This window comes from Cricetulus griseus, chromosome 5 (assembly GCF_003668045.3).
Source record: "Cricetulus griseus strain 17A/GY chromosome 5, alternate assembly CriGri-PICRH-1.0, whole genome shotgun sequence".
Classification (NCBI taxonomy): Eukaryota; Metazoa; Chordata; class Mammalia; order Rodentia; family Cricetidae; genus Cricetulus; species Cricetulus griseus.
Window position 1 is genome coordinate 124,387,239 of NC_048598.1, and position 140,195 is coordinate 124,527,433.

At 43.4% G+C, this 140,195-nt stretch overlaps 5 protein-coding genes and 2 long non-coding RNA genes across 11 annotated transcripts in view; 3 read left to right on the forward strand and 4 right to left on the reverse strand.

The window, feature by feature from the left end:
• Zfyve26 (zinc finger FYVE-type containing 26) overlaps window positions 1-20,509 on the forward strand; it is a 64,536-nt gene extending 44,027 nt beyond the window's left edge. For 2 of the 3 annotated variants that reach the window (XM_027418379.2, XM_027418378.2), the window contains exons 32-42: window positions 1,194-1,414; window positions 4,131-4,278; window positions 4,528-4,737; window positions 6,278-6,496; window positions 9,703-9,900; window positions 10,916-11,115; window positions 11,917-12,058; window positions 13,281-13,340; window positions 14,530-14,712; window positions 15,236-15,280; window positions 18,522-18,725. In XM_027418379.2, coding sequence (XP_027274180.1) covers window positions 1,194-1,414; window positions 4,131-4,278; window positions 4,528-4,737; window positions 6,278-6,496; window positions 9,703-9,900; window positions 10,916-11,115; window positions 11,917-12,058; window positions 13,281-13,340; window positions 14,530-14,712; window positions 15,236-15,280; window positions 18,522-18,725 — 1,830 coding nt within the window. Of the gene's footprint in view, window positions 1-1,193; window positions 1,415-4,130; window positions 4,279-4,527; window positions 4,738-6,277; window positions 6,497-9,702; window positions 9,901-10,915; window positions 11,116-11,916; window positions 12,059-13,280; window positions 13,341-14,529; window positions 14,713-15,235; window positions 15,281-18,521 lie in introns of all 3 variants that reach the window. The other variant, XM_027418377.2, reaches the window with a different exon arrangement.
• A 7,945-nt stretch (window positions 20,510-28,454) lies between these two features.
• Rdh12 (retinol dehydrogenase 12) lies at window positions 28,455-40,793 on the reverse strand. Of its 3 annotated transcripts, none has more exons than XM_035445700.1 (7): window positions 40,726-40,793; window positions 38,462-38,580; window positions 37,867-38,022; window positions 37,003-37,071; window positions 35,987-36,196; window positions 31,961-32,150; window positions 28,455-28,663 (listed from the first exon to the last, which is right to left on the reverse strand). In XM_035445700.1, the coding sequence occupies exons 1-7, from the start codon at window positions 40,791-40,793 to the stop codon at window positions 28,561-28,563; spliced, it is 915 nt and encodes a 304-aa protein (XP_035301591.1). In that variant the 3' UTR covers window positions 28,455-28,560. The 3 variants fall into 3 exon arrangements, with proteins under 3 accessions (XP_035301591.1, XP_027274177.1, XP_035301590.1); XM_027418376.2 differs by having other exon boundaries at window positions 37,003-37,107; XM_035445699.1 differs by lacking the exon at window positions 40,726-40,793 and having other exon boundaries at window positions 37,003-37,107; window positions 38,462-38,691.
• An 18,223-nt stretch (window positions 40,794-59,016) lies between these two features.
• On the forward strand, window positions 59,017-72,220 carry Rdh11 (retinol dehydrogenase 11). The gene is made up of 7 exons (XM_027418373.2): window positions 59,017-59,172; window positions 62,355-62,473; window positions 62,841-62,996; window positions 64,936-65,040; window positions 65,950-66,159; window positions 68,737-68,926; window positions 70,142-72,220. Exons 1-7 carry the CDS (start codon window positions 59,108-59,110, stop codon window positions 70,245-70,247), a joined length of 951 nt encoding a protein of 316 aa, XP_027274174.1. The 5' UTR covers window positions 59,017-59,107; the 3' UTR covers window positions 70,248-72,220.
• Window positions 63,027-64,938, reverse strand: LOC118238826. Its single transcript, XR_004770046.1, has 2 exons — window positions 64,537-64,938; window positions 63,027-63,280 (listed from the first exon to the last, which is right to left on the reverse strand). It is a non-coding gene; the product is annotated as an uncharacterized LOC118238826 (long non-coding RNA).
• On the reverse strand, window positions 67,315-73,671 carry LOC103161572. The gene is made up of 4 exons (XR_003485942.2): window positions 73,516-73,671; window positions 72,431-72,508; window positions 69,791-69,975; window positions 67,315-67,628 (listed from the first exon to the last, which is right to left on the reverse strand). It is a non-coding gene; the product is annotated as an uncharacterized LOC103161572 (long non-coding RNA).
• A 105-nt stretch (window positions 73,672-73,776) lies between these two features.
• Vti1b (vesicle transport through interaction with t-SNAREs 1B) lies at window positions 73,777-88,900 on the forward strand. The gene is made up of 6 exons (XM_027418374.2): window positions 73,777-74,203; window positions 81,033-81,091; window positions 82,357-82,548; window positions 84,886-85,059; window positions 87,334-87,395; window positions 88,589-88,900. Exons 1-6 carry the CDS (start codon window positions 74,089-74,091, stop codon window positions 88,683-88,685), a joined length of 699 nt encoding a protein of 232 aa, XP_027274175.1. The 5' UTR covers window positions 73,777-74,088; the 3' UTR covers window positions 88,686-88,900.
• Window positions 88,901-88,925: 25 nt separating this feature from the next.
• On the reverse strand, window positions 88,926-114,166 carry Arg2 (arginase 2). The gene is made up of 8 exons (XM_027418372.2): window positions 114,056-114,166; window positions 113,152-113,224; window positions 97,947-98,124; window positions 95,657-95,816; window positions 94,651-94,745; window positions 94,412-94,516; window positions 93,415-93,551; window positions 88,926-89,339 (listed from the first exon to the last, which is right to left on the reverse strand). Exons 1-8 carry the CDS (start codon window positions 114,164-114,166, stop codon window positions 89,134-89,136), a joined length of 1,065 nt encoding a protein of 354 aa, XP_027274173.2. The 3' UTR covers window positions 88,926-89,133.
• Window positions 114,167-140,195: the final 26,029 nt, after the last annotated feature.

A 140,195-nucleotide genomic window follows, 5' to 3' on the forward strand; every position in this document is an offset into this window, starting at 1 on the left:
CAGAAAGGTAGGGATTGCAAGGAGGTTGAGAATACCTGAAGGATAGAGCACAAAACTGAACTGTTTGTTGACTGGGGAGATGTTTCAGCGAATGGTAAAGTGCTTTCCATGCAAGCATGAGGACCTGAGTTTGAGTCCCCAGCATCACAAAAAAAAAAAAAAAAAAAAAAAACAGGTGCAACAACATGTGCCTACATAGTCCTAGCACAAAGACAGGCAGATCCCTGGGGCCTGCTGCCTAGCAAGTTCTAGCTGAATCAACAGGTTCCGGGTTCAGTGAGAGACCCTGACTCAAAAAATAAAAAATAGAAAAAAGAAAAGGAGAAGAAGAAGAAGAAGAAGAAGAAGAAGAAGAAGAAGAAGAAGAAGAAGAAGAAGAAGAAGAAGAAGAAGAAGAAGAAGGTGGAGAGCAATTCAGGAAGATATCCAATATCTCAACACACACATGCACACACAAGTGCATGCACACCTTCACACGCATGCATGAACACAACCCAAACACAAACAACAACAACCGAAAAAACTAAAATTTCTGAGCAAAGGCACTGAGTCAAAAATCACAGGACATGATTAGGGCACCAGAAGACAGTGCTGATGAAGTAAAGGGCAACGTGGTAAGATTGAGAAAGACTACAGTAAGAAATGGCTGGTAGGCATAAGCACCTAGGAGATTTTACAGTGTGCTTTAGGGGTGTTGATCTGGCAGCAACAAGTTCAGGATGTGAAACAGTGGCTTCAGCTAAGTGAGTGACTGTTGTCATCTAAGCCACTGACAGAAACGATTGCAATTGTGGGACAGGAGACAAGAAAAAGGAGGCCACCTGTGGATGTTGTCAAGAAGTAGGAAGTGAGTTCCTGGGCAGCCAGAGCTATGTAGAGAGACTGTGTCTCAAAAAAGAAGCAGGAGGAGGAGGAGGAGGAAGAAAAAGAAGAAAGCAGAAAGAAGCAATTGTGGCTATCACTGTCCTGCTCCCATCGTGTGACAAAACCTAGCAGCCAGAGCTCCAGCAGTGAAACTTAGAGCGTCTGACATGTGGCTAGCTCTACTTCTTTGCTGTGGAATGTCCAGCTTCCTCTTGCAGTGGTTTCCAACCTTTTGAAGTGGGCATGGTGATTTCCACCATACAGCTGCATTTGAAAACTGCTCTGAATTCACTATCGTTTTCTTTTTCTCCCTTCCCTGCCCTGAGCAGGCCCCCAGCGCCTCCCTGTGCATCGCCATCCTGAACCTGCACCGAGACAGCATTGCCTGTGGTCACCAGCTGATCGAGCACTGCTGCAGGCTGTCCAAGGGCCTCACCAACCCAGAGGTGGACGCAGGGCTGCTCATAGACATCATGAAGCAGCTGCTCTTCAGCGCCAAGATGATGTTCGTCAAAGCTGGCCAAAGCCAGGACTTGGCTCTTTGTGACAGGTACATAAGAACGAGCCTCCATTCTTTTACCTGGCTTCCTCTTCCGACCCTACTATGACTTTCCACCTTCCCCATCCCCTCTGATGAGACATGCCGTCACGCATCTCATTTTGATGTTAATGAAATATAAGTACCTAATCACAAGTGGTCATCCTCGACCTTTGTCAGCCTGTGTCCTTTTCTTTCCCACAGTCCTCAAACACAGATTATGATCATTTGCTTTCTATTACAATGATAAAGCTATGGGAGGGAAGGGCTTATTCAGCATTCACATCACAGACCATCATAGAAGAAAGTCAGGGCAGGAATCTGGAGGCAGGAACTGAAGCAGAGACCACTGAGCAACACTGCTTACCGGCTTGCTCTTTGTGGCTTTCGAATCCTTTCTTTCTTACCACTCAGGACCACATGTCCAGGGGTGGCACCTTCCCCCAGTGAGCTGGGCCCACCCATATCTATTGTTAATCAAGAAAATAACCTACAGACTTGTCTTGGCCCGTTGTCCCAAATCAATCCAGCTTTTGTCCAGTTAACATAAAACTAGCCAGCACACAGAGTTTCCCTACTTACACCCTGTCACAAAGCAAGTAAGGACCTTAACTAGATAATTTGTCATTAAAATCATTTAGGGAAGTATCTTTTGTATCTGTGGAACTCCTGCTTTTAAAAGAAATGTGACTCGTGATTAACCTTACACAGAACTCCACCCCCGTCTTGACTGTGACCTCAAGGACTTCAGGATAATGAGTCTATAAAGACATTTTGGGCCACCTAGCCTCACTACCTGAAGTTCATCTCTGGGACCCACATGGTGGAAGGAGAGAACCAACTCCCACAAGCCCTCTGACCTCCACACACATGCTGTAGTGCCAACTTGCGCCAACATGCACACCAAGAAGAAAGAAGCTTTTTTTTTTTTTAATTGGGGAGGCTGTGGGCTCCTGATTCATGTCAGGAATGTGAGTCATCTGTGCAAACGGGAAGGATGTGACTGGCACTTAGGCCTTGGTCCTCCCTCAGATTCCTGCATAACCCGCTCTGACTCCGTTCATTATCCTGACAATGAAAACTCCTAATTCCTTGCTTATCCACCCAGACACTTGACTCATGTGCCGGAGCCGGAGACTGGCTTTAAAGCATGAATGTCTCCCTCAAGCTCAGAGCACAGGCCCCCTCCATCACCTTCTAACACTCCAACCTCAGACAAGGCTGCTCTGGGCCTCCAGAGGGTGGCAAAGATCAAGAAAGCCCTCATTTCAACAGGGTTCTCACCACTGCAAGCAGTCTCCTGGACAGTTTACAGCAGCACACTGATTTCAGATCACACCTTCTCTCTCCCCAACCCTGCATTCACACACACTCATATGATGATGACTTCATGTCATTTTGTCCATGGGCGCGAGGACTCGTCTCTGCTGTATATTAACATGCAAACCTGACTATGCTGTTTTTTACCATGTCCCCTTCTGATAGACAAACAGATAAAATGAATGTATTTCAAAACAAAAACACATCATCTAGTTCAAATGTTGTCCTTTTCCAACTGAGAGTTAGTAATATTATGGCTGTGAATCGTACTCTAAACGCTATCCTTTCTCCTACCTTGTCCCTACCAGATTAAGAATCACTAAAGGTATGGAATCCAGGAAAACTGCTAAGCAGACAAGTCAGGAGCTACAAGGTTTTTTGTTTTGTTTTGTTTTGTTTTTGCTGTAGTTCTGAGACAGAACCCAGGAACCATGGGTTTGAGCTTGCCACATCAGACAGAAGTAATGGTCTGGCCCTCTGGACTGTGTTTTAATAAGATTTTCCCAATCCTCCAATGTCATGAGTAAAATTAATTGTCAAAGGGATAAGGAATAAGATTGTCAGTGAGATATAAGGAAGGCCATTCTTGCAATGGAGAGAAGATAATGAAGTCCAGGACACTAGACTGGAAGGGCCAAGATGTCCCTGCCTGGTGCCACTGCCAAGAAATAGTAATGGTGAAACTGCTGTACCAGCCAGGAGTATGGGGTCAGTGGGGTTTTTGTTTTGTTTTTTTAAGAATTATTTTTATCTTATATGTATGAATATTCTGTCTGTATGTATGAGTACCACATGTGTGCCTGGTGCCCAGAGAATCTAGAAGATGGTGTCAGGACCCCTGAAACTGAGTTACAAGTGGTTGTAAGCCATCATGTGGGTGCTAAAACCAAACCCAGGTCCTCTGGGAAAGCAGCCAGTGCTCTTAACTGGTGATCCATCTCTCCAGCCTGAGTCAATGATTCTTATTCCATATTCTTTTGAAACCAAGCAGGGTTCCAAAGAGCCAAAAGCAAATGGGTAACGTGTGGATTCCTGTATTCAAATAGAGGCCTTGTCTCAGACAGAAACCCAGGGCATCCCTACTCAAATATCAACAAATTATAAATGCTACAAAAGTTCCAGACACTATCCCAAGCTCTTTCATTTGACACATTTCATTTTGTACTTAAAATTTTCTGCTTTATACCCCCTTAAGAGAGGTGTGAGTTGAGCCAGGTCTCAGAACTATTAAGTTGAAAGTTGGGTTAAAGGAGTATGATTCTAGAAGCTTCACTCAGAGTACCTATGTTATATATCTCTCAATTCTATGATCACACTTAACATTGAAGATGAAACAGAAAACCTCCAAGCAACAATTACTCCAAAACCCAACTCAGCCTCATTTGCGGTGCCCTCTTTCTCCCTGTAGTTACCTCAGCAAGGTAGACGTCCTGCATATTTTAGTCGCCGCTGCCTATCGCCATGTGCCATCTCTAGACCAAATCTTGCAGCCAGCTGCAGTAACCAGGCTGAGGAACCAACTTCTAGAAGCTGAGTACTACCAACTGGGTGTCGAGGTGAGGCTAAGATAAAGTGTCCTTCTAACCCGCTGTCATGAATGGCCTTTGCTGAGCCTTGGAAACAAGTCTCACCATCTCTCCATTGTCTGGATCTTGGATGCATCCAGGGCACAGCTAGCTTACTGGTGTGAGAAATCCAGCATGTGGATGGTGGACAGATGGCTGGGGCAAAGGACAGAGTGGCTTGGGCAGACTCCTAGACCTGAATGCAAACACCTCTCACAGATGGAGCAATTTTTCCTCCAGGTCTCAACAAAGACTGGGCTCGATTCCACAGGGGCATGGCATGCCTGGGGCATGGCCTGCCTCAAAGCTGGGAACCTCACTGCTGCACGGGAGAAGTTCAGTCGCTGCCTGAAGCCTCCCCTTGACCTCAATCAATTGAATCACGGCTCAAGGCTAGTCCAGGATGTGGTTGAGTACCTAGAGTCTACAGTGAGACCCCTTGTTTCCTTGGTAAGAGCAAAGCAGGCAGAGTGCCCCATCCAGTAAGAGGCTAGGAACAGTAAGGATCCAGGGAGAGGACTGGCTTCAATTCAGTTAATGATGTTGAGAGGCTGCTAGGCTGATGTTTGTGTGTTTGCTGGTTTGTTTTTTGTTTGTATCATGTGTAGTTAAATAAGTGACTGAATGGTTAAATAAGTAACACAAAGTCAATATTCTAAAAGAAACTATAAAAATATCAAAAAATTAAAATCACATACCCAGATCTGTTAGTTTTAATATTCCATTTAGGGTTCTTTCCTTCTCGTTTTTTTGTTTGTTTGTTTGTTTGTTTGTTTTCATTTTGTGCATTGAGTGTATTGTCATATATTAGTATGTGCACCTATGTACTCACCCATGCATGCATGTTTGGAGGCCAGAGGTCATTGTTAGCTGTCTTCTTCTATCACTCTTTACATTTTGCTTTTACATTTGTTTTGAGTGTGTCTGTATGTGTATGAGCCCACAACCTCACGGAGGTCAGAGGACAACTTACAGACTCAGTTCTTGCCTCCCACCAGTGGATTTCCAGGATCAAATTCAGAGGCCAGGCTGGTTTGAGGTGCTTTTACTGGCTGAACCATCTTGCAGCACCCCACTTTGCTTTTCTTTCAAAATAGGGCCTGTCACTGAACCTGACATTCATTGTTCCCAGTAGATTAACTCTCTGGTTAGCCCCTAGGCCCTGAAACCTGCCTGTCTGAACACTGGGTTACAGAGGCACACAAGCACACCAACCTTCACATGGGTGCTGGGGTCCACAGACTTCACAACAAGTACTCTGGCAACTGAGCCATCTCCCAGTCCTTGGCTTTATTTTATGTAATCCAGAGCAGTCTTGAACTCAAGAAATCTATGCCTCAGCCTTGTGTACACTGCCAAGCCTGTGTAGTGTTAAGATTTGTTGAGAGCCCGGCCTAGTGATGCATGCCTATAGTCAGCGTTCCTTGGAAACTGGAGAAAGGGAAGCTTGGAAGAGGGAGAACCACTTCTGAAGCCCTGGAATTCAAAGGCAAATTGCATAACACAGGAAGACCATCTCAATAAACAACAGAAATAGAAGTAAATCTCTTGGGTTTATGCTTTTGCACGAAGTTTGAGTTGTACCCTATTGTAGAGAATTTTGTATCCTATTTTTCTGCTCTTAAAACTGGAGTAGTTTTTTTTTTTTTTTTTTTTTGAATTAGAAACAAGATTGTTTCACATGTCAATCCCACTTCCCTCTCCCTCCCCTCCTCCGCTCTAGCCACCCCCCACAACTAAAACCCTACCTATCATATATTCTTTCTGCTCCCCCTGGAGGGTGAGGCCTTCCATAGGGTGTCATCAGAGCCTAGGCCCACCCCCGTGTGTCTTGGCTCAGGGAGAATCCTTCTATGTGGAATGGAGTAGTTTTTTTCACACTGTTAAATGTCCCCTCGGGCTTTGATAGAGACCTGTGGACATCTGCTTCTAGTGGCTGTGCAAACTCAGTACTTCCCATGTTTCATCTCACATTCTCTTTTCCTGCCAGCAAGATGACGACTACTTTGCCACCTTGAGGGAACTAGAAGCCACCCTTCGGACCCAGAGCCTTTTCCTTGAGGTAATTCCTGACGGGAAGATAATGAACAACACCTACTACCAAGAATGTCTCTTCTACCTGCACAACTACAGCACCAACCTGGCCATCATCAGCTTCTACATGAGGCACAGCTGCCTTCGGGAAGCCCTGCTGCACCTGCTCAACAAGGTGAGACGTTCGGACACAGCCCAAGGGCAGTGACCACCTTGACCAACCCGGTAGGCTTAACTCAGTGTCTGGCTGTGAGATCATTCCCAGCAGAGTCAGGTCAAAAAGGCTTTGTCTATACAGTCATCCAATGAGGTCAGCAAGTCTCAAATTAAATCCCAAATTTCTCTCCTGACCAGCAGTAGCAAATTTGTCTCTTCTCCCACGGTGTAGAGCACAGTGAGACAATCAGCCTGGTCTCTGCAGAGAGGTGTTCAGTGGGAGTCTCGTGAAACCCAGGCACATTGCTCAACTTCTTGGTTTCCACCTGGCCTAGGACAGTGTGTACCTAAGAGCTGTTACAGGGATGAGCATCCCACAGGAGGCAGCATGTCCTCTCCTTTGGTTTTCTCTCACTCCCTTGCCACCTCCCACTGGAGGTGAGAGCACCAAGACACCATGAGCATTGCTTCCTTGATCATAACCCTTTCATTTACTTAGAGAGAGAGAGAGAGAGAGAGAGAGAGAGAGAGAGAGAGAGAGAGAGAGAGAATGTATGTGTGTCAGAGAGTCTGTACACAGGGGCCATGCTGCAAGTGGTTTTGGTCAGAGGACAACTTCCAGGAGTCAGTTTTCACCTTCCACCTTTGAGGTGGGGTTTCTTGTCTCTGCACTGTTCTGCATACCCTAGGCTAGCTAGCCCATAAGCTTCCTTCTGTGTCTACCTTCCATCTCTCCATAGGAGTTCTGCGCTTACAGATACACACTCCTGCTTATTACATGGGTTCCAGGGACCAAACTCAAATGGTCAGGTTGCATAACAAGACCTTTTGCCCTCGTTGGCCTGGTATTCCTTTTTTATCTCAGCATTCCATGATAACTTTCTGACGAAGTGACTGATATTTACCAAATTCCATAGAAAACTGAAGGAGCTTACCACAGACTAACATCATGCAGCCACACTAAATCAGAACAGCATCCAACAATAATTTGCAAATAGACATATCTTCTAAAGACTCCAAGAGAAATCCAGCATCATAATCAGACCCTTATAGGACAGTGAAAGAGAGACTGTTGTGTGGCTACTACTGTGTCTCCGCTGCTAAGCATGTCTTTATAACTATATAGAATGGGTCTTATTTGGAATTTAATTTGCCCTTTCCCTCCCTCTCCATGTGAGTTGAGAAGTAGAGATGTTTCTACCAGGCACAGACAGAGTGTAAACTATCACGTCGTGTTGCTTTGGATAAGTGCAGCCAGAGGTAAGCTGCTTAACACGCTGTCCAAGTGGAAGTTAATGACAGCACTGCCCTTGCTTTGCAGATGACAAAGCCAGGAAGGAAACTGTCTCTGTTGTGCCCTGTCATCAGCTACCCTTGAACTTTTTTAACAGCCTTCCTTGCCTTTGTTCTCAAACAAGTAGGGTACAGAGGGGAAAAGGCACACAATATGAGCATGTAGGGTTTCTATGTGTTCCTTTTCCTGTCACTCTGCCCTCAGTGTGAACTTCCTAAACAGAACAGCCTCTCCCCAAAGGGCCTTCAAGAACCATTAGGATGAAGGCCAACTCCTTAGCATGCAGCTGGACCTCAAGATCCATCTCCCGTATTTCTGATTTTTTTTCCACCACAAATGCTAATGATGTTCCATATTCCAGACTCACCAAAATATCAACATCATTATCTCTGTTAGTCTTTATGCACTGTTCCATCTATCCAGAATGCCCTGCCCCTCGTTTTCTTGGGAGAATTTCTGTTCATCCTTTCAAGTTTAACATGAGTTAATGATCCTTAGAACTGGTGCACACACTTGGGAGGCAGAGTCAGGCCAGAGTCTGTGAGTTCAAGTCCAGCCTGGTCTATAGGTCAAGCTCCAGGACCGTCAGGAAGGACTCCATAGAAAGGCCTTATATCAAAAGAGGAAGAAGAGCATAAAAGAGAGAGGGAGGCAGAAGAGGGCAGAGGAAGGGTAGAAAGAAGAGAGGGAAGAGGAGGAGGAGGTGGCAGAAGAAGAGCAGGGTTATAAAATATTAGAGGAGGTGGCGTCTGAGTATAGGGCTGAAAGGCACAAGCACAACTGGAGGAATTGTGCTCCGGACAGAGGAAGTAACAAATACAAAGGGTCGGGATGGTTGAAACCAGGGAGAGACGGGGACAGGGCCATGTCAGATACAATTGGGAGGGCAATAGCTAAATCATGTGGTATATGTAGACATTGTGAGAACCTGGACTTTATAGTGAATGAGAAACAAAATCACTGGAAGATAGTGGGTAGAAGAGTAACTTCATCTGACTCCTATGTCAACAAAATTGATTTGTTGGCTTTCTATGGAAGAGACAGAGTGGGAGATGGTAGGCCATGGAGAAGGCTCTTTCCATAATCCAAGTGAAAGGGGTGGTGGTGTGGGTCAGCTTGTGGATATGAGACATGGGCAGCTTCTGAATGCATCCCAATGGTAGAGCTTGCTGAAGTATTTTATATCAGAGTTGGAGGAGAAAATGGTCCTGAGGCTTTTGACTTGAGCTATTGACTTGAGAAAGAGGAGAGTGGGGGAGGAGCAAGTTTCAAGGGACAATCAAGAGTGTGGTTTCCTTGTGTGTTGAATTTGTTGGCTTTGCAGGAAGGCATGTTGAGAGGCAGCTGGGTCCCACAGGAGATGTAGTTTGGAAGGTCCAGGGGGATAAGCAGACTGGAGATAGGGGTGTGAGTATCATCACACACAGCGTGGAAAGCCACAAGACAGGATAAAATCACTAGGAAAGTAAAGATAGAAAAGGAGTCATACAAGGATGAGAGGAACCAGATAAAGAAATTGAGTGGTCAGAGATGTTAAAAGGAAACCTAGACAGACTGGTTTCTAGTATAATGGAAGCAAAATAAAGAATTTTTTCTCTATTAAAAATGAAAATTTTAAGCTTAAAGTATTTCAAGAAGGAGGAAGTCATTATTCTATCAAAAACTATTGGACCCACTGGGAACAGTAAGTCAGTCTTCTAGCATTTAAGCCTCTAGATTTGATCCTCAGCACAACAAAGAACTGATACTGAGAGAATTAACAGGGTAGAGTTTCCTTGTTATCTAGCATGCAATGCCAATAGCTTGGGGGGGGGGGGATGACACAAAAGTGATACTAGGGGGACAAGTCCTAGGAGGTTCAGAGCAAATCCTAGACTGCCAGGACCAGTCCCACACTTTTGACTTCTGACCTTACTTCTTTCCTACTCCAGGAAAGTCCTCCAGAAGTCTTCATAGAAGGCATTTTCCAGCCTAGCTATAAAAGTGGGAAGTTACACACCTTGGAAAACTTATTGGAATCCATCGATCCAACCTTGGAGAGCTGGGGAACATACCTGATTGCTGCCTGCCAACACCTGCAGAAGAAAAACTACTACCACATTCTGTATGAGCTGCAGCAGTTTATGAAGGTAGTAATAATCCATCCTCCCTTCCACTACTGTCACTGGCACCTTATCATGCAGGAGAGGCTGTGCAAGATGAGGGAGCAAGACAGTCATTTGATCCCTGACCTTAGTATTGGACCCTAGAGCAAATCCACCATGTTCCCCAACACTGCTAAATATTTAGACTTTCATCCTGTATCTAGAGTCAAACTTTAATCTTGCCCATAATAGCATTCTTCAGAATTCAAAAACTGTGGGGCTGGAGAGATGGCTCAGTGGTTAAGTGAACTGCCTACTCTTCCAGAGGACCCAGGTTCAATTCTCCAGTCCCAGGAGATCTAATGCCTTCTTACCTCCTCAGACTCCAAGCACATATGTGATGGATGCACAAACATACATTCAGGCAAAATACTACACACATAAAATAAAAATAATTTTTAAAAAAAGAATTCAAGGAATATAAAGGTGAAGAAGAATTAGAAGAAGAGGAGGAGAAGAAAGAGAGAAAGAAGGAAGGAAGGAAGGAAGGAAGGAGAAGATACAGAATTCAGAATCTATAAGGGATGAAGTTCTGGAAGTCTTTAGAAGAAAATGCATAAAAGGAGAAGGGCCAAGCTTCCCCTGTCTGAGGATTCTCAGTACTGTAATCTCAAAGAAATGAGATCTTCTGATGCCAAGTTAAGACTGAATCTGTACTAAATGGAGAATCAGAAGGATCTTCTTTGAGACCTCTACAGTGGTGAGATAATATCCCACCCAAGAACTTGGCAGACAGCTCACTTTAGGGTCTCTGGGACCCTGTGATTACTGACGTAAAATGCTGCTCAGCTGGTAATAGTAGACACTGGCACTTATCGAGAGGAAGCAAGGGCCTAGGGATGAAGACATCACAGTGCCAGAACCTGAAGGTCTGCTTTATCAGGAGACATCAGATCAGGCTTCTCTTGATACCCCTCCATTGCCCCCATCCTCCCCTACCCTCCCGCCACCCCAATGTCTCTGATCTCTCCTAAACCAGACATTCACTATTCTATCCTAGGACCAAGTCCGGGCTGCCATGACCTGTATTCGGTTCTTCAGTCACAAAGCAAAGTCCTACACAGAGCTGGGAGAGAAGCTCTCGTGGTTGCTTAAGGCCAAGGACCACCTGAAGATCTACCTCCAAGAAACATCCCGTAGCTCCGGAAGGAAGAAAACCACCTTCTTCCGGAAGAAAATGACTGCCGCTGATGTGTCCAAGTATGGCAAGGCTGGGGGGAAGGCAGTGAAGGGCGGGAAGGCTGGGGCTGAGTGTCACTGGGGATGAAAAGGCATCACTCTTGGATGACAGTGTCTGCTACAGCCTGGAAAGCTACTGTTGGAAGGGATTAAAATCCCATGCTGTGGCCAGACTGAACCCCACATTCGTTACAATGAGCAAAAAAGGCCCAGCACATTCTCTCCATGTCCCTCTTTTCTTCCTTGGTGCACATCAGCCACTGGTCTTCAGGATCCTCAAACCAAGCATTTTCTTTCTTCATTTATGTGGGTCAACCCCTTTATTCAGAGCATAATATCTAAAGTAAATGCTTAACCAGGAGAATTGTGAATTTGAGGCCAGCACTGTAGTTAGATCTAATCTCAAAAAAACTGAATAAAATTTTCCACCACTCTAATTTGTTGTCTTCTTAAACTCAGTCACTAAACAAACCTCTTTCTCCTCTAGCCCATGAACTGTGAGAGCAAGGCTCAAGCCTCCCTTCTCAGAGACCTTGTACCTGCCATGTAGATAGATACTCAGTAAATATTTATTGATCCAGTGCCGGAACTTTGTCCGGTCCCACAGTGCATCCTAACTATTGAGGGGGGAGTGGAGGGGGCTGGCTAGGTCTTTGGTTCTGTCTAACCGTAACTGTTTGGAGGGTATTTCACACCTCTTCCCTTCATGTCATTTCTTTGGTCTTTCCATTGCCATCTTCTTATAAACCAATTACCCAACCCTAGACAGCCACTCCTCTACGAGTCTGATGAGGCTAGACCGTGCCTGTCCTGTCCCCATAGGCATATGAATACACTTCAGCTGCAAATGGAAGTGACCAGATTCTTACATCGGTGTGAAAGTGCTGGGACCTCTCAAGTCACCACTTTGCCTCTGCCAACACTCTTTGGAAATAACCACATGAAAATGGAAGTTGCCTGCAAGGTACGTGTGGGTTTCACCTGTGGCAGACTGCTCACATCTTTCAGAATGTGTAGGGGGCAAGCTAACAATGCTTAAGCAATAGGCCGCCGACCAGACAGCTCTTGCACACCCGGAGCCTAGGCTCATTGCACAGGGTAGAGTGTCTGGTTTGAGCAGCCCAATGAGGGTGCTGAGCAAAGGCATCGCACAGAGTTGCCTAGTATGTAGGCTTCTCTGAGAGGTATGTTGACCTACATAAGGGTTGCCTGCCCGAGCCTCCCTTTCCCAGAAAAACGGCAGAGGACAGGTCGAGAGTGCTTCGGGTCAAGCTAACAGCCTGATGGCGACTCTCGTACACAGTCTTAATGTTTGATTTTGGGAAGGTACAACCTCTGCCTCTATCCCTCAACATATGGGTGACCTATTTGCTTGTAAAAATATAAAGCCTTATCATTAATTAATAAAAAAAGGGGGATATGTAGGGGGCCGTTTCCTGCATTCTCCATTACAATAATGGTGCCTAAAAACACCAAGATGTAAATTACTTCACAGGGCGCTGGGTAATCTCCATTCCTTTGATCTCTGCCTATCCCGTGGCTCATTTGGCCTGAGGAGCTGAAGCCATTCATAGGGTAACACGTCCCAGGCGGCTGCTTGCCAGCCTTTTTAAGGGATGGGTTTCTTAGTTCAGAGTCTCCGCTCTGGTAAGCTTATGCTCTCCCCTCACAAGATGCATTAAAGCTTGTCTGCAGAAGGATCCGAATGTCCTGCGTGTATTTCTTGCCGGCGAGAAAATACAGCGCGCATGGGACAAGAATGTGTATCCCGATTGTAATGATCTGATTATTTCAGTTGTTTGCTTGATGACTTCCTCCCCATTGGAATGTGTGCCTCAGGTGGGAGATAGAGTCCATTTGGTCATTTGTATCTCTGGTACCTGGATGCTCAGTAAAGTCTCAATATATATTTAATAACTGAATAAATGGATTTGGTATGCTGACTCATATCTGTAATTCCAGCACTAGGGAGACAGAGGTAGGAAAATCACTGTGAATTCAAGGCCAGCTGGATCTACTACATAGTGAGTTATAAACCAGCCAGAGCTGTGTAGGGAGATCCTGTCTCCACAAAAACTTGATGATGATGATGATGATGAAGATAAATAGGAACCCTGTTTTTCTTTTTATTGAGAAGTTATTTGAATAATTATGACTCCTTTAAGCATCTCTCCCTCTCCCACCAGGTTATGCTGGGAGGGAAAAATGTGGAAGATGGTTTTGGAATTGCATTCCGTGTTCTACAGGTATGATGTATTGCTCAAGAGTATGGCAAGGGAACCCACACCTGACATTTCTGGAAAAGGCTATTTATTCTTTAGAAAATACTCTTGTTCCAGGAAGAGCAGATTTACATATATGTTAAGGAGGAAATCAGAGCTGGTAACAGAACTGGGTCAGATGCCAGATTCTATGCCACTTAGCCAGAAGCCAACATTAGCATCTCAAAAGGTATCAAGGAGCACATGTAAGGCAGCTCTCCACAAGCCAGGCGTTGGTGGCGCATGTCTTTAATCCCAGCCCTCGGGAGGCAGAGGTAGGTGGATCTCTGTGAGTTCGAGACCATCCTGGTGTACAAGAGCTAGTTCCAGGACAGCCTCCAAAACCACAGAGAAACCTTGTCTGGGGGGGGGGGGGGAGACAGCTCTCCACAACTGGTTCGCTACAGAAATGCCACTCATCTTCTCAAGCAGAACATGTCTAGAAGGAATAGCCAGGCCATCACTCCCAAGTCCTGTGGTGTAAAGGCTAACTGAGACTAGGTTTAAGATATTTGTCTGGCAGGTTTCAGCAAGTGAGTCTTGATAATCTGTTTCAACACTTAGGCAGCTTTTAACAAACACCAGCTCCATGCACCATTTCCCAGAGAAAGGTGAGTCATGGAAGAGAGAATTTAAGTAGAATACCTTTGAGAGGCCATGGAGCCAGGCATGGTGGAAAACTCTGGAATCTCAGTGTTTAGGAAGTGGAGATAAGAAACTCAGGTATTGTGCCAGGCAGTGGTGGCACACACCTTTAATCCCAGCACTCAGGAGGCAGAGGCAGGTGGATCTCTGTGATTTTTGAGATCCTGGTCTACAAAGCTACACAGAGAAACCCTGTCTCAAAAAAACGAAAGAAAGAAAGAAAGAAAGAAAGAAAGAAAGAAAGAAAGAAAGAAAGAAAGAAAGAAAGAAAGGAAACTCAGGTATTGAAGACCAGCCTTAACCCTGTCCTGAAGAAAAGAAAGCACTGTAGAAGCATGTAGGATGCACCATTTCGTTATCATGAGGAGGCAGTTTTTATACTCACTTCTTAAATGTTTGCCTGACTCCAAAGAGAACCTTTCTTGCTTTCCCAATTTTGTTCTATTTGTGTTCCCTGTTGTGACTGCATCACTTCCCACTGTGGGCATCTCCCACTGTCCTAAGTCCATCATCCCATGTTCTGTCCTAGGACTTCCAGCTGGATGCTGCTGCAACCTACTGCAGAGCTGCCAGGCAGCTGGTGGAGAGAGAAAAATATGGTGAGATTCGACAGCTGCTCAAATGTGTCAGTGAGTCAGGCATGGCAGCCAAAAGTGATGGTGACACCATCCTCCTTAACTGCCTGGAAGCCTTCAAGAGAATCCCGCCGCAGGTGCGTTCACTCCTGGATCTCTTGGGTCTACTGCCTATTTCAGGATCATCCCATCCTCCTCGCCTTACCACAAGATCCGTTTCTCTTTCTGGCTGTCTGCAACCAGGATTCACTCTTAACAACTCTCCCCTTTTGTAGAGGTCATGATTATGATGTCTGTCTCCAAAAAGCATCCCTCAGCATTCTCCCTTGGAAATGTCTGTGTTCTGATGAGACAGATTAGAGTGGGCCTTTGAAGCATGCTACTGCAAACCATTCCCTATGACATGCTTGTGAGGTGAACAGAGCCGCATTCATTTGTGAATCCTCTTAGGAGATGCTCCTTCTGCCCCAATCCCAAGCATAGTATTATCATTAGCCATCATTCACTATTCTTATAGTGGGGACAGAGGTAGTGAGAAGGGTCAGGCGGGCATCCCCACCTTGGAGTCACAGTAGCTGTGCTCAGACTGGATTGAGCTGAGGCTCCCAGGTAGAAGGTTCTTTCTTCTTTTCATAGCTGCTATCTCTCTGTTGTTCACAGGAGCTGGAGGGACTGATCCAGGCAATACACAGCGATGACAACAAGGTGAGCAGAAGTGTCTCCTAGCCCTGGTATTGCCATTGAATGAATAGCAGAGGCCTTCTTTGTCTCACACAGTAGTTCTAAGCGGTCTGGTGTTTCAGTTCTTTGTTATCCAGGACCTAGACAATGGTTTAAAAGCTCCAGAGGGAATAGATAGTGCAGATGAATATTGACTGACCAAGCCTTTGCCTTCCCAATTCTTTATCCCTGAGACTGTTTTTAAACCTCCATGTTATTCTGAGGTCTCTCACCAGATAGTTGTAGGAAATCTCATTTCCATCTTCAGGCTGACTCATTGTATGAAGTTCGGGGGGGGGGGGGGGGGGACACTCCTTTATTCCAAGGGGGAAGAGAGTACAGTAAGAAAAACCCACTGAATTAGCTGCTGTTCTCTTTGCTATGAAAAAAAAATACTTAACAAAAAGCAATTTAAGGAAGGAAAAATTTATTCTAACTTAAAGTTTGAGGAATAAATTCATTGTAGTGGAGAAGGAAAGGCACAGTGGCAAGAGGCGGGCAATTGGCTGCTCACATTGCATCCAGAATTACAAAGCAGAGAGAGGCCAGTTGGTGGTGGTCCAGGCTTTTAATCCTAGAACTCAGGAGGCAGAGGCTGGTGTATCTCTGTGAGTTTGAGGCCAGCCTGGTTTAAAGAGGGAGTTCTAGGACAGCCAGGGCTACACAGAGAGACCTTGTCTTTAAAAAAGAAAGAATGGGGCCGGGCGATGATGGTGCACGCCTTTAGTCCCAGCACTCAGGAGGCAGAGGCAGGTGGATCTCTTGAGTTCAAGATCAGCCTGGTCTACAAGAGCTAGTTCCAGGACAGCCTCCAAAGCCACAGAGAAACCCTGTCTTGAAAAACCCAAAAAAAAAGAAAAAAAGAAAGAAAGGGAGAGAGAGAGGGGGAGAGAGAGAGAGAGAGAGCGAGAGAGAGAGAGAGAGAGAGGGAAGGAGGGAGGAAGGAAGGAAAGAAGGAAGGAAGGAAGGAAGGAAGGAAGGAAGGAAGGAAGGAAGGAAGGACAAAAGCAACCACAGAAAGAGGGGGTCCTAAAACCTCAATACCCACCTCAAGTGACCATTTTCCCCAGCAAGGGTCCACCTTCCAAAGGTGCCACAACCTTCTAAAACCGCACCACCAATTACAAATCAATCATTCCAATGCATGACCCTCTGAGGGGTATTTTACATCCAAACCAAAACATCCACTCAGCCCTTTGGAGGACAATACTCCCTTGGGGCCCATGAACTCTTCCCTGTTTGTGAAATAATCTTTTGTCTTGCCTTACCTCTATGAGAATTGCCAGCCAGTTTATCCTTTTATCAGTGTCATGGATTGCGGTTAGTCATGGGATCGATCATCCTGCCATCTTCAGGAAGGCCTCTAGGCTAGAAGAGTCCTGAAAAAGCAAAGCCAGACCAGCTGGCAATCAGGAGACAAGTTTTCCAGCTGTGGAGTTCCTCGTGATGAAAACTAGTGTCGGGCAATGGCTTCTTACACAACAACAGAGCTGCTCCCACTGCAGCCTTATTAGTCCGTAGTCCCTGTGGAACCTGCCAACCATTCTTTTCAGTCTAGGTCCTAAGGAGAGCATGTTCTAAACATCTCCTCACTGTTTGTGCAACATCCCGGTGAGGTCCTTGGAAAGGGTGAAGTTCCCACATTTCAAAATGATGTTTACTTTTGTACAATCTGAATGAGAACCCAAGAGCCAAGCTAAACAGTTGTTTCTCTCAGCAGCTAGTCTAAGGTACTTTCAGAATCTCAGGGCACAGGCCTTGCCAAAAACTGGTTTGATCCATTTTGTTTTTATTCTAGATTCTAGCAATAGCATTCTCTTGAATTTTGATTGTCATCTTGTGGTATTTCATATAGGTAGGATTAACTGGAACTAGAGGTTTACATGAGGGCTAACTCCCTAGGGCAGCATATCTATCCCCCAACAGCAGAACCCAGTTGCTTCAGTGAGCTCACGACACACCACATATTTTCTGTTGTGGAAAACTGCCTGAAATCAAGCAAAAGAGGTTTGGTTAGCAAGACCCACACACATCCCAAAAAGATGAAAAGCATTTTGCATGGAGCAAAAAAAAAAAAAAATTGTCTCAGATTCAGAAGTAATTGGTAATAGCAGAAAGAAAGCTACCAGTGGGAGCTCAGCCACAGCTTGTGGAGGTCTTACTAGTGGTCACCCAGAGTGATGAAGGTGCCAGTGTAGCCAGAGCCAAGGAGAAAGGGGGTTCTTGAATCATGAGATGGAGAGTGTAGGAGATACATTATCCCCCACACTGAGCTGCCTTAGACCCAAGCAAGAGTAGTCCATTCAAGTCTCACTGGAGTGACTTCTTAACTAGAACTTTTCTAATTGTGTGTATACAGTTTTCCCCCATGTTATCTGTCAGTGGGCTTTAAATTTGAGACTGGGAATATAGCTCAATGGTAGAGTGCTTGACTAGCATGCATGGGTCCCAGGTTCAGTCCCTGGGACCACTCACCCAAAGGTTTTTTGGTTTTGTTTTTGTTTTAATTCAGTGTGTTCAAAACAGTAAAGGGGAATCTGTAAACCCTTTGCAAAAGGAAGGTATGATTATTTACTCATCCATTCACTCGCCCATTAAAGTCCATTCATTGAACACTGACTGCATGCTAGGCACAAAGAATATACTATCCCTGCTCTCATAAACCTTATAGTCTAGTCAAGAATATCAGTTAATCAACAAATAATTATAAAATCACAGCCAGTGAACACTGGTAACACTAATTCTGATTCCAAAAAGAAACTGGAGGAATAGATAGAAACTACACTCTGCCTGTCTACCTTGGTTTTTAAATTCTTATTTTATCTGTGATAGCTTTTTACATTAGAACATAAAGCCATGCAATAGCTTGGTGTCTAGAGCATTTCAAGTTCTTGTGAAATAATAAAAGCAAGAACCTAGCTATCAATTTGGTGAATGAGAAGTACTGTTTATCTACTGGTGCTTTCTGGTGTTATTTATGTTTGCTGATATTCTTTTTTTTTTTTTTTTTTTTTTTTGGTTTTTCGAGACAGGGTTTCTCTGTGTAGCTTTGGAGCCTATCCTGGCACTCGCTCTGGAGACCAGGCTGGCCTTGAACTCACAGAGATCCACCTGCCTCTGCCTCCCAAGTGCTGAGATTAAAGGCGTGAGCCACCATTGCCCGGCCTGTTTACTGATATTCCTTTGGTGATCATTTCTTTTCAAATATCTTGTACCCAATCACTAGGTTCGAGCCTATCTGACATGTTGCAAACTGCGTTCTGCCTACCTGATTGCTGTGAAGCAAGAACACTCACAAGCCGCCGCCCTCGTCCAGCAGGTGCAGCAGGCAGCCAAAAGCAGTGGAGATTCTGTAGTGCAAGACATCTGTGCTCAGTGGCTTCTGACAAGCCACTCCCGTGGTCCCCATGGCTCAGGCTCCAGGAAGTGACCCTGGGCAGCAGAACCTAGAAACCATAGCCTATGGCAGCTATGGCCACAGGCACAATGCTACACAATGCCCTCCATGTCCGTCTTCCTATGGGATGGAACTTCTGGTCCTGCCCCAAGTTGGAGTGAGCAGGTTGGACCCTACTTGCCTGTGCAGGCAAGAGCAGGTCCTTTCACACAAGTGCCATGTAAAGTTGTAGAATCTATGTTTGTCCGGAGATAGCCACTTCTTTCTACCTCAGAGTGACTGTGTGTGCATGTGTGCACATATGTGTGCATGCTCCTGTGCACTCATGTTTACGCCCAAGCATTTTCTGAACAAATGAGACTCTCTCACTGGAGAGAGGCACTTTACTTCCTACTTTCTGCTGGTTTGAAAACCTCCCCTGCATTTTTGGTTCTTCTCCTAGGTCATCCTGTTTGTTCACAGCTCCTCCCCACTGTGCAGACACACTTTAGCAGCTCCTCTTAACAGGAGGGGTTAACAGAGAATGACAAAGCAATGCCAAAAAGATTGCTTCTTCTCCCTTCCCAAAATTCAGAGAAAGCATCAGAAGTTTGCCTGTGGAAGATGACAACTTCCCTGGCAACACCTCTCACAAGCACAAGGCTCTCGGGTGCAGGCATCTGAAAGCTCCGGTGACAACATAAATGATCAGATCTGGGCAGGCCCATCACATTCATCCAGAGCGGAGGAAAGGGCAGGTAGGCCTCTTCGAGCACAGAGCTGGCTCTTGTCAGGAACCCTGCTGCAGGGTGGATGGGTAAAAACACATGGCTTTTTCTTTCAGCATCTAGGGAAAGAGATGGTACCCAGGATCCTGGGACTGAATTAATGGCTGGACTCTACCTGTTTGAGTTCCATTCTTGTTTGTGCCTCTTGAATTAGTTAAGAAACTATTTCTCTATCCCTCATGCTTCCCTTCAGTCTCCTTGAGACCATGGGCTGGAATACACAAAGACCTGGCACATTGAGGCAGCAGTACACTAAGGGAATGGGGTTCACATCACAGTTGGGTTTACAGATGAGTCAGAACAAGGTGGTAACAAATAAGTCTCATCCAATGGTGGGGAACCAGATGAAGGGTTTTATATACACCTGCTTATCTTCCCACCTGAGATGAGTCAGTGCTAAGAGACAGGGTCTGTCATTCAGGGACTGATTTGCAAATGAGATCCCTAAAGAAAGGCTTGTAGCCCCAAGTTTCCCATCAGGCAGAGCTCAGCCTATTGGTCTCCCCTTTGCTGCCAAAGCAACAGGAACTGGAAACTGAAGTCAGTGTCTCTGGTGCTTAGAAGCCCTGTTCATTTCTTCTGAACCAAGTTTTCCTTATAAACAACTGTTAATGGACATCTGTCTGAGTCCAAGCTTTGGCCCCATTAGAGAAGAAAGGCTGAAGGAAAATACTAGATCCCTTAAGGGTGCAGTTTCACCTTCCCTTCCTTGCATTGTAGAACACACCACCCAGCTCCCAAGAAGCCCCCATTGCCTGGTGTCTGCTTACACTCAAGGCTGTCCTTTCTGCACTGAGAATAAGCACTTTACACACCTGGGTTGTAAGTCTCACAGCCCTTGACTTAGGGTGTCACAACCAGATTTCCCTGACTTTCTCCTAACTTGAACTGCAAAATAGGTAACCATTGACCAGGTTAACAGAGAAGACACTGCATACCTAAGACATCACTGTGGTTTCCTGCAAAGCAACAATAACATCAAAACCATTGTACATGTTGAGGGGTTATGTGTTCTACAACCAAGCCACAATAAACTGTCTATCCCACCTATTCTTGGCTCCATGGCTTTCTTTATATGAACACTACTTTTTAAATTTTGTATGAGTGCCTTCATGTATTTATGTGTACCACATGCATCTATGGCACCTGTGGAGGCCAGAGAGGGTATGGAATCCCCTGGAACTGGTTATAGGTAGTTGTGAGTAGTCTGATAGGGTTGCTGGGAATTGAATCCAAGTGCTCTTAACTACTTAACCGTGTCTTCAGCCCATGAATTCTATTTGTTTTGAGTCACAGTCTTGTGTAAAGTAGGATGACTTTGAGCTTGCTGTGTAGCTGAAAGTGATCTAGAACTCCTAATGCTCTTGCCTTTGTGCTCCTTGTTTCCAGACTGTTGCCTTTTGCTCAGTGTGTTCTGTGGAAAGAAAGGGTGAGAGGGAAAGAAAGTTCAACAGGCTAACTTTCTTTGAATAATTCCTGCAGTAACTAGACTATTCATTCAATTCGGATTTTATCAAATTCCCTATGTATTAGAAAATTACTCGTAGGCCACGGAGGTGTCTCAGTGGGTAAAGCAGTTGGCACACAGGCCTGACAACCTGAGTTTGGCCCATGACACCCATGCAAATATGGAAAGAGAACTGACTCTTCAAACTGTGTTCTGACCATGTAAACACCATGGCATGAATGTGTGCACACACAGACACACACACACACACACACTACACATAAATACTAGTAAATTTTAAAACCTTAAGAAGGGGCTGGGCATGGTGATGCATACCTTTTTAATCCAGCACTCAGGAGGCAGAGGCAGAAGGATCTCTGAGTTCAAGGCCAGCCCCTTCTCCATAGTAAGTTCTAGGCCATCCAAGGCTACATAGTGAGACCCTGTCTCAAACCAAAGAGGAAAGAAGTGAATGTTCCTGCTCAGCTCCCTTTGGGGCTGGAGATATGGCTGATGGGTTAAGATCATTGACTGTTTGTCCAGAGAACCCAGGTTCTATCCCAGCACCTACATTCAGACTCATAACCATCTGTAACTCCATGTGGAGTCCCCTTTTCCCTCATGGTCCATTGGCCACCAGTCCACAAGGACAAAGGAACAGACCTTTGGATGGCCTGTGGACACAGTGGAAATAGCCTTCCAGGAGACTGCTTCAGAGAGACAGATCAGCTTTATTCCAGAGCGAGGGGAGCTATAAAGGATGGGGACAGTGGCATCACCTAGTTTGCACTAAAGAGCATGTTCCTATCATAAAGCTCCTATCATAAAGTCTTAGTAAGCATATGTGGCAGTATAGCCCTATCTAGCACTATGTCTAATTACCATATAGGCAGCAGGGAAAAAGCTTCTGCAGCTATGTCAAGGGACATGCTAGAGAGAAATCAGGCTTTCTCTGGATAAGATCAGATAAAGAGCAGGAACCCCCTCCCCGACCTCCTTGCCAGGTAGAGGGAGACCTCCATGTTGCTGAGCTCAGAGAGAGCTGCCAAGCCACAGCAGACTGCAACCTCTGACCAGCTGGTCCTCCCAACAACTCTAGATGCAGGGAATATGACACTCTCTTCTCTCCATCAAGAGCACCAGGCACACATATATGCAGGCAAAACATGCATATACATAAAAAATGAAAAATTTATTTTTATATTGTTTTACTAATGTGATACAAATGTGACATACAACAGTTGCCTGGCCTGTGTAAAGTCCTAGGTTCAATCCCCAATTCCACCATAAAAATAAAATTTAAAATTCTCTTTAGTGTACCCTTTACCATCAGAAAATGTGGCATGTTCCATGTCTGCTTTAGGTGAAGGGGTGGAGACAGGTGATGGAGTAGAGTATCACCATTGCCACCATTCCTGCCCTTCCGACACTCACAAACTTTGTGGACTGTTTTTTTGTTTTGTTTTGTTTTGTTTTGTTTTTCTTTTGAGATAGGGTTTCAATTTCATAGATTCTTGCTCAGGTGATGAGAGACAGATCACATCCTGAGATGGTCTTAAAAGTTAGTTGCCATTTTTCAAACTGTGTGATTCCTAACATGACAAAAAAAAATAGCCAACTATATTTTTACTATCAACTGATCTATGGATTTTTTAGACTACCTGTATGATATTTGAGAAGAGCAAGACTCAAGCTTAAAACTGTTTGCTTGTCTTTCTCTTGGGACATATGTTTGCAGAATGGCACCTGAGCAGAGAGCATTCGTATCTCTGCTGTTATCATCTTTCCCCAGAAACGTGAGCTCATCCGATTCCTCATTCAAAACAAAAACAAATGCAGCAAAGAAATGCTAGTGGTGGAAGGAGATATGAAAACATCTAGTGTGGCTATGACAGGAAGACATGTCACAACAAAGAATACTGGAACATTCCATCTGAATGTAAGACAGATGAGCACTATGTTTAGAAACCTGAGACAGCCTAAGTTGCCAGATGTCTTTGGCTGAGGCTCAGGCAAAGTAGATCACAGGCAATTAGACTCTAATACCCAGGCCAGGCAAGCAAATATCAATAATCACATTACTCTGGCAGAAATGGTCTCTTCTTGCTTGGCCTTGAAAGGGGTAAACTAAACTCAAAGGCTTCACTTCTGGGAATAAAGGGACCAGACCCTCACTCAGCCCCCTGCTTTAGCAACCATGACAGGCTACAGAAAAGACATGTGTAGGCCACTGACACAAGGAAACTCCAGATCCTCTGGCCTCCCGGAGCCTAGGGCCAAAACTGAACACAAAAAAAAAAATTCCAGACCCCTCTAGCCTCCTAGGTACTTGGTTCCTGGGAACTGTTTGGCCACAAAAGTAACTCCAGGGGAGGCCAAACCTCCCCTATAGTCTCCAGGATACAGTTCTAAAAACTATTGGTATCTATGTACAACAGGCCACCTGCAAGTTACAAGACAAAGCCATAGAGACCACAGAATGTCCCCTCTCAGCCCTGACCAATGAGAATACCTGGTACACAGGTATTTCATGCCAAAATATGACTTTGAGAAATTTTCTTGATTGTTCCCAAATGTCAACCAATCAGAAACCAACCCATACCTACTGATGTAATCCTGTAACTTTTGTCTTTAAAACCTAGCAGTAGACAGGGAGCTTCACCCCCTCTGGAGGCTGCTGTGTCAGCTTGCTAGATGGGGTCCTTCCCATGGTAGGATAGACAATTTAATAAACCTTGTGCATTTGCATCAGTGGTCTGTCTCCCTTGTCTCTTTGGGGATCCTTATGACTCAGGCACAACAGGTCTAACCCTCTCTTCTATGTTGCATATTCACCTGGCCTAGGGTACTGATGACAGAGCAAAGAAATCACTCAAGTGTAGTTTGGTGAACCAATGAGTTTACTTGGTATATTAAAAGAAGCATAGGTAGGTCTCTGGCAAATACATCACCAAAGAGCCCACTGTGGAATGGGCAATGTCTCACAAAAATCCCCCCATCCCCTGGTAACACCTCCATTGGACTCTTTGTCTCTGTGAAATTAATTAACTATTTATATGTAGGTAGAAATAGTTTATTTACCAAAACACCAAATATAGAAGTCATTTCCTAGCCCGGCTTTGGTGGCACACGCCTTTAATCCCAGCACCCAGGAGGCAGAGGTAGGTGGATCTCTGTGAGTTTGAGGCCAGCCTGGTCTACAAGAGCTGGTTCCAGGACTGCTTCCAGAGAGAGAAACCCTGTCTTCAAAAACATAAACAAAAACACAAAAAGAGTCTCAATTAGGCTGGGCAATGGTAGCACACAACTTTAATCCCATCACTTGGGAGGCAGACGCAAGTAGATCTCTGTGAGTTCAAGCTCAGCCTGGTCTACCCAGTGAGTTCCAGGACAGCTAAGGCTACACAGACAAACCCTGTCTCAAAAAATAAAAATCTCTGTATTAGAATGTTCACTTCTAATAATCAGTTAACCACATAAATACTGAAATTATCTGACAGTGACAAGACCTGGAGATGAAGAAAAATATACTGAAGCAAAGCAGGTGTCATTGGAAGATGAAGAAATTAAGAATCTTGAAAGTAGGCCAGGCAGCCAGGTATGGTGGCAAATACTGGTAATCCCAGAAGGATGGCAAGTTCAAGCCTGGTCCATGTAGCAAGCTCCAAGCCAGTCTGGGATACATATTGAGTCTCTCTCTCTCTCTCTCTCTCTCTCTCTCTCTCTCTCTCTCTCTCTCTCTCTCTCTCTCTCTCTGAAAAAAGCCTGAGAAATGTCTGCTTTAGACTAGCAATAGATTAAAATGGCTGAATAGTAGAAAAGTTCTATCATTCAATTCAATGGCACTTGATCGGGACAAACTTAAACAGTGAGGGCAACTTACTTTCATGTAACAGGAAGTCTCAAGGGGAAGACAGCTTAAGACTTGGTTAGTTCAGTGACTCCCTGCTGCCTGGTCACTAGCCTGAGTTCTTCCCCTCCTGTCCTCTACCAGTCTCAGCATGTCAGCTTCATTGTTGGGCCAGCTCAGCTCCACTCATGGACTCAAGGTGCTGTTAGCTGATTCAGGCATCACATTCAGCCATGACAGCATGCAACACAAAAAAACAATTTCTTCCTATGCTTCACTTTTTTTGTTTGTTTTGTGTTGTGTTTCGTTTTTTGAGACAGGGTTTCTCTGTATAGACTTTGTTGTCCTGGAACCCAAGCCATAGACCAGACTGGCCTTGAACTCACAGAGATCCACCAGCCTCTGCCTCCTGAGTGCTGGGGTTAAAGGCCTGTGCACCACCAATGCCTGGCTCTATGCCTCACTTTTTACATTTATACTTCAAAGTATATGTGTGTCTTATAACTAGAAAAGGATAAATACACAAAGTCTGTTCTCTAGGGCTTGGAATGCTTGGCGGCACTGGATGCAGAGCCAAGTTAGACTTGATCCTGGTGGCAGCAAATATCATCTGTGGCCATCGGTCATCATTTCTGCACACTGATGTGCTTTCTCACTTGTATATGTCTCTTCAGATTCCTTTTCTCTTACTTTTCCAGGTGTTTTTTGTTTTTTATTTTGTTTTAGGGTTTTTTGGGTTTTTGTATGTGTATGTGTGTGTGTTTTTTTCCAAAACAGTGTTTCTCTGTATAGTCTTGGCTATCCTGGAACTCACTCTGTATATAGACCAAGCTGGCCTCAAACTCACAGAGATCCGATGCCTCTGCCTCCCAAGAGCTGGGATTAAAGGTGTGAACCACCACAGTCCAGCAGTGTTATTTTAAAGAAATCTAGGATAGTCTATCAAACAAGCTAAAGGAAAGAGATTTTGTACTACTGGGCTGGCTTAGCTAAAGGTGTCAGAGTTTCAGAGGATCCAAGAATAATGGTGGCAAGAGAACTGGAACAGTTGGAAAGAAGTAGGGACAACAGTTACTCCTGAGCGATTCTCCACCACTGATAACAGCATTATTGATATGTGACCAAGGCTTTGGGTTGCTCAATTATTAGTTAGGAAAATGTCATCTGGAAAAAAGTCAAAGCTGACACTTCTTCCTTGTCTAGCCAGAACATTAGATAACGCTTTGGATGCTGGGAAGAAGCTGTAGAGAGGTGGTATGTAGCCTGGAGGCTTGTTGCTGAGGGAGACTATGGCTCAAGGGAGCACAGGAACAGCAGGGGAAATGACAGAGTCTGGCATCTGCTACATTAGAGAATGATTCCGTTTCAATGGAGTATGTTAAATATAGAGCAAACAAAAAGTAAAAAGACAAATAGCATGGCAGAACATCAGATTTGGCTCTTCCATCATCTGGCAGAGCAGCTCAAGAAGCCCAAGAAAACCGCCAGCCAGAGTCCCTGATTTATAACGAGAACACCTTCCTTTCAGGTGAGACTTCCAATGAGCTGTCCCCACAAGCATTTTGATATTATGTGATAACCTTCCAGCTGTTCCTAAAAGGGCACAGTGTTTGACCAGCTGACTCACCCTCCTGCTCTCGGGAGCTTCATGTTTTCACTCAGGTTGTTTTGCTGACCTCCTTTCTCCTTGACACAAGGCCAGCCTGTCCTGGACCATGAGTTTTAGGGGACACTTTGAGACAAATATGACTGGGTCTGAAATGGAGGGAGAACTACTTTGTGTCCAGAGCCAGCTTTAAACTCAAACAGCATATGACAATTTACAAACACAGTTTCCATTACAGCATCCAATGCTGACTTCAGTATGAGTATGATGCCCTGGGCGGTGGAGCCAGAGCAGCTAGCTAGCTAGCTTCTTGCAGCCCACAGGCGGCTTTGCTCCCTTGTGCCTCTATCTAACCCCCTCTAACATATATGTAAACCCCACCTCAAGTTTGTCCCCTGAATCACTATTCCCACTGCATCTTTTAGATCTCTTAGGCCTGGCAGATGTGCTTAGCACTCACGTGTGAATCTTTACACACACACACACACTCACACTCACATGTGTTAGTATTCAGGCAACTGTACTGCCCTGTCCTTGGGATTATGACAGGATATGCCGCCCTCAGCTGCAGCCACTAAGAGCACCACCTGTGCCTATTTACTGTGTTCCCTTTTAAAAGGGCCCTGCCCACCTCACATGCTCCTCTCTCTCTGATTCTCTGTCTCTATCTCTCTCTGTGTCTCTCTTTTCTTTTCTGCTGCTCCTGTTCCCAGAGGCCAGTCTCCTCCTCCCCTGCCCCCTTTTCCCATTCACTTTCCCCCAATAAAAAACCCCTCCGCATGAGCTCTGTCAAATGACATCTTTCTCTCGAGCGACACTTTTTAAAATTACAACATGCACTCACACACACACACATACACACACACACACACACACACACACAAAGAGAGACAGAGACAGAGTTAATAATGAAAGATTTTAAAGTCTACTTTCAGGAGCCAGAGGATACGTGTGGTAATGGGGATAAGCATCATCAAGTACTTGATTTACATGTGTGAAAATGTTACAAATAAACCTGTTATTTTGTACAATTGATATATACAAATAAAAATCTAAAGGCTATGTTGTATTGAAGAAAAGAGAGTATCACCAAGATGCCCTGTGGATGCCTCAGATCTGGGATCTATAAACATGGCTTCTTAGGCCAGTGGGTTGTAAAATTAGCCACATCTGCCCACCTTTTCTGGGTGACCTTCAGCAAGGAGGTCATGAGGACCACAACACTGAAGGGCAGGGGAGCCAGAGGGACTGAGAGCCATAAGTTAAGGGAGATGGATTGGTAGGGGCCTGAAACTCTTCTTATGTCTCTGTGTCAAATCTATCTGGTTCATAATCTGTGGTGGAGCTAAATGGCTCTGTATTTTAAGCTGTGCCTCTCACTTCTCATAAGAAAACACTGGCACTGAGAGAAACCTGAGTGAATGCCTAGGTTGTCCATCTTAGTTTGTACCCAGACACAGTATTCTAAGAAAGTTCTGGATGTATGTGCGAGTGGCTCAGTAAGGGGACGTATGACTCAATTCCTAGCTCATTTCCTTTCTTCCATCTATCCCTGAGAAAATAAATAAGGCAATGAGATGAACACAAATCTTTATTTCTCTAAAAATTGAGGTAAAGAGAACGGTTTAGGGGGTAAAAAAATCTACATGGTGCAAAATGAGAAGGCCCAGCTTCATGCAATGGCTCCAGGGTGCTCAAAGGAAAAAGTGAAGTTTGGCCAAAGTGAGCTACTTCTTCCTGAGTTGGTTCAGACTTCAGTGACTAGCGTTTCATTTCAAAGAGAAAAGAGGACATTCTAGAGTTTGAGGCTGTCGTTCACAGAAATGTGCGATGCTGGTGCTCCTGTGATCGTGGAGGCGAGTGTTTACGGTGCTGGTGAGGAAACTGACCCAATTCCCTAGGTTCCTCGACCTCCCCCCCACCCCCTCCCCCGCCATGTCCAGACCTTTTACCCCAGAGGGTTGTGGGTTCTCTAAGTCTTTGAGCAGAATGGTCTGTAGGTGTGAATGCCACTCTGTACTGTGGCCCTGCCTCACAAGAACATTGTATGTATAAAGGGTTCTAGAAGGTAGGAGGAGTCAGGAGGCAGGAGTCACAGCAGCAGGCCAGGAGATAATCCTTTCTGGTTGACCTTCTCTTTGGTCCTCTTTCACTACGGCGTGGATTGGGCCCCAAAAAGGCCATGTTCTTCCGGCTGGCTATTCCCACTGGATTCCTAGAAGTTCACAACTGACATTCCACAGACGCTCAGCTGTTTTCTTATCCCGGGCCCTTGGGGACACCCAGGTCCTCTTGCAGTCACTAGCGGACACAGAGAGTGGACATTAGAATGAAAACTGGCAATCTCGGGGCACATTTCTCAGAATAGATTTCTAATTATATAAAACATATGCACTGAACTTGAAGAAACTACATTGAAATGAATTCTTAAGTATTTTGGGGTCAGGTGTAGTGGTCAGCCTAAATAATCCTAAGTAATCCTAAATGGATTTGGGAAGCAGAGGCAGGAAGATCAGAAGTTTAAGGTCATCCTTGGCTACAGAGTGACTTTGAGGCTATCCTGAGCTACAATTAGGCCTTGAAAAACCAAAATGTGGGGGCAGGAGAGATGAGTTGGTAGCTAAGAATATTTGCGGCTCTTCCAGAGGACCCAGGTTTGCTTCCCGGCACCATGTCAGGCTGCTCACCAGCATCTGAAACTCCAGATCCAGAGGATTCAGCATCCTCTCTGGCCTCCATGAACCCCTCATACACTCACACAGACACACATAAATTTTAAAATCTTAAAAAATATAAACATATATATATATATATATATATATATATATATATGTAAGCAAACTTTGAAATAGTAATACATAGGCTTTTTGCTAATATGGCCTATAACAAGATGCAATACCAGAACCAACACCCAGCTATTTCAAAGTAATTTTGAGCCAAAGAGGCTTTTTTTTTTTTTTTTTTTTTTTAATTTTTCCAGACAGGGTTTCTCTGTAGCTTTGGAGGCTGCTCTGGAACTAGCTCTTGTAGACCAGGCCCGGCTTTCAAAGAGGCATTTTGAAATATCTTCAATAATTCAATGTGACATGAAAATATCTGTAACCTTATGATAGCAAAGTCATAGATAATACCCCAATGACTTTCTTACTAAATTTAGAGAAACTCTGAATTCCATCCAGAGTCACTTGTGCCCAGTGAAACCTACTTAAGCACTGTCCTGTTTTAGAATGAGCAGAGGGACCAAGGATGGGAAGGATAATGGAAAAGAGATATACCACCCCACTAGAGTTCTAGCTTTTATAATTATGACACGTCTGTATTATTTTTGGAAACTATAATTCTGATAAAAATAAAAGCCTATCATTTGGCTGGACTTTTTCCCCCAATCTTCTTGTTTATATATAGATATACATAAATTTATGTGTATCTTTACTTTTACATAAAAGTGGGATCATGCTGTATTTACTTTTGGGAAGAAGTCTTTTAGTTGTTAAAATATATTTTAGTTATATAAATAGCAAATATATGTATGACCCTCCAAAACATTTTAAATAATAAGGAAACATCTAGAATAAGAAGTTGCAATCCTATTTTACATCTTGCCTGACTCTTCCTCAACTCCCTACAAGTAACATCCACTGACTAGTCTTTCTAGAATATTCACTATGTATTAGAAACAGATGTTTACATGGTTGTTTTTAAAAAGATTTTTATTTTGGATGGGCACACACCTTTAACCCCAGCACTTGGGAGGCAGAGGCAGGTGGATCTCTGTGAGTTCGAGGCCAGCCTGGTCTACAGAGTGACCTCCAGGACAGTCAGGACTGTTACACAGAGAAACCTTGTCTTGAAAGACCATTTTAAAAGATTTTATTTTTCATTATATGTATCCACATGTGTCTGTGTGAGAGCCTGTGCATATGAGTGAGTGCCTAGGGAGGCAAGAAGAGAACATCAGACCCCCTGGAGCTGACATTACAGGCAGCATGAGACACTCAGTGCTGAGACCTGAACTGGGGTCCTCTGCAAGAGCAGAAAGAGAATTCTTAGCCGCTGGGGCATGTCTCCAGCCCCTACAGTTTTGTATTCTAGGTTTTTTGTTTATTTATTTGTTTTCTCATATTGTATTATGAAAATCCCTTGTTAATTAAATGTTATCCAGAATCATATTAAATGACTATGTAATATCTGTCACATTCATAAGTCAGTAATGTAAATGCTCAGATTGTGGGGTAGATTTGTTCAATAGAAACTGGCTGTGTGCTAGGCATAGTGGTGTACACACCGTTAATCCCAGCACTCAGGAAGCAGAGGTGAGCTATGTGAGTTGGACAAGCTAGTGGTCTACATAGTGAGTTCCAGGACAACCAGGACTACATAGAGAGACCTTGTCCCCCCAAAATAAAACAACAACACCTAAAAAGGATGCAAGCCAAAATTATGAGCAACATATATAATTCAGATTTTCTAGTGGCCATATTTAAAAGAGAAAAAGAAACAAGGCATGCTGGGACATAGCTGTAATCCCAGCACTCAGGAGATTGAGACAGAACAATCGTTAAGTTTGAGGCCAGACTGGACTTCATAGTGAGAAACTGTCTCCGAACTAAATCAAGAGCTGGCTGTGGTGGACACTCTTCTAATCCCAGCACTTGGGAGGCAGTTGGAACTCTTGAATTTGGGGCCAGCTGAGATGACTGTATGAACTAATACACTGAACACACTTAGATGAAGGTCAAACACATGCCAAGAGTTCAAGCCACATTGGCTGCTGCCATTCATCCATTCCCCTACTGCAGACACTAAACTTACTCCCAGTGTTCCACTTAACAAATGGCGCATTGCTTAACAATGGACAGTGGACCAGACTGGGCCAGATTAAGTCAAGGAAAGGGAAGGGAAGGAGATTTTATCTTGGACTTTTTCTTTTTTTTAAGGTTTTATTTATTTATTTATTATGTATATATCTGCATACCAGAAGAGGGCACTAGATCTCATTACAGATGGTTGTGAGCCACCATGTGGTTGCTGGGAATTGAACTCAGGACCTCTGGAAAAGCAGTCAGTGTTCTTAACCTCTGAGCCATCTCGCCAGCCCTATCTTGGACTTCTTATTTGGAAACTCTGACTGTACATAGAGCTCTGTTTACATGTGGTATTCAAATTTCTCTTCATACATAGCAACAGGCAAGGCCAATCATGACGACACTGAAGTGAAGATTCACACTGAGCAGACGTGATCTCCCCCCAGCACTTTATGCCAAAGTGATTTCAAAGAACTCAAATGTCAGATCAGCTGATCTTTAAAGAAAATCCAGAGGGCCCGCTAAAACTCTTGTTATGTAGCATAACCAACAGGGAAAGCCTTTAACAGCTTTCATAAAGCAACGGTGCTCACAGAAACATGGCACACTGAAATAAAAGAGTACCACCAAAGCAATTCTTTGTAACATAAGTTTCTTTGGAAAACTCACAGCAATCTGTTTGCAGAGCTGACTCAAGCCTGGATTCCATGATTGGGCACAAAGGGTCTGACCAGTGCAAAGCTGTGATTCACAGGCACACAGTAGTGGACACACCCTGTACTGCCAACCATACCTGAAGTACTTGCCGCTTAGGGGCTCCAGGCCCTCCGCCAGTGCGCAGTGCAGACTGGTCTGAGCTCCCTGCCGGGTGGACTTGAAAAAGGGTGAGAAAAGCCTCCACAACAAACATAGCAGGAAGGAGTGCCTGACGATCTCAGACATGACGATACCTGGGTGTACCACATAGGCAGTGACCCCCGTTCCTAGGACAAAGAGAACACAGTAAGACCAAGGATACTCTTGAGCCCTGCAGCAAAATACCCAAATGAAAAGAAGGGACTTGAGAAACCCTCTAAGGTTCAAAAGGTTCTACTCACTGTGCCCAGTAATGAATTGATCTCCTCGAGAAAGATCTGTATAGCCTTCTCAGCTTTCTATGCTCCAAAAGAAGAGTCCTATTTCAATGCTATCTTATATGGAGGCTTACAGACTACTATTGAAAACATGTGGGAAATAGTAGTATTAATCATTAATAGCAGTATCCTTGCCATTTCTATGGGAGGAGCTGTTTTAAAGGTTGGGGGTAGAGGCTAGTTGGGAAAGCACATTTATAAGGTGTGGATGGAGGGGTGTTGGTGGGAATTATAGGACATTAAGATGTCCCCAACATGACTTCCGTACATGCAAGGGCTTTCCCTGTGTTGTTTCATTTCTTTTTAGTTTTTTGTTTTGTTTTGTTTATACAACTCACTGAAGGAAAATAAATCAGTTACGAGCAGAGTTATCATTGGATCAATCAGCCACTAATGGCTTATTCAGTTATTCAGTGAGATATTAAACTGTAGGCTGGAAGATGGTCTAACTAATAACTCCAAGTCTCCTGGTGATTTAAATGAAAACTACAAAAGTTTTGAGATGCTAATGTGGAATGCAAAGGGTGTTTGATTTTCAATCTCTACTCTGTAAAGAGCAGGCCATTCCTTTTCTGACACATGTAACATATGACATTTTCACTTCTGATGATGCTATAAATTCAATACTGGCTCTCCAGCCATATCAGTTATGCACATAAAGTATATCTCTAACAGTGGACGCTGCCTTAAACAAGAACAGATGAAGCTAGAATATTGTTTCTTCCTTTGATGTGACAGCAGAGTATCTCTCACACCCAAGTTAAAGTGAAGATATTGGCCACATACTACATATGTTCTATTAAAAAAAATCTCAGCAATCTTGGACAATTTGTAACTATCTCAGAAAGTAGTTATTGTCCAAAGTTGGAAGAAAATAAAATAAAGGTGAGGTCTGACAGGGGAGCAGCTGGATAAGAAAATCAACACAGGATCAGCAATTTAGACTTCATTCCATCTACAATGCAGGTTCTTCTGAGTTCAAGGCAACATTTCATGGCACTCTTCTAGGATCTGTTACTGGGATGTGCTTTCATCTGCAGGACTGTCTGTTTGGTAGATTTATGAAATCTCTGGCACAAGGGAGACAGACAAGTTCGGATCACTTAGCCATGGACAAAACAGATAAGGTAACTTAGGAAATAATTCAAGCAGGAGACTGCTGTAACCTCAGAATACAGAGGCAAATGATATCATTACTTTCAATATTTGGATGATAAATTTGGTTGTAAATGAAGGCTTGACTGGTTGAGAAGGGTAGCCCTGTGGCTTGTCAGAGAAATATCATCCTCAACTGACCTGCAGAACACTGTGTGGGAGAGTTATGGGCCAAGGGCCTTATTAGTCTATTTCAATCTAGAGTCTGTGCTTCTCACCTGGCTCCTCACTACCTCAGACCTTCTCCAAAGACCTGGCCAAAACTCTTGATCATCTGATGGTGGGAGGTTGTCACTTCCTCTCACACCAGCTCTGCCCAGCAGAGGTATCACACCAAGGTCAGACAATTCTGTGCTGCCTTTCTCCTTCTTCTTTTTGGAATAGGGCTTCTTACTCAACTAATCAGAGGCAGACTGGAGACTTGGAGAGCAGGGGACAGAGGCTAGTCATGCCTCAGTTCTTAAAAGAGGTTTATGTCATAGGTAACATTAAGATGCCATGTGAAGCAGATGAAAATGAGACACAGAATCACTAAATAAATTGCTCAAGGTCCTATCTAGTAGGCTGTGGACCAAGGTCTGTGCCCCATAGGGAGTAAAGAGTATGAATCCCATTGTTAGATTCTTGGTGAGGACTGTTTCAGCTAGGAAACGTACTAGAACAAATTCCTTAATACAGCCATGCCTTTCTATTCATTGGTAGATGGAGGAAAATAAAAATGCTTACGTCATAAGAACATTTGGGGGCTTATTCCATGCCTGGTGCACAAAGCTCCCTGTTATTACTATTTATTGCCATGATTATCCTATCCTTCTGCTTGGGTGTTCTGATACAGATCATTCTTCCCAAATTCTGAATGATTCACAATAGCAAACAGTCCCCTAGACTCAGTGACTATCCAGACCCCAGGGAAGAGCAGAATTATTAAGGATTAAGGCCTCGTTTCATAGCTGAGGAGGCAGTTGGGGAAGTTCATGGAACATGTCTACACATACACAAGCATAGTATGTGGACGGGCAAGAACTCAAACCCAGGAGCCCGGAATCCAGCCCTATCTCCCGGGGGAAGACATAGACCCCTTTGGAGCTCAGAGAAAGGTACACAGGAGGAAGGACTCCAATTCTGGCTCCTTTACAAACTACAGAAGTAATCCCTGAGGTACAGTCTGATGACTCCATTTGTCATATGATCTTGAGCTAGCCATTTCCATGGATTTCAAATCTGACCTACAAAATAGGAATAACAACACCCATTCTGACTGTTACAAAGGGTTGTTGTAAAAACAAAACAAAATAATAGGAGGCAAAAAGGCAACAAATATAAAGCAACTCTATAAAGTTCCAATGTCTCTTAAGTATGGTGCTTCTGATGGGACTGTGATTCCATTCTGATAGTAGCCTCCTCCTCAGCGTACCAAGTTCCTTCTTGTATGTACATTGTACTGGTAAATTTTGGGTTTTTTTTTTGTTTTTGTTTTTGTTTTTTTTTTTTTGTTTTTTTGGTTTTTCCAGACAGGGTTTCTCTTTGTCTTTGGAGGCTGTCCTGGAACTAGCCCTTGTAGAGCAGGCTGGTCTCGAACTCACAGAGATCCGCCTGCCTCTGCCTCCTGAGTGCTGGGATTAAAGGCCAGCGCCACCACCACCCAGCGTGTACTGGTAAATTTTTATGTTCTGTTTGAGCTCACTGAGAAGCTAACTCTGGAAACAGGGTTGCCCCCCTTCAGACTCAAGCATATTTATGTCAAATGTCTTCCAATCCCACCACTCCGTCCTTTCTTAGGTCAAGATGGTCCCTGACTCTGCAACAGGACAAGTGAAAAATTGCAAGCAGCTGAGAGTGTTACAAATGTGTTCTTGAAAACAGCTAGTGTTTCCAGCCAAGGTTACTATTATCTATCCTGTAACATTAAAATGCCTGGAGCAGGAACAGGGAATCAAAGTTCAGCCACAGGAAGCTCACCCATGGAGAAAAAGCTCAACAGGGAATTCCAGCTGACTGCTTCAATTTCACCTTGCTTTCTGCTGGGTGTTGCAGGTGCCTGTTTTGATAATGTTATGTTTATCTGAAGCTATTTGTTCTTTCGCTTGGAAGCAATTTTATGCTCGATCCAGTACTCTTAATCAGAACTCCAACTGACCGCACAATGGGGCTTCCTCAGTTAATTTCCACTCGATGTCTGCAAGCCCCTGATGAGGTGAAATCATCTTTTATTTGCTTTCTCAATTGGGTGACTCCAGTTGCCTCTGCTAGATGTTGTTAGTGCCCAATCTGATGTTTAGTATCTACCCACTGCTTCTATCTGTTAAACTGCTATTCATTCTTCTATTATTTTGTAGATATTTAATAAACTCACTTTAAAAAAAAAAAAAGCACAGCTATCATAGATCATTCTCTGGACCATACAGAATACCACTAAAATGTGTACATTCAACAGCCTGGTTCCAGAAGTTTCTATGAACCTATAAGCTGGCCCAAGGATCCTGATATTATAATTTAAATAATAAAATACTTTATTATTTCTCCACACGTACCTTGGAGCCGCTTGGCCAGCTCTCGAGTGAAGAGCACATTGGCCAGCTTGCTGTGGCAATAGGCAAAACCACGGCAGTAGCGTTTCTCCCCTTGGAGGTCATGGAAACGGATCTTGCCACCAAGGTGGGCCACTGAGGATAGGTTTACCACCCGTGCAGGTGCAGACTCCTTCAGCCTCCCCAAAAGCAGGTATGTAAGAAGAAAATGGCCTACAAAGAAATCCAAAAGTAAAACTCAAGGATAGAATGGTTCTAGGCTCGGGGTATGGAAACCCATGACAGGACTTCCATATTAGCTCACTGTCCCCTGAGTGTGAATAAAGTTTGATACCATGAGTCACTCCAAGCTAAATGGTCACTTGCTCTAAGTTAGTTGATTCTCCAAAGCAGGGATCAAAGCTAGATGGTAGTAATGATATTTAATCTACTGTCTATATACCCACCTGCTAGCCTCTAATTTCTCTGTATAACTATGGGTCCTCATCTACTCACACAGAAAGAAGGCTATAGTAGTCAGGGAAAAGGACACTTGCCTAGGACCTAGGGATATGCCACATGCTCCCCTGACTAGAACCTTCATCTTGAACTCTGAACACCAATCTATCTTGTATATCAACTTATCAAGGTTCACTCACCCCCACATACCAGCACAAGGTTTCCTTTGGTTCTCATTGGATGTCACTGCCCCTGTCAAATCCAGATCCCTAAATACTCACTGGTTGGCCCTGCCCAGCAAGCCCTGCATTGCCACTAGACCATTTAAGGATGATACTTTTCCCCCTAGTATCTTCTGAGATGGGGACTTCTGAATAGAAACACAGAGTCACAATTTTTGACTGCTTAGAAAAGGGCAAACAAGCAATGTGTCTTTTGTAGAGGAATCCCATGAGGACCCCATGAGGACCCTACAAGACTCTATGAGGATCAGTGGAGATCCTGAGCATTTTGCAGGGCCATCTTCCTACAGAGAACACGGTGGGTTATAACACACTTTTTAGCCACACAAAGACACTTACCCAGGTGGTTGACTCCCAAGTGGGTTTCAAAGCCATCTGCTGTCTTAGAATATGGACTCATCATCACTCCTGCATTGTTGATCAAAATATGGAGCTTCTTTTCCTCTGTTGAGTACAATCAGGGAGATCCTGTGACTAACAATGCATCTTCTAGCCACCTGTCACTGTCTCAAGTGTTTGTCCCTGACTTTCACCTATGAACACTCTTTGCTAGGCACGGTTATCACTTATCTTTCTCCTGTCTTCTAAGATAAGATGTTGCCTCAGAAGTCAATAACTATTCCCCATTTGGACCCATCTGCATGTTATAGAATCACCACTGTCATTGGGTTTCTGATTTTCCTTGCTGATAACCTTCCCGGACACCATTTGTTCATTTATATGACCAATGTGTACCAACCACCAACTCTGGACCAGACACACATTGATGGGCCCTGGGAAAACAAGGCACACCTAGATCTTGTCCCTCAAGGACCTGTAGTCCTTGGTAGATGCTGGTACTTTCCCAAGACACTGGAACATTTTGACAATAGCACAAATTCATCGAGTGCCTGTAACCACAGAAGGTTGATTTTCTGGATGAAAGAAAAGAGCAGCATCAGGGCCACACCTTGTGCCATGGTACAAGCTCAGACATGGAGATGAAACCTCCAAGATTCCCACTGTGGAGCAAAACGTTGATAAAGATCCTGCCCAGCTTGTCCCCCTGCCATCCCTTTGCCAATTCCCTGTCCTGCTGGTTCATGTGGCTGAACCTGTCCAGTGGGATCATGGGTATGATGAAAGGGCCATATATGGTCCTGGGAGGGGCAGCCATCCCTACATTTAGTTCCCTGCCTTCCTGGCTACTCACTGGAACCTTACCTGCCAGGAAGCCCTCAGCAAAGGCTCGAATGGATTTGGTGTCAGATAGGTCCAGTTTCCGCACCAGCACCTGGGAGTTCTTGGTATCTGCTCGGATTTCACTAGCAGCAGACTCTCCCTTCAGTACATCTCGACAGGCAATGTATACTCGTGCTCCTTGAGCCAAAGTAGAAAGGGCAATGTGTGCAGAGGTACAGGAAGTGAGCTTGCAGCTGATGGGTAGAGCACACTCATAGCTGTCCCTATGGTAGTGGGAGTGGCCATACTGCCACTTCCGGGTTCTCACAGCGCAGTTGAGAAGCCTCATTTTACACTCTTAATATTTAATTTTGCTTAGTATCTACCTTAGAATAAAGGACTTGACTAATATTACACAGAGACAACATTCTCTTTACTCCCCGAAGTAGGGAAGGCACAGGAAGGAGGGAGCTATGCTGAAAGACAGAGTAAATTAGTGTCACATTGGACTTGGGTTCCAGTTTCCTCTAATCCCATCAGAACCTCCAAGCCCAGGAAGAAAGACAAGGAAATCCAGGCAGGACCCCATTGAAGAGGGCAGGAGGTGTGGCTCTGAGGAGACAGGGAAAACACTCACCTCTTCGAGCAAGCTCTCTGGCTGTCTCCTTGCCAATGCCTGTGTTGGCACCTGTGATAACCACTACCTTCCCAGGAATCTGCACATTCGTTGTACAAACTCCACCAGCAAAGAACTTCCTGTCACCAAATGAACAAAAATCAGACACAATTTTCCCATTCTCATGCTGAGATGCATAAAATGAGGCCATGGAACTCCAAAGAGGGAGGGCTTTAAATCGAAGTCATAAAACGTTGTCATCTTAAGAAGTTAATTTGAGTCAAGATCCCCTGAGTAAATTGAGAACATGGGAAGAGGGGGGAGGGAGCTATGAGAATGAGAAGGGAAGAAGAGGAAGGATGCAGAGGTCATGAGGGAGCAGAAAGGTTGAGTCAGGGGAAGAATAGAAGAAAGGATATGTGATAGGTAGGGTTTTAGTTGGGGGGTGGTAGGGGAGGACAGGAGGGAGAATGGAACTGGGATTGTCATGTAAAACAATCTTGTTTCTTATTCAAATTTTAAAAATCTGAAAAAAAAAGAAGTTAATTTGAGCTGGCAGTGGTGGCTCACACCTTTAATCCCACACTTGGGAGGCAGAGGCAGGTGGATTTCTTTGAGTTCCAGGACAGCATGATCTACAGAGTGCCAGGACAGCCAAGGTTACACAGAGAAACCCTGTTTTGAAAAACAAGCAAAAAAGAAGTTAATTTGCATGGTCCACTGTTTGATTGGGCAAAGTAGTAGCCAGCCCATGGGCATAGTTGGGAAGGTCATGTGTCCAGAAGCAGATAATAGTCACTGGAACAAGCATAGAAAGTGCTCCTGAGCCAATGAAGGCATCATTTATCAGGTAACAAAGATTTCAATCTAATCTCTAGATTCCTATAGTTCAGCTTCCTCCGCTGACCCACATTGGAAACACATGGGTGATGAACACTAGTGGATTCAATAGCCCTGAGCCCTGTGGCTCCAATAGTCACCATAGGAACTGGTGAACACCATCTGGGCTGACACATGTAAGTTATCACCCCTCAGCTGTCTCTTCAGTTTTAGAGAATAGAGCATCCTGAGAGACTTTTCTTTCTTTTTCCTGCCATTGTGTTAAGGGTTTTATTTAGGCCATTGGCATACAGAGAAAAATTTCTTGTTGAAAACAAGACCAGAGAGGTGAGAACACTTCCTGAACATCACTGGCTGACAGACACTGAGCTAGACACTTTCTGCTTTTTCTGTCTTTTCTTAGGTTAGACACTTTTTACACTCATTGTCCACCCTGGGCTAGACTTTCTACATTCAATGTCTGTCCCACATTAGACACTTTCTATACTCACTGTTTATCCCAGGCTCGACTTTCTACTTAATATCTATCCCAGGCCAGACACTTCCTACACTCACTGTCTACCCCAGGGTAGACAGTCTCTACACTCACTATCTTTCCCAAGGTAGTTACTGGCCATACATGCTATCTTTCCATATGTAATTTATATTAATCTCCTCAGCCATTTCAACATTATTTCTATATTACAAAGGAGAAAGCTGAAGCCCAAAGATGTTCAAGTCATTTCTAAAAGTGGTCAGGATGGGGTATAACACTCTGACACTCTAACCCTAGTATGTCTATCTAACCTTCTTTTTTAGGGGTGGGTATTCAAGACAGGGTCTCTCTATTTAGCCCTTACTGTCCTGGAACTCACTCTGTAGACCAAGCTGGCCTTGAACTCAGAGATCTGCCCAACTGCCTCTAGAGTACTGAGATTAAAGGCAAGCACAACCATTCCTGTCTCCTTTGTAATCATTAGCAAAATTTTAATTCTCCACTCAGAATAGCCCATTCTTTGGCACCTCCAGAAATCCCCATTGAACAGGCCATTTCCAAGGCATTTATTGAGAGAAGTATCAAGAGAAGGGAGTTTGTTTCCTTCCCAGTGTGTCTAGTACTTGACAATGAGTCCCTCAACAATGCGTCCCCCCTCCATGACACCCCACCTTACCTAGGGTCACACAAGAAAGGGAAAGTGTCAGAGAAATCTATTAGGATCAAAGGAAAGATACAGGACAGCCAACCCCTCAGCCTTCTCTTTGCATCAGAATTCAAACCAGCCCCTCCTCCACCCACCCAGGTGCTTCCTTCTCGTTTTCCACAGCGGCATCCACAACCCCTCCTTTACTGCTTTTACTGCTCTAATCTCTCCTTTGCCGCCGTCCCTTATTCTCCTTTAGCAGTCGCAGCCAGCTACCACTGCAGGGCTTTAAAAATATTGTTGAATCCCTGGATTAAGACAAACCTGATGGATGGAGCTGTCAGGTACAAGATCGAGAGGAAGGACGTGAACAGTCCCAAGATAACTAGCATCTTGTCAACCTCCTTGGTTGCTGGGCCTCCAACTTCCACCCTCAATCTGGCTTCGGGATCCTTCTCTGGCTCCAATTCCTGGCAGTTTCTGCTGACTCTCGCTCTAGGGCACTCTGCAACAGGCTGGCTTAACCGAGTCCTGAATCTTACTTAAATCCGAGAGCCCTCAGAGCACAGCCTCTTGGGAGATGTAGTCCTGGAGGGGTGGGGCTTAAGAGAAGATTTTACAGGTGGAGAGAATCTGCTGAAAGTGCATCAGTATCAAGAGATACCGTTCCTCAAAGAGAAGGCAGAAGGACAACGCTGACTCCTGGGAAATTTGCCCTCTGATTTCTATATGCATGGACTCACACACCCCCAAATAAATAAAGAGGCCAGGGAAAATGGCTCAGCAGATTTCAACAAAAACAAGCAGGCTTGATGACCTGAGTTTGGTTCCTGAGTGTCCCAAGCCTTCCACACTCGTGGCATGGCATTTGCATTCCTGCACTCGCATACATACGCATTTAAATAAGCAAAAGTTAAAAATAAACACATTTCAGAAACAGGGTGGAAAGGAGGTGGCTGAAGGTCCTGCGGGGGCTGCTCGAGTTCTGTTCTTTGATCTGTGCCATAATACATGGGTGTGCTTGCTGTGAAAATTCATCGAATCAGACACTTGTGACTTGGTCGTTTTGTGTGCACGCTTTAGGTTACACTTCAATGATGTTGACACACCCGACATGTCAAAGGAAGGGTATAGCGTTTAAGTACTTTCAAGTTAGACTTCCTAGCTCAAATCCCGGGTCACCGCCCTACAAGTTCTATGGTCCCAGGTAAGTTACAAAGCCTCTCAGCTACTTCAGTTTACTCTCTTATCCAATGGGAGCGATAATCACTTCCAAGCCTCCGCCCCCATCACCTCTGGTGACTCACAGTTCAGTCAGACTCCTGGGATGACACAGCAGTGGGGCCTGCAAAGACCATGCTCTGCGAAACAGCTGGGAAGTTGCTCTCTGATTTAACCTCTGCTGGGAATTTGTAAAGTGAAGTCACACTGCTGTAGCTGATGTCATCACTGTCCTGAATAGTCTGTAAGAACTGAAGCCTCGGGATCAGAGCCAAGTGGGGAATTTGTAAATGCCTCTTCTTCTTCTTCCGTTCCCCCTTCCCCCCTCTCCCCGTCCTTAAATTATAGATCCAGGAATCCAGATAGCCCCCAACGGTTTCCCTAAAATGCCCTTTGTACAATAATATGCCCATTTCTAGTCATGAGCAGTCTGCTGCCTCTGCCTGCATCTCTACCCAAAATTATACCCAAAATGGAAGTGTGCGTGTTTTTTTTGTTGTTGTTTTTGTGTTTTTGTTTTTTTTTTCTTCAGGGGAGAGGTTGTTTGTTTTGAGTCATGGTTTTACCATATAATCCTGGCTGGCCTGGCACTGGTCCACTGTGTAGACCAGGAGGTTAGATTCAAACTCACAGACATCTGCCTGCCTCTGCCTCTGCCTCCCGAGTGCTGGGATTAAATGCATGCACCACCATACCTGCTTGCATTTGTTTTATTCAATAACGAATTATTGTTCCTCTTTCTTGACCTTTTAAAATTTTTAAAAATAATGTGTATGGAAGAGGATATTTGCTGATGAATACACGTGTCCACAAAAGTAAGCTTCAAATCTCTCTGGAACAGGAGTTGTATGTGCTTGTGAACCACCCAGTGTGGGTGCTGGGAGTTAAGCTAGGGGCTTCTGTAATAGCAGTACATGCTCTTAACCATTGAATTATCTCTCCAGACTCTCTTCTTCATCTTAAAAGGTAAAATAACACATCACCTTTCTGAAAAAAAAATAAAGAAGTTTGCTGTGAGTGCTAACTGCCATTGACTTTCCCCTATAGATGGCAACCCCTGCCTTTAACCCATATCAGATGCTAGTGCCACTTGGGGTTATAAAATGGTGAAGGACTGTTCTGTGCACTGGAGAGTGTTTAACAAGATACTTGGATTCCATTCAACAAAATGCCTATGCACTAAAAGTACTGTATCAACCAAAAATGTCTCCAGACATTGTCAACTGTCCAAAGTAGGGCACCATCACTTCTACTGGGAAGCACTATCCTTTGGGATATAGGATCCATGGGAGAATCCTGTATAAGAATTTGATTCTGATGCTAGGGAGTGAACACAGAACTTCGCCTATGCTAACTGCATTCTCTAACACTGAGTTATAGCCCAGCTCTCAGAGTTTCACTTAGATCCTGTACATTTTACTCAGGTCCAGCCAAGCTAATCTGCTTACGGACTGCAGAAAATAACTAGCATCTCTCCAGGCCCAGGATACTGGTCACCTACTAATCAGTTTGACCTTCCAAACTTTATTCCTCATAGTTCAGTTCTGTCTACTACTGTTCCCCATTAACCTACAATATCTGGGGTCTATGCACATGAACAGGTCAAAAACACAACTCTCCTGATAATGAGATGGATCATCAGGTAAAAAAAATACTTGCTAACCAGTCCTGATGACCCGAATTCAATTGTTAGGACCCAAGTGATGAGAGGCAAGAATCAGCTTCTGAAAATTGTCCTTTAATTTCTATATGCTTTTTGTGCTGTGTGATCACATACACATACACAAAATAATACATATATACATGAATAAATAAATGCAATTTTTTAAAAAGTTAAATCCATACCTCTCATGAATGACTTTCTGGGAGGAAAAGAATGTTCAGCTTTGGTAGAGTTTGGATTGGACTTTAGAGTGGCCAGTGAGATGGCTCACTGGGTAAAGGCACCTGCCACCAAGCTTGTTGACATGAGCTCAATCCCTGAGACCCATGATGGATCTATGCACTAGTCAAATGGAAAATATCAGTTTAAAAGTTTTATATTTCATCATACATAAATTTTACATAAAAATAGAAAACTAAATAAAATATTGACTTATAGTTAATGATCTACATGCTGAAGTTTTTTAAGAATAAATTGATGCCTTCGATTTACTTTGAAAAAATTAGTCAATATCAGGACTGGAGAGATAGCTCAGCAGGTAAAAGAACTTACTGCAGGGGACCCAGGTTCAGTTCCCAGCCCCAACATGGTGGCTCACAACAGTCTGTAACTTTAATTCTAGGGGATTCGATGTCCTCTTCTGGCCTCCCTGGGCATGGACACAGTACACATACATACATGTAGACAAAACGCTTATACACATAAGTAAATATAAATAAAATCTTTTTTTAAATGTCAGTAATGCTGGACGGTGGTGGCGCACGCCTTTAATCCCAGCACTTGAGAAGCAGAGGCAGGCAGATCTCTGTGAGTTCGAGACCAGCCTGATCTACAAGAGCTAGTTCCAGAACAGCCTCCAAAGCCACAGAGAAACCCTGTCTCAACACCTCCCCCCAAAATGTCAGTAATATATTACAAATATAGAAACCAACAGTTGACACAAATACTACAAAATCCAGAAAATCTTATTACGTTTGTATTAAGTAGATTAAATGCATTAATAAAATATCATGGATTGATGAACAGAGGGAAGTAAAACCAAAGTTTTACTATATCCATTTTAAATTTTCAAATTATACTTACTTGAAAGAGAGAGAGAGAACATTTCTGTAAGACATCTGCCCAGGAATAGTCCATCCAACCTCAGACTTACTTACTATAGTCATAAATTGTTCTTTCAAAATATCTTAGGTAATTCTCATTTCACTTCCAGAAAACATACCCTCACCCCCAAATACACTGATTGTTTATTGCAGCATGAATACTCCACTATAATGTTATCTAATCCTAAATAAGATTACTCAGTCTTAGAGAATTTTTCTCTGGTTTTTAGGGTCACGCAATTTTGTGAGTCCTAAAAGAATTTGGTCCCAACAGGAGAAGATGGCAAGTCAGGAATCGCGTTGTATGCCTACAGCTTCAGTTACTCAGAAAGTTGTATGGGGTATTCAAAGCCAACCTAGACAGCATAGGTTTCTTAGGGTTTCTATTGCTGTGAAGAGACATCATGACCACGGCAGCTGTTATAAAGGAGAACATGTAATTGAGGTGTCCTACATTTTCAGAAGTTTAGTCCGTTATCATCATGGTACAACACGGTGCTGGAGAAGTAGCCTAGTGTCCTACATCTCACAGGCAACAGGAAATGGTCTGAGACACTGGGCTGCATTTGAGCATATATGAGTCCTCAAAGCCTGCCTCCACAGTGACACACTTCCTCCAATAAGACCGTACCTATTACAAGACCACACCTCCTAATAGTGTCACTCCCCTTGGGTACCATTTTCTTTCAAACCACCACAATAGATTTCAGAGAAGTGAGTGATGAAGCCACTCCTACAGAGGTTAATCAGAAAGCAGACAACTGAGCACCGGGTTTGGAATGGGATATAAAGCGAAAAAGAAGATATAGAGGACCTGGAGGTTAGCTCAGTTGACAGAAGACTAGTTTGGCATGCACAAGACCAAAAGTTTGATCCCTAGGACTACAGAAGTAGGGGAAAAGGGAAGGAAGGAAAGAAAGAAAAGAAAGAAACTATGGTGATTGGCTCAGAGGTGGAGGGGGCAAGGCCTTCAAAAACTTCTGCCAACTTGAGTGTCCATAGATCTCAGCAAAGTCCTTAGGCACCAAACCTCACTGACTACTTTAAAAGATGCCCTACAGGCTTTCTGGCAGGCATTTACTTAATTAAAATTTGCTTCTCTCAGACAACTTTAGCTTGTGTCAAGTTGACATAAAACTCTCTGGTACAGCCTTCATTAGATTGGCCTGCAAGCAAGTCTGTGGAACACTTTCATAATTGACAATTGGTGTGGGAGGACCTAACTCACTGTGTGCAGTGCCACCTCTGGGCAGGTGGTCCTGGGAGGTTTAAAAAAGCAAGTTGAGTAAGCCAGGGAGCAAGCCAGCTTGCAGCACTCCTTCATGGTTCTTTTTCTTATCCTTTGCTGTGTGGTTTGATGAGCTCTTCTAATAATTATTATTTTATAAATAGGATTGTCTATAGAGAAACTGAAAGCATATACTCAGCCTTTCCTGCATCATGGTGGATCAAATTTGTTTTGTAAAACATCTTACTTTGAAATATTACAGAAATATTGGAGGGAAAACATGTAGAGCATTAGCCGGACATTGGTGGTGCATGCCTTTAATCCCAGCACTCAGGAGGCAGAGGCAGGCGGATCTCTGTGAGTTCGAAGCTAGCCTGGTCTCCAGAAAGAGTGCCAGGATAGGCTCCAAAGCTACACAGAGAAACCCTGTCTGGAAAAACCAAAAAAAAAAAAAAAAATACAGAGCATTTCTGAACACCTTTCTCTTAGCTCCACTAATCTTACCATCATAAACCTTAGCTAGTTGTCAGTCCAGGAAAATTCCCATTTTTGCTTTGTTTTGTTTTGTTTTTGTTTTTCAAGGCAGTGTTTCTCTATATGCTGGGGGCACTGGAAACTGGCCCACTGGTTAAGAGTACATACTGCTCTTGCAGAGGACCTGAGTTTGATTCCCAGCACTAACATCAGGTGCTCACAACAGCGTATAACTCCAGCTTCAGGAGTATCAATGCCTCTGGCATACCCACACAGGGCACACACATACACATAATAAAAAGTAAAAAATCTTTCAAAAATGATGCTAAATGAAAAAAGTCAGATTTAAAAGGCCACGTGCTATTCAATTTCATTTATATGATTTATCCTGAATAGGTAAATCCATAGAGGCAGAAGTTGATTAGTGTTTGGAGGTCAGAGGCAACTGTCAAGGGTGGTTCTCTCCTTCTGCCTTATTCGAGGTGGCACTGGATACTCCAGGCTTCCTGGCCACCAAGCTTCCCACTGATTCTTCTGCTACCACACCACCACTTCTCAGTGCAGTGATTAGAGATGTCTACCACCAAATCTGAGTCATCTCCCCAACTCTAAATTGTACTTTAAAATAGATTTATTTTTTTTTATTTTACGGATATGAGTTTTTTGCCTGAATGTATGAATATGTACTACATACCTATATCTGGCTTCCAGACCTTAGCAAAACTGACACCACGATGGAAGTACCATTCAGGCCTACGTGGAACCCAGCATGTAGGCAGGAACACTTATCAAAACAAGAACAAAGACTTAATCCATCAAAGTTCTGGGAAAGTCCACAAATATACTAACCTTGCTTTTTAGTTCTGTAATTCTGATTCTGGCTAACTGCTCTTGCTGTCTTAGTTATGTCAACCCAAGGTGTGTGTGTGTGTGTGTGTGTGTGTGTGTGTGTGTGTGTGTGTGTGTGTTTTTAAAAGCTCACTGTAAGAAAGGTTCTGAGATACACAGCTCCTGAACACCCAGTGTAGTTGCCAGCCAATTAATAAATTTTTTCTATTCTCTTGAACCTGTGTCTGAGTGGTCTTCTCTGGTGGATACCTCATAACATGTTTGCCAGCTACCTGCCGAGGCTGGAAGAAGGTGCTAGACCCCCTAGAACTAGAGTTATGGATGATTGCCAGCCACCATTCAGGTGCTGGAAACCCAACCCTTGTCTTCTGCAAGTGCCCTTAACCACTGAATTATAATCTCACCAGCTCCTAGATTTTACTTTTTAAAAGGATGAATTAACCACAGTACTCAAGAGGCTGAAATGAGTATCACTTGGACTCAGGATTTGGCAACCAGCCTAGGCAACATAGTGAGATCACATCTAAAGGAAAGAAGAAAGAAAGAAGGCATTTGCTGTATGATAAATATATAACAAACAAAAATGTAATTCATTGATTTAAAAACCCAAACTTTAGGGGGCCTGGGCAGATAACGCATCAGGTAAGAGCACTTCCTGTTCTTCTAAGCTACCCAACTTTGGTTCCCAGCACCCTCATTGTGTGGCAGCTCACAATCACCTACAACTCCATCTCCAGGGGATCTGACACCCTTTTCTGGCCTCCACAGATACCTACACACAGGTGGTTTATAGGACACATAGACACAGTTACACACACATAAATAAAAATAAAATGAATATTTAATAATAAAAAACAAACAGTTTACATGTCGAGGTGGCTCAGTAGATAAACCTCTTATGGAACCCGACAACCCGCATTTGAACCCAAGAACCCACAGAAAAGTAGAAGAGAACTCATAAACATTGCCTCTAGTCTGGGCAGTGGTGGTGTACACCTTTAATCCCTTTAATCAACATCCTTAGCCATCAGAGAAATGAAAATCGAAACAATGCTGAGATACCATCTTACACCTGTCAGAATGGCCAAGATCAAAAACACTGATAACAGCTTATGCTGACAAGGATGTGGAATAAGGGGAACACTCCTCCATTGCTGGTGGGAGTGCAAACTTGTATAGCCACTTGGAAATCAGTATGGCAGTTTCTCAGAAAATTGGGAATCAATCCACCTTAAGACCCAGCAATACTACTTTTGGGCATATACTCAAAGGATGTACACTCACACCACAAGTACGTTTGCTCAACTATGTTCATATCAACATTATTCATAATAGCCAGCACTTGGAAACAACCTAAATGCCCCTCAACCGAAGAATGGATAAAGAAAATGTGGTACATTTACACAATGGAGTATTACACTCAGCTGAGAAAAAATGACATCTTGAATTTTCAAGCAAATGGATGGAACTAGAAAAAAACCATCCTGAGTAAGGTAAACCAGACCCAGAAAGACAAATATAATATGTACTCACTCATAAGAGGATATTAGGCAGAAGACATAAGGGAGCAGAAAGGTTGAGTCAGGTGAAGAATAGAAGATAACAAGAATGGAGATACCATAATAGAGGGAGACATTTTAGGTTTACAGAGAAATCAGGCACTAGGGAAATATCTGGAGATCTACAAAGATGACACCAGCTAACAATCTAAGCAACAGAGGAGAGGCTATCTTAAATGCCCTCCCCTGATAATGAGATTGATGACTGGCTTGCATGCTACCCGATAGCCCTCATCCAGCAGCTGGTGGAAGTAGAAAGCACTAATCACTGAACTGAACTGGAATCCAGATGCAGAGAAGGACGAGTAAAGAGCAAAGGGGTCCAGACCAGGCTGGCGAAACCCACAGAAACAGCTGACCTGGACATTGGGGAACTCTTGCTCCCCAGACTGATAGCTGGAATACCATCATGGGACTGAACCAGACTCCAGGAACATGGGTTTTAGTGAGGAAATCTCAGAAATCTACAGGACCTGCTGTAGTAGTTCAGTACTTATCCCTAGCATAGGTGTGGACTTTGGGAGCCCATTCCACATAGGGGGATACTCCCTGAGCCAAGACACACGGGGGTGGGCCTAGGCCCTATCCCAAAGGATACAATAGACTCTGATGACACCCTATGGAAGGTCTCACCATGGGGGGGGTGAGCAGAAAGGATATGTGATAGGTAGGGTTTTAATGGGGGGGGGGTGATAGGGGAGGACGGGAGGGAGAGGGAACTGGGATTGTCATGTAAAACAATCTTGTTTCTAATTCAAATAAAAAAAAATCTGGGGAAAAAAGAGAAAAAAAGAGGATATAAGGCATAAAACAAAGGATAACCAGAATACAATCCATAATCCCAGAGAACCTAGGTAACAAAGAGGACCCTAAGAGACACATACAAGGGGCCACCTAGAAAGGGGAAAAAAGACAAGATCTCCTGAGTCAATTGGGAGTGTAGGGGGCGTGTGGGAGGGTAGAAGGGAAGAGGGGAAGAGGGAAAGGGACTGGGGAGAAATATATAGCTCAAAACAAAAAGTAAAAAGCATAAATAACCAGACTTAAATGTCTTCACGCACATTTACTATGATAACAACTGCAGATGTTTTACAGAGAATCAAAAGGACAATTTCAGTAGAATCATACCTGTGAGATTAAACACAGCATCAGTGCTCAGTCTTCTTGGCTATGGAGAGGTAAATCTCTCAGTGTTCCCTTCCCTTGAATCACAAAAGGTCCAGTGACCTCTGCCAGGGTCTGGCCTGTATTAGTCCCATGCCACAGAGGCCATCTATTCTGGAGTGATGTATTTGGGGCTGCAATTGGAGCCAGCTGAACAGCCCCAGGTCCATCCCTCCCTGAGTGGAAGAGTGTGGACCTGGGGAAGCTAATTACCCAACGGCATCAATGATGAGACAGGAAACACCAGATCATCTCAGGAGGGCTCTCAGTGGATGCTGAGAAGCCATGGTTTATTGAAGAGTACACTTAAGTAGTTTTCCAAGATCGAGGATAATAGCAGAAGGCATCTATTTTCATGTATAAAGGGCTGACTAGGAGATACCGCCCTTAGTCCTAGGGATAGTCTCAGAACGCACATATACAAGCCCCCTGACATTCTACAAGGGCACATCTCGCTAGTTGCTTACTAGTTTCTAGGCACATTCTGCCTGCCCTGTGATGGATGTACGTTCACCCAGGAGCCCAAGCCCATTGTTAAACAAACTATGAACCATTCCCCACCAAGACCAGGCATCCTGAGGTAATCAGCCAACATCTTGAATGGGAGATTCAAGTTCCTGGGATCAAGCTGAGGTTTGCATCCCAAAATATTGTAATCGACAACCTCCATGTCACTTTCTTGAGTAACAGACCATACAGAGGTGGCATCACGCAGCTTTCTATATTAAGACTTAGGAGTCTTCCTGTCTCTTGACTGACTATCATTCCTGGAACCCAAAGGCATCTTATTAGAAATCCAACAAACTAGATCTGCATGCACAGCTAAAATTGTATTCTATTGTGTATGGGTGTAACCAGCATCCTATTACCCCGAGTTTTTGCTTTATAACTATCCTATGCAAAGAAGTTTGTAGAATAACAAATCAAATTCCTAAAATATGAGAAGAAAACAGAAAGTGAAAGGAGAAGAGGAGTAGGAGATGACCATCCAGCATTCTGGGAGGACATAGGAGGTCCTAAGACTACAAAGAGAGAATGGCCAAGCCCAAGCTCAGCTTCTGGTTACTCCTGTCAAAACTTGAGGCATTTGAGGGATACCTTTGAATTTCCCCAGACCTACCCGCATGTCAATTGTCCCCCATGGAGCCATCACAGTCAACTCCATAGGGCACAGAAGAATCACCCTGTGAAGCCCTCCTGAATGCCTAATCATGACTAAATCATGACCATTGTAAAGTAAATTTTATTTAATTCCTAAGTGTGGGTGGAGTGTTACCCAACTATAAATAATTGGAACAATGGTTTGACAAAACTGCCCTGGAGAACTGTTGCTCAACTCACATTTGCAAAATAAATACCTTAAGCAATAAAACAAAGATCCCTTACTAATGACATCTTACTACCCTTGAATCCATGCCTATGTGTAAACTTGAGTGATATTGATCTATAAATCAGTGCTATCTGGAAACCAGCTTGTTACCTAAGCCATAAGATTGTTCATTTCTTTCCAAATGTCAGTTGAGCACTTTACCAGTATGGATTAGTGAATGTGGTGTTGGGTTACAGTTGCTGAAGGGTGAGTATGCCAGGTCTCAACCTACACAAGGGGAAAGATACTCTCCAACAGTACCCATCAGGCTCTCTGAAGGTATACAGAAGGATGACCCCATTCACCAAACCTACAGAATCTGGTAGAGGACCAGGACATCCAGATAAAGGGGCCTGATGGGTGGTGGGAAGCATAGGTCTGGCTCTCAGAGAACTCTGGGAGGGAAAAATGGGTTTGTTGAGCATTGTAATTTCTTTGGGGGATGAAACAGAACATGAACTCAGTGCCTCGTTCTTCTATCGAAACACTTCACTGCTTGACGTAACATAAAATTGTAGCTCCAGCTTGGCATTTCAGGCTTATCATGTTCTCCCTGGCTGCTGTTTGTGTCCCTGACCTTAGCCATCCCTTGCCTGCACCCACCTTTCTAAATTATTAAAATTAGAAATCAAGGTAATAGGGTTCATTATAGTATATATATATATATATATATATATATATATATTATCATACCCTTTATAATACGTGCCCTTCTACTATTCTCTCCTATTCCTCCTTCCACAAAACTGCTTCTCTCTCCCCATTGCTTTCTTGTGTGTGTGTGTGTGTGTGTGTGTGTGTGTGTAGATAGATAGATAGATAGATAGATAGATAGATAGATACATACATACATACATACATACATACATAGACAGTTAAATAGGAAGAGAGTTAAATCCAGATTCTGTAAGAGAGAAGACATGCACTATTTTATTTTTCTCTTCCACCCTCATTGGGGAGAACTCTGTCTTGTTCTCTCCACCATTCTTTAGGCCTCTTCCTTTCCTCTTACAGTCTTCCTTATCTTCATATCACATATATTACAATACTTATATTTAAATCTAGATTATGCATATGAGAGAAACCATGAGATATTTGTCTTTCTGAGTCTGACTCATTTCACAACTATGTTCAGTTCCATCCATTTTCTAGAAAATGATGTAATTTCATTCTCCTGTATACTTGAATAAAATTCCATTGTATATATCTATTACCGTGGTAGTTTGAATGAGAATGGGCCCCATACTCATATATTTGAATACTTGGTCCTCAGTTGGTGGAACTGTTTGGGAAGGATTAGGAGATGTGGACTTTATAGAAGAAGTGTGTCACTGGGGTGGGCTTTGGGGTTTCAAAAGACTCATGTTATTCCCAGTGTGCTCTCTATCTCCTTCTTGTGGTGTGAGATGTTAGTTCTCAGCTGTTCCTGTTGCTATGCCTTTGCTCTGCCATCATGGACTTTAGCCCTCTGGAACTGTAAGCCCAATAAAACACATTCATTTATAAATTGCTTTGGTTATGGTGTCTTATCATAGTAGTAAAAAAAAAAGTAATTACTACAATCATATTTCCTTTAGCCGTTCATCTGTTTATGGGCACCTGGCACTTCAGTGTCTTAGCTATCTATTGTGAATAATGCAACACACATAGGCTTGCAAATATCTCTGCTCAAATTACCCTTCGATCCAGATTCAGCCACATTCTAGAATGTCTGTTTTAGTTAGGGTTTGTATTGCTGTAACAAAACACCATGACTCAAGCAACTTGAGGAAAAAGAGGTTTATTTGGCTTACACTTTCACTGCAATCCTCATCATTGAAGGAAGTCAGGAGAGGACCCTAGAGGCAGGTGCTGAAGCAGAAGCCGTAGAGGGATGCTGCTTACTGGCTTGCTCACATGGCTTGCTCAGCCTGCTTTCTTATGGAACCCAGAACCACCAGTCCAGGGATGGCACTGGGACAATAGATGCTGGTTAACTGGAGTTAAGAAATCAGCAATAATTAAGAATAGACCAGCACATGCTACATTTTTTTTAATTTAACCTTTTTCTTTGAAAAAAAAGCATTTATTTTTCATGACTTCATGCATGTACATATATATACAGTTTGATCATATTCTCACCCATGTTATTTTCTCATACTGCCTTTCCCTTTCACTGAATCCTTTCACTTTCCATATTTTTATGTGTTTGAGGGGGGTCTAATGCATTTAATTAAGGTTACATGCATAAGCATAAGTGGGGGTTATTTACTTGAGCAACAAAAAAATTACCAGTGGCTATACCACTGAGGTGGAGTATGACCCCTCCTTCCTCAGCAACCATTTCAGTTATATTCTTATCAATCTTGGTGTGGTCAGCCTTTTGACTTTGGCCATTCCTGTAGGAGGAGTGTAGTGGTATTTTATTGTGGTTTTAATTAAATTTCCCTTAGTGTTTCTGATTGTTCTGGGTTTTTTTTTATTACATTTGTTCAAATCACTTGGTCATTTAAAGGATTTGTCTTTGGCGCCTGAAGAGATGGCTTTGATTTCCGACACCCACATGGTAGCTCACAACCATCTGGAACTCCATTATAGGGGATCTGCTGGCCTCTTCTGGCCTCCATGGCATGCATAAGTTACACAGACATACATACAGGCAAAATATTCATATATAATTTTTTAAGTTTTAATTAAGAATTTTAAAACACACCTTTCTGTGTCTCTTTCTCTCCTTCCCAGATTAAACCTGACACATGTCCAATTTCTCTGGCCTTTTCCAGCCCCATTCCACACTGCTATTTCCTTCCTTTAGTGATTCTCCAGGTTCTGCTCTGAAACAACATCTCTAAGGAACTGACTCACATCCGCCATGGTGGATGGATGGAAGGCCCAAGCTAACATGGGGTTAGCTCGTTAAGCAACTACAATAAAGCCTCGTGCAGTTTGCATCAAGCTTTCGACTCCACCTGGTGATTGGGGTTACCGTGGTCCTGGGCTGAGATCCTGGGGGCCTGAGCTCCCGGGGATCTTTCAATAGGTATAAACCTACTAAGTTAGAACCAGTTACAGTCAGGCTGGAGGGCTCTGAATGATGCATCCCTCCAAAGTCTCTCAGCTTGAATCCAGCTTCCGAGACAGATTCTGCACTAATCTGTAGCTATATAAATTAGTTGCAGGGATGGGGCCTTGCCTAGCCACCCCTATGGGCTTGAGGCAGGTAGCTAGGGACAGGTTTTGTCTGCTGAGATATATTAAACAGACAGACAGCACTCAAATGCTCATAGATCTAGTGAACATGGCATTTAAAATGTTTTATTAAAAAGCTTTTTATAACAGAGAGACAGGCCAGCTGCTGGCCCCACCCCATTTCCTCCAAGAAGACTGGTGGGCACTGAAGAAACTCCACCCACAAAAGTGGCAATGCTGATCACTGAGCAAGCCTGCCTTTCACCTCAACTGCTGCAAAGGACTCTTCCGACTGTGGACAAGAGGACAATGGAATTGACTTCCTCCAAGTTGCTTGGGTCAATGGTAGGCAAGTCTTCCAATAGTTCCTAATTCACAGGTCCCATGCTTTCATCAAGAGGCAGGTGTCCCTTAAAGTCGCTGCCCACAACCATGGAGGACATTGGGGGTGGCTGTCCATGCAGTCAGCTGGTAAGTCTCTGTTATTCTTTAATCATTAACTAAGGTAAAAAATTAATCCTTCTCAAGAACTCTGATACTTTTGACAGCTGATAGCTTTGCCAGCTTAAAGCAACAGCCAAAGCTCCAACTGTCACAAAACAGATTTCAGGAACAGATATTTTAGGGTTTTATCTATATAAATATGGTAATATAAGGTACGTGAAGGTCTAAATATAAATACAAGCTATGAAGGTCTGAGGATAGAAAGGCTTAGGTGATATCAAATAAAGTGAGTTGAGACATTTAAAAGAATGAAATATGTTCCAGATTTCTCTCTTTCATTATGCTACTGTTCATAGTCAATAAAGTTTTGATAAGCTACTAATCCAACTCTAACAGAGTACAAAACACCAAACTATACTCCTATATGACCATAACTGCCAGGACAAGATTAAGGTACTTTTTATTATGCTCCCCATTTTAAGCCCATAACATTATCCCCTGCTCTCTTCTCTTTCCAGTTGGTCGACCACTTACCCTCCTCTTTCCTCTCTCCTCTCTGCTCTGTTCTTGTCTTTTCTCCCACCTGTAATAAACTTTATGTTTAATGTATTCTCCACAGTCCATCGTGCCAGCACCAGCCCCATCTTGAGGCTTATTTTTCTAATTTTTAAACTTTTACAAAATCACAACATAGACCTTCACACAGCCCCTGCTTTAGCAGCCATGACAGGCTACAGAAAAGACATGTAGACCTCTGACACAAGGAAACTCCAGATCCTCTGGCCTCCCAGAGCCTAGGACCAAAACTGAACACAAAGAAACTCCAGACACCCCTAGTCTCCTAGATACTTGATTATATAATCCTGTAACTTTTGTTTTTAAAACCTAGCAGTAGACAGGGAACTTTACTCCCTCTGGAGGCTGCTGCATCAGCTAGCTAGATGGGGTCCCTGACATGATTGGATGAATAAAACCTTGCTTTTGCAGTTTGGTTGGTCTGTCTGTCTTCCTGGTGGTCTCTAGGGATCTTTGCAACTTGGACATAACAATCACCTGCTAGTCTGGGCCCCAGCTCTGCTACCCACACTCTGACCAAACTAACTTAATGCTTTAGCTGAGCTTTAGTTTCCTTGTTGGTAAAAATGGAAAAAAAATATATAGTTTCAGCTTCACGCTTACAAGCATTAAAAGAGTTAGCTACATTTTTTTAATCCCAGCACTAGGGAGGCAGAAGTGGGTAGGTCTCTGTGAGTTCAACACCAGCCTGGTCTACAAAGTGAGTTCCAGGATTGCCAGGGCTACAGAGAAACACTATCTCAAAAAAACAACAATAACAACAAAAAAACAAAATAATTAAAAGAATAATTATAATTATAATAAGAATAATTAGAGCTGAAGAGATGGTCCAGTGGTTAAGAGCACTTGTTACTCTTGCAGAGGACCAGGGTTTAGTTAACAGAAACCACATGGTGGCTCATAACTGTGAGTCCAGGGAATCCAGTTCCCTCTTCTGACTTCCTTGAGCACCAGGCATGCACATCGTGCTGTCAGGTGTTCTGTGTTGCTTGGGTCAGTTGAAGAAAGAGGATCACTCCAGGATGCAATCCAGGTTCTGTCACAGCAGGGAGGAACAGTTTCTATGAACTCACTGAACCCCAAACAGCCATGCAAAGGTTTATTTATTGATTGCTACGTGAAAGTTGTGTATTGGGTAAAACAAGTTCCTCATACCACAGCCCCTAATCTAAATCTGTATGTTTTCTGAAGGAAAACATCACACACCTGCAATCCTAGTCCTTATTGTGTTCTCTTTGCAGTACCCAATAATGCAAGACACTCCAGGTGTGCCAGAACTGTCTTGTGACCAAAGTCATGCAAAGACTGTAAAGATCCTTCAGAAAAACAACTCCATAGATAGCAGAAAACTGTTTTCCACAATGATTTCTTCAAGGCCTAAGTACTTCTAGAAAACAACTATTCATTCTGATGTTTACTTTAGATACAGCAAAAACAACTGTTTCATTCTAATGTTTACCCTAGATACAATGACCCTGCTAATTTTTTCTCTATATCATGTACATACCTACAGTCAGGCAAATCACTCATATACATAAATGAATCTAAAAACTTTTTAAGAACTTAAAGAGCTAATATATTTGAGGTTAGCTGAGGCAATTTAGCAATGGGGTGTGTGGAGAAGGAGAGAATATAAAGGAGAAGGGGAATATATATTCTATAGCCTCAGACTAAACCCTATATAAACATTGGCTCTCCTCCTTGCCCGGAATTCCTTTGCACTCTAACCTGCTTTTCCCAACTCTGAGCCCTTTGTTGTGTGTGTGTGTGTGGGTCTTTCCCCTGTGTACTCCTACGTGTTAGTATTCAGGCATCTGTTCTGGCCTGTCCTTGGGGCTCTGACAGAATAAGCCTTAGCTGCAGCCACTAAGAGCACCACCTGTGCACCACCTGTGCACATTCACTATGTTCCCTTTTAAAAGGGACCGACCCACCATTTCTCTCTCTCTCTCTCTCTCTCTCTCTCTCTCTCTCTCTCTCTTCTCTCTCTCCCTCTCCCTCTCCCTCCCCTCCCCCTCCTTCCCTCCCTCTCCCATCCCCCCCCCCCTCCCCTCTCCCCCCTTTCCTTTTCTCCCTCTCTCCCTCTTTCCCTCTCTCCCCCTCCCCCCCCCTCCCCCTCTCCCCCCTCTCCCCCTTCTCTTTCTCCTCTTTCCCTCTCTCCCTCTCCCTCACCCTCTCTGCCTGTCTCTCTGCGTCCCCCCCTCCACCTCTTTCTGCCTTTCTTTTCTATTCTGTTGCTCCTGTCCCCAGAGGCTGGTCTCTCCCCTCCCCTCCCCTCCCCTCCCCTTTCCCCTAATAAAAACCCGTCCACATGAGCTCTGTTGCATGACATCTTTTTCTCTCCAGTCACTTTTTTTTTTAAATTGTAACACTATGTGTTTTTTAAAAAATTGTAACACTATGTGTTTTTTTAATTGTAACACTATGTGTTGTTGTTTTTTAAATTGTAATACTATTGTTTTTTTAAATTGTAACACTGTGTTGTTTTTTTTTTAAATTGTAACACTATGTGTTTATGTGCATTAATACCACCTCCCCTGAGGCCTCGGCTCAAATGCCATTTTCTCTAAGTAGCGGAACTGCTTTCTAGAGAAGGACAGCCCTGCCTTTTGTCAACTGCCAGAGCTTTCTCTATTCTCCTCCACAACCTTCCCGTGATCTATTTACGGTAATCCCCCTTTAAAGCTTTCCTTTAAGCTTGAGAAGGCAGTTATATCTGTCTGGCCCCTTCTGGGCTCAGCACAGTCCAGTTCATAGAGCAATGACTGTAAACATTTGTAAAATGAGTAGTAAGAAAGGAAACACACAAAAGGCTTTTTATTGAGCTGCGAGCTGCTATCCAAATGATATCACAATGACAAAGTTACAAAAGCTGATGATTACTAGATAATCTAATGCTACATCTGCAAGAATATGTATTGTGTAAAGGAACCTTCTCTCCAGTTGCTATACAACATATTGCTTCAAATTGACCATTTAGTCTTCCAAATAAATGGAAATAATTAAGCAAAAGAACCAGCAATTATTAGTGTAGATGGGAAACCACAGATAGATAATGACTTGCTAAAACTTAAACCATGTTCATTCCCACGAAATAGACCTCAGATGAAAGAAAAGCTTGAACAGGGAGCTTGCCTGTTCCCAGAGAGATGTTACTGGCCCTAGTTCAAGACAGAATTAAATATTTTCATAAACTGACAAAACCAACTGTGCCAATCTGAGAAATTCATTGCTACCTTGAGGATTAACATGTGACACAGTCATAAAAAACTATTATTTTATTATCAAATAATGATCAAGTACTTGGGAAATTACGATGAACACCATCGTAGTTCAAAATAGACACAACAGTAATTCTCTCGGGCAAAGTCTTACTTGCTTTGTCCCATAGGACAAAGAGTCTCTGAGAAAGGATGCCTTCCACCTCACCAACTGTCAAACGGCTTCTCTCATGTGTGATCGGCCTCAGAACACTTACCAGATGCAATCTGTCAGTCAAAATGTGGTACTTTCCTAATTTTGATTGGGGAAAATTGAACGAAGCACTGGACTTTGACTCCAGGAAAAAGCAAACTAGGGCGATTTCTAAAGAATCATTAGTGAACAGAGGGCGGCAGAGGAGCTGATTCAATGATCGCTTTATCTTAGGCCATTGGATACTGTCTCTCTACCCTGCTTTTGCCAAGCTCATAGTTCAAAGTCTCTCAGTGCTTAGAAGCATCACCAAGAAAGTGCGCCGCTAGGTGGCTGCCAAATCTTGGACTACATTTCCCAGAGGGCTTTGCTCCCGGGCGTTTGCAGTTGAATCGGGGTGTGTCTAGGAAAGAGAAGCCATAGTCGGCCAGCCAATTTGGAGCATCAACTCCACTGTGCTACAGCAGTGCTGAGATGGTTGCGATCCTGCTGCTCCTCTGTCTTCCCTTCATCTTCTGCCTGGCCACACCAAGAATCAGGTCTGTGCGAATGTTTTGCTTTTTCTTGCCATGTCTTCTTGAGAGAACAAGAATCCCCACTGGAGCTGATCCTTTTTTTTTTTTTCCCTTTTGAGTTGAGAGAGAGAGAGAGAGAGAGAGAGAGAGAGAGAGAGAGAGAGAGAGAGAGAGAGAGAGAGAGAGAGAGAGAGAGAGAGAGAGAGGAGAGAGAGAGAGAGGAGAGAGAGAGAGAGAGGAGAGAGAGAGAGAGAGAGAGAGAGAGAGAGAGAGAGACTGACTGACTGACTGACTGACTGACTGACTAGGAAAACTCCCTAAGGAGTCCTTTAGATAGCATGGCGAGACGCCAGACCCCAGGTGGTAGTATAAGGGCTCCCGGTCCCCAGCATCCTGCTTTGCTCCTTCTGACCTACCTTTCCTCTAGTGCCACCTGCTTCTGGCTCAGGGGAAGCCCGAGAGCATGGCGGGCTTCAGACCCTAACATGGGGGTACAGCCCTCAAGGGTATTTCCTCCACTCCCAAGCTTAGAACTAGCCTTTGTCTAGCTACTGGCTTTCAGTCCTTGAGGTATTACAAAGGCTTGAACTTTTTGATCTCTGAACCCGCCCCAAATTTTATCTGTAATCTCACTGCATGCTCTCTTTGCTGTTGTTCACTCCTCCGTGCAGATGTTAGAGGAGAGATTTGAAAGGGGAGATTGTTTTCTTTTCCCTTCGGAGTGTGAGTGTGTTTGCCTGAGTTAGAATCCTAGGGACCAGGAGAAGAAGGAACGAGTGAAAGAGGGCAAAAATGGTCTCTTGACCGGGTGTCAGGTCAGCCCAAGCTGGCCATATACCGCCAGAGAATCAGCCAAGGGCTGGCTATACTAGGGACAGCCCACTGATTGGTTCTGAGTAAGTCACCAGGAGTGACGGTGGAACAATAATAAACGCCCCCTTCTTTCTGGCAGCATGGCCATAGTTCCTATTGGATCTGAGACTGTGCACGATAAAACTGTAATTTCTTACCATAGTAAATGGTTTATTAAGACCGGCTTCCCTCTCTTTTTTACTTTTCCTTCTCTCCTTGGTGGCCTCCTTCCATTTTGGCGTTTTCCTTCTCTGAATACTCATTGCTCCCACATGTAGGAGGCACACATGGGCCTTGTACTCAGATGAAAACACAGATTGCTGTCTACCACCAGATCTTCATCTCCACATAGAATCTGAACAAAGACTTGAACCAGAATTTTGTCCAGCGAGATGTTTCTGAGAACATTACGCTCTAAGGACTTTAATATCCCCGTTGGAGTGTTTGGGAGTCCTGCCAGAGCTGGGCTTTCATAGTTGACTACATCTTTTGTTTATGCTGATTACAGAGAAAGAACCAAGTACAGGTCCCCAGGATTTGTCAGTGTTGAAGCTCTGTGAGAGACAGAGCCAGGGACCCTGATCCCTGAGCAGAGAAATTCAGTTGACACCATCAGTTAGTTTGCCTAAAGCCGTAGCTTCAGTGGCTGCTCACAATTAACAAGTTCAATGAAAAAGGTTGAAATGCTCTTTCAAAACATACTCTTAGTCAACAGATGCTTTTAATCCAAAGACTGAGAGAAAAAGAAAAAAATCTGAGGGTCGTGTTTGTGCTTTGTCATGCAGAAAGGCTGCAGAGCATACAGCATAGGAACAAGAACTCCAATTAGACAACAAGATACAAATGCTCACTCTGTGTCACTCTGTTCTGTTGTCATTATTATTCTATTATTAATGTGACACCTTAGTAATCAGACCCGGGGCTTTGCACATGCCAGGTACATACTTTTACCCCAAGCTAAATCCCTAACCTTTGTCCCATGTTTTTAAGGCATGTACTACCACACTGACCATGTTTATTTTTATTTTATATGCATTGGTGTTTTGCCTGCATGTATGTCTGAGTGAGTGTGCTGGGTCCCCTGGAAACTGGAATTACAGATGGCTGTGAGCCACCATGTCTGTGCTGGGAATTGAACGTGTCTCCTCTGGAAGGGCAGTCAGTGCTCTTAAACACTGAGCCATCTCTCCAGCCCCTGTTCCATTCTTTCTTTCTTTCTTTTTTTTTTTTCCTGAGACAGGGATTCTCTGTGACTTTGGAGGCTGTCCTGGAACAAGCTCTTGTAGACCAGGCTGGTCTTGAACTCACAGAGACCCGCCTGCCTCTGCCTCCCAAGTGCTGGGATTAAAGGTGTGCACCACCAATGTCCAGCTGCCCTGTCCCATTCTTAAGTGGTATTTTTTAAATGTGTGAATGTGTTATCTTTTTCTTATTTTTAACCTAGATTCATAAGCTTATGATTTCTACTCTTTGAATTGGATTAGCCATTCTCAAGATTATAAAATGCCATTTGTCACAGATTGGCATGCAAAGATCAGTTTTCTTCTGCTTGGCTGAGTCTTGTGATTTCTTAAGCCAAAAATGCCTGATAGGTAACTCAAACTGAAATTAGGGTGCCTGACCAATCATTTACTCACCCAGGTCTTCTGCTTTAGGGAGCAGATACAACTTTGTCTGTTTGTTTTAGGTTTTTGAGACAGCATCTCTCTACATCACCCTGGTTGTTCTGGAACTCACTATCTAGAACAGGCTGGCCTCAAATTCATAGATATCCCTCTGCCTCCCAAGGATCAAAGACATATGTCACCCTGCCCTGCCAGATCTAACTTTAAAATGCTATCACGTTTTTGTCCTTAAACAAGAACATAAAGTTTTTGTTTGTTTTCCTTTTTGAGACAGTTGCTTAGTTGCCCAGGCTGGCCTTGGACTCGATTCGTCTATCTTCTAAGTGGTAAGATTATACCTAGCTTAAGAGCAGAAGGCCATTTTCTTTCTTTTTCATTTTTTAACATTTATTTATTGTGTGTATATATTTATTGTATATTGGGATGGTTGCATATGTGTGTACCATGGCGTACATGTAGAGGTCAGAGGATGGCTTCCAGGAGTCAACTCTCATTTTCCATCATGTGGGTCCTGAATATTGAACTGATGTCGACAGGCTTGGAGGCAAGCATGTTTACCTGCTAAGGTATCTTGCTGGCCTTGTCACTTTTCAACTTAAGCTTATAAAAGAATAACACTGAAGAAATGAAAGCAAACTCAGCCTTGGCATTGGAAGGCAGTCAGAGTTGCAGGAGCCCTCAGCAGGAATGGATAATGAAGAACAGATATGGTTTTTTCTGTGTCTCTAGGAAAATGCTGTCTTGTGGGATGTGTACATCTAATGTCCAGCTTCCTGGGAAGGTAGCCATAGTCACCGGCGCTAACACAGGCATTGGGAAGGAGACTGCTAAAGACCTGGCCCAAAGAGGCAAGTGTACCTGCTCTCAACTCTCTCCTGCCGATGTTTTGCCCCTCACAGTGATGATCATGTTCATTGTTTCTTCCCAGATTTGGAATGTCAGAACAGAACACCCCAAGCACTTCTTTTAATTTCCTACTATAGTCTGAGTCTACTGTGACACTCTACTTATAATAGGCACTTAACAAAAAACTTAAAAAACAGCACATGTCATTTCAATTTTTTTTTCTTGTGCATGTGCTTCCGATACTACTGTTGCGAAGTAAAGGATAAAAATTCCTGTCTTGTAAGACATCTGGAACATTCAGCATCTGTTCAGCCTCTCAACACCACTTGGAAATAGAATTATGATTTTTTTCCTTCATTTGGTTGACAGGAGCCCGTGTGTATTTAGCTTGCCGGGATGTGCAGAAAGGGGAACTGGTGGCTAGCGAGATCCAAGCCACCACAGGGAACAATCAGGTCTTGGTAAGGAAACTGGACCTAGCTGATACCAAGTCTATTCGAGCCTTTGCCAAAGACTTCTTAGCTGGTAAGTGGAGACAAAGACTAAATATATTAATGACCATTGCAACATAATTTTATTTATGTCATTATGTCAATATATTATGATCAAAGGACATCTTCAGGATGCAAAACCAAAGAGAGAACCTGTCTTAGTTACTTTTCTGTTGCCATGATGAGACATCATGACTAAGGCAATTTATAAAAGTTCACAGTTCCAGAAGGCTACGGGCTACGACCATCATAGCAAGGGACATGTAGCAGGTAGGCAGGCATGGTGCTGGAGCAATAGCTGAGAGATCACATCCTGATCTGTAACCACAAGGCAGAAATAGCTAATTGGGAATGATATGGGCTTTTGAAACCTCAAAACCCCAGTAACATACCTTCTCTAACAAGACCACACCTCCTAATCCTTCCCAAAGAGTTCTACCAACTAGAGATGAAGTATTCATGTATATGAGCCTATGGGGGCCATTCTCATTCAAGCCACCACAGAGCCCAAAACCCACAACAGTGAGCAAGAGCCACAGTCAAAACTGTAGCAAGAACATCAGAACTCAATATGGGCTGGGCTTGGTAGGGTCTGTCATAAACATCCATGCTGGGACAGGAAAGTGATGAGGCCTCAGGCCTTCTAAAGCTGGAGTTCTATAAAAGGTTGAGATCCATGGAGAGTTATTTGGTCCATGGTATAAGTACTAAAAAGACAAACAAATTCCTGGCCCCACCTCAGGGCCATAATAAAGCAGCTTACCCTTACTTGGTATATTGGATACTTTTCTCTTGCTGTGATAAGATACCATGACCAAGTCAACTTATAAAAGAAAGCATTTAATTGGGTTTATAGTTCCAGAAGGTTAGAGTCCATGATGGCAGAGCAAAGGCATGGCAGCAAAGGCAATGGAGAGCTCACATCTTGAACTGCAAGCAGGACACAGAGGATGTCCTGGGAATGGCCTGGGTCTTTTGAAACCTCAGCACCTGTTCCCAGTGACATGTTTCCCCCAGCACGGCCACACTATCTAATTATCTTCAAAAATCTATCAATTGGGGACCAAGTATTCAAATTCCCAAGATTTATGGGGGCATCTCACTCAAACATACACTTAGGATCTGCATAGATGAAGGGAGATGGTGACCTGCAAGAAATTAGAATCCAAGCTGTATCAGGAAGTCATTCTACTAAGTGTTGTAGCATCTTCATTTAAAAACCTGTGGGACCAGGAAGATGGCTCAGCAGGTAAAGGTGCTTGCTGCCAAACCTGATGACTAGAGTTCAATCTTTAGGATCCACATAGTGGAAGGAGAGAGCTAACTCTCACAAGTTGTCCTCTGACCTGCACACATACTCCATGTCATGTTTCCTCTCTCTCTTTCTCTCTCACAATAATAAACACAATGACATTTTTTTAGAAAGCTGTGGTGTTTCACCAAAAGTAGACCCAAGAGTACTGTTCTGGTATGCCCCACCCCCATCACCCAGGGATCTAGACTTAAGGAAAACAACTTCCACTTGTAGGAGTTTACAGTCATGAATTACAAATCATACAAGCAAATGAACCTACAAGAGAGAGATGGCAGGTTTCTTTGGGCTCAAATCCTAGATGTATGTGAGTGCTTATGAGGCATCCTTTCCCTGTTGGCTTCTATGTCTTTCCATTCAGCTTGGGATGTCTTTCTGCTGGGACAGGTGGATGGAACACTTCCCCAAGACAAGGAGTAAGGAGCTTTTGGAGAGCCTGAACATACAAAATGGAATTTTGCCCTGTAAAAGTGTGTGAGATCAGCCCTAGTTTTACAACAACAAAACAAAACAAAACAAAACAAAAGGAGTCACTGAAAGGGAATATGGGTGAATGAAGTCTTGCATTCCTGCTTTCATACTCCCTCCTTGGCGGCCTAGGCCTGGGTTGTGAGGTCGATTTCTGAGACGTGAAAGCCATGGCTGTTTTCTCTTCCTGCAGAGGAAAAGCACCTCCACATCCTAATCAACAATGCAGGAGTGATGATGTGCCCCTACTCCAAGACTGCAGATGGCTTTGAGATGCACATTGGAGTCAACCACTTGGGTGAGAAGTCTGTCCTCAGTCCAAAGCCAGAAGGAACCTAAAACTCTCTTGGGAAATTCGGGGGTCAGACTGAACCCCCTCTGTGGCATCACTGGGGCTCAGGACATGCATAATAAATAGTTGAGAAGTGCCTGAAAGCTGAGGGCTAACCAACCCTGAGGCCTGCTTCAAGTTCTGCCTACTACACACACGTCTGTGTGGGTGTATGCTATATTTATCTGTGTGTCTGCAGAAGCTGAAACAAAGCATCAGATCCCCTAGAGCTGGAGTTACAGGTGATTGTGATCCTCCACATATGGGAGCTGGGAACCAGACTCTTTACTTCTGGAAGAGCAGCAAGCACTCTTAACTACTGAGCCATCTTTCCAAGTCCTCTCTCTACTTTTTAAATCTGTAATTCAGATCTGGCTTCTGTTGGGGGTATATTTGAATATCTTGATTAGATTGGGGGATGTGTTGCTTATCTTTATGGTCAGCATCAGGTAGAGGCCATGGGCTGCTCATGGTCATTTGTTGTACACACAAGGTCTTGTTATGCAGCCCAGACTACCTTCCACAACTCCCCGAGATCTTTCTGCCTCAGCCTCCAGTGTGTGTGCCATTGTCTGTTCTCAGAGAGTGGTCCATCCAGCTCTGTTGAAATGAAACAGGACTCATGGCCTTAGCACAGACCTGCCTCGTATAAGGGTGTCTCGTGTCTTTGACTGTTTCTATTCCCTTAAATCCCCTGTGATGCTGTGCTCTAATTTATAATGAAAAGTCGAAGTGCTGGGCCTGGCTCCTGAGCACCCACCTCACCTAACACGGCTGCTGTCACAGCTGCCTCCAGAGCTGAGCTCTGCTTGCCATTGTGCGTCCTAACCCATCACAGGCACGGAACAACTCTGATAGCCTACTTTCTCTCAACAGGTCACTTCCTCTTGACCCATTTGCTGCTAGGAAAACTGAGGGACTCGGCCCCATCAAGGGTGGTCAATGTGTCCTCCTTGGCACATCATCTGGGAAGGATCCACTTCCATAACCTGCAAGGGGAGAAGTTCTACAGTGCAGGTCTTGCCTATTGTCACAGCAAGTTAGCCAACATTCTCTTCACTCAGGAACTGGCCAGGAGGCTGAAAGGTGAGCTTGGGAGGAGAGAGCAGTATGAGAGGCAGGAGTCAATGGGAAATAGTGAAAAGGCACAGAATGGGAACTGTTTTCCAGAGCCCATCACCTGGACAGGAGCCGCTTCCATGAGTCTAACTCGGTATGGTTTTATAAGTAGCCCCACATTGACTGCTGGAGGTGGCTGGCTGGCGACAGGGAAATTCTGACTTTCAATCTGAAGACTTGGCCCCACTGCTTACTGCTGTATGACCTACAGCAAGTTACTGACATTTCCCAGATTTTGTTCCTCCTAGGTATAGTGAGGACTGCTTCATGGGTCACTGTCACAATCCATTCAGTCCTCACAAGCAAGTCAGGGTTTTTTCACTTCTAAGTGATAAGTGAAATGGAACTTAATAGCAGACATTAGTATGAAACATGTCCTGGGATTGGTGGACTGGGGTGTGGGGGTGGGGGTGGGGTGGGGGCATCTCTCTAATAATAAATGTCAAATAAGGGGCTGAAGAGATGATTAGCAGTTCAGAGCACTTGTTGCTCTTGTAAAGGACCCAGAATCAGTTCTCTGCAGCCATGTGTTGGCTCAACCATCCACACAGTTCTAGTTCCCGGAGATCAGATACCTTCTTCTGACCTCCTTGCGGAACAGACACACATGTGATATACACGCAGGCAAAACACTCATAAGGATAAAATAATTTTTTAAAAATAAAAGGGAAAATATGCTTGAGAAGGGGAATTTGTAGTCACAAGTAATCAGAGGTAGTTATCATTGTCTGCTGTGCATTTTTTTAAAAAAAAGATTTATTTATTTATTTATTTATTTATTTATTTATTTATTTATTTATTTATTATGTATGTCTGAAGAGGGCACCAGATCTCACTACAGATGGCCGTGAGCCACCATATGGTTGCTGGGAATTGAACTCAGGACCTCTGGAAAAGCAGCCGGTGTTCCTGACCACTGAACCATCTCTCCAGCCCCTGCTGTGCATCTCTAATAGAAAGAAAGGGAATCTAGGGTGGGCAGTGCTAAGGAGCTGAGTCAGACAGAATTCAAGCTTAAGGAATCAGGAGCTAGAGCTCCACTGTGAAAGCAGTAATCAAACCACATGGACAGACAGCCGCAAAGTCGCAAGATGAGAGGAAGGAAGCAGTTGGTCAGCTCCGTCCCGATGCTGATTCTGTGCCTAGGGCAAGGCATCCTTTATTAGCTCAGGATGGATAAGGAGAAGTGATAGTAAGAACTACTAAGGGCTGTTAGGAAGTTAAGATGGCCCAGAGGTAGAGACATACATCCAGTGTGAGTTAGGCAAAAACAGAGTATACATTGAGGGAACCCTAGCAGTTGTGATGATTATGCAGACAACAGTGCTATAATACAGGATCCATCATCCATCCATCCCACAGACTTGCATCCCATGTCCTAGTTAGGGTTTGGAGATGAAGTACAGGTTCAGGTACTTTCTTGATTTGGCTTACATCTAAAGAGGAAGAGAGAATTTAATAAGTGTTTGCTTAACCAACACATGTAAAGGCACTCTAGTTGTGTGTGGATAATATTCATTGTAAAAAAGTTTAAATAATTTAGAGGTACACTAAAGACAAAAAGCTTCCATTCATGCCCCATCCTTCAAATTACCACTGTCAGCAGCTGCCAGTCATTTTCCCATGCATTTGCTTGTGTGTGTGTGTGTGTGTGTGTGTGTGTGTGTGTGTGTGTGTGTGTGTATCATACATGAGGAACTACAATTCTAACAGGATTTCAGTAGTCTTTCCATGTAATGAATACAGATTTACCCCCATTCAAAGGAGCAGTTTGGGGTGTAGATTTATAAATGTAAGCATACGGCAGTTAAAGAGCACTTGCTCCAAGTTCAGTGCCTGTCTAATAACTCCAGCACGAGGGGATCTTTTGGCCTCTTCATGCACCCATACACATGGCCTACACACAGAGAAACACATATATACACAAAATAAAATTGAAATAATTTTTTTTTTAAAGTGTGAGCATCAGCTAAGCAGTGGTGGTGCATGCCTTTAATCCCAGCACTCAGGAGTCAGGCCAGTCTCTTGAGTTTGAGGCTAAGCCTGGTCTACAGATTAAGTTCCAGGATAGCCGGAGCCACACAGAAAAGCCCTATCTCAAAAAACAAAAACAAACAAAGCATGAACATCATAAAATTGTAAGATCAGAGTTTAGAGAGCCATGGGAATTCTGAGGTTTGGTGTTTGGGTAGAAAGTGATGACCTAGGACATCTAGAACCAAGTTAAAACGTCTATAGAGTTAAGAACATTAGGAGAGGAGGAGGTCATGGAAGCCTAAGAGGGGGTTTGAGGATGCCAACAATGTAAAGAGCTGCTCTGAGGTTGGGTCCTGACTCTGTTTAGAAGAGCAGAGAAAAGACTCTCTGGACCCTGGCTCCTGAATCTGTACAACGTGCATAAATCACAATGAGTATTGCGTGTGATGTCACCGGAAGCATGGACTTTGTCTATGGGGGTCATATGTGTCTTCACATGCCTTGCTTTGGCTAGTTGGTAACATCAAGTCTTATCTTCCTTCTTGACATGACACCTGTCTGTATCAGGCTCTGGAGTGACAACATATTCTGTCCACCCTGGCACAGTCCATTCTGATTTGATTCGGCACTCGTCATTTATGAAATGGCTGTGGCAACTTTTCTTCCTTTTCATCAAGACCCCTCAACAGGGAGCTCAGACGAGCCTGTACTGTGCCTTAACAGAAGGTCTTGAGACCCTAAGTGGCAGTCACTTCAGGTATGAATGTATCTGTCTTTGAAAATGAGTTGTTATTGCTGAAGGGAAAAACTTGGGTTTGTCTGATATAGTACATGCTTTTGTATAAAGTGTGTTTCCCAGAGCTGGAAACATGGCTGCTCTTTCAGAGGTCCTGGGTTCCGTTCTCAGTACCTAGTCACAAATGTCCCTAACTCTAGTTCCCAGGAATCCGACACTCTCTTCTGGCCAACAGGGGCACCAGGCATACAGGCAGATAAACACTCATACATATAAAATAAAAATAACAATAAATTTTAAAACTTTAAGTACATTTTCTAAAATAGCTTTTGTCCTTTAACTCTAAGATTTTTCTTTTAATAGGAGAATTGGCCTGTTTGAATTTTTGTAGTACCTGCTAGGTTTGATTTTATTTTTATACCATCTTTTATAGTAATGATACTGTTTTCTCTCTGTTTCTGTTCTCTCTCTCACTCTTCCCCTCTCTCATGTCAATCCTGTTTTCTTCCTTTTTTGGACCCTAACCTCTGTTTTGTTTTTAATCTATATTTCTCTATTATCTTCAAGATTGAAATAGTACCAAAAGATTCCCTTCTGTTTTGTTTTATTATTTTATTTTTATTATTTTCTCTGTGCTGGGATGGATGCCTGCCCTGCAGTTATGGCAAGGTAAAGAAGGCAAATGAATACCTTTCTGTGGCTTAACTATGTCCCTAACACAACAGTGTTGAGAATCAGAACCATCAAGATTGGTATTATTGCCATTATTTCAGAGTTGGTTTGGTATTGGGAAAGTGGCTCCCTCTCACTCTCACTTCTATGCTTTTTGTTCTTCTCTCCATCTCTCCCTCCCCAGCTTCCCTTGTGACAGGACTTCAAGCATACCAGGCAGTGCTCAACCACTGAGCTAGGTCCCCGACCTTCTTCACTCATGTAACAATGCCTTCTGCAGCCACTGTGTGCAGCAGGACCTTAGCTCCCACACACTGTCCAAGGCCTTGAAGGGTAGACCTTGCAGCCTCATTTGAAGTAGATGGAGTCATCCAAGTGTCAGGGAGGCACTGATCACACTGTATAACAGACAAAGCATTCTGATTAGAGATAGTATAGGGAGACGGTAGAAATATTTTCTTGGGGGAAAGACTGGAGAATAGGTTGGATTTGGTAGCATATGCCTATAATACCAGCACAAATTCCATTCTTAACCCTCAATTCAAATGCCTGTTTCCCTTCCAGCGATTGCCACTTGGCATGGGTCTCTAGCCAAGGTCGTAATGAGACAGTAGCCAGGCGGCTGTGGGATGTCAGCTGTGACCTACTGGGCCTCCCTCTGGATTGGTAAGTAGTGGTTTGGACTCAAAAGAAGATTGGATGAGATGATGATTGTCCTTCAAAGTGGCCAAAACCTTGAGCACAAAGAGCAGAACTTGGAGCCTTGCCTGCTTGGTATCTATCCAGTTAAATCTCAGTACATTGCCGGGTGCCTCTAAACACCTTAAGTTTGTACCAACTTACTTTGTTCCTGCTCCTGCCAACATTTCTAGTGGTTTCATGGACTAGATAGAGGACCTTCATATGACCTCTGCAGCTCCTGTTTTCCTTTGGAAAGCTATTCCTAGGGAAATGGAAACCCTAGGATTGGTGCATTGCAATGTGGATTAGATGTAGCTCCTCCCAACCAACAAAGCTTTCCTTGAAGAGCTCCATTGCAACCTCAGTTGAACCCCAGAAGTCCAGTGACCTGGCTCAAGAGCAGGCCTTTGTGGCCCCAACATCTGAATACTTAGAGGAAAGTCTTCACTAAATCTGTCAGTCTGAAGTGTTTACTACTGAAACACTTTCCCATGTCCAGACCACAGATGAGCTTCCTTCTCTATGAAGTTTGTGGAATTTGAAGGGCAGAAATAAAAATAAAGCTAAACTGTCATTTTCCTGTTTCTCAGCGCAGTGAGGAAGGTAATGGTTATGAGAAGCTGGGTCACTTGGCTTCAGTTACTGACCCACGGAGGCCTCTTCTTTTTGTGTCCTTGTTTCTCCTAGGTAATGAGAAAAGGTCTTTTTATTGTCGCTGTGTTGCTCTCTGAGCATCTTCTTGTGTATTCATGCAGTTGGGAGTGTTTCCACAAAATTCACGGCAGCCACAAAGGAAAAGTCCTAAATCAGACTGTAGTTTAGACACATGACCGGGGTGAAGCAAACCCACATGGAGTCTTTGATATTCATGAGTATTGGCTGTAAGGAGAGGGAGACACTGCACAGGTGTAATTGGTCACCAAGAAGCAGAGACGCAGCAAAGAGAGGGAGACACTGTACACCTGTAATTGTCACCGAGGAGCACAGATGCAGCAGGGAAGAAGTTTTTAAAAAGAAAAATCCTAGGAGGTAATACATGATAGGAAGGGATCAGTTAAGAATCACAAAAACAAAAACAAAACCCGAAAAACAGTAATAGACAGCTATAGAAAACCACACCATTGAACTCTGTGTGTGTGTGTGTGTGTGTGTGTGTGTGTGTGTGTGTGTGTGTGTGTGTGCGCGTGTTGAAAAAGTCCAAAGCACAAGAGTGAAAAACTAACAAGTCTTTATTTAGAAAATTTATCCTAAGGACTGACACTGGTAATTACAGTCAATTTCATAATCTTTCAGAGCACTTCCTTATATTAACAATGTTAAGATGCCAATTGGGGGAGGGGGCAGTGTTGGGATGACTTGGCACTGGCTGCTGTTCCAGAGGATCCTCGTTCAAGTCCTAGGACCTACATGGCAGCTCACAACCATCTGTAACCTCAGTCCTAGAGGATCCAACACCCTTGTCTACCTCCATAGGCACTGCATGCCATGCACAGAGGCACATGCAGGCATTCACACACACATCATTTTGTTAAAAAAAGATGTCAATTTCAGGAATGGAGGTGAGTGCTTTCCAGGTATGTGTGAGGCAAAAGAAAGCAGAGATAGCTTCAACTGACTAAGGTTCTGTGCTTCATTTGGAGAGCTTTTATCAGCAAAAGGAGCCAGGAATTCTTCATGTCCCATCACTTGTTTGGAGGATGTTATTCTAAGAGAGATTGTCATTTTCTTGGGCTGACAATTACATTTTAACCTGAATAGGTAAGACTGATGGGACGGCAATCTTAAACTTCTAATATTTGTAAATTAATAATTTTGATGGGCTTGTTTTGATCATTAAACTATATACTTAAGGTGAGTTTATGGGGGAAATTGGAAAACTTTTGATAATGCAGTGAATAACTGAATTATATTTTACTTAATTTATATTCAATTGTCAATGGAAATAAAGGTTGTTTTTAATCATTATGTTTTTAGTTTCAGATTATAACTGTATGAATGAAACAAAAGTTTAATTGTTGTTTAAAGAAAACACTTCCTGTAGTTTTGCAGCTATTTCCCTTCTAACAGACGATGTGCCCAAAAAATCAATCACTATAGTACAACTGCCATCCACATGCGTAATTTGGGTTGTGATCATCAGACCCATCATCAAATCAACTATTTCCTTCTTACCTTTTATGCCACTGTCCAAAAGTCACTTTCCAGGGCTCTTATTCATGCCAGGCTCTCCTTATTTGTACCTCTTTATTTCTGTGACAGAGAAATATAAGGCTTGGAGCTGATGAGACAGAACCGTTATTAGGATCATACAACTCTTACATGCATGACAGACAGCTCACAACCACCTGCAACTCCAGCTCCAGGTGTTCCAAAACCCTCTCTGGATTCCACAGCCAGTACACTTGCACTCATACATGTATACACACACTTAAATATAATTATTTTAATTTAATTTTTGAGGCAGGATTTCTATGTATAGCCCTGCTGTCCTGGAACTCTGTAGACCAGGCTGGCCTTGAACTCAGTGATCCATCAGCCTCTGCCTCCCAAGTGCTGGGGTTAAAAGCATGTGACACCACTCCTGGCCCATCTTTTAACTTTGTAAGAAAAAGAAATATAAGACTTTGCACCACCACTAACAACCCTAGACTTTGTCATCTCTGCACAATGCATGTTACATTTTATTTATTGAGTTCAATGGTCAATGAGTTCAAACTAGTAAAACCCAGGGCTTCAAAGACAAAAAAAAAAAAAAAAAAAAACCAACACCAAAACATTCCCCCAGGAACCTGCTCCCCTACACACCTTGGAAAATGGAATGTGGGACTTTGATTAAATCTATCTATCTATCTATCTATCTATCTATCTATCTATCTATCTATCTCCATGTTTAAATACTGAGCTCTCTCACCCAAACTTTTGAAGAGCAGGCTTTTTGTGCAAACCATACACAGAAAGGACTTCATGATTGTTGACATATTTCACTTAACGGCAGATTAGATGTGGTAAGACCGGTTTGCCTTCCACACCAGATCATAAATTACCCAAGGGCAGAGACAAAATCTATTTTGTTCAACATATGACTCGGTCTTTGCATAATGTCTATGCTTAAACCTGTTGTGAGAACCCAGGGCAGCCTAATGAACTACACTGGCGAAGCCCCTAGAAGCCCAGTTTCCTCTTCTGAAAGCATGTGACACTTAAGCCCCCCCAATATCAGTGTTTTACCATTAGAGGGCAGGCAGGACTCTGCTCACCTATCTATCAAGGGTTAAGAGTAAACATTTAATCGAATCAGAGAGCTGAACGAACTGCGATGACAGATAGGTTGATGGAGGCTCCTATGCTCTCCCAGTCTCTGCGCAACAGGGCTGACCTTCCACGCCCCTGCACAGCCGCGACCCATCTGCCCAACTCCCTCACTTAACTACAATTCCCAGCATGCACCGCAGGCCCGGTGTGCCCGGATGAGGCGGCCGAGGCGCCCGTCCCGCGGGCCCCCTGGGGCCCTTCGCCTTGGTACCTCCCCAGCCCGGCTGGCAGTCTCCAGCTCGGAGACAGCCGATCGTCCCCCGCGCGGCGCCGCGCCCCTGGAGTAGCCGGGAGTCGTCCTCGCCCCCGGCTTTCCGTCAGGCTTTGGCGCCCGGCGCCCGCGCGGCGACAGCAAGGGGAGGGCGTCCGGCTCGGAGGACCCCGGAAGCACCTGGTTCCGGCTGGCCCGGGTACGGCGGTCGCGGTGATGGCTTCGGGACCCGGCAGCTGAGCGCTGAAGGGTGAGTGGGCCCTGCGCCCGGAATCTCAGAGGCCGACGCTCACGTGCAGCCTGCGCCATGGCCACCTCCGCCGCCTCCTCCGAGCATTTCGAGAAGCTGCACGAGATCTTCCGCGGCCTTCTTGAAGACCTACGAGGAGTTCCCGAGCGGCTGCTGGGGACCGCGGGGACAGGTGAGGCGGGGGCGGGACCAGACCCGAACACCACCCGCCCGGTGCTGTCCTCCCAGATGCGGACCCCTGGCTCCCCCGGCACGCCCCCTGCTGCTGTCCGGCCCGCGAAGCCCAGGGTCTGCTGCAGCCACTTGGCTTGCAATGAGATAGACAGACACCAGGGTGTCGTCTCTTAGGGATCCTCTAGTGTCCTACTCCCCCCAACCCCAATTCTTAGTTATCTGCCTCTCCCAGGAGCAAAGGAGGTTCTTAAATCTGCGGTCCTGTATTTCATTAAAACGACTTCTAAAAAAAATCGTAAGATTGGAGGTTGGGGATGTAGGAGTTTGGTAGTTTGATAGGCAATGAAAAATTTTAATTAATTCTAACCATAGCGTTTAGCTTATAGGTGAGACAGAGGCCGGAAGTGAGGGAAGGCAAACAGTTACATTGAAGAGGAACTTGAATGTGTCACATAATACTGTTGGATGTCTTGGGGGAAATCCGTAAGGATCATAAGCAGTTGGGTAATGTGGATTTCATTTTAGAAGCAAGGCTGCGGTAGCTGGATAGAGGATGTGAGAATGGATATGAGGCTGTGTTAGGAGCTTCCATGACAGTTGACTAGGTAAGCATGGGACTCTGGAGAGTGAGCATTAAATCCAACAGGTGGTTCCGAGGCAGACTTATGAGACTGGTGGATAAGAATAGGAAGAAAGATTGAAGAGTTTCCGTGTTTTCTCACGTGATCAGTTGAGTGGATGAACTTAAATATGAGGAGCAGATTGGTTTGAGTTATAGATGTGACTGGCTACCTGTAGAGTGTATTCTGTATCTAGCCTGACAAAATATTTTTCTGCCATTAAAACCATCATCAAGAATTCATTAATAAAGTAGATATTGTAAAAACCAAGAATTTGCCAGTGGCAAATTTTCTTTTCTTTCTTTCTTTTTTTTTTCTTTTTTCTTTTTCTTTTTTTTTGTTTTTTGTTTTGTTTTGTTTTTTGTTTTTTGAGACAGGGTTTCTCTGTATTGCTTTGGAGCCTGTCCTGGAACTCTCTTTGTAGACCAGGCTGGCCTTGAACTCCCAGAGATCCGCCAGCCTCTGCCTCCCAAGTGCTGGGATTAAAGGCGTGTTCCACCAACACCCAGCCCCAGAGGCAAACACTTTTAATCCTAGCACCTGGCATGTAGAAGCAGGAGAATCTGTGTGAGTTAAAGGCCAGCTTGATCTACCTAGCAGACTAGGTTTTATATAGTAAGACATTGGGGGGGCGGGGCAGACTGGCTTCAGACTGGCTTAGTAGCTATGTGACCTTGCAAGTTTTTTAACCAAACTAGCTTCCTCTACAAAATAAAATAGCATCTAACTTCATGGGGTTTTTTGTGAGGAGTGAATGAGTTAATATATGTAAATCCCTTAAAAATACTATCTGGCAAGAGCTACTAGCTATTATTCATATTTGGGAATTTACTGTTTTTTTTTGTTTAATTTAAAATATTAGCTCTTTATGTAGCTAGCTATTCTTAGGATGCTCTGTTTTGTTTGTTTGGTTTTGGTTTTCTTGTTTCTCTGTGGAGCCCTGGCTGACCTGGAACTCTCTCTGTAGACCAGGCTGGCCTCGGACTCATAAGTACATCTGCATCTGCCTCCTGAGTTCTGGGATTAAAGGGGTGCTCCATTACAGACCCAGATTCAGAACACTTACTTCCTAATGTACTCAACACTTTACATATTTATGATACAGTATATTGCTTGGCTTTCTGTGACTAGAAAAGGAGTTTGGAAATGTGCTCTACAAATCAGCACCATCAACACCACCTGGGAACTTGTTAGACACACATGCTTACCCCCCACCCCAACCTCCACCCCCACCCCAGCAAACAGAATCACTAACTGTTGTGACAAGCAGTCTGTCTTAACTGCTCTCAGAAGGATTTCTGGGGCTGGCTTAAGTTTGAGAACCAATGATCTAGAAATGAAATAATATTTTGTTCTGTGTAGTGTGTGTAATAAACTCCCAGGCATAGTGCCCAGCACGCCTGTATCTGAGTGTGGTAGTGCACACTTAGGAGGCAGAGGCAGCAATGGGTCTCTCTGACTTTGAGGCCAGCCTGGGGTTACACAGTTGAGACCCTTTCTCAAAACATAAAATGAACAACATATATATTTGTTAAATTATTGTAAAAATCATTTTTGGTTGTTAAAGGTACTATGAGTTCTTAGAAGAAAATAGCTGAGTAGGCATAATAATGTGTTTTTTTCATATTTTCATTACTCTTCAAATCGATATATATATACCTGTTAAAACAACCAAAGCAAAAGAGATACTTATTTCCCCAAAGTGTAGTCTGTATTCTCTCTTGGCCCTTGAAGGATAACTGTCACGGTGTGTCCTAATTTAGGAAGTTTTTGTGGCAATGACAGTCTTGCCATGTATGGTAATCATTAATCTCAAAGCCTGTTTCCATTTTATTCCAGAATATGGTGCTAACCCGTTTATCAAATGAAACAGTTGGTCCCTCTCTTCACCCATACCTGACAGATGGTATATGCATATTGCTGCCCCTGGCTCACTCTTGGTTGGGGGTCCATCCTTCCCACTATACAGTTCTGCTTTGTGGTTGATTTTATCATGAATTCTAGCACCCTAGAAGGAGTAAGTTTTCTTTGTTTTTTAGTATATTTTACTGGTTGTTAAAGGATGTATACTCTGAGAGTACCCAGACACCCTTCAGTTGTACACAGCCATGTATAGAATTGGATTCCAAGTCAAGAGACACGCTTTAGCGTCACCACATACACACTCCTGTGGCCTTAGGTGCCCGAGACTCGCTTCAGCAGGGGTTCAGGTCCCAAAGAGGATGTGTATGTGGTGCTGGGGAGGCAAAGAGGAGATGGACACGATCTGAGAGTGAATCAGGTTGGCTGCCAGCAGCCTTTAATTGAGACAAGACTACGCCTTTTATACAGTATAGTTGGGCATAGGATTAAACGGGAGACAAAGGGCATGTGAGCTGGAGTGTGGCTTGAGATCTGGGCTTGAAGAATCTAGCATTGACCTTGACAGTAGACACCAGTCACATGTTAATGGAAAGGCCGTAACTTCCTCTTGCTAGAGATAAGAATGACTGCTTTATCAAACAGGAACTTTCCTCTAGCTCCCCAGGAAATGGAGACCCTTATTCAAAGCCCTGACCTTCTCAAAAAGGACTTCTGGGGAGCAGACACTACAGTTTCTTAGTCTTACTACATGGGCCCATACACCTCATAATACTCCCAAAAGGGGAGGTCCTGATGTCTTACTCTTTTCCATTATACTGTACCATTCTTATTTCTCTGTATTTAACTGAACTCTTGACTTTTTAAAAAAAAAATTATTTATTAGTTCTAGTTAGGGAACAAGCTTGTTTCACATGTAAGTCCCTTCTCCCTCTCCCTGCCCTCACCCCATCCTTCCTTCCCCACCCCAAGCCTACCCCCCACCCCATCCACCCACCACTCCCCAGGCAGGGTAGGGCCCTCAACGGGGGCTCTGCAAAGTCCACCAAATCTTCCTGTGCTGGTCCTGGGCCCTTCCCCATGTGTCCAGGGCCAGAGTGTAACCCTTCACGTGGGATGGGCTCTCAAAGTCCCTTCTTGCACCAGGGAAAAATACTAATCCATCACCAGAGGCTCCCTGGAGTGCAGAGGCCTCCTTATTGACATCCATGTTCAGGGGTCTGGATTAGTCTTGTACTGGCCTCCAGGACAGCATCTGGGGTCGATGTGCTCTCCCTTGTTCAGGCCAATTTGAACTCTTGACTTTAATGGCCTTAGGCTCTGGATCTGAATTCATCCTTGGGAATCAGGTGATTTAGTAAATCTCTAACATTCCTGTTCTTGGTGTAATTAGGAGGGCACAATGGAATTCCTGATTCCATAGTGGTGGCAATTTTTTTTCAAAGAGTTGATTTTGTTTAGAGAGGCTACCATTGTACACATTTATATCCTTCACAAAATTTCCCAAAAGGAAAGCCATTAGTAGTGAGAATGATTAAAAATAAAAGGTGCTGGAGAAGTGTGGTCTGCAATGTTTAAATACTGGAACTTTGTTAAGCAGCAGTGGTCACTATGCTGTCCACACCACTTAGGGAAAATGCTTAGCTGTCCAGGTTCTAGTTTCTAGAATTGTAAAGTGAAGTTGATAATCTCTGAGATCCATCCTAGCTGTAATGTAAACTAAAGCACAAAAAGACAGCACAAAAAGCCTCAAAGTTGACATGGTGGGGGTGTTATGTCTTCTGGCTTCACAAGATTGATTCCTGACTCCCTTGCTATGAGGCACAGCTCCCATAGCAATGCAGCTGGACATAGAGCTTGGGAAGAACATAGACTGGCACTTTGAAAATACCTCTGACCACAGCAGCCTTCATGTTCCAAACTTAATGGCTCATCCTTGAACACACACTTGTCGAAGTTCATACAGTGAATTGCCTGTGCATGATTGTGGCCCTTTTTGTTGTGACTTGTTACTTTTTTGGTTATCTTGGAGCCAAGGCTGGGAAGAGCTTCTTCTAGCTTCTTCCCCAGGAAGGAATGGTTTCTTAGGCCTCCCCTTTGCTCTAAATCTCAGACTTCATAAAGGAGCAGAAACATGAAGCTCAATTTTGAAAGGTAATGCATTTCCTAGAAGTATAGTATATAAGCTGTAGAGCACTCACAATAGGACACTTGGGTTTTATACAATCAGACAGAATTACAGCTCCAGAGTGAAAATACCATGACGTAGAAACATTGCTGAAAGCATATCCCTTCATCCAACTGCTACCTCTCCCCACCACTTTCACTTTCTTGAGTTGTTCTAGAATTTGCTTCTTGAGTGTAAATTTTCAAATCCTTTAACAAAGGCAGAATAAAGAATAACACAGTTCTAGAAAGATCCAAGCTAGGGAAGGTATCCAGGCGTGTATACAATACTGCTGCCATGTGCTTTCTAGCTTGGGTCACGAAGAGGGTGTGCTTGAGTTTGGAGATAGGCTCTGTCATAGGAGTAGTGACACATGATTACAAAAGAGTACATTGTTGCTGTGTAAGTGGCCATTCTTAACCACAAGTCTTACTTTTTTCATTATTGGTGGCTCAGAGCACAGGCCCTCAGGAATAGTAACATGCTCTGGTGTCCATCTCAGTTACATCGAATATAGTCAAGATGTGTGCACCATTTGCCAGGGCTAAACCATTCCTTGTTTTTATTGTTGTTAATTAATGGATCCTTGGGTTTTGTTTGGGGGTTTTGTTCTGTCCTGGCAGTGCCTTGTGTTAAGGGAGTATCAAACAACAGTGGGTGGTCATAGTAGATAGTGAGTTGGGTGGTGGTGGCAAGAGGATCAAAAGTTGAGGGTCATGCTTGGCTACAAAGCAAGTGGTAAGTTTTGAATTATAGAAGACCCTGTCTCAAAAGAGAAAAAAAAAAAGAGATCAAAAACTGCAATGATAACTTTGTAGTAAGTAGATTATGTGTATGTTTCCTCAGGTATCTCATTCAGTTGAATGTTTTGTTGTGTTGTGTTTTTGTAGCTCTGGAACTCACAGTGTAGACTAGGTTGGCCTCAAACTCAAAAGGTCCACTAGCCTCTGCATGGTCTTAAAGGTGTGAGCCACCGTACCCAGTGAATGCATACATTTTTAAAAATTCAAATTCTTCACAAATAAAGCTGAGTGCTGCTTGTTATATAAGAAGGGATGATCTGCTTCCTTGTTTTATAGCCATAGAAATGAAGAAAATTGCCATACTTTCCTGTTAAGGGAGGTCCGATACTGGTTCCAGAACCTAATCCCCTTGACTAACCAGTGCTCTCCCCCCTACAAAGGTTTACCAGGCGACAGCATTTCAAGTACATTAGTCATTTTTACTATGCCAGATGCCGCTTTTACTGTTATTTAGACATTCTTCCTGTATCAGTGTACTCATGTAAAATATGTGTCTAATACAGTTAGCTTTAAAGGAAATGTATGTTTTAAGTGGAAAATCTTCACATTACAGATGATCAGAAGAAACATAGTAAAGGTGAAGTACTATTAATTTAGCTGGGTTTTTTTTTGTTTTTTTTTTTTTTTTTTACTTTGACACTGAAGCTTTTTCTCTTATTGCTAAAATGGAAGATCAGTAATTTCTGTTGAAGACAAAACCAGCCAGGAATAGTTGAACTTACCCATAACTTTGGCATTTGGGAGACTAAGCTAGGAGGATTGCAAAATTGAAGGCAGCCTGGCCAACTTAGGGAGAGCCTAATTTAAACAAACAACAAGCAAGCAAGTGCAGCACTTAAGGGGACATGCAAAGGGCTGAGAAAAGAATGACCATCCCATGGTCAAGTCTTTATCCAAGCCACCATAGGTGAGGGAGATATATCACACTAGTGAGCAGAGCAGGTGAATTTTGAGTTTGTTTTGCAGAATAGTGGTGGTTATACATTCACTTTGGAAACCCAGTATTGGCAGATATTCATATTGTTGAGAGAGTGCCTGCCCTCTGTGAGGATGGGCAGGGGAAAAGTTAAAAATGATTGTTAATTTAAACCTGTAATAGGGATGCTGTTGGCTTTAGAACCAAATAATTGTTATGTTAGACTTTGTCCTCAGCAGGAACAGTTCCCTGGGTACTAAATGCCAATGCAGTGGGTACCCAGGGGCACAGTGAGAGCAAGTCTCCAAATGTTTCTAAGCCTTTGCAGGGGCGGGGTGGGGGAGTTAAGTATTACCATCCCACCCAGAAAACAATGGTAAGCTTATTCTAAGCACAGGGAATGACCTCTGCAGATGCACAGAAGCAGTGATAAATGTTTGAAATGCACCTGTCTTTTCTAGAAGAGAAGAAGAAGCTGGTCAGAGATTTTGATGAAAAACAACAGGAAGCAAATGAAACGGTGAGGACAGGGAGCAAGTCCTTGTTTCTTGTACTTGGTTTTGGTCTTTTCTAGAAATTCTATGACTTCGTAACAGGTAACCTTTTCCTGTCTACTAATCTTGATTTTGACTGTTTGCAACTCTTAGGTTCTCTTTCATTATTGTATAAAATACTTTGGCAAAAGTGTCTTAAGGGAGAAAGGGTTTGTTCTGGCTCACGTTTCAAGGGTACAGTCCATTGTAGTAGACAAGTCAAGGTAGGAGGAACTTGAATCAGCTGGTCACGTCACAGTGATGGTGATGCATGCTGCTGCTCAGTTCCCTTTCTCCACTCAGTCCAGGATGCTCTGTAGGGAATGGTGCTACCCACAGTGGGCAGTCCTTTGCATCCTTGAGTATGCAATCAAAATCATCCCCTAGAGGCTACCCTAGATAACAGGTGTGACCAGAAATGTGTCTTCTAGGTGATTCTAGATCCTGCCAAGTTAGCACAACTCACCATCACACTTATTAAATGAGGCTGACTGACGGGAATGGGTGTTGAGGAGGCTTACAAACACAAATAGGTCAACTTTTGATGATTACTGAAGTACTAGCCTCTCCTGACATGAGTAGTAGAGGCATTCCCATCCCTTTCCTGAAGCTGGCCACAGAGGTCAGTTACTGACCTTTGTTGAACTTAGCACAGATGTCTGTTTCATGGAGAGTGTGTATGCGTGTGTGTGCAAGTGTGCACGCGCGTGCGCACTTATTTGCAGTGTTAGGTATAGAGCCTAGGTCCTTGCACATGCTTGGGATTGGTAGATAGGCACTCTCCCACTGGGACATTCATGACATATTGATGTTTGTGGAAGAAGTACACATGTGGAAGAGGATCACATTCATGTGACCTCATTCTTCAGGTTCCACCCACCTTGCTGTTTGTTTTCTTCATTCTTTTTTGAAACAGGTTCTCTCACTAGCCTGGAACTTGCCAAGTAGACTCTCCTGGCCAGCCAGCACTGGTATTCTAAGTACACTGCCATGGCCAGTTTTACTTACATAGATTCTGGAAATTGAATTTAGGTCCTCATATTTGCAAAGCAAGTACTTTACTGTCTCTCCAACCCCATAACGTACTTCCTTGAGTGTCTACTAGAAACTATTTCAGGCACTTAAAGTGAATGTGGTGTTTGTGTGCCACAAAAATATAGTTGCTATTTTGGGTAGCCTGTGGTAAAGTTTAAGCATATGCCCAGGTTAGGGAAAAACCAGGCTGTCTACTTATCCCTTTCTGCCATCCTAGCTAGCAGAGATGGAGGAAGAACTACGGTATGCACCCCTGACTTTCCGTAACCCCATGATGTCTAAGCTTCGAAACTACCGGAAGGACCTTGCTAAACTCCACCGAGAGGTGAGAAGTACACCTTTGACAGCCACACCTGGAGGCCGAGGAGATGTGAAGTATGGTGCATATGCCTTAGAGAACGAACATTTGGTAAGTGGTAAGCATTTGGTAAGAATGAACAGTGGTAGTGACATCCCCCACAAGGGCCTGTGGTACACGAACTAGATGGGTGACGGCTACATCGGTGTATACTGGAGTCTTGGTTTTTTATTTTCCTGCACTTGACCTCTTTCCTGCATCCAGTCCCACTCTCCCGCTCTTTTTAATGCGGGTCTGCCTAGATTTTTGTGTGCATACATATATAGAACAGGACTTGTTTCTAGCAAACCTAGAAACTCTTCCTAGTCAGACTCCATCTTGACCTATTGATCTAATTCCTGAACTTATATAAAGTTTAGAATCATTTTCTCAGATATATTCCCAAAATCCAGTTAGGTTTTAAGTTTTCATTTGTTTTTGAGATTGATTTTATGTGTACAATATTCTGTCTGCATGTATCCTTGCAGGCCACAAGAGGGCACCAAATCTCATTACATATGGTTGTGAGCCATCATGTAGTTTCTGGGAATTGAACTCAGGACCTCTGGAAGACCAGCTAGTGTTCTTAACTATTGAACCATCTCTCTAGCCAGAGATAGGATGATTACTTGAGCTAATACAAAACCCTATCTCAACCTTCTGACGTTTTGTTTTGTGTGTGTGTGTGTGTGTTTTTTTCAAGATTAATATAAGCTTTGTTAGCTTAATATCAAGATGGCTCTGAAACTGATAGAGAAAAAACACAGGGTGCTTCCCAGGAGGACTATTCTGACACTCTAGTCTCGTAAAGTCATCTAAAATGCTACTAACATAAAGGATTGAGACATAAAATTGGACTTCAAGAACCCATATCTTGAACCACTTAGAGAATGGGCTTAACCTCTGAGCCATCTGTCCAGCCCCCTGCTTTGTTTATTACATTCTTTATTTTGTATGCGTGCACAAGCACATCTTGTGCTGTTTGCCACTGTTCTGTAATAAGCTCTGTGAGCTGAGCCCTTCTTGGTTGTGTGTGCTTCCAATAGGTCAGAACTTAGTACTGCACCTATCCCTGTCTGTACTTACTAATGCTGGCCTGACCTAGGCTGCTTTGTGGTCATGCTGTGTTTAGGATTGTAGATGGAGGAAAAGTTCAGTGAGGACTCTTAAAAATTTAGAGCTCCTACGAGTTAGGGCAGCTAAGAAGCTTGTGGCCCAGATTCTACCTTCCCTGTGAACAAATCACCAGTGTGATCATGTCAGAGTGCTGTTTGGCATGAGGGGAAGTTCCCCAACATAAGCTTTTTGTTTAATATAAGAATGTGGCAATGTCTCTGCCAAGAAAGAATGCTTTATATGGTCCCTAAGCCCTTAGTACCAGCCAAGCCCATCTTCAGCGAACTAATCATTTCCAGAGTTGTAGAGGCTAGTTTACTTGTGGCACTATTGAAGTTAAAGGGTAGCCAGGCATAATGACATGAACTTGGAGGTCGAGCTGAGAGGGTCATGAGTTTGAGGCCAGCTTGAATTACAGTAAGACTGTCTCAAAATATATACATATATATATTTAAGCAAATAGTTTTAAAGTTGCAGGCTGTTTGCATTATCAGGTGATTTTTGTATCCTGTTGCCCAGTTTGGGTGCTGACTGAAGTTGCTAGTAACGAACCAGTCCATGTTTATGATAGATTTCAACTTGTCCACAGGGAAAATGCTCCAGTGGTATTTCATTTGTTTTTTAAATCTCTTCTGTGTCACAGAAGTATAACAGGCAGTGGGATGTGCCTCTGTAGTCTGTGACCTTGAACAGGATCTTATAATTCATTAGTATCTTTGATTCTATTTTAAAAGCACAGCTGACCAGCTCTTTGTGCCTGCTGCAGCTGGATATTGAGCCTTGGATTAAATTAAAAATATTGATTCTACCAGCCTGGTCTACATAGTGAGTTCCAGGTCAGCCAGGACTGCACAGTGAGACCCTGTCTCAAAAAAATTCTAGTTGAGCGCGCCAGTGCCGTTTTCTAGCATCCATGGCACCCTGGTACACACATACAGATCTTTGAAAACTCTCTTATATGCCGGACATCTGACTTTTATCTGGCCATGATTCTCTTGAGCCAAAAATAACTTTACATAGCATTTACCTTTTATTAGGCATAATTAATCTAAAGATGATTTAATGTATTGGGAGGATGTCTATGTTAATATGCAAATACTATACTATTTTACATATGGGACTTCAAAAAGATTGGCCTAGAACCAGTATCTTGCAGGTATAAAGGAAAAACCATAATGAAATGATTGCTCACTATATTGCTTTTGCACAAGAAGGTGGTCATAAAGAATATATTGACAATAAATTTATAATGGAATAAACAAGTTTCACATGTCCCTTCCCTACTCCTGTCAGAATCGGCTACAGTCTCAAAGAGCATTGCTCCTACAAGGCACGGAAAGCCTGAACCGGGCCACCCAAAGCATTGAGCGTTCTCATCGGATTGCCACAGAAACTGACCAGATTGGTACAGAAATCATAGAAGAGTTGGGGGAGCAGCGAGACCAGTTGGAACGTACCAAGAATAGAGTAAGTCTGGGCAATGTGTGAAGTATGTGGGTCCTCCATATAAAGGCCAGATACTACAGGAGGCCTGAATTTTGGGAATACCCCGCCTAATACTATACTTAATTTTTAAATTGCTTGGCTAAGAAATCCCCCCTTATAATTTCCCATGGGCCATAGAGATGGGTCATGCAATAAAAGCAGCTCATATATCTGTAGCCCCAGAGTTGGGGGATAAGTATTAGAAACTGTTGGATCAGCCAGTGTGACTAAGTTTAATTGAAAGAGCCTTTCTTAGTAAGGTGGAGAGCAACCAAGGAAGGCGCCTCCATTCCCACAGATGTGCACATACCACACACACACAAAATGTGCATATGTGTATATATATTTGTAACTGGGTCTCGTTTAAGCCTGGCTGCTGGTCTGGAATTCACTGATCTTCCTACCTCCTAGGATTAAAGTTGTGTGCCTCTATGCTAGACCATAAAAGAAATTTTGTCCGTGAGATTTAGAAATCGTTAGTTTTATTTCTGAAGAATCTGATTTGTGCCACTCCCCCTCTCTTGCTTTATTCATTACAGGGTCATCAACATATTGTAATTTCAGATGTAGTGGCATATTTTTCTATTCTTAAAAAATGTGTATAGGTATTTTGCCTGTATATATGTCTCTGTACCACATAGGCCTGGTGCCTAAGGAGGCAAGAAGAGGACATCAGATTCCCTGGAACTGGAGTTAGATGGTTTTGAGCTGCCATGCAGGTCCTGTCAATCAAACTGGGGTCCTCTGAATAAGCAGAAGTGCTCTTAACCATTGAACCACCTCTCCAGCCCTTTTTTTTTTTTTTTTTTCTATTCTTAGGAAAATACTATCTACTTACAAGACAGTTATTAAACGGAAAGGTTTTCCCATATGTCAGAAATAGTACTACTGATAGTTTATTGGCTTATAAATTATATTTCAATCCCATTAGCCTAAGGTAAGTTGGTCTATTGAGGGAAGAAAGCAAAAATATGTGGGTTAACTGATGACCATATTAGGGTTCTCTGCTCTACTATGATTGTAAGAGGATTTGAGAAATTCCTTTTTCCTTTAAGTAAATGTGTTTGTTTACAACAAATTTAAAGAATAAAAAATGGTTTGCCTGTTGAATGTTACATTAATATTTGTCCTAAGGCAAATCTTAACTGAAAACTTTGTAGCCAGGATTTGGATAGGAAAAGTACTAGCTCATTGGCAGGATTTGAAGAAATTCTTGTACATCTTATTAAAGCGATTCCCCCATTTTGTTATTTTGTGCAAATTCACAATAAATTGCTAATCCCAATGTAAGCTATGAAGGCAAATTGCTAACAGATTGTCTAAGTTTTGGGTCTTGAGTATACTTTGTAGATTGGTTGAACTTAACACACCAAAGATTGATCTGAGATACAGCAAGGAACATCATTGAAATTTCCTTCTGCTAACTAGATTAGTAACAGGTAATCAAATGAGAAAGGCACATTGGGACTAATCCTTTCTCCATTAAGTGTAACCACTCAAGCAAGGATTAAAAAAAAAAAAAACCAAGATCCCAGGAGCATTGACTTGACTTGCCAGTCTACAAGGCAGCACCCTTGTAGAGGACCCAGAGCCGGGAGATCCCATGCTCATTTTTGACTTGTGTGGGCAGTAGACACACACTTGTGCAAATACTCATACACATAAAATAAACCCTTACAAAGAAAAAGTAGCAAACACCAACTCAAGAGACTCTCAAGATTTGAATTTTGTCAAACACTAGTTGTCCTACAGTCACTGGCCAGGTACAGGGGAAGCTTTCCTATTTGGCAGTCAGAAAGGTTTGGTGTTACAACTGTGACACTATTCTCTATCACCTCCTCCGCCCCTCTCTCTCTTCCTTCTCCTCCTGTGACAAGGTCTCATTCTGTAGCCCTGGCTGTCCTGGAACTCATTGTGTAGACCAGGCTGGCCTCAAACTCAGATCTGCCTGCCTCTGCCTCCCATGTACTGGGATTAAAGGTATACACCACCATGTCTTTAACCTTCCTGTTTGAATAGCCAAAGTGAATTAGTTTTCTCATAGCCACCCCAGTCTTACAGGAACAGTGTGATACAGTGATTCCCTCCTCAAATGAGCACACACACACCCACATTGACCTTTCTAGCTCCCTTCATTTATACTCAGGTATAAGCCGTTAAATTCATTGATTTATTAACAATGACCTTTACTTGCCCACTGTTCAGATTCTATAGAATGTCTTGAAAGAAGGAAATGATTGTTATTTTCTCTTTCAGCTGGTAAACACAAATGAAAACTTGAGCAAAAGCCGAAAGATTCTCCGCTCAATGTCCAGAAAGTAAGTTTCAAAAAAGAAAAAAAAAAAGAAAGCCCACAACTCCTTGAGACTTAATATATTTCAACTAAGAAAGCTTAAAACAGTAACTTAGCAAATGTCCTAATAAATAACCTCAGTGTTATACAGCACTCACCATCCAAAGAATATAGATTTGTGTAGTTAAAAATCTCAGGAAGGCTATCTGCTGGATAATGCTTATCTCCATCTCCATTTCTCAGAGACCACCTAAGGAACTGATGTGCTCTCTACTTCCTGAGCAGCTTTGTCACAGGCGGTAAGAGCACTGATAGGGCTTAGTCCCTGCCTTTCAAGGCAGGCCCTTTTTGGGAGTGCTGTCCTGTTAGCAAGAAGTATTCAAATAAGCTGGCAGGCAGTAAAGGTGGTTGGGGGTGGGGGGAGTTGAGAGGAAGAAGCATCTCTAAAGTTGTCCTCTGGCTGCCACAAGTGAATTGTGTGTGCGTGCACACGTGGACTAATTAAAACAAACCCGAGGCAAGTACTAGCAGCAGCAAAAACAAGGCCAAAGGGGAGTAACACTGGGGTAACCTGTGTGCATAGTAGTGTGGCATGGCTTTGTGTACATGTGAGCTAACAATAACTACAACAACCCATTCATTTAACTAGTATTTGCAGTAGAATTTCCCAAACCATGGTAAATTCTTTGTGAGATAAGGAGAGATCAGATGATAATCTGAAGTAAATTTTTTAGAGTGGCTGTTCAGATAGCAGAGCAGAGAGGGAGAAGTTTACAAGAGACTAAAAGGCAGTACTCAAGGCCACTCAAGTTACTTGACCTAAAAGCAGGACCCATCCATGAGCTTAATTAACTCTGAAACCAAAGTGTACCCTAAAAACCCTGCTTCCAATATGCACTCAGAGCTGTATGTGTAACTAATAGGACCATATTTAAAGCAGCAGAAATGCAAGTGGAGGCGATTTTTCCAATAAAGAAGCTATGTTTATGTTTTGGTGTTTATATTCCTGTTTCCCACATGTCTGATGTACTAAGTGATGTCCTTCAGTTATAGCTGAAAAGCACCATGAATTTTCACTAGCCAAAGGATGTAGGATTTACTGCTAAGTGGCTATGTGAACAAACACATATTCCATCTGCCTCACTGTGTGCAGCATTAGAAACGGCTAGAAGTAAGGTTACCCAGACTCATGTCTACTTACTGTGCTTGTCTTTGCAGAGTGACAACCAACAAGCTGCTGCTTTCCATCATCATCATCCTGGAGCTAGCCATCCTGGCCGGGCTTGTGTACTACAAATTCTTTCGACACCATTGAACTTCCTGGAGGGAAGGGACTGTGGACCAGAATCTTGACTCCAAACGGTGTTAGGCATATATATTGCTGCTGTGGGCTAACAGTTCAAGAATGTATTGTGTAGCCAGACTATGGGGGGAGGGCAATGGAAAACCACAAATTTGTGAAGGAACAGCGCAAGACCAGTATGATATACTAAGGTAATAAATGCTGTTTATGACTCCTTCAGATTTAAATGTATAACATTAATATCTTGTGAACTTCAAAAACAAAACAAAAACAAAAACCCAAATATACAGTAGTAGTATTGGTCACCAAATAGAGAAAGGAAATTTTACAATTGTGAGAGTGCACAGATGTTCTCATTAAGGCAATGTTGATCCAGACAGCCATTTAATGTTTGTCCACTTAAATGCCTTGCAACTCTGGAATGCCATTCATTGTGAAAGGTGCCAGTGTACAGTATTTCCTAAATCCTCACACGTGCTTCATTTTCTGACTCATCTGGTGAACTAGGAGTAGGAAGGTGGTCATAGACAATATGTCCTCCTTCTCTTGTCTGACCAAAACTTGAAGCAATCACGTCCACTGCTAGGCTGGCCGTAGCCTTGGCCTCTTCCTCTGAAGTGGCCAATTGAGGATTGACTTCAACGAGATCCAAAGCTGACAGCAGCCCTGGAACAATAAAGGTAAGAGAAGACAACCTTAGCAAATTCCCTCACTGCTGCTTTCATTGAGGTTGTTCCACCTGGCAAAAAGTAAAATTGCCTACGGTCAGAAAGCCCTGTGCAGTCGGCAAGATGGCTCAGTAGGTAAAGATGCCTCTCAGACAAGCCTGACCACCTGAGTTTGCTCCCTGGGTCCCACATGTTAAGAGAGCCAATCCAGCAAGTTCCTCCACTGGCCTTTACTCCCCACAAACATGGAAGCAAATTAACTTTAAAACAAACAAACAAACAACAAAACAGCTGGGCAGTGATGGTGCTCGCCTTTAATCCCAGTACTTTGGAGGTAGAGGCAGGCAGATCTTGAGTTCAAGGCCAGCCTAGTCTATAGAGTGAGTTCCAGGGCAGCTAGAGCTACATGGAGACACCCTGACTCAAACCATGAGGGTCTGACAAGATGGCTCAGTGGTTATAAGCCCTTGCTCCTCTGGTTGAAAACCCAGGTTCAGTTCCCAGCACCCACATGGTGTCTCAAATGTGTCTATAGCTCTTAATTCCGAAGATCCAACACCTTCCTGTCTCCATAGGCATCAGTCATGTTTATGTACATCCATATATGTAGGCAGGTCACTCACTCAAAAGAACATGTAAATCCCTTTGCAGCTCATCCACTTGACACAAGTTTAAAAACAACTATATTAGGACTGGAAAATTATAAAATCTACACCTGTTCAACTACCATAATAAGCATTATTATGTCAGGTTTTTATTGGTCCTTGTCTCTCCTACCCAGTGCTATGGATTGAGCCCAGGGTCTTATATGCATACTAAGCACATACTTTACCACAGAGCTGCATTCCAGCCCCATCAGTACTTTTTTACCCTTTTGTTAAGGTGTGTGTGTGTGTGTGTGTGTGTACACCTACCACTGTATGCATGTGGAGGTCAGAAGAAAACCTTGGGTGTTGGTCTTCATTTTCTACCTTGAGATGGGGGTCTCTTTAGTTGCACATGCCAAGATATCTGGCCCTCAAGTTTCTGGGGATTCTCATGTCTCCATCTTACAACAGGAACATTAGGGTTACAGACAAGTGCTATCTCTGGTATCCAAACTCAGTTCATGTGTGTACAGCAATTGATTTAGCAATTGACCATCTCCCTAGCTTCACTATCAGTGTCTCTTGAAGCACCACCCACATGCCACTACTATAAACTTTCTTTGTTCTGAGACAAGGTCTTGCTATTCCAGGCTAGCCCAAACTTCCATGACTCAGATCTAAGAAGAGGTTTCCACATTATGACACATTTTTGTCTCTTGTCTGACTGGCCATGCACCTTGGCATTTGGTTAAAGAAAAATCCAGCCATATGTTGACTGGTTCAATCTGGATTCCAGTTGCCTTCTCTGAGGGTTTGAGTTTGTGTCCAAGTCCTCAGCACTATTCATTTGTCTGGAGTGAGCTGAGGGAAAGGAAAGAACCTGTCCATACCTGCATTCCACTTTTCCCCCTTACCTGGCCAACTTCTCTTCAGGTGTTCCCCCTCAAGACAGGGTTTCTCTGTGTGGCCCTGACCATGCTGGACTTTACTCTGTACACTAGACTGACCTCAAACTCAGATCCACCTGCTTTTGCTTCTTGAGTGCTGGGAGTAAAGGTGTGCACCATCACTGCCCAGCATGCCTTTAATCCCAGTACCTTCTGGATTAGATTTTTAATCAGTTACTCTGGGTTAGTCTGCCTCTTACAAAGTGGTCCTAACAAACTAGAATTCAGTAACACAAGTATTTCAGAATATTTAGGGTGGCTATAAAGCCAAAGTATATTCTAATACCTAATGGTTTATTTATTTTACATTATGCTACATGACGAAGTGTACAGTGGTTCCTGCATTCTTTCTTTTTTTTGGTTCTTCGAGACAGGGTTTCTCTGTGTAGCTTTGGAGCCTATCCTGGCACTCGCTCTGGAGACCAGGCTGGCCTCAAATTCACAGAGATCCGCCTGCCTCTGCCTCCCCGAGTGCTGGGATTAAAGGAGTGTGCCACCAACGCCAGGCTGGTTCCTGCATTCTTAATGATGCGTAGTTTAGTACATTGTACAAAACTGCAATGACCTAGGATGTTAACATTGCATTGTCATTATTTCCTGCACAGGTAATTGTATCCTTAGTGTTTTCTGTCATATTCCCACTGGTTGGGCCTAGTATCTCTAGCATATCCTAAAGTATCCTAAAGAGGGTTTGAACCATCCAAAAAATGTAGATTGCCTATGTTTCCAGACTATTGACATCCTGCAGATTAGTTTAAGCAAATTGTTCTTTGTTGACAATGTCATGTCAACAAAACAAAAGGAGAACACTACAACTACTTGCTATTGCTTGTTATTAACTCCTCCTGAATGAAGCAACATGAAGTTTTGAACTTGCAAGTTTCTGTTAACTAAAAGATCACTGCCAATATTTCTGGATCTAAGAATAAGTCTGTCTTCCTATTGTCAGATCTGATAGGCAGTTCTCTCTAAGGTTCTAGCAGACTCTAGGGCCCAATCCCCACTTCTTTTTTTTTTTTTTTAAGATTTTATTTATTTATTATGGATACAACATTCTGCTTCCATGTATATCTGCACACCAGAAGAGGGCACCAGATCCCATTCAAGGTGGTTGTGAGCCACCATGTGGTTTCTGGGAATTGAACTCAGGACCTATGGAATAGCAGTCCGTGCTCTTAACCTCTGAGCCATCTTTTCAGCCCCCAATCCCCACTTCTAGCTAGTTAAAGGTTCCATCCAGATAGGGCTGGTGATATGGATCAGAGAGGGTAAAGAACTGATGTGGAAGAGAGTCGACTACAAGTTGCCCTCTGACTTCCATGTGTGTGCACATACACACACAATTAGTAATTTCTAAAGGGTTCTTTAAAGTCACTTGTGAGCTGTGCACCTTTAATCCCAGCACTTGGGATGCAGAGGCAGGCCTACATAAATGGGATTTTGCATAGAAACAAAACAGGATTCCTGGCCTTGGGGTTCTCTTTGCTTTTGTCTCCCAGTTTCATGAAATGATGAGTGAAGCTGTGTCATATGGTAGTTACTCTTGATAATCTAGAATTCACCTTAATCCTTTACCAGTCACTCTTCTAAAGGTACCCTCCTTATTAAAGTTCCCGACGAGCTCCAGGAGAAGGAGATTAAAAAGAAAAAGATAACTCAAACTGTCTTCAATTTAAGTTGAGACTGGGGAGAAAAGTCAGAGTTTGTTGTACAAGCGTGAGAACCTGCGCTGAATCCTCGGAGCCTATGTTTTTTTTAAAAAAACAAAAAACAAAAAATAAAAACAAAACAAAACAAAAAAAAACAGGCATAATGCCATGTGATTGTGATTCGGTTAGGGAGGCTGAAACAAGTGGATCTTGGAGCTCATTGGCTAGCCAACTTGCCTACTCAGTCTTATTCCATATAAATAAGACAGCCAAGAAACAAGATGGGTGGCACCTGAGAAATGATACTGGAGGTTGACCATATTTAAAAACAAATTTTTTTTTTTTTAATTCAAGAGACCATCTTAAAAGCTGGACATGTGGCTGGCACATGCCTGTACTCTGAGCACCCTGGAGGTGAAAGCAGGATATGTGATTCAGAGTCACCCCCAGCAACTACATGAGTTTCAAGTCCGCCTTGATTACATGAGACCTTGTCTCCAAAAGACTGTGACAAGCTTAACTACAAATCCCAACTCCCAGTGAATCAGCAACTCCTTACAATTAGAGAAAATGAGCGACCTGGCCTTGTTTATCTTAATCTGCCTTTAGACAGCTTAGACACGGGGACTGCATGTTTGGTATTCTGTTCGTATATTAAATCTGCTAAGTGTGTGAGTGACATAATTTCCTGTTCAGTATTAGCATATTTTGGTACAGTCCAGATCCAAAGATGCCTCTAAATATCTATATCCCCTATTAACCTGGCTATATGATTTGGGGCTATAAAATTTTAACCAAAAACAAAGCAGTAACAGAAAAACATCCCCTGCAGAAAGAAATTGACATGTTTCATATATGTAGTCAAGGCTGCAGATTTGGCTACGACATACCTGTTTTATGTATTTCTTCAGTAATATAGACTCCTTCTCTATAGGTTAACCCCCCTACAACAGGGGTTCCTGTGGCTGGAGCCAGTTTAGGGTCAAATGCATCAATATCAAAACTCAGGTGGATTGGCTTCTGTCTTCTGGAAAGGAAGAGGACAAGAGAATATGTAATTGGTTGTGCTTGTAGTCTTCACTCTGGCTACAACTTGATTTTGTTCTAGTCCTGGTGCTTTGTTAATTCAGTGTGTTTCTAGATTTTCTATTCCTGGAAATTACTCAGATTGGCATATGCATTTCTTATATTGTACTTTAAGATATTGTTATTTAATTTTGCATGCCTCAAAAAAAAATTCTAATGCATTATTCAGTAGAACCTCTCACTAGAAACTGTCAGAAGAAATTCTTCACTTCCATGATGTACTAATTAAACTTAGCTTCATCTAAGTTACAGTTGTTGCAGCTGAACACAACCCAGTTTTATGCTTGCAATAAATTTATATTCCAATGCTAACGAGTGCAGATATCCCATGACTGAAACAAACATACAATATCCTCATAGCAAATGACTTACTTCTTAGCAACTTAGAGAGTGACCTTGACCATCCAACAAGGATGGATGAGAAAATGATCCTAACTAGCATGCAGTTTTATGCTTAATACAGAACCTCGGATGTAGCAGTAATGAGGCAAGGAAGAATTGCGACCACTGCAACAATGAATGAAGGCTTCTCATAGTAAGATACTTGCAAAAATCAAGAACAAAAAAAATTTATGGGAATCAGGATGGGTCAATGACTTAAAGGAAACCCTCCCAAATCCAGAAGAATATGATTTGTTGATAGTATGCCTTTCTGAACTATTTGAATATATATGTCTGTGTTTTGCTTTTATTTAAGAAGTGAAGTAACTGTGTTCAAAACACAGGCTTAATGTGCTGCTCTCAGAGTTTGTCCTGTCTCCCACTGGGACCTAGAAGTAGACATGTGTCGCCATTACTTACTTGCCAATCAGCAGATCAAATGTCTGTTCCATGACCTTCTGGATACCAAGTCGATCAATGTCTCTCATGGAAAAATACTGGATGTCATAATTCTTTAAAATAAAACTGGTGAGATAAAAAGGAAAGACACTAGTTTTAAAAGCAGTTTTGATAAATATATGTTCGGGACTCTTACCTTCATATTGACCTAAGACAGGTAGGCAGGACTGGCCCAAAGCTTAACCCTTCTACCGACTTACTGTTCTGGAGGGTCCACATCTCTTAGGCCAATGTATACAATACTTGGGGAAGAGAGACAAGGTTTGACCCAGGAAAATCCTGGCAGTTGTGGTACCTGTGAAGAGAGGAAATTCTTACTCTCACTAAGATAATGGCCATATAATCCTAAGAGTATACTGTCACTTTCCTCTCCTGTCCACTGTGTATGTTTAAAATGACACAAAACATGCTTAAGCTAGGAAAGAAAACTGTCCAACTGGAAATGTTTCAGAGGGGCAGCTGCAAAATACAGGTTTCTTGAGAATGTTAAAAAAAAATCTTCTGCTGAGTGGAGGTGGTGCACACTTGGGAGACAGAAGCAGGTGGATCTCTGAGTTCGAGACCAGCCTGGTCTACAGAGGGAGTTCCAGGACAGCCAGGACTGTTACAGAGAGAAACCCTGTCTCAAAACAAACAAACAACCCCCCCCCAAAAAAAAAGCCTTCTAAGGTGATAAGGTTTCTCATTAACTACCTAGGTAGCAGGAATATGCTGGTCAGTCAGTCCTTCCCACCCCTTTGCTCATTATAGATTGCTTCTTTCATCTGTCCTGGCTTAGTTTGGCTTCCACTGGGGAGGGATATAGAATCTTTTCTGCCTCACATAGACTCCCCTGTCTTTTGAAGAACTCAGAAGAATTGTACCCAAAGGCAAGCACAGTGTCACTTAGCCTCTAAATCAATGTGTTTCAGAGTGTGGGAGCCTCTAACATAGCCCCTGGCTATGAAGTGTCCAGTGATAACTGCAGTTATCACTTACTACTACAAACTGAATTCCTGACAGATTATGGGCTCCACTGAGAACTGAGACCTAGTTGCCTTTGTAGCCGTAGCACCCAGCTGCTGCCTGGTCCTGAGTAATGTGAGTAACAAGTGGAAGAGTTGGTTTAGCCACATTCAGTCCATTCTTCATCCAAGTCTCAATCAGATTCCCAAAGCCCCGGGATAATCCTGCAAGTCATTCACCTTCTCGTTTTGGCCCACTTACCTTGTCCTGTAGTTCTCTGACAAGAAAGGAAAGTGGCTGTCCATGGATATTTCCAGATACAGTGGTGAGGGGTGTATTGATGTCAGCATGAGCATCAACCCAGATGACACAGAGATCTGGGCGGTGCCGGGCGTGGCCACTAATGGTACCTATTGCCAGGCTGCAAAGAACAAATATAATAATCTTCAAGGCTTTCTGCTTGGCAAACATGCCTAGTAACAGATAACCTCAGCCAACACTGCTTACACTCTGTCCTCAGGGCAAAGTCAGGGTCTGGCCTGAGGCTGGGTTCCAATGAGACAAAAGTCCCTCAGTTGTACTTCTCAAAGATTAACTTTTAAGTGGATTAGACCAAAGAAAGATGAAGCTTTACATGTCAGTGCCCAGTCCCAGGGGATCCAAACCCTCTTCCAGCCTCTGGGGGCACTATACTCACGTGGTGCACAGGCAGGCAAAACACCCAAACCCATTAAAAAAAAGAATGCTGGTGATTGGCTGTCCTGCAGTGAGACTTGCTCCCCAGACCCAGGTTAATCTGTCCATTAGTGCTAACCCAGAAAAGGAGCTCAAATACTAATATTTGTCCGGTGAATGCAATTTAGTTAAGCAATGGGGTCTTGTCTGTGACAATTTGTAGAAAAGCTGCTTAATACCTTTCATTCTAACTTCCAAAGAATCTGAAACATTAAAGGAGTTTTATTGTCCGGTCGAGATGGGGTCTTGCATGTTGCCTAGGCTGGTGTCCAAGGACTTCATGCGGTCTTCCTACTTCAGCTTCCCAGGTAGCTGGGGCTACAGGTATATGCCACTACAACCAACTCACATTAACTTTTTTAAAGCTAAAAATTAGGAAGCAGCCGGGTGGTGGTGGCGCACACCTTTAATCCCAGCACTCGGGAGGCAGAGGCAGGTGGACCTCTGTGAGTTGTAGACCAGGCTGGGCTCAAAGAGCTAGTTCCAGGACAGCCTCCAAAGCCACAAAGAAACCCCATCTCGAAACCCTTTCCCCGCCCCCCCAAAAATTTAGGAAGCAGACTTGCAGGTTAGCTAAGTGACTCTGCATTTGCCTTAGTATGTGTGAAGCCCTGAGTTTGTTTCCCAGCACAACACACACAATCAGCTGTATAGGCTTGTATGTAACACTTCTTAAAACCTGGAAAGTGGGGCTGTTAGACATTAAATTTACAAGGCAACCTCCACTGAGCTCACGTACACCACAGAATAAAAGTCATTCAAATTATACATTTATTCCCTCCTGCTAGAATTTAACAGACTCTAAAACTCTGGCAACTTTTAGCTTTGAACTGGAAATAACCTGGTGGCAGTCTATACAGCTATAGACAAAAAGAAAAACTAAAGGCTGTGGCTATCACACTGATAAGGTCTCCAGTGATACTTCACTCCAAAGGGGGGGCGGGAAACAAAATGAACCATTCAGAGATGGGACAGGTAGGAGGCAAGAGACCTGCCCTCTGCTCTGGTTGATTCCGCTGAATGCCCAGTCATCTCTAGGGAACCCAAGTCTCACCCATTTCTTATCCTGCCTGAATTTTTATTCCCGAAGAGGAATCTACTTGCTTCTGTAGCTGGAGCAAAGGTTTAACTTCTGATAGTGATCTAGAAAGTCCTCTGAACACCTCAGGGAAAATTGCCAGGCTGAATCAAAAAGAGAAACAGTGGATCTAGATGCCAGCTCTGCTACTTCCTAGAGCAAGTTATCTAACCTCTGTCCCATAGAGCTTCTAGCAATAAATGAGATAAAGCCGTATCTCCCTGATGGCATTATTAGGAGGACTGACTAACTGAAAGTAGCAGTAAATGCTCAATGCCAGTACTGCGGTCCCTCCTTCCACTTTCACTGCTCAGCTCATACCACACTCCTGGTGACCTCTCCCACCTCTGAAATTCTGTAGTACTTTTCAGTTTTTCATTTAACATGTATTTATTTTATCTAGTCCTAATAGATCCCAGTTGAGCATTCTCATACTTTGAAACACAATTCACTAAGAAAGGTTGAAAGGACTGACTGTGTATTATCCAGAGAATGTATTAGCATCCCAAGGAAGGATCACTAACAAATGTAATCGAAAAAATGCTTATAAAAACCTGTAAATTCAGTCTGTGGATGGATCCTACCTCCAAAACAGTTCAGTTTCTCAAGAACCTTGCTTAGTTTATCTCTACACATACTGTGTTGAGCATGCATGGTCTTGTCTGTCATGTATTTTTCTCCAAGTAAGGACACTGAAATAAAGAAACTAATCACGAAGCACCCTTGCTCCCAGCTTACCTGTGGTCTCCTCCTACGGTGACACAGCTGTAACCATCTGACACAGCTCTACTAACCACCTCAGCCAGTTCCTGGTTGGCAAGGCCCACTGATCGAGGATACACTACCAGATTATTGTACGGATCATCTTTGGGGACTTTAGTAAAACTCAAATCTCCAAAGTCTTTTAGTTGGCATCCTAAAACAAAGAGCAACAAAATGAACTGTTGGTGCCAGTCCAACTTCTATTGACCTGGGCTACGAGTAGTTACCGGAGACAAAAATTGTGGCATACCATCCTCATTTTGTCAAAGAACAATTCCTAATGTCACCTGGCTGACAAGGTTAGCCCAATCCTTTGAAATAGGCCCCCTTATGAACACCATTTCTAGAAGCTGCACGTTGGACAGTGAAATCCAGAGCCATTATTAACCTAAGAATCACTGGATAGGTAGAAAGCAAATAGACCTCACATCTCAGTTACAAAGTGGAATTAAAATGAAAACCCATCAGGCTATAAAGAAAATTAAGCACTGTTAATTTAGGACAAAAATACATGTTTAGAAATTCTCAAGTCATTGGTTTGATCCTTGGCACTGCAAGAAAACAAATTCTCAATTACTTTTTCTAGAATAAAAGATCAGGAGCTGAGGCTGGAAAGATGGCTCAGCAGTTAAGAGCACTTTCTGCTCTTCCAGAGGACCTGAGGCAGTACTTACATCAGCTGCCTATAACTACAGCTCCAGGAGATCTAGTGCCCTCTCCTGTCTTCTTCAGACACCAGAGCACATATATATATATATATATATATGTGTTCCATAAATATATATCTATAGATATAGATATATAGATATAGATATATAGATATATAATATATACAGATATATATTATATATAATATATATACAGATATAATATATATATATAATACTAAATGTCTTAAGTCAGGAACTGGGAATGTACAGTGATAGAGTATTGCCTAGCATGTTCAAGACCCCTTTGCACGTGGTGGCACTCCTCTGTACTTGGAAAGTGATGGCAGGAGGCTCAGAAGTTGTCACCATGGTTACATAAACAAGGTCAAGGCAAGCCAAGGCTAAAAGACTTATCTAATAATAATAATAATAATAATAATAATAATAATAATAATAAATAAAAAATCAGGGGACATAAAGAGAAAAATAATCTAACACTTATTCGTTACTTATGGGACTCAGGTCCTGTTCTAGCTGCTTAATATAAATTTATTTCAGACAAAATATTGAGACAACTATAATAAAGCCTAGTGCATAGATGAAGAGACATCAAATAAGGAACCTGTCCACAGTCACATACCTGTTAAGTGCCAAAATCAAAATGTATAGCTAAGGCACCTGGAAATGTCTTTGTTTGTTGTTACTGTTTTTGTTTTGTTGAGACAGATCTCACTGTATATCCCTGGCCTGGAACTCATTATGTAAACCACACTGGCCTTAAACTCAAGAGATCTACCTGCCTCTGCCTCTGCCTCTGGGGTATTGGGAAAGTCATTCATCTTAACATTTGCAGAGGCTGGTTAAAGATTTGGATTATGACCAGTGCGGAGTCATCATGAATTTAAACTGGACAGTTTAGGAGCTTTCCTCTTGAACCCAACTCATCCTAATGCACAACCTGGAGGGAATGTAAAAATGAGAAGCATTAACTCAAAACATAAGATTGTAAGGCCAACAATGACCTGGAACATTAAGACCAACCTTAGTCATCAACAAAAATGGATAGTGGAAGCAAAACAGAAAACTTTATCCTCTCTCAAAAGATATAATTTGGTTAAGTTTTTATGAGCCTTTTGATCACTGCACAGTTAAGAAATAATTATAAAATGTCCCAAAAGAGATCTAGTCAACTAAAGAAAGAAGAAACCACAGGCAAGTAGAAAATGACTATGACAACAGTCTGAAGACCCTAAGAATTGCTCTCCTTTGCTTGTCTGTTGTGATAAACACCATGACCAAAATTAACCAAGGGGAGGAGTCTATTTGGTATACACATCTCAGGACACAGTACATCAGAGCAGGAACTCAACGCTGGAACCTGGAGACAGGAACTAAAGCAGAGACCATGGAGGGATGCTGCTTGCTAGCTTGTTCTCCATGGCTTGCTCATGTACAACCCAGGACTACCTGTCAGAGGAGGCACCACCCACAGTGAGCTGGGCCCTTCCATATCAATCATCACTCAAGAAAATGCCCCACAGCTGGGCATGGTGGCACACCCCTTTATTCCCAGCACTTAGGATGCAGAGGCTGGTGGATCTCTCCGAATTTCAAATCAACCTGGCCATCATAGGGAGTTCCAGACCAGCCAGGGTTCCATAAAGAGATACTGTCTCAAATGACAAAGAAAAACTGCCCCCATAGACTTGCCTCTAAGCCAATCTAATGGAGAGAATTCTTAACTGGCATTCCCCATTCCTAGATGACTCTAGCTTGTGTCAAACTGACAAAATAACCAACAAGCTCAAGAACCAACAGAAAAATGACCAAATAAAGCAGTTGTTTTAAAAGGCTTGTGGGTAGAGGCCTGCTGGAGAGATGGCTCAGCAGTAAAGAGCATTTGCTGCTCATACAGAGGACCTGTGTTTAGTTCCCAGCACCCACATGGTGACTTCATAACCATTTATAACTCCAGTTCAAGGTGATCTGACACCTTCCAGCTCCTGCACATACATGGTACATATATGTACACTTGAACACACACATACATAAATAAGTTAAGAGGGTTGGGCAAGGTGGCTTATTATATGGTGCACATACGTATACTTGGGCACACATACACATAAAAAAGTTTGAGGGGAGAGCTGGGCAAGGCTAAAGGCTCTTGTCCCCCAACCCTGACAACCTAAGTCTAATCTCTGATTCCAGAACATACATGGTGGGTAGAGAGAACCAACTCCCAAAAGTTGTCTTTTGTCCTCTATATATGTACCACAGCACATATGTACTCTCACACAATAGATTAATGTAAAAAATAGTTTGAGAATTCACAGACAAAAATTATTTTTCACATTTGTGTGACTGGTGAGGTGTCTAAGAGCACTTGCTGATCTAGGAAACAGGAGTTCTGTTCCCAGTGCCCACACTGGGCAGCTCACAGCCTCTTCTAACTCTAGCTCTGGGGCAACTGAAACCGATTCCCGGTCACCTGAATACATGCACACAAAGACACTCTCTGAGGCTAGAGGAGGGGATAAAATCCCCTAGAGCTGGCATTGCAAGAGGCTGTGAAGCCAGTGTGGATGCTAGGAACCCACCTCCGGTCCTCTGGAATAGTAAAGTGCTCTAAACCAGCTGGACAGATCTTGAGTGATTCCCATTCTGGGGTGTCTCTAACTCCTTGTTTGTCTCAGTGACTTACTTACATCACATCAAGCACGAGTTTCTTAATGTGTTATAAGAAACTAGAACATACCTGGTGTTTTATAATACTACAATATTCACTATAAAAGGTGTGGTGGCTATCAGTTGTCAACTTCTCTACATCTGGAATTAACTAAAATCCTAAAGGCACACCTATGAAGGTTTTTTTTTTTTTTTTTTTTTTGAGTCATTTCAAGTGGGTAGATACACTTTTAATCCAGATCTTCTGAAGTGGGAAGACCCACCTTTAATCTGGGCCACACCTTCTGCTGGCAGCCTATACATGGAAGAAAGCCCCCCCCCCAGCCCTTCATGCTTGCTCTCACACTCGCTAGTAAGTCCCCTTTCCTTCACTGGCATGAGAGTCTACTTCCTCAGCATTCCCAGTGTATCCTGAAAACCAGCTGGCTGGAGAGATGGCTCAGCAGTTAAGAGCACTGGCTGTTCTTCCAAAAGGACCCAAGTTCAATTTCCAGCACCCACATGGCAGCTCACAACTGTCTGTAACTCCAGGTCTAAGGGATCTGACACTCTCATACAGACATAGATACAGGCAAAATCCCAATGTACATTAAATAAACAAATCTTAAAAAAAAAACAGCTGTTGGACTAGCTGGACCACAGCCCATAAGCCATTCTAATAAATCCCGTGTGTGTGTGTGTGTGTGTGTGTGTGTGTGTGTGTGTGTGTGTGTGAGAGAGAGAGAGAGAGAGAGAGAGAGAGGTATAGTCAATTCTATAAGTTGTTTCTCTAGAGAACCCTGACTAATACAAAAGGTTATAATAATGTTAATATTAACTTTCGGAACTACTTGCCAAACCTTTAACTCATAGAAATCTAATGACCAATAAGAAATACAAGGATATTAAAGTCCCAGTGGATAAGATAATAGAACTTAGGGAACACTCAAGCCAATCAAGGGTACCAGGGTGTAAACTGAGATAAGCCTGACAAAACAGTGTTCTACTCACATGCACTAAAAGAAAGGAGCTGCACCAGGTCTAAAAAGAACCTGGCAGTCTTCCTGCAGTACTCCAGGGAGGACAGCCTGCATTTCATGAGAGGATTTTGGTCATTAACTGTGTAGCTCTGGGACTAGGTGGTAACTCGGGGGAGGCGGGGATTGCTTAGCACGCATAAGGTCCTGCATTTGATCTGACACTAACCAACTGCCGGAGGTCATTCAACAAATTCACTTACATACTCAATGTGGACTCTAAGATTACCACCTCTGGAGGACTGGATAGATACCTCAGTGATTAGTAACACTGGCTGCCCTTCCAGAAGACCCTGGTTCAATTCCCAGCACCCACATGGTAGCCCACAACTACCTATAACTCTGTTCCAGAGGATCTGATGCCCTCTTCTGGTCTCTGTGGACACCAGGCATGCAGGCAAAACACCCAGACATATAAAATAATTTAAAAGACAGATTATCCATCTCTTTACTGATTCCTTCTCTCCAAACAGCCTTCCTGTTTCCCACTCCCTTCCCAGGTGCCTGAGACACCCACATGGGCTTCTTGACAGTGCACATTGGAAAGAATATTTCTCAACCTGATTGTGCCCAGTTGCATGCATTTTTGATAATTTGCATAGTCAACACAAGTCTGTCCATGAGAACTTGATGTTCTGCCTCATGTTTGCAAAAAACTAAGAGGCAGACTCTGAAGGGGCTTATATCTTGAAAAGCCCTAAGTGACCTACTACTTATTATGATTGACTCCCTAACTCAACTCTTTAATTTTCACAATATAAGTACCAGGTAAAGAGTGGAGACAATGACCGCTGAAGTCAAGGAAGGGCCTTCTACAAGTACAATTTGTACCTATGCTGTTTTGCTGTGTATTTTTCCTCTTCCCTTCTAGGCAATAGAAATTCTTTGTAAAAATGAGTAAGTATAAAATGGTACAGGCTCCCATGTTACTCCCAAACCTGACAATTGTATTCTTTATGCATAATGCCTAGATTTTTTTAAAACAACAGAATTAAAATAGGCCAAGTTGCTGCAGCTAACTACTCAAAATATAGCTTGAATACAGTCATGTCTGTGTACCACCCAGGTAAACAGCAGACTTTCCTCTGTAGTGATTCGGGGGCCCTGGCTTGTGGCTCCTAGGGCTTTGCTTTTTTGTGTCTAAGGACAGGTCTCCCCAGGTTCAAGACAGCAGGAACAAAAAAAGGCATGGGGAAGGCCCATTCAAACCTGAGACCACACCACAGACTGCAATGCCTACAGCAGACATTGCTCAACAGAAGGGCCCAGGTCTCCCCAACAACAAGGCCTCACTATACATCACAAAGCCAATGCTTCTAAAGTTGAGCTAATTGAGCAATGAAGTTTTGCCTCATCCACCATGTTCCCCTGACCTTTCACCATCAGAGTACCACTTCTTCAAACATCCCTTTAACACAACCAGCAGGATGCTGAGAGTGCGTCCCAGGACTTCATCAAATCCCAAAGCAGGAATTTTCTACACTACAGGAATAAACTTCACCATGGCAAAAAACGTGTTGATTGTAATGGTTCCTATTTTAATCAATCAATTTGTATTTGAACCAGACATGGTGGTGCTTGCTTTCAATCCCAGCACCTAGAAGGCAGAAGCAGGCAGATCTCCGAGTTTCAGTTCTAGTTTGAGGCCAGCCTGGTCTATGTAACAATTCCAGGACAGCTGGGGCTACATACTCAGACGCTACATTTAAAAAGAAAAAGAAAAAAATGTTTGAGGCTAATAATAATGACTTAAAATTCATGGTCTAAAACTGCAACCACATACACTGGGGCAAGAGTCCCAGCCCTCCGTCACCAGACTTCATTGAAGAGTGACGATCTCAAAGGACAGCGAGTTTCTAAGCCCTTCCTGCCAGTTGTGTTTAAATGGTAATAAGCTTAACCATGTAACAAGGAAGGACAGGGCATACTAGGGTATTACAGGTTACATGAGGCATCTTTGTTGTTTCTCTCTCCATCTTACGTTTTCTTTGAAACTGATGTTGTAACCTAAGACTTTCCAAAACTTGTTTATCATAAGTCTGCATCATTTTGTTAAACAGTTTTGGGTGAGAAGAACTAACACAGAGCCACACAATAAATGAAATAATTTAAAGGTAAAAATACACTTGCTGTTTGAGTTGCTGATTTGAGTTTCATTAAAAAAAAAAAAAAGTCATTACATGGGGGCTAGAGAGATGGCTCAGGGGTTAAAAAGCACTTGTTGCTCTTGCAATGAACCTAGCTATGATTTCCAGCACCCAGAGGGCAGCTCACAACGGTCTGTAACTCCAGTTCTAGGGGATCTGATGTCTCTTTTGACCTCCTCAGGTACCAAACACATACATGATGCAATCCATACAGGCAAGCAAAACATACATAAAATTGATTTAATTTTTTTTCTAATTACATGAATTTTGGTTTGAGTTTGGGGCTCTGAAATAACTCTAAACATAATTCTTCCACTTAGTATTATTACCTATTTGTGTGAAGCAGCATTCTCAAAGTCAATGACTATAGAATAAAAACATCAACTCACAGTGTCCCTTGATGGCCTCAAACTTGCAATGATCCTCTTGCCTTAGCCTCTCAAGCACTAGGGTTATTTATAGGCATGAGCCAGCACACCTGGTTCAAGATTTAATTCTGTATGTAAAACTAGACACATCCATCTCATTAGTGTATGGATTTCTCATTAGTGTATGGATTAGTGTATGTATGGATTAGTGTACTGTCTTCAATAAATGTTAGAATATGTATACTAAGGGGTTGTTTAAAGCAAATTTATGATTATTAGAAAATGTTTGATTTGTATACCTTTATATCTAAAATTTGGTAAATTTCTCAGGTGAAAAGGAGTGGAAGAAGTTTAAGCCCTAATCTAGACCTTAATGGCATGGTTGAGGGCTAACATCTGGCCTTCCATCCATAGAGAAGACTTTCCTAGAAACTGGATGTGCGCACACAAACAGTGCCAGCCAACAAGTATGTGGAAAGAAACATTCTGCCCTGGCTTCTTAGAAAGGGAAACATTCCCCCTTCTGCCTTTTGTTCATTCATCTAGCCTCCCTTCCAGAAATGAGTAGACAGCCACTAAGTAGAGGCCTTGCCATTAGCACAGATTAAGAATCTAGGCCTGAGGACAGAGCCACCAAACCAGTTCCAGACCTCTCTCCAGACTGTTTACTTGAAAGTGAAATTGTTTTTCAGTTGCTGCTACCTCAGGTTGTGTAATCTTAGCTACCCAATACAGGAACTGGATGCAGACTCTGATGAGAGAGGAAAAAATGGCTCTTGTTATTACAACTAATTTGGGAGATGATGAGGAGAACTTTAGAGTTTGTATCTGAGTTGGTAAGGGCTTGAGATCATAGATAAGGAGTCACCATGGGAAATGTGAACAAGAGTACAGTAGGACCTTCAGAGGAAGTTGGTGTTGAAGACCATGTGTATTTTTGTTTTTCATTTTCTGAGACAAGGTCTCACTGTATAAATGAAAATGGCTTCTGCCTGAGCCTCCTGGGTACTGACTAAGTTTATGGGTGTGCGCCACTGTGCCTGCTAGACTATACAAGTTGTCCTTTGATTTTTATATGCACACTGTGTACAAACACAGCTAAAATGTTTTGTAAAGGGCTGGAAAGTTAAGAGTTCTTGCTGCTCTTTCAGAGGTCCCAAGTTAGATTTCCAGCACCATCTGTAACTCCAGCTCCAGGGGATCCCATACCCTCTTTCTGGCTTCCAAGGGCACCAGGCACCCATGTGGTACACATACATGCAGACAAAACACATAAAACAAAAATGAACAGAAGTTTAAAAAAAGAAATGGATCACTAATAGTAACATTCAAGGTATGAATGGCAGTAGGGAAGCCTTAAAAGATGATCTCTCTCAACTCAAGGCTCAGTTCCTATTTCCCTAGGACAGATGGCCTATCCCACGGGGCAATATGACTCAGGCCAGTCCAGTATTTGGGTTTTGTGCTAGATTCTTGCTATGGTTTTGAATGTGCCCCTTCAAGATCATGTGTTGAAAACTTAATCCTAATGCACACATGGTGGGAAATGAGGCTTGATGGGAAGTGTGTACGGACAGATCATGGGGTCTTCTTATACTGATTACAAGAGAGTGTGAAGCTATAAATCAATTCTTGGTTTCTTTTGCCATGTGATACTGTCTGCCATATTAGGAGACAGTAAACTTAGGCCTCACTAGACGTAGTCTCTTAATCCTGGATTCCTCAGCCTCCACACAGAGCCAATAAATTTCTATTCATTATAAATCACCCAGTCTCCAGTATTCTCTTAAAGCAATACACAATCAAAGAAAATGTAAAGCCAATTTCTGGCATTTGATCTTCCAAAGACCAAATGATGTTAGTGACAAAGCAAAATGCAAAACTATTTTAAAGAAGCTCACTTTGAGACAGAGGCAGGCAGATCTCTGTGAGTTCGAGGCCAATCTGGTTTACAGAGCCAGTTCCAGGATAACCTCCAAAGCAATACAGAGAAACCCAGTCTCGAAAAAAACAAAAAAAACCAAAAAAACAAAAAACAAAACAAAACCAAAAAAAAGCAGCTCACTTCAACAACTTAGCTTCCATTTCCATATCCAGTACACTAAGTTAAGCTTGATTGCTTTTTGACAGTTTCTCTGCTTTTATTTCCTTCTCCCTGCAAATACAGATTGCCTTTTTTATATAAAAGAGTGACTGCACACCGCTCTGCTCCCTCCAGTGATAGCAAATTCTGATATTTGCTATTCGCTACTGATGCAACCTAGCAACCAATTTTTGTCCCAAAGATATGCCAGTGTTTCAAACAGCATCCTAAAGACATTAATTTTCTTCCAATGTAGATTTTCCCCAAAAAACTAGATTTGTAAAGTCTACATAAAATATATTTTACAGCATTTGTAAAGCAAATGCCATGTAAGAAAACATGCAGTGGTGGATTAGTATTTTTCCCTGGTGCAAGAAGGGACTTTGAGAGCCCATCCCATATGAAGGGTTACACTCTGGCTCTGGACATATGGGGAAGGGCCCAGGACCAGCATAGGAAGACTTGGTGGACTTTGCAGAGCCCCCGTTGAGGGCCCTACCCTGCCTGGGGAGTGGTGGGTGGATGGGGTGGGGGGTGGGAGTTTGGGGGTGAGGGGAGGGAGAAGGGACTTGAAATAAGCTTGTTCCCTAACTAGAACTAATAAAAAAAAAGAAAGAAAGAAAGAAAAAGAAAACATGCAGGTCCCCTATTTCCTTTCCAGTCACAATCTATACAGTTTGTTAGAGATATAATTTATAATCCATGAAATTCATTCTTAGAATTTACGATTCAGTGGTTTTTAATATACTCACCAAGTTGTAAAATTGACAATACTATCTAATTCGAAGACAGCTTCAGTTCCCTTCCTCCCTAACCCCTAAACCCATTTCCAGTCATTCCTTATTTCCTCAGCCCTCAGGAACCACCAAGCCATTTCCTCCAAAGATCTGCCCTCTCTAGACATTTCACAATTAAGGAACCAAATAGATGGCCTTTAACATATAACCTTCTTCCACAACATGTCTTCAAGATTCACAGTTTTGATTTTTCTATTCTTATTTTTGTTATATGTGACTTTGGTGATTAGGTAAGATAGCTAAGAAACTACAATCTGACCCAAATTCACAAAAAATCACACTTACGGTTTCTTTTTTCAGCTTAATAACTTTACATTTAGAACTTTGGTACATGCCAAGTTTAAAAAAAGTTTTAAAGTCTTATTTATTTTTATTTTATGTGCACGTGTGAGTGCCAGAATGTATGTGTGTATGTATATGTATGAACTATGTACATGCCTGGTGCCCTTAGATGTCTGAAGAGTGTGTTTCACCTCCTGGAATTGGAACTACAATATGGAGACGCATGTGGGTGCTGGGAACCAAACCCCAGTCCTCTGTAAGAACAGCCAGCAGTCTTAACCACTGAGCCATCTCTCCAGCCTGAGCTAATTAGGAATTTTGATAAATGCTATGGGGGTGGGGGGGAGTCCTTTTTTAAAAGTTATTTTTGGTACCCGGGTATCCAGTTGTCTTGACACCATTTATAAAAGACTATTCTTTTCCCTATAGACTTGTGTCACTCAAGGAAAGAAAAGCATTCTTTAAACAGAGCATTCTAAGAAACTACTGGAATTGTCAAACAATGACAATTTCCTGGGAACTGTGTGATGATGTTAAAACACTGAAGTAGAAGGGACACCCCTTTGAACACAGCAATCTTGATTAGGGCTGTGGAATGTGTTCTGTTCCATTAATATTCTAGATCTGCCTCAGGGTCTTTGTACATACTGTTCTCTCTGCCTGAAATAACGTTTTCCTAGATTTGCCCATCGAAGCCTCTTATCTTATGCTTCCCCATCCCTGGCTTCTCCTTACTCTATCAATGCTCACAGCCACTGATATATTTCCCTCGGTTTTACAATTCCAATCACACCTCACCCTAGCACTGTTAACAGAAACTTGTTTGTTTACTAGGGTTAGGTCTAGCATCTAGAATTTAGCAACACTCTAACTCAAATATGCAAATACATTACAACTCTGCACACACATTAATCAGTTAATGAGTACGCTCATCATCTTTTTGTTGTTGTTATTTTGAGACAGGCTCTCACCAGCTAGCCCTCAAACTCAGATCTGCCCACCTCTGCCTCCGAGTTAAAAGCATGCACCACCACCCCCATGCCCAGCTCATTATAATTTTAGCACCTAAAAGGTGCTCTTAAGAAAAATAAACCTAAGCTAGACACACAGTATCACATGCCTGTAATTCCTAACTCAGGATGCTAAGGCAGGAAGATTGTGAGCTTGAGGTCAGATTGGGATACATAGTGATAGCTACGGAGAGAACAGGAAGGAGGGAGGAAAGAAGAGACAGAACCAAAAAGAAATTTCAAAACAGATTTGAGGCATACTTAATTCACATTTTAAGTTCAGTGTGTTTTAATGGCTATATAATTCTATAACCACCACACTAAAAACAGAATGAAAAAAAAAAATCCAAGTCACAATAGGTATTATTGAGAACTTGGAAGATATCTGTAAGCAAATCAAGACTTCAGACTGCTGTTTCCAGAAGTTATAGTAAGGAATGTGACAATTCAGAAATCAAAGCGCCTACCAGAACAGGAAGTTGCTGAACTACAAAAGAATTAAGATACAGTCTAAGATGAAAGGCCACAGAAACCAAACTAGTACACTGGACTGACTCACAAAAAGATTGTGTAAGTGGGTGGGGCCAGAAGATCAAAAATTTATTAAAAAAAAAAAGCCCCCACAGCAATCTTTCTTATAAGGATGAACTAGCTTACTGGTTAGGGGGCTTTAAGCTGCCAAGAACAGAAACCTGCCTGAGCAGAAAAACAAATTAGTTTTGAGACTTGCCCAGAAATCATTAAAGAGAATGGTTAAGAATTTAAATCTGAAGCCAGGCCTGGTGTCACAGACCTGTAACCCTAGGACTAGGGAGGCAAAGGCAGAAGGATTTCTGCAAGTTTGAGGTCACCTGGAGTTCCAGGCCACCCAGGGTCAGATAGTAAGACACCAACTTAAAAAAAAAAAGTCCAATGACACCCACGATACAGAATGTCACAACGAAGGCACTGTCACAGTCCCTTCTGGAATTCCAAATCAAAATTTGCTATGCATGCTTTCCTTGGCGGAACCCAGGTCAAGTGGCCACAGCTTTAGTTGCAATGAAAACAAGGCAGAAGGTGCAAACTGAAGAACCTGAGAGAGAAAGAGGTACTGCTCTGTCAAGGCTCAGAGGCGTCCGTCCATCTGTTCCAAGTCTACTTAAGCTCTGACCACCACGGGAATCGCCCCTTTTGTCATCACAAGTAGAAGGAACGTTCTGTGCTTAGAGGTAGCAACAAGCCGAAATGAACACTTTGAAGTCTCACTTTGTAATTACAGTAATGTGACTCAGTTATGATAGTGAAGGGGCCACAATTACTAAGGCTGCTGCTGTATAAAAGTACTCAGCAGTGTTAGCCAGCCGCGGGTGCTGGAATTCAAGAAGCCACCTGGGAATTTTCTGGTCCCTCATCACAAAGCTCACATTCTTTTTCTTAAGGCATTTCTTCTTGAATCCACTCGGCACTTTTTCGGCAGAAGAGGAATCTGGTCTACTAATTCGAGAACAGCCGATAGCCCTCGGTAGTCACTTAAACAGAGATCTTAAGTATGAGAAGAGATATCTGTGAAGTCAGCGTCTGCATTTGCTTTCAGTGGTTAAGAGACCACCAGGAGGCACACGCTGAACTTTATGACAGAGATGGCTCAGCCTGGCTCCCTCCCACCATTGCACTGAAACTTTCCTGCTCATGCTGGGGATCTGCCATTCTTTATTCTGCTAGACTTCTTATCGCACAGCTGCTTGCTTTATTTCCCAAACGTACTCCTTAGGTCAACACTTCACTCTCTCTCTCTCCCTTGATTGGCTTTTCTTAGGTCCCTTCCTGGGAGACCCGAAAACACACAAATGATGTGTCTCTGGCGTTTGTTCATTATGGCAGACTCAGGTGACTAATCACATTTTGTGAATGAGTTTTTACCTGCATGTGTGTTTGTAGGTGATACAGCCCAGGGGTCTTGATTGGGTTTGTTTTCTGCCAGTTAAAGCATTAAGAGGCAGGGGAAATCTGAATGCAACAGGATTACAGCAGAGCAATCTCAAACACAGCAAACAGAACAGACAGAATCCCAGGCTGAAGAAAGATGGTTATTGGGGGTGAGGAAACATACACGTTAACAGCCACACAGAGAAAAAGACCCTCCGCAAAGATGGAAAAATCCAGTCTCTTCTTGAGGCCTAGGGGTTAAGTCTCTAAGAACTGGTTGGTTTTTGTGGTTGATTGGCACACAACTGTCATATAACACGTTCTGGCTTTGAACTTGCTGAGCCAGTCCATCAGCAGGGGCCTGCTGGTAGGAGTCAGAAGCCTACAAGCTCTTCATTTTAAGCTGCCAGGCTTTTGTCTCAGGAGGGTGAGGAAGAAGTCTTGAAATTCTCATGGCTCTTTATCAGTCTACCCACCACGGGAGTCCTAGTCGCTCACACGCATATGCACCTTATGCATGCCTGGTCACATGGAGATCAGAAGAGGGCATCAGACCCCCTGCAGTTAGACAGCTGTGAGCAGCCATAGCGGGTTCTGGTAACCAAACCTGCTCTACAAAAGCAGCACGTGTTCTTCATTTGAGACATTTCTTCAACCCCCCTCCATTCTGACAGCTCCGCCCCAACTATGATCTTCCTCTAGAAAACCATGCTTGCTTCTCCACCTTTGTTCCAGCACCTCATCTTCCTTTTGAAAACACCCATTGTGTTCCAAACCACACTTATCTTCAAATCTTTTTCTGCCAGGCATGGCGGCACCCACTTTAAATCCCAGCACCCTGGAGGGAGAGGCAGGTGCATCTCTTCAAGTTCAAAACCAGCTTGGTCTATATAGCAAGTTCTAGGACAGCCAGGGATACATAGAGAGACCATGCCTCCAACAACAACAACAAAAATCTGCTTTTCTTGCTATCTTATTTTTTATTTCACAAATCACCCATAATCTAGTTACTCAAGTCCATTCAAAGACATCTCAAATCTCTACCTTGTCAAAGGCCTTCTCGGCTTTAAAATTTGACCCTTGATAATTAGAAAGTATACAAGTGATTACAGTTATTTTGATATTCAAACTAGGGTGGGCTCTCAATAATGTAGCGGCCTTTGAGTCCTTATGTCCCTGTAAGTAACCCCTCACCCATCCTCCTGGAAGTCAGCCTAATGAATTTACTGGTTCACCAACTTGACTTTGGTGGTTTTCTTTACTTTCAACTGTCTTTGGTTCCCTACTGTGGTCCCACATAAAAGGGACACATTGGGTGATTTCATTATTCCCAATTTTGGAAGATGAGTGGCCCTTGGAATGACCTCACAATCAGCAACTGTTTCACAGGAAGAGTGGACAAAGATGATTCACCCAGATTCTGCATTCCCATTGCCAAATCTCTCTATTGGCTGTACATTTTGTATTAACAGCACCAGAAAAGATATGTGAATGGCCCTAATGACAATGGAAGACAAGCCAGAAATATTTGGGTTAGATACCCCACAGGTATTAAAATTTGGTGCCTTGGGTGCTAACAGACCTCCGTTAGTGTAGACATGGTGTAGATCTTCGGGTTAGCTTTACTTCTGGTCCTAAAAGTCTAAATTCTACCTTAATTGCAAGCCAGAAACTTGCAAATCTGACTACAAGGAGGCCTATACAAATGCACAGATCTATCTAGCCCTGCCTCAGATCTAAGGAGTCAGAACTCTTCCATGGAGGAGTTTAGGAAGTGTTTTTAACAAGGCAGCCAAGTGATTTCATAATTAGGTAGTTTTGAGAAACCCTTCTATGTCCTGATTACAATAATACAAGTCTGTTAACCCCAGAGTGGAAATGATTTGGAGAGAGGCAACACGTGACACTGATGACTCAGAAGCATCTCAAGACTGAGTTAGGAAAGCCACCGTGTTACAGGGGGAAAGGCTAACTGCAGTTAAAGCTGGAGCCAGTTAGCAGCATCTGTGGCGTTCACGGATGGCTGTTCCAGGCCCTACTTTGTTCTGCCCCATTCACTACAATATTTGCAACTTCCCCTGAAGACTCCCTGATCTTTCTCTGCAGAAGGAATCCAAAGGATATCAGATGGTACAAACACTTATATGTGTGAAGCTGATACCTCACAGCCAGGATATAAGAGATACAATTCTAAACAGGTCTGTTTCCATTCCTGAACATTGCAAATCCACTTACCCAATATGGAAAGCCTCTTCAGCAAGCCAGCTTCTCTAACGGCAGCTGGACCATATTCCACTCCTTTCTTTTTCTGTGAATCACACAAAGTACACAGACACAAGGAAAGGTTGAGAAAAGGGGCAGAAACACTTAGACATGCTACAATGAGCTCCTAAAAAACTCTGCAAACCTGCCACAGTATCAAAACTTCCACCGTAGAGATCTAGTCATTTCATTAAATGCTTAATGGATGGAGGAGGGAAAATTCCATTGTTGAAAACAAATCAACCTTCTGAGTCTCTCACTGAGAGCCTGACCAGAGGAGTCCCAGATTGGGAAGGCGTTTAGTGAAGCTATGATCCGGTGGCTGGGACTGTGTTACTGGCTGGGCTTTCTCATCCGTGAGCTCGCCCTGCCCTCCCCGACAGCAGGTTTCTTTCATTGAAGACAGAACAAAGCACCTGGGGTCCTCCCGTAGCTGGTGAGGCCAGCATTGATTTCTTTCCAGGTTAATGCTCTTGGGGCAAAAATAGATCTTGAAGCTTTCCTTAATCACCCCGGTCGCAGTCTCTAACCTCCTGGACAATTTTCCAACGACCCGGTTTTGCCTTCTCCAGCACACCGAGGAGTCCTCTTCTCTCCCTTAACCACTCCAAGCTGGAAATACGGATCGGGGTAGGGGGCACGCAGAAGCCCGGCCTCTCGACGCCCACTGCCCTCCTTCACCCCTTGCTTTCCATCCGTCCGTCATCTTCATCTGGGTCAGGGAAAATTCCAAGTGCGCCCGGTGCGAGCCGCGGGAACCCGCGAGTGCCCCCCATCCCCCGCGGCGTTTCTCCTCATTCTCGCGCCCCCAACCACCCGGGTCCCACGCCACTCTCTCTGTGCTCCCTGTCCCGCCAGCTCGGGTCCCAGTTCTCACCTGTCCCTGAGAGAAAGGGGCTCCGACCACAGCCACAGAGTGGGCAGATCTCGTCAGGACGCAATGCACCTGCGCGCGGAGGAGACTCGAGACGCTGCCCCTCAGGAACATGATTGGCAGGGAGGGGCTCACCATAAGAGAAGCTGTTCTGTGAGACTCTGGATCTCGAGTGAGCTCCGCCACCCCCTCAGCTTCACTGCCTTGCTAGGCGAGAGCCCCGCCCTGTGATGTCAGCATCGCTTGGGCACGCCCCCGACCAGCCCCCGGCGCACCTTCTTGAAGGACCACTTCTCTCCAGGGCTTGGGACACGCCCTCTGTTGATTCACCAAAGTGGGCGTATCCTCTTCCCCTGGACGCTCCCCAGATGCTTAAGCTTCGAGGACCCGATCCAACTAGGCGTTGGTCAGAGTGGCAGGTGTGTAGTTTCCCGGGAAGTGGAGGTCCTCGCCAGGATGGAGACCTCGGTGAAACACGAGAACTCGACACATGATCTCTAGATTTCTTCACACACATGTATCTGCCACAGTCGCTGCTATCTCGGCTGCAGAGTTGGCGCTGGCCATGGTCTGGCCTCACCCAGCGTCATCTGCCAGCCCACCAAGCCAGACTCCATCTGCAGCTTTCCGACTCAGAGCAGAATCCCCTGGGTCTGGCTTCTTAGTAAAGACTCATCATCTACTTCAGATATTCCTGATGGGGAAGTTAGGATTTACCAAGCAACTACTTTTTAGGTGTTTTAAATTGTTTTAAGACAAATCTTTTTTTTCATTTTTTTTTATATGTATGAGTGTTTGGCTCGTATGTGTGTTTGTACACCATATACGTGCATGTGCCCGGGGAGGTGAGAAGTGGATATTGGATTTGCTGGAACTGGAGTTACAGACTGCTCTAAGACACCATGTGGGTGCTGGGAATCAAACCCAAATACTTTACAAAAGCAACAAGTGCTCTCACCTGCTGATCTGCCTCTCCAGCCCCCGTTTTCAATTCTTTACATGATTAGTGAGAGCGCTGGTTATTAAAGGTCAACAATACCAACACATTTGGACCATTCTAAACTAAAAGGAGGCTAAAACAAGCCCGAAAATACCAAACAGCTACTCGTGGCTTTAATAGTAAAATTATTTGTTGGGCTCTGCAGTTAAGGGCACACACTGCTCTTGCAGAGGACCTGATTTCGGAATTTTGTCCTCAGCCTTCATTTCCAGCTTCTGGGGAATCAGATGCTTCTTGCCTCCACAGACACTGCAAGGTAGGGGAGATAAAAGGATTTGAATTCTTTGCTGTAAACACAAATTTGCAGTGTTTGGTAGAATAGACATATTTAATGTTTCACACAGTGGCAAGACCACACTCTTAACTGTAACACTATAGCGAACAAAAATCTAGACCTATTTCTTTCCCAAATCCATTTTTCCTAAAGACATCTGAAATTTATTTCACCTGATGCCAATTTTCATGCTTCTTTCTAAAGGGAGGGTTCAGAAGTCTCCATAGCAACACTAACTCCAAGGTGCTGGGTATAAAGAAAGGCCAGAATAGCTAGTACGTGTATCTCCCCCCTCTGCTGGTTTAATGTGCTGTAAACAAAATCAGCCCAATATTACTTGAACTTGGCAAAGCTGTGATTCTTTAAGTGGCTTTGGTTTTTGTTTTGAAGATTTATTATTATGTATACAGTGTTCTGTTTGCATGCATGCCTGCACACCAGAAGAGGGCATCAGATCTCATTATAGATGACTGTGAACCGCTGTGTGGTTGCTGGGAATTGACTCAGGACTCTGGAAGAACAATTAGTGCTCTTCTGAGCCGTCGCTCCAGCCCCCAGGGCTTTTTTTTTTTTTTTTTTTTTTAATTGCTGTGATAAAACACCATGACCAAAGCAACTTGAGGAGGAAAAGGCTTACTTCAGCTTATAACTCTCAGGTCACACTCCATCACTGAGGGGAGCCAAGGCTGGAACTTAAACAGGGCAGGGATCTGGAGGCAGGAACTGAAGTAGAGGCCACAAAGGAGTGTTGTTTACAGGCTTACAGTTCAATGCCACCCGCCCATGGGTGGCACCAGCCACTGTGGTCTGTGTTAGGTAAGAAACCTAGGATAATTTTCACTTAGTATCTCCTCCCAGTACTTCTCATCCCACCTCCTACCCTAAACCTCTCCATTCCAGGCCCCAGGCTTCTCTTCCCCCAGTTTCTGACCACTATATAACCTCCACCAGTTCGGCCATGCTGGTATCTAGGTCTCTTGACCTCTTGCCCCATACTCTCCACACATACTACCAACCCCACCTCTCTCCTCTCATGGCCCTGTTCCATCTGGACCCTTCTAGATGACTCTGGCTAGGTTTTCCCCTCAAGTCTACAATAAACCTCCTCAACCATGCCTGGGAACAGTCATGTCCTCATTTTTTCATTTAGACTTGACCTCCCTCATCAATCATTAATAAAGAAAATATCCCCATAGACTTGCCCATTGGCCAATCTGATGGGAGTATCTTTTTTAAATAGTGGTTCCCTCTTTCCAACTGACCCTAACTTGTGTCAAGTTGACAAAAGGCTAGCCAGCACACCAAACAGTATCTTAAGCTTTTTTTTTCAATTCACAATCCTTTATTGCCAGAGAATTTTGTTGTTGTTTTGATACAGGGTCTCACTATGTAGCCCTGGCTGGCTTGGAACTCACTATGTAGACGAGGCTATTCTTGAATTCACAGAAATATACCAGCCTCTGCCTCTTGAGTGCTGGGATTAAAGGTGAATGCCACCACTGATGGAAAAAGCATGTAGATTCAAGATACCTTTATTCAGATAAATACCAGCCAAGCACAAGCCAGAGCGTGCCAGCAGCACCCAAGCAGTGAGGCCAGGGAGAAGGGGCTTCCATGCGCTCTGCGGTCCTTTAAGAGCCCATGCCGCGTCATTCTGACCTCACCTTGAGCAGGCCTTGACAGGCGTAGTCAGGCACACCTGTAGCCAGCCTTTAGGAGGCGTGGTTACGGTGTCTTCCCACAATTCTCTTTTTAGTCTAAAAGAGGATTAAAACTTAAAAGTGTAAAATATCCAAAATTAATAATCATACAGGTGAAATACAAGAAATCTGCTATTGTAGATCCTAACCATGTCTATTCCAGCTAAACCCTAAAGTCATCTGAAAGAGGTGTCCACACCTGAACACCTCCTTCCAATCCCAATCCTAAACAATAGGAAAGTTATTCCTAACTAGGCTTACACTACCCTAATAGACAATAATGGGGATGGGGGGGTAGCATCCTCCAAGTTACTCCCCGCTGAAATGGGATGATGGTAGCCTTGTGGGGTCCTGTGGGAAGAAAATGTTAGTGTGGTGAAAATCTCTAATGGATTATATCTAGTCCATGTTAGATGGGATTTGCTTGACTGAAGATCAAGGTTGAAATCCTCAACTTGATTGAAGTCAGTACTCAAAGCTCTGGTGGGAGTGTCAGTTGAAATGGAGCAAGTTGGATCCAGTGCAGTCTAGAAGGTGTGGCCTAATTCCTTTTCCTGAGCATCCAGGGATTGCTGTCAGGTGAGTCTTCATTGGCTGTGTGGGACTCAAACATAAGTATCAGCAGAAAAATGTTTGCTTATATATGTATGTATGCTGGAAAAGGCAATCATGAAAAAATAATGATTGTGAGATGGTGTACACCTTGAAGGAAAGAGCCAAGAAAGACAAAGACAGTCCCCAAATTCCTCTCTTGTTCTGTATTACATCACAGAAACTCTAAAGTTTAGTTAAATGATGTGCTTGGATTTTAGAGGAGGAAAGCCAAATCCAACTCTAAATCCAGCATTGATTTACCTGAATAGGGACTAGGAAATGAATAGAAATAGAGTTATTTGAGAGACAGCTGTAAAGTTTACCATATGGCACATTCCTTTTGTTTGATGTTTATAGCTACCTTCTCTTCTTAAGCATCTACCCATGTAGATGGACAGGCGTGGTCAGGCACACCTGTAGCCAGCCCTTAGGAAGCATGGTTATGGTGTCTCCCAACACACCACAGCTGGCCTGACATTTTTTTTTATGTAACCCCAGATATATCAAATAAACATAAAGTTACAGGAGATCTCATGCCGTCTTCTGGCCTACACACACACACACACACACACACACACACACACACACACACGCGCGCTAAAAACATTTTAAAAAAATAAGTATACAAATCAAGTATTAACTGATGACAAATCACAAATTAATGTTAAAATAATTATTTGGTATACATATAAGTTTACCTTTTATTACAAATGAAAACAAATTTGCATATTAATTAGGTGGATTGCTTGTTTAATTTTCCTTAAAGAATTAAATCTTGCCAGACATTAATGGTGCACGCCTTTAATCCCAGCACTTGGGAGGCAGAGGCAGGTGGATCTCTGTGAGGTCAAGGCCAGCCTGGTCTACAGAGTGAGTTCCAGGACAGGCTCCAAAGCAATACAGAGAAACCCTGTCTCAAATAAATAAATAAATAAATAAATAAATAAATAAATAAATCTTGGCTACATATTTGATAATGCCAGTATAGAACATTGTGCTGGTTAATTTTTGTGAACTTAACACAAACCACGGTTGCCTGGAAAGAAAGAACTTTAGCTGAGGAACTCCTTCCATCAGATCAGCCTGTGGGTTTGTCTCTGGGGCATTTTCTTATTAAGATTGATGTCAGATCAGTCTGTGGGGGTGTCTGTGGGGCATTTTCTTATTAAGGATGGATGTGGGAGGGCCAATCCCACTGTGGATGGTACCACTCCCGGGTTGTATAAGAAAGCAACTGAGGGACTAGGAGATAACTTGGCAATTAAAAGAGCTTGTAGCTCTTGCAGAGGACCTTGGTTAAATTCCTAGCACTCATATAGTGGCTCACAATTTTCTATAACTTCAGTTCCAGGGTAGCCAACATTTCTTCTGTCCTTGTCAGGTACCAGGCATGTATGTACATGCAAGCAAAAACAACTATATGAATAAAAATAGAATATTTAAGTTTAGAAAGAGAGAAAGAAAGGTAGCTAAACAAGATATAGAAAGCAAGTAGCTTCTTCCATGGTTCCTGCCCCGACTCCTCTCAATGATGGATGCTTTCTTCCCTCAAGTTGGTTCTTGTGCTGGCTGGTTTTGTGTCAACTTGACACAAGCTAGCGTTATCTGAAAGGAGGAAGCCTCAATTGAGAAAATGCCTCCATAAGATCCATCTGTAAAGAATTGTCTTAATTAGTGACTAATGGGGGAGGGTGCAGCCCACCATCCCTGGGCTGGTGGTCCTGGGCTCTACAAGAAAGCAGGTTGAGGGCTAGAGAGATGGTTCAGCTATTAAAGGCAAGGCTCACAGCAAAAATATAAGAAAGCAGGTTAAGCAAGCCAGTAAGCAGCTCCCCTCCATGGTTCTGCATCAGTTCCTGCCTCTAGACCCCTGCCTGCACTGCTTGAGTTCCTGTCCTGACTTCTTTGATGATGAACTGTGATGTAGAATTGTAAGCCAATTAAACCCTTTCCTTCCCAAGTTGCTTTGGTCATGGTGTTTCATCATAGCAGTAGTGGTTTATCAGGGCAACAGAGAATCAAAGAAGGACAGAAATCTTCAATGCTTTTCATAGTTGATGCTTTGATTTTGTGATTGCCAATGCTGAGAACATCACTTCATATAAATATGTAGTACAAAATAGCAAATGAATATTTAGGGCCATTTCTATAACTGTTAGGAATTTTGTCCTAATTCCCACACAAAATTCATTGAACATTTTTCATGAAACTTAAGTCAGCAACTCAACAGTTTTTAAAGTAAAATGTTCTAACATGTTACATCCCAAAGATACAAAAATCACTGTAGTTGGGGCTGGAGTTTTCTTTCTAGCAAGGTCCCGCCATCCTTCTCAGCCCCAAAATAAGCACACAGATGTTGTATTAATTATAAAATATTTGGCTGATGGCTAGGGCTTCTTATTGGCTAGCTCTCTCTTAATTGTTACCCCATTTCTTTTAATCTAAGTATTTCCACGTGGTGTTATCTTACCGGAGAAGGGTTCGGACCTGTTACTCCTTCCTCCACTACATGGTGTCCTTGAGGTCTCTCTCTGCCTACCTTTCCCAGAATTCTCCTCATCTCCTAGTCTGGCCTATCTTCCTGCCTCTATTGGCCAAACTGTTTTATTCATCAACCAGTAAGAGAAACACACGTACAGAAGGACATCCCCCATCACTGGAGAGATGGCTTAGTGGTTAAGATCACTGGCTGCTCTTCCAAAGGACCTGGTTCAATTCCCAGCACCTATGTGACAGCTCACACTATCTAACCAGTTCCCGGGGATCCCACCACCTCACACAGATATACATTCTAGCAAAACACAAATGCACATAAAATAAAAATAAATCTTTAGGAGGATGGAGAGATGGCTCAGTGGTTAAGAGCACTGGCTGTTCTTCCAGAGGTCCTGAGTTCAACTCCTAGCAACCACATGGTGGCTCACAACCATTTATAGTGGAATCTGATGCCCTCTGCTGGCACCAAGGCATACATGCAGAGAGAGCACTCATACATAAATAAATATTTTTAAAATATAAATCATTTTTAAAAATCACTGTAGTCTTCATGGGCTACCACTGGAAAGAGGATCTGGGTTCTCAGAAAATAAAGAGGAGAGGGGTACAGGAGACAGGAGGAGAGAGAGAGAGACTGATGAGGTCTTCCCAATGTCCTTTAGTTCAAAGTAGACAACATGCCAGGGTCCTACTTTCTGGGGGTATTGTGTTCTGAGTTCTCACACTGTTATCCCTTCAAATTCAAAAGTATTATTTATTATTTCTACATGTCTGAAATATTTTGTCTAGATCTAGTAAATGAGAAAATTATATCAATTTACAGGTGAATTTTTTTGTTTTTAGTTTAGTTTTTTCAAGAAAGGGTTTCTCTATTTGCCCTGGCTATCCTGGAAATAGCTCTGTAGACCAGGCTAGCCTTGAACTCACAAAGATGCACCTGCCTCTGCCTCCCGAGTGCTGGGATTAAAGGCATGAGCTGCCACCACCACCTGGCTTTAGAGGGGATTTGTATTTGTTTGGTTAGTTTTGTTAGTTTTGTTTTTATTTTCTCATTTTTGCATAGCTACGTTGCTCAAGCTAGCCTATAACTTCCATATGTAACCCAGGCTTGTTTCAAACCCACTATCTTCCCTCCTCATCCTACCCAGTGCTGGGATTACCCTTTTTTCCTGGCTTGCTTGTTTATTTATGTATTTATTTTTGTGGTCCTAAGGACCAAACCTTACACATACTAAGCAAAGATCCTCTTTTCTTTTCTCTCCTCCTCCTCCTCTTCTTTCTGAGACAGACTCTCCATGAAGCCCTGGCTGGCCTGGAACGCACTATGTATCCACGGAGTCTAAAGGCAGGTGTTATATCCCTTGGACTGCCATAACAGATGTTTATAAGTTTCCTGATGTGGGTGTTGGATCCAAACTCCCAGCAGAAATAATCAATCCCTTAATCACTAAACCATCTCCCCAGCCCATCTTTCTTCATGGGAGGACCTAGAGTTCTGCTTCTTTAATCTCATGACTACAAACCTACATTTAATCTTTCATAGACTGCTGGAAGTGGCAGGGGGTTGAGGGCCTAACTGACTTCCATAATGCAAACACTCCCAGAAGCTGACTTCAAACTTCCGACATATGAACCAAAGATGGCATTGAGAAAGGTGCTCATTATGTAAAATTTTCACTACATAGGCACAATGCACAGAAATAAGCTCAGGAGCATAAATAATAACGAGAAATGGTGTTTTGTTTTTTTAAAGGGCAGTAAGTGTTGAATATATTATCCTTATTTATTTACTTTTTTAGCAACACAAATAATTTTATGGTTGGGAATTCTTTATTTACTTATTTATTTGTGTGTCCCCATGTGTCCTATGCCTGTGTGCATGTACCAGTGTATGTACACACACACCCACACCCCCCCCACACACACACAAACACACACAAAGAGAGAGAGAAGAGGAACAGAGGAAGTCCTTCTTTATCACTCCTCACTTTTTTCCTTGAAACAGTGTTGTGGGATATTTGTACACTGTGTGAAGATGTGTTACTGTGATTGGTGTAATAAAAAGCTCAACGGTCAATAGCTAGGCAGGAGGTATAGGCGGGACTTCCAGGCAGAGAGGAACACTGGGAAGGAGAAAGGTGGAGTCGACAGCCAGATGTAAAAGAAGCAGGACTTGCAGGAGGAGAGGTAAGAGCCATGAGCCACATGGCAGGATGTAGATGAATAGAAGAACTAGTTAGGAACGAGCCTACATTATAGGCCAGGCTTTCATAATAAGAAGTCTCCATGTCATTTTTTTGGGAGCTGGCTGGCTAGACCTAGATCTGTTGTGTAGTTTGCTAGGTTGGCAATCCAGAAAGCCCCAGCAAGCCCTTCTGTCTCCCCTTTGTCCCACACTCAGTGCTAAGGTTGCACCTTAGCTCTTCACAGGGGCACTGGGCACCTGAACTCAAATCCTTATGCTTATGCAACACATACTTCTACCCAGAAAGCTATCTCCCAGTTCCTAGGGTCTCAAACCAGCTATGTAGCTGAGGCTAGCCTTGAACTCCTGATCCTTTGCCTCTGACTCCCATGAGCTGGGACTGCAGTCACACCTATATTTTTAAATTTAAGTTTATATAACTTGATTTTTAAAGAAGGCAATGTTTAATAATTAGCTTACAAATTTCCTAAAAAGTACAAGTTGCTAAGGACAAGTTTCAGGCTGTGAGTCTGAGAAAACTGAGCAAAAACTAAATTCTCAAAGGCAGGGGCTTGACTCCTTCTGGCCATCATTTTATTACTTTCTGTGTATAGTAACAGCTGGAGCAAACAGCAAATATGACAACGTGAAAGTACCTATTCACAGGCCTAGGTCTGTGGCTACCCTATGGAATACCGAAGTCCTTGCCCAGAAAGCTCTTTCTGAACTTTATGTGCTAGTTGCCATCACCAACCATACTTTTAGAGCTTCTCCATGGAGTTAAAAATGCATTCCTTCACTTGCTGCAGCCATTGACTGAGCTCTGGTGTGTGCAAGAGACTTCCCTACATGCTGTTGGCAGATTCATGAAGACATGTGAAATAGTTCATCATCCCTGGAGCATTGAGTCAGTCAAACGATTTCAGATGGGCTCCTCGAGTAAGAGGGCTTGCTATGCAAGCATGGGGGCCTACATTTGGATGCTGGAAACCAAATAAAAAACCAGGCATGGCCTCACATAGGCCTATAACCCCAGCATTGTAATGGGCAGGGACGTGAGGATCACTGGGGCTTGCTGCCCATAAACCTTAATCCAGGTCCAGAGAGAGATTCCATTTCAAAAAAGTAAAGAGGAGAGAGGGAAAGTGGACCACCAGACATCCTCCTCTGACTGCTGCACATGAGAACCAACCCCACAAATTAATTAATAATGATGTAAAAAGAAATTTATAAGTAAAAATTCAGATGGTAGGAAATGCCATGAAGAAAATAAAGCAGAGTAGTGGGCTAAGAGGTCAAGACATTTAGAAGATGCCAAAGGGCTTCTCCAAACTCATATGTGATCCAGAGACCCACATATGGGACAGCAAGCTCAAAAGCTAATGGTGAAAATGCATTCGTAGGGCCTGGAGAGATGGCTCAGTAGTTTAAAACCAGTTGCTACTTTTGCAGAAGAGCTGTGGTTCCTAGCACACACATGGTGGTTCATAACCATCTGTAGCTCCAGTTTCAAGGGGTCAGACACCCTTCTTTGGCCCCTTTTGGTAACAGGAACATGTGACACACACACTCATAAAATGAACAAATCATACCTTTAATACCAGCACTTGGGGGGCAGAAGCAGGCAGATCTCTGAGTTCGAGGTCAGCCTGGTCTACAGAGTAAGTTCCAGGACAGCCAGGGATACACAAAGAAACTCTGTCTCAAAAACAAAACAAAACAAAAACAAAAGGAGGAGGGGGAGGGGGAAGGAGAGAGGGAGAGAGGGAGAGAGGGACAGAGGGACAGAGGGACAGAGGGAGAGAGGGAGAGAGAGAGAGAGAATGCATTTGCAGGTCAGTGAAAAAGCCAAAACACCTGTTTAACCCAGATGCACAGAGCAATTGATGTGTGTATATTCAGATGGGCTAGCAGGGGCCAACCACCGGATAACACTGCAGAGCAGAAGGGTTACTGGTCTGCAGCAACAGCTACTGAATGGTTTTAAGAGGCTGCAGGGTTTAGAGGTGCTACACTGAAGGCAGAGATGAGAGTTGATGGAGACACAGGAAAAGTCCCCACACAGGACCAAACAAGATTTAACAACCTGCACCTGTGTATGTAGGACCCTGCGTTGTCAAATGCAGGTGCTTGTGATGGGCAGGTTTGAGTGTCACTTTGAAATGGTTTCATTGTGTTCAAGTGTCCAGGCAGGACAAATGCCCTTGGGTTGGAACCCAAGACCAATGCAGAGGTCTTTTGCTCTGGTACTTTTCCTGGACAAGGTTTATGAATCATGATTAATATCTTGGTTTTTTATTTCCTGTTCTGTGATAAAATACCCTAACAAAAGCTTTATTTGGGAGATATATAGGGAGAAAGGCTTAATTTGGCTTACATTTCCAAGTTACAGTCCAATCTTGTCGGGAGACTAAGGTGATGAGTTTCAAAGCGGCCACACTACACTTCCAGTCAAGAAGAGAACAATGAGCTCATACGTGATTGCTCAGCTCCCTCTCCTCTCCATCTAGTCCTGAACCCAGCCATGAAATGGTACTGCCAACCTTCAAGGTAGGGCTTCCTACCTCAACTGGCCCAATTAAGAAAATCCCAGCTGGGCGGTGGTGGCACATGCCTTTAAGAGGCAGGCAGATCTCTGTGAGTTCAAGGACAGCCTGATCTACAAAGGGAGTTCCAGCACAACTCAGGCTGTTACACAGAAGAACCCTGTCTCAAAAATAAATAAAGAAGGAAGGAAGGAAAGAAGGAAGGAAGGAAGGAAGGAAGGAAGGAAGGAAGGAAGGAAGGAAGGAAGGAAGGAGGGAAGGAAGGAAGGAAGGGAAAAATCCCTTATAGGCACACAGGTCAACCTAATCAAGGTAATTCCTCAGTTTCCCTTCCCATATGATCCTGTATTATGACAAGTGGACAATCAAAACTCAGCATCACATTGAGCAACAAAGTAATGGTTCGGTGTCTACCACCTCCCAGTCTTGGTGGGCTCCATTCTATATGTCTCAGGGGAGGGGCATGTCTGGTGACACCTATAGGTCTCGTGTTTCTCCTTTAATTTGATACATTCCCAGGTATAATTCTTTATTAGCACAAATAAACCATTAGTTTGTGCCTCCTAGTGTGCTGGCCAATGGTGGTGGTTTGCTTGTATAAACAAAATGTAGAATAATTCTGTCTTGGCCTTTTTACTCCAGATGGGGTAACTCTGGTTAAGACAGTAGCTCTATGTTTAAAACAGTAGCTTTATAAAATGGAATAACAAATACGTTTAAAACAAAGAAGCTCAAGATCATCCTTGTTTACATATGCGTGTGAGGCCAGCCTGGGAACACATGAGACCCTGGTGTTGGTGGAGAGAGAGCACTCTTTTCCTACAAAGTCCATCTTGACAGGAAGCGGTAGTTCGTATCTTCATCTTCTCCCAGAAGATGAAGGGCAATTACAGAATTGGGGGCGGGGTGGGGGGCATCTTCCTAAAGCAGGTGGGCAAATGTCATACATTTGATCCCTACCAGCATAGTCATATGATATTTTTCAGTTTTTTTTTTTAATCTCAAGAACAAAGGTCATTATTTCGAGAATATCCTTATTGCTGGTTGGCTTATGCCAATGCTGTTTATGTCACAAAGGGCAAGTTAGATGGGACAGCTGCCCCAAGGCCCTGTTGCTGATTGCCAAACACATGGTAAGGAATGGAAATATGCTTAGCACTCCACTCCAGTTCTCCTCCATCAGATGTCTATTTCAATCTTCCAGCTCCAGGCATTCAGTCTCAGATCAGGCTACCCATACTGAACAGAGGCAGGGAAAGTTCGTTGAGCTAGAACAGGACTCAGTGGGGCTTGAGTATTTGGCTGGTTGGTTGATGGAAAGTTTCTCCATTTTGGTCATAAAAGACTTTATCACAGATGGAGAGTCACACCCCAGGTGGTTTTGCTAGCTGAGCACCCAGGCTACTCTCTGTCTGGGATTACAGTGTTTGATTTACTCTGGACATTTTACTGACAATGAAAATCCACCTTTGGTGGTGAAATAAACTGTGACACAAGTAGTACTCATTGGTATTCGCCTCTCATTTAAAAACGGGGCACCTGGGGCTGCAGATGGCTCAGTGGTTAAGAGCACTGGCTGCTCTTGCAGTAGGCTTAGGTTGGGCAACCAGCACCAAAATGGTGGTTAGCAAACCATCTGTAAGTCTAGTTCCAGGGGACCTGACACACTCCTCTGGACTGCCTGGGCACCAGACACATATTTGGTACACAAACATTCATGAAAACCAAACATTCATGCCCATGAAATAAATCTTTTTTTTAATAATTAAAAATGTAATCATTTAAAAAATTAAAAATTATATAACTAATTCTCAAATAGACAAATATATCATAATATAGCCACCCCATCATCTCCCATTGCATCCCAGTCTCCTTGTAATATATTTAATTACTTTATGCACCATAGCATTAGCATAGTCCTATCTTCTTTCCTAAACTTTGACTTATTTTTCAGTATTTTTCCATATCCATTCCTAATCAAGAGATCCTAACTGCCAGATTTGGTCACCTGATTTAATAAAAGAAAAGGCTCAGACTTAAAGATTACAGTGTATTCATATTTAGACTGTTTAAAAATGTAAATAAATATAAAACATTTGTCAAATATGGATGTCAGAGGACAGCCTTGCATGTTGGTCCTTAATTTCCTTTTTTTGAGACAGAATCTCTTTGTTGTTCACCACTGCACATGCCAGACTAACTCTCAGGCATTCTCCTGTCTCCATGTCCTTTCTCACTGTAGGAGCAAAGAGCTTAAAGATTTGGTTCCATGCCAGACTTTATATGGTGGGTTCAGGAGATTTGATCTCAAGCCCCATGGTTGTGGGGCAAGTGCTTTGTCCACTGAGCCACCTCTTCTGCCCCAGTCACAGGGGTGTTTGTGTTGTTATTTACTTATTTAGTATATATTTAGGGCTCATGCCATAGCATGCCTATGAAGTCAGAAAACAATTGTAGGAGGCTGTCTTTTCCTTCCACTGTGTGGATCTCAAGGATGAGCGCAGGTTACCAGGTTCAGAACCAAGTGCCTTTACCCACTGACCATCTTGCTGCCCCTCCCTGAGGCAGTTTTCATTCAAACTAAACTTCATCCTTCCATGCATCAGGATAGCCAGGCAAACCAGATACAAAACACATTTCTGAGAATAGCTTGAAGCTGGGTGGGCTGACACCTTTAAGACCAGCACTTGGGAGGCAGAGGCAGGTAGATTTCTAAGTTCAAGACCAGCCTGGTCTACAAAATGAGTTCCAGGTCAGCTAGGAATCCACAGAGAAACTATCTAATAAAACACCACACACACACACACACACACACACACACACACACACACACACACACACACACACAAAGATGGGGGAGGGAGAAAGAATAGCTTGAAGTTACTATCATTGGTCCCCTGGGTAGAGAGGTGCTATGTGATGGAAATGGACCTAGAATAAAAATTTTTAATTTAAAAAATTCCTCCATATTTACAATGGGAAGCAAAGTGCTCCAGATGCCTGAAAGGGTCTGCTGAACAGAACTCTAAGTGGATTTGATTTTAGCCCTTTCCAGGGAGACACTCTAACACAAATAGACAGGTAAATCTTGGCAAAAGTTATTTTGTTTTTACCATTTTTGAAATGTGTCTTAGTTCCTTTTCTATTGATGTGATAAGACACCATGACTAAGGCAACTTATAGAAGTAAGAGTTTGTTTGGGGCTTACAGTTTCAGAGGGTGAATGTCTTCATTAGGGTTTTAGTGCTATGAAGAGACACGGTGACCACAACAACTCTTATAAAGAAAACATTTAATTGGGGTGGCTCACTTACAATGTCAGAGGTTCAGTCCATTATCATTATGATGGGGAGCATGGTTATGTGCAGGCGGATATGGTGCTGGAGTTGAGAGTGCTACATCTTGCAGGCAACAGAAGGTGACTGAGACCCTGGGCGGTATCCTGAGCATAGGAAACCTCAAAGCCCACCCCCACAGTGACACACTTCCTCCAACAAGGCCACACCCACTCCAACAAAGCCATCTCCTCATAGTGCCACTCCCTATGAGATTATGGGGGCCAATTACATTCAAACTACCACAGGGAGTAACCATCATGGCAGTGGGCAGGTAGGCATGATGCTGGAACAGTAGCTGAGAGATACACACAATCTGAGAGGCACACAGATACACACAATCTGATCCATACACACGAGGCAGAAAGAGATAACTCAGAATGGTTGGGGCTTTTGAAGCCTCAGTGCCCACCCCAATGACACATCTCATCAACGAGGCCATACCTAATTCTTCCCCAACAGTTCTACCAACTGGAGACCAAATGTTCAAACATATGGGCCTGTGAATGGTCATTCTCATTCAAACTACCATAAAATACAAGCCAATCCATTGTCATTCTTTACCAATTTAGCATTCCAAACCAGGGGATTATGTCTTTTAACACATCCTTGAACTTCTGAGTGCATTTCCATGTGTGTGAGTATGAAAAGGTGTCTAATTTCCAGGGACGATAGGCATTCAGGCAGTTTATTTGCTGTGTCATACTGTCATCTTTTTTTTTTTTTTGGCTAATTTTTTGCATGTTGATGAATGACCAGAAAGGCATACCTAAAATCTGTACAAATTTTCACCTTCTTCCTGGCTGGCACTTGTAGAGTCTTTGTCGACACTGTCAATTTTGCCCTCATTGCTGATATCTCAGCAAAGGAGCTTTGCCTTTAGCCCTCGGTCAGTCAAGTCATATAGCCATAGTCGTATGGTTTAACTCACAAGACAGCACTCTCATCCCAACAAGCTCCATCCAACAGTGAAAAATTCCTTGCCTTGTTGGTTTGTCATGGCAGTCCTACTGTACTAGTCTAAAGCCACAGATTTTATACAATTATGACTTGGAACAGAGGTCATATGAAGTGTACGATAGCCTGATATTTGCCTGTTGTTTTAGCTGTTAGTCAATTGCTCTATAAGTCAGTACCTGGTGGGTAAAAATTATTTTTTTAGTGTGTGTGTGTGTGTGTGTGTGTGTGTGTGTGTGTGTGTGTGTGTGTGTGTGTGTTTGCTTATATGTGAGTGCATGTGTGATGGCGTGTATGCATGTGTGCACATGTGCAAGATAGAGGTTGACTTTGGGTGTCTTCATCTTTCACTCCCCACTGCTCATGACTGGCTGCCTGGCTGGGACCTGAGGGAGCAGCTCCTCTATGTTAGGCAGCAAAATTTTAAGTCTGTGCTGAAAATTGAAACCAAGGTAGGCTACTTAGTGCTTCCAAGTATTTGTGTGTGTGTGTGTGTGTGAGAGAGAGAGAGAGAGAGAGAGAGAGAGAGAGAGAGAGAGAGAGAGAGAGAGAGACAGAGACAGAGACAGAGACAGAGATGGAAAGACAAAGAGACAGAGAGACACAGAGAGGTGGGAGCTTTCTGTCTTCTATCATACTTAGATCTGTAATTTTAAAGTCCTAGTGGTGTTTGCTAGGCATTGTTCATGTATAAGGATGGCTACATATTGTAATAGCAACCCCTCCTTTAGTTTTAACTAACTCAAGACTCTGGCCAGTGCTTTTTCAAAGAAAGTGGTAGATTCTTTATTGTTCTTCCTGAGATCTATTGGTATATACAGTAGCTCTTCACAGTCAAGCCCCAGCCCTGTACACACCCCTGAGAGGCCGTAAAGATTTTGCTTTTATCTCCAGCATCCCCAAGAATGCTTTCTGTTGTTGATATCAAGAAAATACTCAATTAGTTTGTTGTTTTGTTTTCTCCAATGTCAGTTTCATCCAGGGAAGTCCTTGAACTCTTCAATATAGCATTGTTCCAATGGGCAGTTCCTAGCCAAACTGAGTTCTTGGCTGCTGTAGAAGGGTAAAATCCAACCTGTTGCTTCAAGCTCCTGTTTCTTATTAAAGTGTTTGGTTTTTTATGTTTTTATAACATTTATTTAATGCAGAGCTGGAAATCCTAGACAGAGCAGTTAGGTAAGAGAATAAATAAAAGACAGCTAAAAGGAAGAAGTTAACATTGCTTGCAGATTACATAATTTTATAAACAGAAAACCCCAAGGAACTCACAAAAACTGTCAGAACATATAAATGAATTTAGAAAAGTTAGAGATACAAAATCAACATGCAAAAGTCATGGAGAAATCAGAATCAATACACACTGTTCTAGGCAATATAGACTAGTGAGGCTGCTGTGGGAAGCAATATGGCACTACAATGTTATAAAAGACTTATAGTATGGCTTCACAACGCTTCCATGTATCTGCCTCAAAAAATCAGGAGATGTTCTTTTTTTCTAAGATTTATTTATTTACTATGTACACAGTTTTCTGTCTGCATGTATCCCTGAAGGCCAGAAGAGGGCACCAGATCTCATTACAGATGGTTGTGAGCCATCACGGGGTTGCTGGAAATTGAACTCAGGACCTCTGGAAGAGCAGACAGTGCTCTTAACCTCTGAGCCACCTCTCCAGGCCCAGGAGATGTTCTTAAAGATATTTTATACCCATGTTCATAGAAGCATAAAAACTAAGATGTGGAAACAACTCACTGTCCAAGCAGAGATGCATAGATAAAAAATAAGGTATTCTCTAAACTCATTCATCAGCCAACCACCCCCATTAACCTCACTCTACAGCCTCCAGTGACTGGTCATCCCATTGACCTCACTCTACAGCCTCCAATTTCTCAAGACCTAGTCTTTCCCACTTCTGGTCACTCACACATTTGATTTTAATGTATTACAAGTCCCATACTACTTCTTTTCTTTCCTTTTTTGATTTAAATTTTATATATCAATTGATATATTTTATATATCAATCCCAGTTCCTTCTCCCTCCCATTCTCCCATGCCCCCCACTGCCCTCCATCCCATTCCTCTTCTGTTCCATAGAGAAGGTGAGGCCTTCCATGGGGGAATCATCAAAGTCTGTCACATCATTTGGGACAGGGCCTAGGCCCTCCCCTGTGTGTCTAGGCTAAGAGAGTATCCCTCTATGGGGAATGGGCTCCCAATGTCCATTTCTACACTAGGTATAAATGCTGTTTCATTGCCAGGGGCCCTGTAGACTGCCCAGGCCTCCTAACTGACAATCATGTACAGGGGGCCTGGTTCCGTCCTATGCTGGTTGCCAAGCTGTCTGTCTGTGAGTTCTCCCTTGTTCACGCCAGCTGTTTCTGTGGGTTTCCCCCAGCATGGTCTTGACCCATTTGCTCATCACTCCTTCCTGTTACAACTGGATTCCAGGAATTTGGCTTAGTGCTTAGCTGTGGGTCTCTGCTTCTGCTTCCATCAGCTACTGGATGAAGGCTCTAGGATGGCATATAAGGTAGCCATCAATCTCATTATAGGGGAAGGGCATTTAAGATAGTCTCTCTATCCCCTATTGCTTAGATTCTTTAGTTAGGGTCATCCTAGTATATATCTGGACATTTCCCTAGTGCCAGATTTCTCTTTAAACCTATAATGGCCCCCTCTATTAAGGTTATCTCTTTTCTTGCTCTCTTCTATTCTTCCCCCAAATCAATCTTCCTGGTCCCTCATGTCTTCCTCTCCCCTCCTCTTCTCCCCTTCTCTTTCTCCTAACTCCCTCTCCCCATGCTCCCAATTTGCTTTTGGCCATGTATGTCTCTCTTAGGGTCCAAATGGATCAAAGACCTCAACATAAATCAAGCCACACTGAACCTCTTAGAAGAGAAAGAAGAAGGTACCCTTGAACGAATTGGTACAGAAGACTGCTTCCTGAACACCAGTAGCACAGACACTGAGATCAACAATTAATTAAAGGGACCTCCTGAAACTGAGAAGCTTCTGTAAGGCAAAGGACACAGTCAACAAGACAAAACAGCAGCCCACAGATTGGGAAAAGATATTCACCAACCCCACATCTAACAGAGGGCTGATTTCCAAAATATACAAAGAACTCAAGAAGCTAGTCACCAAAACACCAAACAATCCAATTAAAAAGTGGAAGTACAGAACTAAATAGAGAATTCTCAATAGAGGAATCCAAAATGGCTGAAAGACACTTAAGAAAGTGCTCAATATCCTTAGCCATCAGGGAAATGCAAATCAAAACAACTCTGAGATGCCATCTTGATGGGGAAGGACCTTCTGTGTATGTTTGTCTTATTGATTGATAAATAAAGTACTGTTGGCCAATAGGAAAGCAAGATAGGTGGGATTAGGAGTCAAGGAGGATTCTGGGAAATGTAGTAAAGAGATCCAGGCAGGAAGTGACATAGCAGGCCGACTCAGAATATAAGCAGGGACAAAGAGGAAATCATCCCCTCTCTTTTGCTCTTCTTCTTCCTCCTGCTCTCTTCTCTCTGGAGCTGCAAAGTGAGCCCAGGAAGAGGACACCAGCAGAAGGTGTCCTCCATAAGATAAGTCTTATGATTAGGGTTGATAATTAAGACTGAGCTAGCATATAAGAAATCCTAGTCAATTGGACAGCAGCATTGTAAACTAGGACTCTGTGTGTTATTCTGGGCACCCATGTGGCGGCGGCCTGGGGCAGATGGAGTAAAGACTTACCGTTACACCATCTTGCACCTGTCAGAATGGCTGAAATCAAAACACCAATGACAGTTTATGCTGGAGAGGATGTGGAGAAAGGGGAACACTCCTCCACTGCTGGTGGGAGTGCAAACTTGTACAGCCACTTTGGAAATCAGTATGATGGTTCCTCAGGAAATTGGGAATCAGTCTACCTTAAGATCCAGCAATTCCACTCTTAGGCATATACCCAAAAGAAGCACATTCATACAACAAGGACATCTGTTCAACTATATTCATAGAAGCATTATTTGTAATAGCCAGAACCTGGGAACAAAGTAGATGCCCCTCAACTGAAGAATGGATAAAAAAAATGTGGTATATTTACACAACGGGGTATTACTCAGCAGAAGAAAAAAAAAACAATGGAATCTTGAAATTTGCAGGCAAATGGATGGAACTAGGAGGTAACCCAGTCACAAAAAGACAAACATGGTATGTACTTACTCATATATGGATATTAGACATAGAGCAGAGGATTACCAGCCTGTCCCGCGCTATGGCCTCGCCAGCAAGAACCACACAGGGCACTCGGATCCTTCTGCAGGAAAGCTTTAATGCGTCTTGAGAGGAGAGCATAAGCTTACCAGAGCGGAGACCCCGAGCCAAGAATCCCGTCCCCTAATAAAGGCTGGCAGCCCCGCCTGGGACGTGTCACCCTATGGTTGGCTTCAGCTCCTCAGGCCATATGAGCCATGGAATAGGCAGAGATCAAGGAAATGGAAAATTACCCAGCGCCTGTGCAATAATTTACATTCAGTGCCTGCAGGCACCATCATTGTAATGGAGAATGCAGGAAACGGCTCCCTACATCTCCCCCTTTTTTATTAATTAATGATAAGGCTTTATATTTTTACAAGCAAATAGGTCACCCATATGTTGAGGGATAGAGGCAGAGGTTGTACCTTCCCAATCAAACATTAAGACTGTGTACAAGAGTCGCCATCAGGCTGTTAGCTTGACCCGAAGCGCTCTCGACCTGTCCTCTGCCGTTTTTCTGGGAAAGGGAGACTAGGGCAGGCAACCCTTATGCAGGACAACATGCCTCCCAGAGAAGCCTGCATACTGGGCAACTCTCTGTGCGATGCCTTGCTCAACATCCCTCATGGGCTGCTCAAACCAGACACTCTACCCTGTGCAATGAGCCTAGGCTCCAGGTGTGCAAGAGCTGTCTGGCCGGCGGCCTATTGCTTAAGCATAGTTAGCCAAATATCAGTGGAAGCTCCTTGTTCCAAAGCTACAAGCGCTTGGGCGATAACCACCTTGTCTCTCTTAGTTTGAGCCCTGAGCTTACAGACCAGCCAGAGAAGCAACATCAATCCGCAGCAAACGGCTGCACCAAACAATCCCATCCCCACCCATTAAGCGATCTATGATGACAATCTCTCCGTCAAGGACAGGAGTTAATCTGGATAATAGTGGCTCTCAACTCCCTGGGAGAGGGTGGAGTTCCGACTTTTGAAGGTCCGAAGGGGCTCTTCGGGTGAGTCTTTCCGGGATCCACAGGGGATTCTCTTCATCCTGTGGAAAAACACATATAGCTCCCCTGGATCTTATGAGAATAGGATCCGGGCCTCTCCAAAGACCAGTTAAGATATCTTTCCATTTTACCATTTCCTTTGGCCTTTCAGGTTCTGAGGTGTGGCGCTTGGCCGCAGTATGGCCCTGAGCGTCAATGTTTAGAAAATTAAGGGTAAAGAGTGCCATGGATATTGCAACTCTTGGCACCGAGGGTAAGGATGCTCCCATTCCCTCCTTTTGTTTGATTAAATAAGACTTAAGTGTGCGATGGGCACGTTCCACAATGCCTTGTCCTTGAGGGTTATAAGGTAGGCCAGTCAGATGGGTAACTTCCATCTGTCTGCAGAAGTGCTGGAACTTTTGAGAGGTATAAGCCGGCCCATTATCTGTTTTTAGGATATGAGGCTTTCCCCAGGCACCCCAGGCCTCTAAGCAGTGTTGAATCACATGCGCGGCCTTTTCCCCTGTCAAAGGCGTGGCACAAATTATGCCTGAGCAGGTGTCCACTGAGACATGAACATATTGGAGTTTTCCAAAGGAGGCAACATGTGTAACATCCATTTGCCATATCTGCAGCGGCCTAATGCCGCGAGGATTTATTCCTACATGAGGTGTAGGTAAAAATTCACAGCAGTTTTTACATTGAGTAACAATTTGTCTAGCCTCCTGCTTTGTCAAAGCAAATCGACGGCGCAAGGTTTCAGCCGTCATATGAAAGTGCTGATGAAATTCTTGTGCAGCTTGTATCTGGGTGGACAAGGCGGCAGCCATCAACTTTGTGGCCCGGTCTGCCAAATCATTCCCAGAGGACATAGGTCCTGGGAGCCCCGAATGTGCTCGAACATGGGTGACAAAAACAGGGAACCTCCTGTTTGATAGGGTAATTTGTATTTTTTGAAAGATACCTGTAACTCTGCTGGAGGGTCGTATTATACCAGCAGTTTCAAGGAGGTTGACTGCATTAACCACATAGGAGGAGTCTGACACAATATTAAGTGGCCCTGGAAAGGCCTCAAGGACTTCCAGCGCCACTTGGCATTCAACGATCTGGGGTGAGGTTTCATTGAATTGTTTAGAAACTACCTTATTCCCTATAACATAAGCCCCTACACCGGTTTTGGAACCATCAGTATAAACCACCGTCCCATTCAGGATTGGATGCTTTGCTGTCATCTGTGGAAACACTATAGCCTGATTTTGTGTAAATTGTAGGATTGGATGTTTTGGGAAATGATTATCAATTTTCCCTGAAAAGGAGGTAACCAACACCGCCCAGTCATTAGATGTAGCTGTCAGAGTCTGAATTTGTGCAGCAGTGTAAGGTACAACCAAGAGATGAGGGTCCCTGCCAAAATGAGCGACAGCTGCTTTTATTCCCCGAAGTGCGAGCTGTGCAACAGCATCAGGATACCAATCAATGATCTTAGTGGGGGAAGCATTTGGGTGAACCCAAAGCAATGGCCCATGCTGCCATAAGACGGCGGTAGGTAACTTAGCCGTTTTAAAGACACATAGGCTGAATGGCAATGTCTCATCTATGCGATGCAATTGTGCATCCTGTAAGGCCTTTTCCACCTTTTGTAGGGCTTGACAAGCAGCCGGAGTAAAGCTTCTGGGGGAAGAAATATGAGGTTCACCTTCCAGGATGTCGAAAAGGGGTTTTAAATCTGCAGAGGGGATCTTTAAAAAGGGTCTTAGCCAATTTATATCCCCCAAGAGTTTCTGGAAGTCATTTAAGGTTCTCAGATGATCCTTGCGTATTTCTATTTTTTGTGGGATTATTTTTGTTGGGGTAATTACTGAGCCCAGGAAGAGACCGGTATCTGAGACCTGGACCTTCTCTGACGCTATCTCCAGTCCCCATTGTTTTAACTCAGCTACCAGCATGGGGAAGGCTTGTTGCAGGACCTCTATCTTCCTATGGCAGATAAGAATATCATCCATATAGTGAATCATAATCATGGATGTAAACTGCTTCCTAACAGGTTCCAATGCCTTTTGGACATACAATTGGCATATAGTTGGACTATTAGCCATGCCCTGTGGCAACACCTTCCATTGGAATCTCTTGTCTGGCTCCATGTGATTGAGTGAGGGAACAGTAAAGGCAAACCTTTGCCGGTCCCGAGGATAGAGGGGGATAGAGAAAAAACAGTCCTTAATATCTATAATAATAAGCTTCCAATTTTGGGGTAGCGCAGAGAGCAAAGGGAGGCTTCTCTGGACAGGGCCCAGAGGGCACATTTGGTTATTAATAGCCTGCAGGTCATGGAGCAACCTCCATTTTCCAGATTTCTTTTTGATAATAAAAATTGGGGTGTTCCAGGGAGAAGTAGAAGTTTCTAAATGCCCCAACTGTTCTTGCTCCTGTATAAGTCTTGTGACTGCTTCCAGCTTTTCAGAGGATAATGGCCATTGAGAGACCCATACCGGGTCCTCTGTATTCCATGGTATGGGTCGTGAAGCCTCAACGGCCCCTAAATAAAACCCAGTCCTTTTCTACTTTGATTCCCTTTTTGTTCAATGGGCTCTATTCTACCTTGCTCCCTTCTGCCCAGGCCCCTTCCTGGTACATAGCCCATTTTTGTCATTATAGCTGATGCCTGAGGGGAATACTCATTGGTCAGGGTCATGCCCATGGCTTGTAACACATCTCGCCCCCACAGATTTACTGGGAGGGGCAAAACATAAGGGGTAAAGCGTCCCTGCCTGCCCTCAGTGCTCCGCCAGACCAAGGCCGCAGCACTAACAGCTGGAGAGGATTGATATCCAAGGCCTTGAAGAGAATGAGATGAAACCACAGTAGGCCAGGATTTCGGCCACCAATGCAATGAAATGATGCTTTTGTCCGCCCCTGTATCTGTAATCCCCTCAAATTCTTTTCCATTAACCAATAATTTCATAGTTGGTCTCTCATCTAGGGGTATGGCCAGATATGCTGAATCATTACCGGTAGAGCCCAAGGCTCTTTTTTGGGAGGTGCAATTCTCTCTATCCCCAGGGGAGGGCAATAGCACTAATTGTGCGATCTTATCTCCCTGCTTTATGGAGAACATGCCCCGAGGGCTGGAGCAGAGGACCTGGAATTCTTCCTTATGATATGGATCTACGATTCCAGGATACACAATGAGTCCTTGTAAGGTCAAGGAACCTCGGCCCAAAATGAGCCCAATGGTAGCGGGGGGTAAAGGCCCCGGAGACTGGATTGGGACCGGCTGAACATTCATTTGGGGCATTAATAAGAAGTCGGAGGCAGCACACAGGTCCACTCCGGAGTGTCCTTGGGAGTCCCTTCCTTCTCTGAGTTGCTTTTCTGGAACTGGTTCCCATATTTCTGAGGGCCCTGGGACCATGGGCTCCGCGGCCGGTTTTTTGGTTGGGACGCTTTAGGTTCCTCCCTAGGGGGTAAAAGCCTACCTTTTATGTCCTGCACAGATTTGCATTCGCTGGCCCTATGATAACCTTTTCCACAGCGCTTGCACCGCTCCATTTCCCTAGTCTTTTCAGGGGCTCTGCAGTCCTTTTTAAGGTGCCCTGTTTTTCCACAGTTAAAGCAGGCAGACATATTTCAGCGCCTTTGGGTTTGTAAGATGGCTGCGGCCAAGCCTGCATTAGTAAGTGGCCCTCCGAGTTCTCTGCAGATCTTTAACCAGTCCTGTAAACCTTTACTTTTCCGGGGGGCTATGGCTGCTCGGCATTCTTGAGTTGCTTGTTCAAAGACTAATTGTTCAATCAGAGGCATGGCTTGTTCTGCATCACCGAATATCCGGCTAGCGGCCTCTGTCATTCTGGCCACAAAGTCTGAGAATGGCTCCTGGGGCCCCTGGACTATCTTTGTAAGATGTCCACCTGATTCATCCCTTTTTGTCAATGCCTTCCATGCTTTAATGGCGGCAGCTGATATCTGGGCATATACGCCCCAAATGTAATTAGTTTGATTGAGGGCATGTGGCCCCTGTCCTGTCAGCATTTCAAAGGTCCATTGTCTCTGATTTTCATTTTCTGCTGTGACATTGGCCTTTGCCTGTGCCTGGGCTGCATCATACCAAAGAGCCTTCCACTCCATATATTGTCCCATATTGGGGAGCACTGCCTTTACTGTTGTCTCCCAATCAGTGGGTGTCATAGCATAGTTTGCTAGTCTTTCTACTTGTATTGTTGTAAAATTGGCATTGACCCCATACTTCCGGACTGATTCAGCCAATTCTTTAATCTGATTATAATCTACGGGAGCATGTACTCTCGCCCCCTCATTTTCAAAGACTGGAAAAGCCATCTGCAATTTCCTTCGCTTCTCTAATGGTAAAAAGGAGTCGGTACCAAATAATGGGGGTGCTGATGGAAGTACACCCGCTGGATTAACAGGCGATGGCCTCATATTTGCTTTCACTTTTCTATCAGGGTGGTATCTGTCTTGCTCTAGCTCTGTTTCCTCGCTAGAGTCTAAAATCTCAGAGTCTGAGCTGCTCAGCTCCAAGGCCTCTAGTTTCATTGTAGGGCAGAGGCTAGGTTTTGAGTCTTTATTTCTCTTAAATTTACCGGGGTGTGACCGGTTATTCCCTATTTTCTCTCCCCCTTTTTTTGTATCCTGGGGAGGGCCTTTTTCCTTAGACATGTCCTTCCTTTTTTGAGCTCCTAATCTCTCATCTCGTTCGGTTTCTGATATATTATCCTGTACCTCTTTAAGCGTTTTTTGACTCTCTGCTACCATGGGACGGCAAGCCTCAATCTCTAGACAGTTTTTAATTAGGTCTCTCTGTTTTGAAGAGCCCATTATGCTGGAGGCTACCTGGGGTAAGCTTGGTCTCGAACTGGAACACCAGCCACGGTGGGCATAATATAAGACCAATGTGAACAAAATTAGAATAAAGACTAGAATTAAGGCTTTTCCATCCCATAGTGGTGACAAATTAAAAGCAAAGTCAAAAAAGAAGGTGTCAGAATAAAGCATACCTCTCCGAACTTACCACCCTGCAGTTCTGAATCCGCCCCGTTAGAGGGGTCTCCGCAGTGCCAGCGATGTTAACAAGTTCCCGGGTTTCGGCACCAGATGTCCCGAGCTATGGCCTCGCCAGCAAGAACCACACAGGACACTCGGATCCTTCTGCAGGAAAGCTTTAATGCGTCTTGAGAGGAGAGCATAAGCTTACCAGAGCGGAGACCCCGAGCCAAGAATCCCGTCCCCTAATAAAGGCTGGCAGCCCCGCCTGGGACGTGTCACCCTATGGTTGGCTTCAGCTCCTCAGGCCATATGAGCCATGGAATAGGCAGAGATCAAGGAAATGGAAAATTACCCAGCGCCTGCGCAATAATTTACATTCAGTGCCTGCAGGCACCATCATTGTAATGGAGAATGCAGGGACGGCTCCCTACACCAGCCTACAATCCACACCTCCAGGGAAGCTAGGAAACAAAGAGGACCCTAAAAGTATTTGTTTTTTAAGCAACAACGAAAACCTTTTAAACTTATGACTTGTTTGTATCTCCATCTCTTATTTATTGGTTCATTTCTGTTATTTTTCTTAAACTTGCACTTTGAAACAATCTATTAAACACACCTCTTTCTTGCTCATGGAGCTGGGGAGATGGCTTAGTTGTTAAGAGCACTGGCTGCTCTTCCAGAGGACCTGGGTTCAGTTCCCATGAGCAGCAGACAGGCATGTGGTACACATACAGGTAGCAGGCAAACAGTCATACACATAAAATAAGTTTTTCTAAGGTACTTTTAAAAAGAAATTAGCAATTAGCTCTATGTGGCTGGATTTTCCAAGAAATAAT

What these genes read in the sequence shown, in the direction of transcription:
- Rdh12 (XM_035445699.1), bottom strand. Translation starts at nt 38,651, where the DNA reads ATGGCCTCATTTTATGCATCTCAGCATGAGAATGGGAAAATTGTGTCT. An exon ending in CAGAGAGCTTGCTCGAAGAG is followed by an intron (nt 38,023 to 38,461) that starts GTGAGTGTTTTC and finishes CTTTGGCTCAAG; the next exon opens with GAGCACGAGTATACATTGCC. An exon ending in TGCTGAGGGCTTCCTGGCAG is followed by an intron (nt 37,108 to 37,866) that starts GTAAGGTTCCAG and finishes TGTACTCAACAG; the next exon opens with AGGAAAAGAAGCTCCATATT.
- Rdh11 (XM_027418373.2), top strand. Translation starts at nt 59,108, where the DNA reads ATGGTTGCGATCCTGCTGCTCCTCTGTCTTCCCTTCATCTTCTGCCTG. An exon ending in TAAAGACCTGGCCCAAAGAG is followed by an intron (nt 62,474 to 62,840) that starts GCAAGTGTACCT and finishes TTTGGTTGACAG; the next exon opens with GAGCCCGTGTGTATTTAGCT. An exon ending in CTAAGTGGCAGTCACTTCAG is followed by an intron (nt 68,927 to 70,141) that starts GTATGAATGTAT and finishes TTTCCCTTCCAG; the next exon opens with CGATTGCCACTTGGCATGGG.
- Vti1b (XM_027418374.2), top strand. Translation starts at nt 74,089, where the DNA reads ATGGCCACCTCCGCCGCCTCCTCCGAGCATTTCGAGAAGCTGCACGAG. An exon ending in CCTTAGAGAACGAACATTTG is followed by an intron (nt 82,549 to 84,885) that starts GTAAGTGGTAAG and finishes TACTCCTGTCAG; the next exon opens with AATCGGCTACAGTCTCAAAG. An exon ending in TGGAACGTACCAAGAATAGA is followed by an intron (nt 85,060 to 87,333) that starts GTAAGTCTGGGC and finishes TTTCTCTTTCAG; the next exon opens with CTGGTAAACACAAATGAAAA.
- Arg2 (XM_027418372.2), bottom strand. Translation starts at nt 114,166, where the DNA reads ATGTTCCTGAGGGGCAGCGTCTCGAGTCTCCTCCGCGCGCAGGTGCAT. An exon ending in TCAGAGAACTACAGGACAAG is followed by an intron (nt 94,746 to 95,656) that starts GTAAGTGGGCCA and finishes CTCTCTTCACAG; the next exon opens with GTACCACAACTGCCAGGATT. An exon ending in TTTGATCTGCTGATTGGCAA is followed by an intron (nt 93,552 to 94,411) that starts GTAAGTAATGGC and finishes CTTCCTTTCCAG; the next exon opens with AAGACAGAAGCCAATCCACC.